At 47.6% G+C, this 144,179-nt stretch overlaps 1 protein-coding gene across 1 annotated transcript; it reads right to left on the minus strand.

Moving 5' to 3' along the window:
- Positions 1 to 25,989: 25,989 nt before the first annotated feature.
- On the minus strand, positions 25,990 to 110,493 carry LOC147082071 (uncharacterized). Its single transcript, XM_085980480.1, has 3 exons — positions 110,410 to 110,493; positions 44,295 to 45,116; positions 25,990 to 26,766 (listed from the first exon to the last, which is right to left on the minus strand). The coding sequence occupies exons 1-3, from the start codon at positions 110,491 to 110,493 to the stop codon at positions 26,152 to 26,154; spliced, it is 1,521 nt and encodes a 506-aa protein (XP_085836606.1). The 3' UTR covers positions 25,990 to 26,151.
- Between the last annotated feature and the right edge of the window lie 33,686 nt (positions 110,494 to 144,179).

A 144,179-nucleotide genomic window follows, 5' to 3' on the forward strand; every position in this document is an offset into this window, starting at 1 on the left:
CTTTAAAACCTCTGGGGATCTGAAGAAACACCAGCAAGTTCACACCGATGCGAGACCGTTTACATGTTCTGTTTGTGGGATGAGCTTTAAAAGCTCCAGCAATCTGAACAGACACCAGCAAGTTCACACTGGGGAGAGGCTGTTCACCTGCTCCATGTGTGGGAAGGGATTCACTCAGTCATCCAGCCTACTGACACACCAGCGAGTTCACTCCGATTAGAGACCTTTTACATGTTCTGTCTGTGGGATGAGCTTTAAAAGCTCCGGAAATCTGAAGGGACACCAGCGAGTTCACACTGGGGAGAGGGCGTTCACCTGCTCCGTGTGTGGGAAGGGATTCACTCGGTCATCAAGCCTGGTGAGACACCAGCGAGTTCACACTGATGAGAAACCATTTAAATGTTCTGACTGGTAAGACATTTATATGTTCAAAGGGCCTGAAGAGACACCAGCTGGAGAGTGAAGGAAAGAGACTGTTCACCTGCTCAGTGTGTGGCAAAGGATTCACTTGGTCATCGCACCTACTGAGACACCAGCGAGCTCACATTGTTCTGTAGCACAGAGCCCCGGAGACAGCTGGGGTGACATGAACATGGAATGGATGAATGTTTTATAAATTCTTGTACTGCTGTTTAATCTTTAAGTCTGTTATGCTGATGATTCCCTTCTTTTGACTGTTCGTGGTGTTACATAGAATGTACAGCACAGAAACAGGCCATTCGGCCCAACTGGTCCATGCCAGTGTTTATGCCCCACACCCACCCTACTTCAATTAACCCGATCAACATCTCCTCTTATTCCTTTCTCCCTTGTGTGGCTTCCTCATAAATCCATCTGTGCTGTTCACCTCAACTACTCCCTGTGGTAGCGAGTTCCCCATTCTCACCATTCTCTGGATAAAAAAGTTTCTCCTGAACTCCCTGCTGGATTTGTTAGTGACTTTTATATTTATAGCCACATAAATATGATGAGATTCTGTTAAGCTGACCAGTATGTTGTTGTACTTTGTCTTTTTCTGATGAATGAAACATTACTGAGCCCCTGTACCCGTGTTATGGGATGAAGTGCCAGACAAGTAAAGGCACAACGTCTGGGTGTGAATCTGATAATAACCTCACGGACCGTATAGGTGTGATAACCAGACGGGCTTGTGGTTATAGTCTGGTCACAGATGGACTAAATTCCCTGAATTAGCAGGAGTTCAGGAGGCGGTCAACCGACGGGTCCAAACAATCCCATTTCCTGAGCGGGAACCAAGCTTGTGTATAAGAACAGGCCACTTAAGCCGTTGTCAGTTGGAACAGACTCGAGAAAATCGCGCATGAATCCACTGTACTTCTATTCTCCAGATTGAGGGAATTATCACCCGATCTGTGTTATGCTGCGCTCTTAATAAAGCCTGGAGAGACAATTTGTGTTCTTGTGAGCTTGATTATCTGGTATCCGAAACCCTGGGACTCCCGATCATTAGAGTCAACCTCAGTGTGTGGAAAGGGATTCTCTGGTGTATCCCACCCACTGACACACCAGAGTGTCCACATTGTGACTGCGGTGGGTCGATTCCACTGTTTCCGATGCCTTTAATCACATCCAGGACTGAACCATGTTAATTCAGGCAACTGGGGCTTGTTAATGTTAAGAGCCCCCAATAACTGGGCTGGATTTAAAGATTATTCCCTGTTCTCTCAGTACTAGTGAGCAGAGAGAAGCTGATGTTATAGAATCATAGAGCACAGTAGGATGCCTTTCAGCCCATCGTGCTAGTGCTGGCTCTCTGAAAGAGCGATGCAATTAGTCCCACTGCCCTGCTCTTTCCCCACAGCCCTGCAAATTTCTGCTTTTAGTATATATCCAATTCCCTTTTGACAGTTACTATTGAATCTGCTTCCACCTCCCATTCAGGCAGTGCATTCCAGATCATCACAATTCGCTGTGTAAAAAAAGTCTCCTCATTTCCTCTCTAGATTCTTTTGCCAATGATCTGAAATCTGTGTCCTCTCGTTACCGACCCTCCTGCCAGTGACAACAGCTTCTCCCTGTTTGCTCAATCAAAACCCCTCATAATTTTGAGCACCTCGATCACAGCTCCACTTAACTGTCTCTGCTCCAAGTTATATTGCCATTGTTTAGTGAATTGTTGCTGTGATCGAGGGGCTGGATGGCCGTGCCTGGGGAATGGGACATTCTATCCTCGTGACAACCGAGTGTCAGCATCCAGCTATCTCTGGTCAGGGACTGTCTTTTTAAACTGCCTCACCTGAGCTTTTTGACTCCCTGATTTCATTATTAAACATTTCAGAGTTTTTGCAGAGTGACCAAGGCTAAACAGATAAATGTGAGGTATTACATATTGGTAGGAAGAATGGGGAGGTCACTTATCACTTGGAGGGTGTGAGTCTAGGTGGGGTAGAGGAAAAAAGGGATCTCGGAGTACAAATACACAAATCACTAAAAGTTGCGACACAGGTTAGCAAGGCCATAAAAAAGCAAACCAAGCACTAGGGTTTATTTCCAGAGGGATGGAATTGAAAAGTAGTGAAGTTATGCTAAACCTGTATCGAACCTTGGTTAGACCACACTTAGAGTACTGCGTACAGTTCTGGTCGCCATATTATAAAAAGGATATAGAGGCACTGGAGAGGGTGCAGAGAAGATTTACAAGGATGATACCAGAAATGCGAGGGTATACATATCAGCAAAGGATGAACAGGCTGGGTCTCTTTTCTCTTGAAAAAAGGCTGAGGGGTGACCTAATAGAGGTCTTTAAAATAATGGAAAATTTTGATAGAGTGGATACAGAGAGAATGTTTCCACTTGTGGGGAAGAGCATAACTAGAGGCCTCAATATAAGATAGTCACCAAGAAATCCAATAGGGAATTCAGAAGAAACCTCTTTACCCAAAGAGTGGTGAGAATGTGGAACTCGCTGCCACAGGGAGTGGTTGAAGCGAATAGTATCGATGCATTTAAGGGGAGGCTAGACAAGCATATGAGGGAGAAGGGAATCGAGGGTTATGCTGATAGATTTAGATGAGGAAAGGCGGGAGGAGGCTCGAGTGGAGCATAAACACCGGCATGGACTGGTTGGGCCGAATGGCCTGTTTCTGTGCCGTATATCCGATGTAATCCTATGTCAAGTATCCCAGCTGGCTTAGCTCCAGGCACTTTAGCTCAGTGGGCAGCACTCTCACCTCGGAGTCAGAAGGTCGTGGGTTCAAGTCCCAATCCAGAGACTTGAGCATAAAAATCTAGGCTGACACTCCAGTACTGAGAGAGTGCTGTGCTGTCAGAGGTGCCGTCTTTCGGATGAGATGTTAAACCGAGGCCCCAGTCTGCTCTTTCAGGTGAATGTAAAAGATCCCATGGCACTACATTGAAGAAGAGCAGGGGAGTTCTCCCCGGTGTCCTGGGGCCAATATTTATCCCTCAATCAACATCACTGAAATAGATTATCTGGTCATTGTCACATTGCTGTTTGTGGGAGCTTGCTGTGCACCAATTGGCTGCCGCGTTTCCTACATTACAACAGTGACTACACTTCAGAAGTACTTCATTGGCTGTAAAGCACTCTGGGATGTCCTGAGGTTGTGAAAGGCGCTATATAAATGCAAGTCTTTCTTAGCAAGAGGGCGAGTGTCAGTGGTTGGAGGGAGGAGCTCAGTGTTGTCACAGGGTGGACACAGACAGATTGAAGCTAAAAGACAGAGAATGCTGAAGTTTGGAATGATAACACCCAAAGTCAGGAGATGAGCCCTTTGCCTAGATAAGGGAGGTGGTTGCTAAGAGACCCACAGACCTAATAACACTGCAAACTGCTCAGGCAGCAGACTTGTTGCAACATGTGAGGTCACGAGTGAGTTGGTGCCCAGACAACAGAGTCTTGGGCATTCCTGAGAGAGACAAACTGGTTCTGTAACCGGGAGAACAGGTTGAGGGAGTCACCCTACGTGGGACGGCTCATCTGAGGTGTTAACACAGAGGCAGCTTGGGAATGGGATGATCAGTGAATCATAGAATCATAGAAATTTACAGCACAGAAGGAGGCCATTCGGCCCATCTAGTCCGTGCTGGCCGACAAAGAGCTATCCTCCCTAATCCCACTTTCCAGCACTTGGTCCATAGCCTTGTAGGTTACGGCACTTCAAGTACATATCCAAGTACTTTTTAAATGTGATGAGGGTTTCTGCCTCTACCACCCTTTCAGGCAGTGAGTTCCAGACCCCCACCACCCTCTGGGTGAAAGAATTTCTCCTCAATTCCCCTCTAAACCTCCGACCAATTACTTTAAATCTGTGCCCCCTGGTTATTGACCCTTCTGCTAAGGGAAATAGGTCCTTCCTATCCACTCGATCTCGGCCCCTCATAATTTTATACACCGCAATTAGGTCTCCCCTCAGCCTCCTCTGTTCCAAAGAAAACAACCCCAGCCTATCCAATCTTTCCTCATAGCTAAAATTCCCCAGCCCAGGCCACATCCTCGTAAATCTCCTTTGCACCCCCTCTAGTGCAATCACATCCTTCCTGTAATGTGGTGACCAGAACTGCACGCAGTGTTCTAGCTGCGGCCTAACTAGTGTTTTATACAGTTCAAGCATAACCTCCCTGCTCTTACATTCTATGCCTCGGCTAATAAATGCAAGTATCCCGTGTGCCTTCTTAACCACCTTATCTACCTGTCCTGCTACCTTCAGGGATCTGTGGACATGCACACCAAGATCCCTCTGATCCTCTGCACTTCTCAGTGTCCTACCATTTATAGTCTATTCCCTTGCCTTGTTAGCCCTCCCCAAATGCATTACCTCACACTTCTCCAGATTGAATTCCATTTGCCACTGTTCTGCCCACCTGACCAGTTCATTGATATCTTCCTGCAGTCTGCAGCTTTCTTCTTCATTATCAACCACGCGGCCAATTTTTGCATCATCTGCAAACTTCTTAATCATACTTCCTACATTCAAGTCCAAATCATTGATATATACCACAAAAAGCAGAGGACCCAGTACTGAGCCCTGCGGAACTCCACTGGAAACAGCCTTCCAGTCACAGAAACACCCTTCGACCATTACCCTTTGTTTCCTGCCTCTGAGCCAAGTTTGGATCCAACTTGCCACTTTGCCTTGGATCCCATGGGCTTTTACTTTCATGACCAGTCTACCATGCGGGACCTTATCAAAAGCCTTGCTAAAATCCATATAGACTACATCAAACGCACTACCCTCATCGACCCTCCTTCTTACCTCCTCAAAAATGCAACCAAGTTGGTCAGACACGACCTTCCCTTAACAAATCTATGCTGACTGTCCCTGATTAATCTGCATTTTTCTAAATGAAGATTTATCCTGTCCCTCAGAATCTTTTCCAATAATTTTCCCACCACCGAGGTTAGGCTGACTGGCGTGTAATTACTCGGTCTATCCCTTTCTCCCTTTTTAATCAACGGTACCACGTTAGCAGTCCTCCAGCACCACCCCTGTAGCCAGAGAGGATTGGAAAATGATGGTAAGAGCCTCTGCTATTTCCTCTCTTACTTCTCTTAACAGTCTGGGATACATTTCATCCGGGCCTGGGGATTGTGCTTGACTAATCTACTGCAATTTTTTGAGGATGTAACTGGTAAAATAGATAAGGGAGAACCAGTGGATGTGGTGTATTTGGACTTTGAGAAAGCTTTTGATAAGGTCCCGCATAAGAGATTAGGGTGTAAAGTTAAGGCATATGGAATTGGGGGCAAGGTACTGACTTGGATAGAGAACTGAGTCTATCGAATTTTGGAAGATGACCAGCAATGCATCGACTAGTTCTTGGGCCACTTCCTTAAGTACCCTAGGATGTAGATTATCAGTCCCTGGGGATTTATCGGCCTTCAATCTCATCAATTTCCCTAACACCATTTCCCTACCAATACTGATTTCATTCAGTTCCTCCCTTTCATTAGACCCTATGTTCCCCGACATCTCTGGGAGGTTATTTGTGTCCTCCTTTGTGAAGACAGAACTAAAGTATGTATTTAAGACCAGGACCAATGCAAGACAGATTAAGGCAATACTTAGTACAACTAAATCGGGAGGTACAAGCACTGAATAAAGAAGGAACCAACAACAGATTAAAGATCTAGAAAGGCAGAATGCTGGACTTAAACCAGACGAGTTGCCCAGAATAGGTCAACAAGTAATGACGCAAGTTATCGGAAGAAAGGGAATGGGGCCCGTTGGATGGGGCCATGTACTGTATTAATGACAAGTGATACGTGTGTTTGTCTACAGGAACCGATGGGTATGCGATGGAAGCAATGGACCCAGGTGAAACCATTTAACACTAAAGACCCCCATTCTACCCTCTCCTCTAGGGGAAAGAGCTCGGAAGACGACCAGACCTCTGTTTAAATTACAGATAAACATGGATCCAGTCGACCCTTTATATCAGAGGGTCCGTCTCGGGGAGAAGAAGCTCTCCCGGTTTACCCTTACACCTGAGAACTCATTTTTAATGTGGAAGCAAGTCATCCTCAGTTCCGAGGGACTGCCTAAGAAGAAGGAAGATATAATTGGAGTAAGACTTCTTTACTGCTGTATTCAAATCCTCTTGTAATGAAGGCCAGCATACCATTTGCCTTCTTAACTGCCTTTCACGACCACCGGACATCCCAAAGCGCTTTACAGCCAATGAAGTACTTTTGAAATGTAGTCACTGTTGTAATGTGGGAAACGTGGCAGCCAATTTGTGCACAGCAAGCTCCCACAAACAGCAATGTGATAATGACCAGATCGTGTTTTTTTGTCATGTTGATTGAGGGATAAATATTGGGCTCAAAACACCGGGGATAACTTCTTCAAAATAGCACCACAGGATCTTTTACGTCCAACTGAGGGGGCAGATGGGGCCTCGGTTTAACGTCTCATCCATAGGACGGCACCTCCGACACTGCAGCGCTACTTCATTACTGCCCCTCCGACAATGTGGCTCTCCCGCAGCACTGCCCCTCCGACAGTGCAGCACTCCCTCAGTACTGCCCCTCCCTCAGTACTGCACCTCCGAAAATGCGGTGCTCCTTCATTACTGCGCCTCTGACAGTGCGGCGCTCCCTCAGTACTGCCCCTCTGACAATACGGCACTCCCTCAGTACTACCTCTCCGACAGTGCGGCGCTCCCTCAGTACTGCCCCCCGACAGTGCAGTGCTCCCTCAGTACTGCCCCTCCAACAGTGCAGCACTCCTGCACCACTGCCCCTCCGACAGTGCGGCGCTCCCTCAGTACTGCCCCTCCGACAGTGCGGTACTCCCTCAGTACTGCCCCTCCGACAGTGCGGCGCTCCCTCAGCACCGCACTGGAGTGTCAGTCTCGCTTTATATGCTCAAGTCCCTGGAGTGGGATTTAAACCTACAACCTTCTGACTCTGCTATCCACTGAGCCACAGCTGACTCCAGTCTTTTACACAGTTTCATCATAACTTCCTTGCTTTCGCACTCTACGCCTCTCCTAAAGCAGGGGAGTTATGATGAATTGTTAAACAGTTTTTTTTTTGCAGAGTGACCAAGGCTGTCCGTAGGAAACAATTTTGCATTTGAAAGCAGCTTGTATTGTGAAGCTTGTGCCCCTTTGCCAGGCCCGCTGCCTGCGGCCCCTCTCCCAGATTCCAGCCCCAGCTCTGTGCTGACTGAGCTGCTCTCACCTGGGGACAGCGCGTCACAATCGGCCCCATCGCACCTGAGCTGGAGAGGAGGCCCCGCCCCCTTGCCGCGCCGCCATTGGTTGGAGGACCAGGCCGCCCAGTTCAGTCCTCCCACCGCAGCCCGTGTCCTATTGGTCAGAGCTCCCGTCAGTCACAGGCCCGAGCCGGGCCGGCCTCCATCCACCTGACAGGCCTCTTCCTCTGATGACGTCACAAACGGGCCCCAGCCTCAGCGCTGGGGAGGGAGGTCCCGCCCCCTACCCGCGCTACCATTGGTTGGAGGACCAGGCCGCCCAGCTCAGCCCTCTTCCTATTGGTCATCGCTCCCGTCAGTCAGAATCACATTGCTCCGGCTCACTCCGCCACCCCGCGCGGCTCAATCCGCTACGTTCAGCGTCCGCGGAGGTCCCGCCCACCCGACTCTCAGGTTTGGTTTTTCTCGTATTTTACTTTATAATCTCGCTCTCCGCTCCCCCGCCTCACCTCGATTTAAATCGATTCCCCAACACTTGACTTTACCCCGACCGCTGATTCCGCCTCTTCCCCGGGCCCGGCCTTCCGTATGCTGCCCGGAGCCCCCGCGCAGGCGCACTGGCAGCCTCGTGTTGTGGTGAGGGGGCCGAATGCGCATGCGCGGCACCACCTCTCCACATTTAAAGGGACACCCACCCCCCTCCACATTTAAAGGGACACCCACCCCCCTCCACATTTAAAGGGACACCCACCCCCTCCACATTTAAAGGGACTCCCTCCCCCCTCTCGTGTTCTTCAGATTAAACAAAGAAGAAACATAGAAGATAGGAACAGGAGTCGGCCATTCGGCCCCTCAAGCCTGCTCCGCAATTCAATGAGATCATGGCTGATCATCCAAATTCAGTACTCTGTCCCTGCTTTTTCCCCATAACCCTTGATCCCTTTAGCCTATCTAACTCCTTCTTGAATATATTTAATGAATTGGCCTACTGCCTACGGCCTCTGTCCTAAATGACTTACCCCTTACCCTTAGACTTAGAGATGAGGAGGAATTTCTTCACACAGAGAGTGGTGAACCTGTGGAATTCTCTACCACACAAGGCAGTTGAGGCCAATTCATTAAATGTATTTAAGAAGGAGTTAGATATATTTGTTAAGTCCAAAGGGATCAAGGGATATGGGGAGAAGGCAGGGACAGGGTACTGAATTTGGATGATCAGCCATGATCTCATTGAATGGCGGAGCAGGCTCGAGGGGCCGAATGGCCTACTCCTGCTCCTATCTTCAATGTTTCTATGCGACCCCTGGTTCTGGACTCCATGACCATCGGGAACATGCTTCCTGCATCTAGTCTGTGTAGTCCTGTTAGAATTTTATACGTTTCAATGAGATCCCCTCTCATTCTTCTAAACTCCAGCGAGTGCAAGCCCAATCGACCCAATCTCTCCTCATACATCATACCTGCCATCCCAGGTATCAGCCTGGTGAATCTTCGCTGCACTCCTTCCATGGCAAAAACATGCTTCCTCAGATAAGGTGAGCAAAACTGCACACAATACTCAAGATGTGGTCTCACCAAGGCCCTGTACAACTGCAGCAAGACATCCTTGTTCCTATACTCAAACCCTCTCACTACGAAGACCAACATACCATTTGCCTTCTTAAGCGCCTGCTGCACCTGCATGCTTACCTTCAGCGACTGGTGCACAAGGACACCCAGGTCTCGTTGCACTTCCCCTTCTCCCAATCTATTGCCGTTCAGATAATAATCCGCCTTCCTGTTTTTGCCACCAAAGTGGATAACCTCACATTTATCCACGTTATATTGCATCTGCCATGCTTCTGCCCAATCGCCCAACCTGTCCAAATCATCCTGGAGTTTCTCGGCATCCTCCTCACAGCACACACGCCCACCCAGCTTTGTGTCACCTGCAAACTTGGAGATATTACATCTAGTTCACTCATCTAGATCATTTATATATATTGTGAATAGCTGGGGTCCTAGCACCGATCCCTGCGATATCACTCTATAATTCTTTAAAATAGGCTTTGCTGACTCAGCAAACCTCATTTGCTTTGCTGTTTTTTGGCTGAGTAAATAAAAGTTTTTTTTTGGCTGCATGCAGATATTTAATTGAGTTAGTTCAGGCTTGCTGTCAGTCCTGGCCCTGGTCCCGCCCCTTCCTGCACCTCATTGGCTGGCACCGCTGTCAATCGACACCACGAGGGGGAAGGGAGGGTGATTGACAGGTGACGATTGATAGAAACGCCGGCCCGCGCTGTGATTGGTGCAGGGGAAGGCAAGTGGGCGTGTCCGGCCCCCGGGCCCACGTGGGGGAGTCAAAGGCTGGCTGGAGCGCATGCGCAACCCGCATCGCACCGTTGGGAAGCTTTTCCAAATTTCTTTATTTCCGAAACAAATTGAAAACACTCATTAATTCCCCCAACCTCCTCCCCTCTAAAGTGCGATTATTATTATTTTTGTTTTTCCTCATTTGTGTGGGGTGTCTTTTTTTACCTTGCGGTGGCGTGCGCCGATCCAACCGACCCCTGGCCGTTGCGTGCTGGCGTCAGCGCGTAATGGGGTTGATTGACGCGAGGCGCCCGCCAATCAGGAGCGCGGAAAACGCTGGGAGGACCGGGCGGGCTGACGGTCCTCCAACCAATGGCGGCGCGGGAGGGAGGGAGGGGGGCGGGACCTCGGTGAGCTGCAGGCCGCTTTCCTGCTTTCATTGTCTGCAGGAGCTGTTAAAGGGAAGGGGAGGAGGGGGTGGAAAAAACCCCAGCTTGTGAGTGTTTATTCCTTTACATTACCTTTATTGCAAGGCTGTTCATCAACTGCATACATTTAAAAATAAGTGAACCTTTTCTCTTTTCGACTTTTATCCAGAACAAAGAGCCCTGGTGCTGTGAACATTTTGGTGGGCAGCCACTTTTAAAGGGACAAAGGCCAGCATTCTTCCTCCTCTCTCTCTCTCTCTCTCTTGTGAGTATTTGTGGTGGGTGAGAGGGGGGCGGTCAAAGGGGACTGCGGCCCCTTTTCAACAAAAACAATTGCTTGGCCATTTAAAGGGGAATGGGTGCCCCCCAGGTATTTAAAGGGATAGTGCCTCTCTCTGTACCATGTAAGAGCAGGGAGGTTCTGCTTGAACTGTACAAAACCACCAGTTAGGCCACCGGCTAGAGTGCTGTGTGCAGTTCTGGTCGCCCCATTGCAGGAAAGATGTGACTGCTCGAGACGGGAGATTTACAAAGATGTTGCCAGGACTAAAGAATTTCAGCTACAAGGAAAGATTGAATACATAGAAACATAGAAGATAATCTACATCCTTATGGTACTTAAGGAAGTGGCACTAGAATTAGTAGATGCATTGCTCGTCATCTTCCAAAATTCGATAGACTCTGGAACAGTACCCATGGATTGGAGGGTAGCTAATGTTACCCCACTGTTCAAAAAAGGTGGTAGAGAGAAAACGGGGAATTACAGACCGGTAAGCCTGACATCGGTTGTGGGGAAAATGCTAGAGTCCATTATAAAAGATGTAATAGCAGAGCACTTGGAAAACAGTGACCGGATCGGACAAAGTCGACATGGATTTACAAAATGTAAATCGTGCTTGACTAATCTACTGGAATTTTTTGAGGATGTAACTGGTAAAATAGATAAGGGAGAACCAGTGGATGTGGTGTATTTGGACTTTCAAAAGGCTTTCGATAAGGTCCCGCATAAGAGATAGAAACATAGAAGATAGGAGCAGGAGTAGGCCATTCGGCCCCTCGAGACTGCTCCGCCATTCAGTGCAATCATGGCTGATCATCCAAGTTCAGTACCCGGTCCCTGCTTGCTCCCCATACCCCTTGATCTCTTTAGCCTTAAGAAATATATCCAACTCCTTCTTGAATATATTTAATGAATTGGCCTCTACTGCCTTCTGTGGTAGAGAATTCCACAGGTTCACCACTCTCTCGGTGAAGAAATTCCTCCTCATTTCTGTCCTAAAAGGCCTACCCCTTATCCTTAGACTGTGACCCCTGGTTCTGGATTCCCTGACCATCGGGAACATCCTCCCTGCATCTAGTGTGTCCAGTCCTGCCAGAATTTTATAAGTTTCAATGAGATCCCCTCTCATTCTTCTAAACTCCAGCGAGAACAAGTCAAATCGACCCAATCTCTCCTCATACGTAATTTCTGCCATCCCAGGTATCAGCCTGGTGAATCTTCGCTGGACACCTTCCATGGCAAGAACATCCTTCCTCAGATAAGGCGACCAAAACTGCACACAATACTCAAGGTGTGGTCTCACCAAGCCCCTGTATAACTGCAGCAAGACATCCTTGCTCCTGTACTCAAACCGTCTCGCTATGAAGGCCAACATACCATTTGCCGTCTTAACCGCCTGCTGCACCTGCATGCTTACCTTCAACGACTTGTGCACACAAGGACACCCAGGTCTCGTTGCACTTCCCCTTCTCCTAATCTATTGCCATTCAGATAATAATCTGCCTTCCTGTTTTTGGCACCAAAGTGGATAACCTCACATTTATCCACATTATATTGCATCTGCCATGCTTCTGCCCAATCACCCAACCTGTCCAAATCATCCTGTAGTTTCTCGGCATCCTCCTCACAGCACACACGCCCACCCAGCTTTGTGTCATCTGCAAATTTGGAGATATTACATCTAGTTCCCTTGTCTAGATCATTAATATGTATTGTGAACAGCTGGGGCCCAAGGACCGATCCCTGCGGTACCCCACTAGTCACTGCCTGCCACTCGGAAAAAGACCCGTTTATTCCAAGTCTTTGCTTCCTGTCTGCCAACCAGTTCTCTATCCAAGTCAATAACTTGCCCCCCAGTCCCATGTGCCTTAACTTTACATGCTAATCTCTTATGTGGGACTTTATCGAAAGCCTTCTGAAAGTCCAAATACACCACATCCACTGGTTCGCCCTTATCTATTTTACTTGTTACATCCTCAAAAAATTCCAGTAGATTAGTCAAGCACGATTTACCTTTTGTAAATCCATGTTGACTTTGTCCGATCCTGTCACTTTTTTCCAAGTGCTCTGCTATTACATCTTTTATAATGGACTCTAGCATTTTCCCCACTACCGATGTCAGGCTTACCGGTCTGTAATTCCCCGTTTTCTCTCTACCACCTTTTTTGAATAGTGGGGTAACATTAGCTACCCTCCAATCCATGGGTACTGTTCCAGATTCCATCGAAAACCCAGCAGCTTCTCCTCCATCTCCACTCCAGCTCAAACTGCTGCAACAAAAAGACTGACACAGGCGGCCAGGGACCGACTTCCGTCACCTGCAATAAAACTCTTCCCGACAGCCGCTGACTAATGGCGGCCGCAGCACCCACAATTCCCCGCGCCCCAGAAACCACTCTATCCAACGCGCTGATTTCCCCGCTGAGAGTGCGCATGCTCCCCGGGGCCGCGGGCCATTCTGGGAGCCTGGCTCCTGTCCTTTGTCCCAAGTCGGACTCGGTGGAACCAGCTGAAGAAACCGGGAAGCAGCAGCTCGGATTGGGGAGGCGCTGCACCCTGGGTTTCCTGGTGCCGGGGCTCTGGCCGCACGTCCGCTGGGCCCGGCCGCTCTGATTCTGATTGAGGTTTTTGATGAGGTAACAGAGAGGGTTGATGAGGGCAATGTGGTTAACGTGGTGTAAATGGATTTCCAAAAGGCGTTCGACAGCGTGTAAAGTTAAGGCACATGGGATTGGAGGCAAGGTATTGACTTGGATAGAGAACTGGTTGGCAGACAGAAAGCCAAGAGTTGGAATAAACGGGTCTTTTTCCGAGTGGCAAGCAGTCACTAGTGGGGTACCGCAGGGATCGGTCCTTGGACCCCAGCTATTCACAATATATATTAATGATCTGGACGAGGGAACTAGATGTAATATCTCCAAGTTTGCAGATGACACAAAGCTGCGTGGGCATGTGTGCTGTGAGGAGGATGCTGAGAAACTCCTGTATGATTTGGACAGGTTGGGTGATTGGACAGAAGCATGGCAGATGCAATATAACGTGGACAAATGCGAGGTTATCCACTTTGGTGTCAAAAACAGGAAGGCAGATTATTATCTGCATGGCAATAGATTGGGAGAAGGGGAAGTGCAACGAGACCTGGGTGTCCTTGTGCACCAGTCGCTGAAGGTAAGCATGCAGGTGCAGCAGGCAGTTAAGAAGGCAAATGGTATGTTGGCTTTCGTAGCGAGAGGGTTTGAATACAGGAACAAGGATGTCTTGCTGCAGTTGTACAGGGCCTTGGTGAGACCACATCTTGAGTATTGTGTGCAGTTTTGGTCGCCTTATCTGAGGAAGGATGTTCTTGCCATGGAAGGAGTGCAGCGAAGATTCACCAGGCTGATACCTGGGATGGCAGGAATGATGTATGAGGAGAGATTGGGTCGATTGGGCTTGTACTTGCTGGAGTTTAGAAGAATGAGAGGGGATCTCATTGAAACTTATAAAATTCTAACAGGACTACATAGACTAGATGCAGAAAGGATGTTCCCAATGGTCGGGGAGTCTAGAACCAGGGGTCACAGTCTAAGGATAAGGGGTAAGCCATTTAGGACAGAGATGAGGAATTTCTTCACCCAGAGACTGGTGAACCTGTGGAATTCTCTACCACAGAAGGCAGTAGAGGCCAATTCATTAAATATATTCAAGAAGGAGTTAGATATATTTCTTAAGGCTAAAGGGATCAAGGGATATGGAGAGAAGGCAGGGACAGGGTACTGAATTTGGATGATCAGCCACGATCTCATTAAATGGCGGAGCAGACTCGAGGGGCCGAATGGCCTACTGCACTTGCTTAAAATCTGTTACATAGAAACATAGAAGATAGGAGCAGGAGTAGGCCATTCAGTCCCTCGAGCCTGCTCTGTCATTCAATGTGATCATGGCTGATCATCCAAACCTGGTACCCTGTCCCTGCCTTCTCCCCATATCCCTTGATCCCTTTAGCCTTAAGAAATATATCTAACTCCTTCTTGAATATATTTAATGAATTGGCCTCCACTGCCTTCTGTGGTAGAGAATTCCACAGGTTCACCACTCTCTGGCTGAAGTAATTCCTCCTCATCTCTGTCCTAAATAGCTCACCCCTTATCCTTAGACTGTGACCCCTGGTTCTGGACTCCCCGGCCATCGGGAACATCCTTCCTGCATCTAGTCTGTCTATTCCTGTTAGAATTTTATAAGTTTGAATGAGATCCCCTCTCATTCTTCGAACTCCAGCGAGTATAAGCCCAATCGACCCAATCTCTCCTCATATGTCATTCCTGCCATCCCAGGTATCAGTCTGGTGAATATTCGCTGCACTCCCTCCATGGCAAGAACATCCTTCCTCACATAAGGTGACCAAAACTGCACACAATACTCAAGGTGTGGTCTCACCAAGGCCCTGTACAACTGCAGCAAGACATCCTTGTTCTTGTACTCAAACCCTCTTGCTATGAAGGCCAACACACCATTTGCCTTCTTAGCCGCCTGCTGCACCTGCATGCTTACCTTCAGCAACTGGTGCACAAGGACACCCAGGTCTCGTTGTACTTCCCCTTCTCCCAATCTATTGCCATTCAGGTAATAATCTGCCTTCCTGTTTTTGCCACCAAAGTGGATAACCTCGCATTTATCCACATTATACTGCATCTGCCATGCTTCTGCCTAATCACCCAACCTGTCCAAATCATACTGGAGTTTCTCGGCATCCTCCTCACAGCACACACGCCCACCCAGCTTTGTGTCATCTGCAAACTTGGAGATATTACATCTCGTTCCCTCGTCTAGATCATTTATATATATATTGTGAATAGCTGGGGTCCTAGGACCGATCCCTGCAGTACCCCACTAGTCACTGCCTGCCACTCGGAAAAAGACACGTTTATTCCAACTCTTTGCTTCCTGTCTGCCAACCAGTTCTTTATCCAAGTCAGTACCTTGTCCCCAATCCCATGTGCCTTAACTTTACATGCTGTTCTCTTATGCGGCACCTTATCAAAAGCCTTCTGAAAGTCCAAATACACCACATCCACTGGTTCTCCCTTATCTATTCTACCAGTTATATCCTCAAAACATTCCAGTAGATTAGTCAAGCACGATTTACCTTTTGTAAATCCATGTTGACTTTGTCCGATCCTGTCACTGTTTTCCAAGTGCTCTGCTATTACTTCTTTTATAATGGACTCTAGCATTTTCCCCACGACCGATGTCAGGCTTACCGGTCTGTAATTCCCTGTTTTCTCCCTACCACCTTTTTTGAATAGTGGGGTAACATTAGCTACCCTCCAATCCATGGGAACTGTTCCAGAGTCTATCGAATTTTGGAAGATGACCAGCAATTCTGTCCCTCTAGTGCTACTTGTCTCTCCCAGTCCTCTCTTCACCTTGTTTCTCCTCTCTTATGTTTCATCCTGGTGCCCATCCCCCTGTCAAATTAATTTAAACCCTCCCCCACAGCACTAGTTAACCGTCCCATGAGGACATTGGTCCCAGCTCTGTTGAGGTGCAACCCGTCCACCTTGGACAGGTCCCTCCTGCCCCAGAACTGGTCCCTCTTGCCCCAGGAATCTGAAGTCCTGCAATATTTCTCTTTCAGGTACTTATCGAATTCCCTTTTGAAAGCGGTGATTGAATCTGCCTCCACCACCCTTTCAGGCAGTGCATTCCAGATCCTAACCACTCGCTGCGTAAAGAAGTTTTTCCTCATGTCGCCTTTGGTTCAGCAGCAGCTGGGGTCTGAAAATCAGCTTCACTGCCCCTGGGCTGGGAAAGGGAAACATGAGGCAACATTCTCCCTCTTACCCCTCTCTACACTCCTTTTACAGGGTTTTAGAAGTGGAGCATTTACAGACAGGAAGCTCAGACCAAACATCACGTCAAGAACAGACAGACTCGCTCGATTCATCAGGACCTGATTCAATCGCTCCTCCAATCTGCTGGCACCTCAGAGAGTTCACACTAATGAGAGACATTTTAAATGTTCTGAGTGTGGGAAGAGCTTCAAAATCTACAAGTACCCAAAGAGACACCAGTGGCTACACACTGGGGAGAGCCCATTCACCGGCCCCGTGTTCCAGAAGGGATTCACTCAGTCATCTGCTCCCATGATACACCAGCAAATTCACACTAGGGTGAGACCTTTAACCCACTCCATGTGTGGGCAGGGATTAATTGCACCCTCCGTGCTGCTGAGACACCAGCTTGTCCACACCGATGTGAGACCGTTGACCTGCTCCGTGTTTTTGAAGCGATTCTCTCATTCTGCCACCCTCCTGAGACACCAGTTTGTTCACAGTGATGAGAGACCGATTAGATGTTCTGACTGTGGAAAGAGATTTAATAGGTCCCAGGATCTGAAGAGACACCAGCTGGAGAGAGCAGGAGAGATTCTGTTCACCTGCTCAGTGTGTGGGAAGGGATTCACTCGGTCCTCAAATCTGCTGGCACACCAGCGCGTTCACACTGGGGAGAGGCCGGGGAAACATTCCGACTGTGGGAAAAGCTTTCAAATGTCCCAGGAGCTGAAGGGACACCAGCTGGAGAGAGCAGGAAAGAGGCCATTCACCTGCTCCGTGTGTGGGAAGGGATTCACTCGGTCATTCCACCTACTGAGACACCAGCGAGTTCACACTGGGGAGAGGCCGTTCACCTGCTCCGTGTGTGGGAAGGGATTCACTCAATCGTCCAACCTACTGATACACCAGCGAGTTCACACTGATGAGAGACCATTTAAATGTTCTGACTGTGGGAAAAGGTTTAAAAGGTCCGGAGATCTGAAGGAACACCAGCGAGTTCACACTGGGGAGAAGGTGTTCACCTGCTCCGTGTGCAGGAAGGGATTCACTCAGTCATCCAACCTGGTGAGACACCAGCAAGTTCACACTGATGAGAGACCATTTAAGTGTTCTGACTGTGGAAAGAGCTTTAAAAGCTCTGGGGAGCTGAAAGAACACCAGCGAGTTCACACCGATCAGAGACCATTTACATGTTCTGTCTGTGGGATGAGCTTTAAAAGCTCCAGGAATCTGAACGGACACCAGCGAGTTCACACTGGGGCAAGACCATTCACCTGCTCCGTGTGTGGGAAGGGATTCACTCAGTCGTCCAACCTGCTGACACACCAGCAAGTTCACACTGATGAGAGACCATTTAAATGTTCTGACTGTGGGAAGACATTTAAATGTTCGAAGGGCCTGAAGAGACACCAGCGGGAGAGAGAAGGAAAGAGACTGTTCACCTGCTCTGTGTGTGGCAAAGGATTCACTCGGTCATCCCACCTGCTGACACACCAGCGAGTTCACACTGCTCCGTAGCACAGGGCCCTGTAGACAGCTGGGGTGACATGAACAGGGAATGGATGAATGTTTTATAAATTCTTGTACTGCTGTTTAATCTTTAAGATTGTTGTGCTGATGATTCCCTTTGTTTCACTGTTCATAGAAACATAGAAGATAGGAGCTGGAGTAGGCCATTCGGCCCCTCGAGCCTGCTCTGCCATTCAATGAGATCATGGCTGATCATCCAAATTCAGTACCCTATCCCTGCCTTCTCCCCATATCCCTTTAGCCTTAAGAAATATATCCAACTCCTTCTTGAATATATTTAATGAATTGGCCTCTACTGCCTTCTGTGGTAGAGAATTCCACAGGTTCACCACTCTCTGGGTGAAGAAATTCCTCCTCATCTCTGTCCTAAATGGCTTACCCCTTATCCTTAGATGGTGTTACATAGAATGTACAGCACAGAAACAGGCCATTCGGCCCAACTGGTCCATGCCAGTGTTTATGCTCCACACCCACCCTACTTCAATTAACCCCATCAACATCTCCTCCCATTCCTTTCTCCCTTGTGTGGCTTCCCCATAAATCCATCTGTGCTGTTCACCTCAACTACTCCCTGTGGTAGCGAGTTCCCCATTCTCACCATTCTCTGGGTAAAAAAAATTATTCTGAATTCCCTCCTGGATTTATTAGTGACTTTTATATTTATAGCCACATAAACATGATGAGATTTTGTTAAGCTGCCCAGTATGTTGTTGTACTTTGTCTTTTTCTGATGAATGAAACATTACTGAGCCCCTGTACCCGTGTTATGGGATGAAGTGCCAGACAAGTGAAGGCACAACGTCCGGGTGTGAATCTGATAACCTCACGGACCGTATAGGTGTGATAACCAGACGGGCTTGTGGTTATCGTCTGGTCACAGATGGACTAAATTCCCTGAATTAGCAGGAGTTCAGGAGGCGGTCAACAGACGGGTCCAAACAATCCCATTTCCTGAGCGGTAACCAAGCTTGTGTATAAGAACAGGCCACTTAAGCCGTTGTCAGTTGGAACAGACTCGAGAAGATCGCGCGCGAATCCACTGTACTTCTATTCTGCAGATTGAGGGAATTATCACCCGATCTGTGTTATGCAGCGCTCTTAATAAAGTCTGGAGAGACAATTTGTGTTCTTGTGAGCTTGATTATCTGGTATCCGAAACCCTGGGACTCCCGAACATTAGAGTCAACCTCAGTGTGTGGAAAGGGATTCCCTGGTGTATCCCACCCGCTGACACACCAGAGTGTCCACAGTGTGACTGCGGTGGGTCGATTCCACTGTTTCCGATGCCTTTAATCACATCCAGGACTGAACCATGTTAATTCAGGCAACTGGGGCTTGTTAATGTTAAAAGCCCCCAATAACTGGGCTGGATTTAAAGATTATTCTCTGTTCTCTCAGTACTAGTGAGCAGAGAGAAGCTGATGTTATAGAATCATAGAGCACAGTAGGATGCCTTTCGGCCCATCGTGCTGGTGCCGGCTCTCTGAAAGAGCGATGCAATTAATCCCACTGCCCTGCTCTTTCCCCACAGTCCTGCAAATTTCTGCCTTTAGTATATATCCAATTCCCTTTTTGAAAGTTAGTATTGAATCTGCTTCCGCCTCCCATTCAGGCAGTGCATTCCAGATCATCACAATTCGCTGTGTAAAAAAAGTCTCCTCATTTCCTCTCTCGATTCTTTTGCCAATGATCTGAAATCTGTGTCCTCTTGTTACCGACCCTCCTGCCAGTGACAACAGCTTCTCCTTGTTTGCTCGATCAAAACCCCTCATAATTTTGAGCACCTTGATCACAGCTCCACTTAACCGTCTCTGCTCCAAGTTATATTGCCATTGTTTTGTGAATTGTTGCTGTGATCGAGGTGCTGGATGTCCGTGCCTGGGGAATGGGACATTCTATCCTCGTGAGCACCGAGTGTCAGCATCCAACAATCACTGGTCAGGGACTGTCTTTTTAAACTGCCTCACCTGAGCTTTTTGACTCCCTGATTTCATTATTAAACATTTCCGAGTTTTTGCAGAGTGACCAAGGCTGAACAGATAAATGTGAGGTATTACATTTTGGTAGGAAGAATGGGGAGGTCACTTATCACTGGGAGGGTGTGAGTCTAGGTGGGGTAGAGGAACAAAGGGATCTCGGAGTACAAATACACAAATTACTAAAAGTTGCGACACAGGTTAGCAAGGCCATAAAAAAAGCAAACCAAGCACTAGGGTTTATTTCTAGAGGTATAGAATTGAAAAGTAGTGAAGTTATGCTAAACCTGTATCGAACCTTGGTTAGACCACACTTCGAGTACTGCGTACAGTTCTGGTCACCATATAAAAAGGATATAGAGGCACTGGAGAGGGTGCAGAGAAGATTTACAAGGATGATACCAGAAATGCGAGGGTATACATATCAGGAAAGGATGAAGAGGCTGGGTCTCTTTTCTCTTGAAAACAGAAGGCTGAGGGGTGACCTAATAGAGGTCTTTAAAATTATGAAAAATGTTGATAGAGTGGATAGAGAGAGAATGTTTCCACTTGTGGGGAAGAGCATAACTAGAGGCCTCAATATAAGATAGTCACCAAGAAATCCAATGGGGAATTCAGAAGAAACTTCTTTACCCAGAGAGTGGTGAGAATGTGGAACTCGCTGCCACAGGGAGTGGTTGAAGCGAATAGTATCGATGCATTTAAGGGGAGGCTAGACAAGCATATGGGGGAGAAGGGAATCGAGGGTTATGCTGATAGATTTAGATGAGGAAAGACGGGAGGAGACTCGAGTGGAGCATAAACACCGGCATGGACTGGTTGGGCCGAATGGCCTGTTTCTCTGCCGTATATCCGATGTAATCCTATGTCAAGTATCCCAGCTGGCTTAGCTCCAGGCACTTTAGCTCAGTGGGCAGCACTCTCACCTCTGAGTCAGAAGGTCGTGGGTTCAAGTCCCAGTCCAGAGACTTGAGCATAAAAATCTAGGCTGACACTCCAGTACTGAGAGAGTGCTGCGCTGTCAGAGGTGCCGTCTTTCGGATGAGATGTTAAACCGAGGCCCCCGTCTGCTCTTTCAGGTGGATGTAAAAGATCCCATGGCACTGCATTGAAGAAGAGCTCGGGGCACCTGACTGCCGGCAGCGAGCGGGATTGACATGTCCACCGACCAATAGGGAGAGAGATTGCGGGAGCTGTGGGTGGGTGACGCATGCTGGGACGTCGTGACATCATGAAATGTCATGACATCATCACCACTTGGTGTTATTTACCTTTTGTAAATCCATGTTGACTTTGTCCGATCCTGTCACTGTTTTCCAAGTGCTCTGCTATTACATCTTTTATAATGGACTCTAGCATTTTCCCCACTACCGATGTCAGGCTTACCGGTCTATAATTCCCCGTTTTCTCTCTACCGCCTTTTTTAAATAGTGGGGTAACTTTAGCTACCCTCCAATCTATGGGAACTATTCCCGAGTTTATTGAATTTTGGAAGATGACCAGCAATGAATCTACTATTTCTAGGGCCACTTCCTTAAGTACCCTAGGATGTAGATTATCAGGCCCTGGGGATTTATCGACCTTCAGTCCCTTCAATTTCCCTAACACCATTTTTCTACAAATACTGACTCCATTCAATTCCTCCCTCTCATTAGACCCTATGTACACGACATCTCTGGGAGGTTATTTGTGTCCTCCTTTGTGAAGACAGAACAAAAGTATGTATTTAATTAGTCTGCCTTTTCTTTGTTCCCCATTATAAATTCTCCTGATTCTGACTGCAAGGGACCTACACTTGACTTCACCAATCTTTTTATCTTCACATATCGATAGAAGCTTTTACAGTCAGTTTTTATGTTCCCTGCAAGCTTACTCTCATGATCTATTTCCCCCCTCTTAATTAATGCCTTTGTCCTCCTTTGCTGAATCCTGAACTGCTCCCAATCCTCAGGTTTGCTGATTTTTCTGTCCAAATTATATGTCCTCTCCTTGGATCTTATGCTATCCCTAATTTCCCTTGTTAGCCACGGTTGAGTCACCTTTTGTGTTTTATTTTTATGCCAAACAGGGATGAACAAATCATGTAGTTCATCCATGCGATCTTTAAATGTTTGCCGTTACCTATCCACCGTCAATCCTTTAAGTAACGTTCCCCAATCCATCCTAGCCAACTTGTGCCTCATACCATCATAGTTTCCTTTATTTAAATTCAGGACCCTAGTCTCTGAGTCAACTACTTCACTCTCCATTTTAATGAAGAACTCTATCATATTATGATCGCTCTTCCCCAAGGGGCCTCACACAACAAGATTGCTAATTAATCCTTTCTCATTACATAATACCCAGTCTAAGCTGGCCTGATCTCTAGTTGGTTCCTTGACATATTGGTCCAGGAAACCATGCCGTATACACTCTAGGAATTCCTCCTCCACAGTATTGTTACTAATTTGGTTAGCCCAATCTATATGTAGATTAAAGTCACCCATGATAACTGCTGTGCCCTTATTGCACGCATCTCTAATTTCCTGTTTAATGCCATCTCCAACCTCAGCATTACTGTTTGGGGGTTTATATACAACTCCCACTAACGTTTTCTGCCCCATGGTATTTCTCAGCTCTGCCCATACAGATTCCACATCATCAGAGCTAATATCCTTCCTTACTTTTGTGTTAATCTCCTCTTTAACCAGCAATGCTACCCCACCTCCTTTCCCCTTTTTCCTGTCCTTCCTGAATATTGAGTACCCCTGGATGTTGAATTCCCAGTGTTGGTCATCCTGGAGCCATGTCTCCGTAATCCCAATTACATCATATCCGTTTACATCTATTTGCGCAGCTAATTCATCCACCTTATTACGAATGCTCCACCTTATTACAAATGTCGGATCGGTGCTGGGTCCCTTGCTGTTTGTAGTGTACATTAATGATTTAGATATGAATGTAGGAGGTATGATCAGTAAGTTCGCAGATGACATGAAAATTGGTGGAGTGGTAAATAGCGAGGAGGGAAGCCTCAGGCTACAGGACAATATAGACGGGTTGGTCAGATGGGCAGAACAGTGGCAAATGGAATTTAACCCTGAAAAGTGTGAGGTGATGCATTTTGGGAGGACTAACAAGGCAAGGGAATACACAATGAATGGTAGGATCCTAGGAAGGACAGACGATCAGAGGGACCTTGGTGTGCATGAACATAGATCCTTGAAGGCAGCAGGACAGATAGATAAGGTGGTTAAAAATGCATATGGGATACTTGCCTTCATTAGTCAAGGCTTAGAATATAAGAGCAGGGAGGTTATGATGGAGCTGTACAAAACGCTAGTTAGGCCACAGCTGAAATACTGTGTGCAGTTCTGGTCACCACACTATAGGAAGGATGTGATTGCATTGGAGAGGGTGCAGAGGAGATTCACCAGGATGTTACCTGGGCTGGAGCGCTTCAGCTATGGAGAGACTGGACAGGCTGGGGTTGTTTTACTTAGAGCAGAGAAGGCTGAGGGGGGGACCTGATTGAGGTGTACACAATTATGAGGGGCATAGATAGGGTAAATAGAAAGGAACTTTTCCCCTTTGTAGAGGGGTCAATAACCAGGGGGCATAGTTTCAAGGTAAGGGGCCGGAAGCTTAGAGGGGTTTTGAGGAAGAACTTTTTCACCCAGAGGGTGGTTGGAATCTGGAATTCACTGCCTGAAAGGGTGGTAGAGGCAGGAACCCTCACAACATTCAAGAAGCATTTAGATGAGCACTTGAAACGCCATAGCATACAAGGCTATGGACCAAATGCTGGAAAATGGGATTCGAATAGATAGGGCTTGATGGCCGGCGCGGACATACATAGATACATAGAAGATAGGAGCAGGAGTAGGCCACTCGGCCCTTCGAGCCTGCTCCGCCATTCAATGAGATCATGGCTGATCATCCAAATTCAGTACCCGGTCCCTGCCTTCTCTCCATATCCCTTGATCCCTTTAACCTTAAGAAATATATCCAACTCTTTCTTGAATATACTTAATGAACTGGCCTCCACCGCTCTCTGTGGCAGAGAATTCCACAGGTTCACCACTCTCTGGGTGAAGAAATTCCTCCTCATTTCAGTCCTAAATGGCTTACCCCTTATCCTTAGTCTATGACCCCTGGTTCTGGACTCCCCGGCCATCAGAAACATCCTTCCTGCATCTAGTCTGTCCAGGCCTGACAGAATTTTATCGGTTTCGATGAGATCCCCTCTCAATCTTCTAAACGCCAGTGAGTATAAGCCCAATCGACACAATCTCTCCTCATACGTCATTCCTGCCATCCCAGGTATCAGCCTGGTGAATCTTCGCTGCACTCCTTCCATGGCAAGAACGTCCTTCCTCAGGTAAGGCGACCAAAACTGCACACAATACTCAAGGTGCGGTCTCACCAAGGCCCTGTACAACTGCAGCAAGACATCATTGTTCTTGTACTCGAACCCTCTTGCTACAAAGGCCAACATACCATTTGCCTTCTTAACCGCCTGCTGCACCTGCATGCTTACCTTCAGCGACTGGTGTACAAGAACACCCAGGTCTCTTTGCACTTCCCCTTCTCCCAATCTATTACCATTCAAATAATAATCTGCCTTCCTGTTTTTGCCACCAAAGTGGATAACCTCACATTTATCCACATTATAGTGCATTTGCCATGTTTCTGCCCAATCACCCAACCTGTCCAAATCGTGCTGGAGTTTCACGACATCCTCCTCACAGCATACCCTCCCCCCCAGCTTTGTGTCATCTGCAAATTTGGAGATATTACATCCAATTCCCTCGTCCAGATCATTAATATATATTGTGAACAGCTGGGGTCCTAGGACCGATCCTTGCGGTACCCCACTAGTCACTGCCTGCCACTCGGAAAATGACCCGTTTATTCCAACTCTTTGCTTTCTGTCCGCCAACCAGTTCTCTATCCAAGTCAATACCTTGCCCCCAATCCCATGTGCCTTAATTTTGCACGCTAATCTTTTATGCGGGACCTTATCAAAAGCCTTCTGAAAGACCAAATACACCACATCCACTGGTTCTCCCTTATCTATTTTACCAGTTACATCCTCAAAAAATTCCAGTAGATTAGTCAAGCATGATTTACCTTTTGTAAATCCATGTTGACTTTGTCCGATCTAGTCACTGCTTTCCAAGTGCTCACATGATGGGCCGAAGGGCCTCTTTCTGTGCTGTATAACTCTATGACTAACATTCTGCATTTCCATCTCCAACAACAACAGATTGTATTTATATAGTGCCTTTTATACAGTAAAACCTCCCAAGTCAGAGGAATGTCACCAAACAAAATCTGACTCCGAGCATAGATATCGGGGCAGGCGACCAAAAGGCTTGGTCAAAGAGGGAGGTTTTAATGAAGGTCTAAAGGAAGAGAGAGAGAGAGAGGCAGAGAGGTTTCGGGAGGGAATTCCAGAGCTCAGGGCCCAGGCAGCTGAAGGCCCAGCCGCCAATGGTGGAGCGATGGAAATCGGGCAAGGGGCCAGAATTGGAGAAGCACAGATATGGCGGAGGGGTGTAGAGCTGGAGGAGATTACAGAGATAGAGAGGGGTGAGGAGGCCATGGAGGGATTTGGAAACCAGGATGAGAATTATTAACCGGGAGCCAATGTAGGTCAGTGACTCCCACACCACTTACTGGATCTGTCTCCGTTCACATTCCCAGGGGATCATTGGACCTGAAAAATGTGGGGACTCTCGCTCATTCTGGTGGGTGAATGGAAGGTCCCATTGTGTCTTCTACACAGGTCAGTAAATACTGCCAGCCAGGATTAGTCAGGACTTGTGGGTCCTATCTGACCCCAAATTGCGTCAAAGGTTAATTTGCGATTGTCGTTGAAAGTTAATTATGTTATTGCAAAATAATTCAGGGAATCTCAGCTGAAATTAAGAGGGAGGATCAAGGACAGCAGTTCTTAAAGGGCCGCAGCAGCACCCCCCCGCCCCCGACAGTCATAAGTCAGCTCTCGTCTTACAGACATCAAGGACTCGACACACTGTATGTTGGAAACAAAGCTTATTTACTTGACATATATGCAAAATATTAAGCTCCAGCCCAGCTCGAGTGGGCCATTCACATCAGTATCAACAAACCCCAACCGCCAGAGTGAAGATCGCTCAGTCCTGGATGTGATTTAACAGCAGCAGAATCGAACCACTCCCATCAGGCGTGGACTTGCTGGTGTGTTAGCAGGCGGGAGGAGCGAGTGAATCCCTTCCCACACACGGTGCAGGTGAACGGCCTCTCCCTGGTGTGGGCTCGCTGGTGCGTCAGCAGGCTGGAGGACCGAGAGAATCCCTTCCCACACACGGTGCAGGTGAACTGCCTCTCCCCGGTGTGGACTCGCTGGTGCATCAGCAGGCGGGAGGAGCGAGTGAATCCCTTCCCGCACAACATGCAGGTGAATGGCTTCTCCCCGGTGTGACTGCGCCGGTGAATCTCCAGCCTCGAGGGGTTACTGAATCCCTTCCCGCACTCACCACATTTACACGGTCTCTCCCTGGCGTGGCTGCGCTTGTGCCTCTGCAGATTGGATGATCGGCTGAATCCGGGTCCACACGTGGAATACGTGTGCGGTTTGTCTGCGCTGTGATCGCTGCTCTCTCCTTCCATGTGCAAAGGCCGATGATATTCAGGTCCTGATGGATCGAGTGACTCTGTCTGTTCTTGACGTGATGTTTGGTCTGAGCTTCCTGTCTGTAAATGCTCCATTTCTAAAACCCTGTAAAAGGAGTTTAGAAAGGGGGTAAGAGGGAGAATGTTGTAGGATAGAATCATAGAATGGTTATAGCATGGAAGGCAGCCATTCGGCCCATCGAGCCCATGCCAACTCTCAGCTAGTCCCACTCCCCCACCCTTGCCCTGTAGCCCTGAATTTTTTTTTTATCCAACTCCCTTTGGAAAGTGGTGATTGAATCTGCCTCCACCACCCTTTCAGGCAGTGCATTCCAGATTCTAACCACTCACTGCGTAAAAATGTCGACTTTGTTTATTTTGTCAATCACCTTAAATCCGTGTCCTCTGGTTCTTGACCCCTCTGTGAATGGGAACAGTTTCTCTCTATCTACTCTGTCCAGACCCCTCATGATTTTGAACACCTCTATCAAATCTCCTCTCAATCTTCTCTGCTCCAAGGAGAACAACCCCAGCTTCTCCAGTCTATCCACGTAAGTCATTCCTGGAATCATTCTTGTAAATCTTTACTGCACCTTCTCTCTAAGGCCTTCACATCCTTCCTAAAGTGTGGTGTCCAGAATTGGACACAGTACTCTAGTTGGGGCTGAACCAGTGTTTTATACAGGTTCATCATAATTTCCACACTTTTGTACTTTATACCTCTATTTATGAAGCCCAGGATCCCATAAGCCTTTTTAATCGCTTTCTCAACCTGCCCTGCCACCTTCATCGATTTGTGCACACATACTCCCAGGTCTCTCTGTTCGTGTACCCTCTTTAGGATTGTACCATTTAGTTTATATGTCCTCTCCTCATTCTTTCTACCAGAATGTATCACTTTGCACTTTTCTGCGTTAAATTTCATCTGCCACGTGTCCACCCATTTCAGCAGCCTGTTTATGTCTTCCTGAAGTCTATCACTCTCCTCCTCACTGTTCACTATACTTCCAAGTTTTGTATCATCTGCAAATTTTGAAATTGTGCCCTGTACACCCACATCCAAGTCATTAAGATATATGAAGAAAAGCAGTGGTCCTGGTACCGACCCCTGGGGAACAACACTGTGTACCTTCCTCCAGTCCGATAAACAACTGTTCACCATTACTCACTGTTTTACATACATACGTATGAATTAGGAGCAGGAGTAGGCCACTCGGCCCCTCGAGCCTGCTCCACCATTCAATAAGATCATGGCTGATCTGATTACTCCACATTCCCGCCTACCCCCGATAACCTTTCACCTCCTTGCTTATCAAGAATCTATCTACCTCTGCCTTAAAAATATTCAAAGACTCTGCTTCCACCGCCCTCTGAGGAAGAGAGTTCGAAATACTCACGACCCTGTGTGAGAAAAAATTTCTCCTCATCTCTGTCTTAAATGGGCGACCCCTTATTTTTAAACAGTGACCCCTAGTTCTAGATTCTCCCACAAGAGGAAACATCCTCTCCACATCCACCCTGTCCAGACCCCTCAGGATCTTATATGTTTCAATCAAGTCACCTCTTACTCTTCTAAACTCCAGCGGATACAAGCCTAGCCTGTCCAACCTTTCCTCATAAGACAACCCACCCATTCCAGGTATTAGTCTAGTAAACCTTCTCTGAACTGCTTCCAATGCATTTACATCCTTCCTTAAATAAGGAGACCAATACTGTACACAGTGCTCCAGATGTGGTCTCACCAATGCCCTGTATAACTGAAGCATAGCCTCCCTACTTTTGTATTCAGTTTCCCTCGCAATAAACAATAACATTCTATTAACTTTCCTGACTACTTGTTGTACCTGAATACTAACCTTTTGCAATTCATGCATTAGGACACCCAGATCCCTCTGCATCTCAGAGCTCTGCAATCTCTCACCATTTAGATAATATGCTTCTTTTTTATTCTTCCTGCCAAAATGGACAACGTCACATTTTCCCACATTATACTCCATTTGCCAGATCTTTGCCCACTCACTTAACTTATCTATATCCCTTTGTACCTAGGGGCACCTTCACTATGAGGTCATTATGTCTCCTTATGTCCTGTACACAATTTACTTTCCTACCTATCTTTATGTCATCAGCAAATTTAGCAACCATGCCTTCGGTCCCTTCATCCAAGTCATTTATATAAATTGTAAAAAGTTGAGGTCCCAGCACTGATCCCTGTGGCACACCACACATTACATCTTGCCAACCAGAAAGTGACCCATTTATGCCTACTTTCTGTTTCCTGTTAGCTAGCCAATCTTCTATCCATGCCAACATGTTACTCCCTACACCATGAGCTTTTATTTTCTGCAATATCCTTTGATGTGGCACCTTATCAAATGCCTTCTGGAAATCTAAGTACAGTACATCCACCGGTTCCCCTTTATCCACAGCACATGTTACTTCCTCAAAGAACTCCAATAAATTGGTTAAACATGATTTCCCTTTCACAAAACCATGTTGACTCTGCCTGATTACCTTGAACTTTTCCAAGTGCCCTGCTATAACATCTTTGATAATAGCTTCTAACATCTTCCCGATGACAGATGTTAAGCTAACTGGCCTGTAGATCCTGCTTTCTGTCTCTCTCCCTTTTTGAATAAAGGAGTTACAGTCACTATTTTCCAATCTAATGGAACCTTCCCTGAAGCTCGGGAATTTTGGAAAATTAAAACCAACGCATCAACTATCTCACTAGCCACTTCTTTTAAGACCCTAGGATGAAGTCCATCAGGCCCCGGGGACATGTCAGCCCACAGCTCCAACAATTTGCTCAGTACCACTTCCCTGGTGATTGTAATTTTCTTGAGTTCCTCCCTCCCTTCCATTTCCTGATTTACAGCTATTTCTGGGATGTTACTTGAATCCTCTATAGTGAAGACCGATGCAAAATATCTGTTCAATTCAACTGCCATCTCCTTATTTTCCATTATTAATTCCCCAGACTCACTTTCTATAGGACCAACGGTCACTTCGTTAACTCTTTTCTTTTTAAAATATCTATCGGAACTCTTACTGTCAGTTTTTATATTTCTAGCTAGCTTTCTCTCCTTGGAATTTTTCTTTCTCGTTGGAATGTATCTATTCTGTGTATTCTGAAATATCCCCTTAAATGTCTGCCACTGCGACTCTATTGACCTCTCCCTTAACCTAATTTGCCTGTTCACTTTAGCTAGCTCTGCTTTCATGCCCTCATAATTGCCCTTATTTAAGTTTAAAATACTAGTCTTGGACCCACTCGTCTCTCCCTCAAACTGAATGTAAAATTCAATCATATTATGATCGCTGCTACCTAGGGGCGCCTTCACTATGAAGTCATTAATTAATCCTATCTCGTTGCACAATACCAGGTCTATTATCACCTGCTCTCTGGTTGGCTCCAGAACGTGCTGTTCTAAGAAACTATCCTGAAAACATTCTATGAACTCCTCATCTAGACTACCTTTGCCCATCTGATTTTTCCAGTCTATATAGAAACGTAGAAGATAGGAGCAGAAGTCGGCCATTCGGCCCCTCGAGCCTGCTCCGTCAACCAATGCGATCATGACTTATCATCCAAATTCAGTACCCTGTCCCTGCCTTCTCCCCATACCCCTTGATCCCTTTAGCCTTAAGAAATATATCCAACTCCTTCTTGAATATATTTAATGAATTGGCCTCTACTGCCTTCTGTGGTAGAGAATTCCACAGGTTCACCACTCTCTGGGTGAAGAAATCCCCTCTCATTCTTCCAAACTCCAGCAAGTATAAGCCCAATCGACCCAATCTCTCCTCATACGTCATTCCTGCCATCCCAGGTTTCAGCCTGGTGAATCTTCGCTGAACTCCTTCCATGGCAAGAACATCCTTCCTCAGATAAGGCAACCAAAACTGCACACAATACTCAAGGTGTGGTCTCACCAAGGCCCTGTACAACTGCAGCAAGACATCCTTGTTCCTGTACTCGAACCCTCTCGCTACGAAGGCCAACATACCATTTGCCTTCTTAACCGCCTGCTGCACCTGCATGCTTACCTTCAGCGACTGGTGCACAAGGACACCCAGGACTCGTTGCACTTCCCCTTCTCCCAAACTTTTGCCATTCAGATAATAATCTGCCTTCCTGTTTTTCCCACCAAAGTGGATAACCTCACATTTATCCACGTTATATTGCATCTGCCATGTTTCTGCCCAATCACCCAACCTGTCCAAATCATCCTGGGGTTTCTCGGCATCCTCCTCACAGCACACACGCCCACCCAGCTTTGTGTCATCTGCAAACTTGGAGATATTGCATCTAGTTCCCTCGTCTAGATTATTAATATATATTGTGAATAGCTGGGGTCCTAGCACAGATCCCTGCGGTACCCCACTAGTCACTGCCTGCCACTCAGAAAAAGACCCGTTTATTCCAACTCTTTGCTTTCTGTCTGCCAACCAGTTCTCTGTCCAAGTCAATACCTTGCCCCCAATCCCATGTGCCTTAAATTTACACGCTAATCTCTTATGTGGGACTTTATCAAAAGCCTTCTGAAAATCCAACTACACCACATCCACTAGTTCTCCCTTATCTATTTTACCAGTTATATCCTCAAAAAATTCCAGTAGATTTGTCAAGCACGATTTACCTTTTGTAAATCCATGTTGACTTTGTAGATTAAAATCCCCCATGATTATTGCCATACCTTTCTGACAAGCTCCCATTATTTCTTCCTATAAACTCCATCCTACCATGTGGTTACTGTCAGGGGGCCTGTACACCACTCCCACAAGTGACTTCTTGCCTTTATCATTTCTCATCTTAGCACGCAGGTGCAGCAAGCAATTAGGAAAGCAAATGGTGCGTTAGTCTTTGTTACAAGAGGATTGGAGTATAAGAGTAAAGTCTTACCGCAATTATATAGGGCCTTGGTGAGACCACAACTGGAGGGTCAAAGGATCAGGATAGTGAAACAGTTTGGGTGGAGATAAGGAATAATAAGGGGAAAAAGTCACTAGCGGGCGTAGTCTATAGGCCTCCTAACAGTTGCAACTCTGTTGGTCAGAGTATAAATCAGGAAATAGTTGGGGCTTGTAATAAGGGAACAGCTATAATCATGGGGGATTTTAACTTTCATATTGACTGGACAAATCAAATTGGGCAGGGCAGCCTTGAGGAAGAGTTCATAGAGTGCATTAGGGACGGGTTCCTTGAGCAGTATGTTACTAAACCAACCAGGGGGCAGGCAATCTTAGATCTGGTCCTGTGTAATGAGACAGGATTAATAAAAAACGTCCTAGTAAAGGATCCCCTTGGAATGAGTGACCATAACATGGTTGAATACCAAATTCAGTTGGAGGGTGAGAGAGTTGGATCTCAAACCAGCGCACTAAGCTTAAATAAAGGAGACTATGAAGGTATGAGAGCAGAGTTGACTAAAGTGGACTGGGAAAATAGATTAAAGTGTAAGACGGTACATGAGCAGTGGTGTACATTCAAGGAGATATTTCACAACTTTCAAGAAAAATATATTCCACTGAGGAAAAAGGGGCGTAAAAGAAAAGACAGCCATCCGTGGCTTAGTAAAGTAATAAAGGATAGTATCCGACTGAAAACAAGGGCATATAAAAGTAGCCAAATCTAGTGGGAGGATAGAAGATTGGGAAGCATTTAAAAGCCAGCAAGGAATAACTAAAAAATTAATTAAGAAAGGGAAGATAGATTATGAAAGTAAACTAGCAAAAAATATTAAAACAGATAGCAAGAGTTTCTACAGTTATATAAAAAGAAAATGGGTGGCTAAAGTGAATGTTGGTCCCTTAGAGGACGAGACCAGGAAATTAGTGGTGGGGAACATGGAGATGGCAAAAACGCTGAACAAATATTTTGCATCAGTCTTTACAGTAGAGGACACTAAAAATATCCCAACACTGGACAAACAGGGGGCTATAGGGGAGGAGGAGTTAAACATGATTAAAATCACTATGGAGGTGGTACTCAGTAAGATAATGGGACTAAAGGCGGATAAATCCCCTGGACCTGATGGCTTACATCCTAGGGTCTTGAGAGAAGTAGCGGTAGGGATTGTGGATGCATTGTGGTAATTTTCCAAAACTCCCTGGATTCAGGAAAGGTCCCAGCAGATTGGAAAACTGCTAATGTAATGCCCTTATTTAAAAAGGGAAGTAGACAAAAGGTTGGTAACTATTGACCAGTTAGCCGAACATCTGCGGTTGGTAAAATGTTGGAGTCCATTATTAAGGAAGCATTAAAGGACATTTGGATAAATATAATTTAATCAGACATTCAGCATGGTTTTATGAAGGGGAAGTCATGTTTGACAAATTTGCTCGAATTCTTTGAGGACGTAACAAACAGGGTGGATAAAGGGGAACTGGTGGATGTGGTATATTTGGACTTCCAAAAGGCATTTGACAAGGTGCCACACAAAAGATTACTGCACAAGATAAAAAATCACGGGATTGGGGGTAATATACTGGCATGGGTGGAAGATTGGCTATCTAACAGAAAACAGAGTTGGGATAAATGGTTCATTCTTGGGTTGGCAATCAGTGACTAGTGGTGTTCCACAGGGGTCAGTGCTGGGACCCCAACTCTTTACAATCTATATTAACGATTTGGAGGAAGGGACCAAGTGCAATGTATCCAAGTTTGCCAACGATACAAAGATGGGAGGGAAAGCAGTGAGTGAGGAGGACATAAAAAACCTGCAAAAGGACATAGACAGGGTAAGTGAGTGAGCAGAAATTTGGCAGATGGAATATAATGTTGGAAAGTGTGAGGTTATGCACTTTGGCAGAAAAAATCAAAGAGCAAGTTATTATCTAAATGGAAAGAAACTGCAAAGTGCTACAGTACAAAGGGATCTGGGGGTCCTGGTGCATGAAACACAGGTGGTTGGTATGCAGGTAGAGCAGGTGATCAGGAAGGCCAATGGAATCTTGGCTTTTATTGCAAGGGGGATGGAGTATAAAAGCAGGGAAGTCTTGCTTCAGTTATACAGGGCACTGGTGAGGCCACACCTGGAATACTGTGTACAGTTTTGGTTTACATGTTTAAGAAAAGATATACTTGCTCTCGAGGCAGTTCAGAGAAGGTTCACTCGGTTGATTCCGGAGATGAGGGGGTTGACTTATGAGGAAAGGTTGAGCAGGTTGGGCCTATACTCATTGGAATTCAGAAGAATGAGAGGTGATCTTATCGAAACATATAAGATTGTGAGGGGGCTTGATCGGGTGGATGCAGTGAGGATGTTTCCACTGAGGGGTGAGACTCGAACTAGGGGGCATAATCTTAGAATTAGGGGCTGCCCTTTCAAAACTGAAATGAGGAGAAACTTCTTCACTCAGAGGGTAGTAAATCTATGGAATTTGCTACCTCAGATAGCTATGGAAGCTGCGACATTAAATAAATTTAAAACGGAGATAGACAGTTTCCTAGCAGATAAGGGAATTAGGGGTTACGGGGAGCGGGCAGGGAAGTGGACGTGAGTCTAGGTTCGGATAAGCCATGATTCTATTGAATGGCGGAGCAGGCCCGAGGGGCCGTATGGCCTACTCCGTGTTGTGTATTTTGAATGTGTATTAGAATTGCCCACATGGGATACCGTAGTGGTGATTTGCAATGCACTATGGGAAATGTAGTGCATTGAGTGAAGAAGCACATTGTAAATAAAATGGCCGTTAACTAAACTCTCCACCCCGGAGTCCTTCTTAATTGTTATATAGATAAGGGTATAAAACCCCTTGAGACACAACAAAACTGGCGACGAGGACGACGGACTTGCGCATCATAGAAACATAGAGATAGGAACAGGAGTAGGCCATTCGGCCCTTCGGGCCTGCTCCGCCATTCAATGAGATCATGGCTGATCTTCGTCTGAGATCATAGCTGATCTTACCAGTTCAGTACCCCGTCCCCGCCTTTTCTCCGTAACCCTTAATCCCCTTAGCCTTCAGAAATATATCCAATTCTCTCTTGAAAATATTTATTGTATTAGCCTTCACAGCCCTCTGTGGCAGGGAATTCCACAGGCTCACCACTCTTTGAGTGAAGAAATTCTTCCTCATCTCTGTTTTAAATGATTTGCCCGCTATTTTTAGACTGTGGCCCCTGGTTCTGTGCTCCCCGGCCATTGGAAACATTCTCTCTGAATTCAGCCTGTCCAGGCCTGCCATAATTTTATATGTTTCGATGAGATCCCCTCTCAATCTTCTAAACTCCAGTGAGTACAAGCCCAAACTATTTAATCTCTCTTCGTAGGTCATTCCCGCCATTCCAGGTATCAGCCTGGTGAATCGCCGTTGCACTCTTTCCATGGCAAGAACATCCTTCCGCAGATGGGGCGACCAAAACTGTACACAATACTCCAGATGCGGTCTCACCAGCACCTTGTACAGCTGTAGTAAGGTATCCCTATTCCTATACTCGAACCCCCTTGATATGAAGGCCAACATACCATTTGCCTTCTTAATCGCCTGTTGCACCTGCATGCTCTCCTTCAGTGACTGGTGCACAAGAACACCCAGGTCCCTCTGCACTTCCCCATCTCCCAATCTATTGCCATTTAGATAATAATCTACCCTCCTGTTTTTACCCCCAAAGTGGATAACCTCGCATTTATCCACATTATAGTGCATCTGCCACGTATCCGCCCATTCCCCCAACCTGTCCAAATCACACTGTAGCCTCCTGACATCCTCATCAGAGCCCACCCCTCCTCCTAGTTTAGTGTCGTCAGCGAATTTGGAAATATTGCATCCAATTCCCTGATCCAGATCATTTATATATATTGTGAACAGCTGGGGTCCCAGGACAGATCCTTGCGGCACCCCGCTGGTCACTGCCTGCCACTCCGAAAACGAGCCGTTTATTCCAACTCTCTGTTTTCTATCCGCCAGCCAGTTCTCTATCCACGTTAATACTTTGCCCCCAATTCCATGAGCCTTAATTTTGCATGATAATCTTTTGTGTGGAACCTTATCGAAGGCTTTCTGGAAGTCAAGGTACACCACATCCACTGGCTCTCCCCCATCTATTTTACCAGTTACTTCCTCAAAAAATTCCAGCAGATTAGTCAAACACGATTTACCCTTTGTAAATCCATGTTGACTCTGTCCGATCCTTTCCCCATTTGTCAAGTGCTCCGCTATTTTATCCTTAATAATGGACTCTAGCATTTTGCCCACAACCGATGTAAGGCTTACTGGTCTATAATTCCCTGCTTTCTCTCTACCCCCCTTTTTAAATATTGGGGTAACATTAGCTACCCTCCAATCCACGGGTACTGTTCCCGAGTCAATGGAGTTCCGGAAGATGATCCTTAGAGCATCTGCTATCTCCAGGGCCACCTCCTTAAGTACCCTAGGATGTAGTTTATCAGGCCCCGGGGATTTGTCGGCCTTCAGTCCCCTCAACTTACCCAACACCATATCCCTAGAGATACTAATTTCTGTCAGCTCCTCCCTCTCATTAGTCCCTATGTTTGCCGATATTCCTGGGAGGTTATTTGTGTCCTCCTTTGTGAATACAGAACCAAAGTATGAGTTTAATTGGTCTGCCATTTCCTTATTCTCCATTATATATTCTCCCGAATCGGACTGCAAGGGACCGACTTGGGATTTTACCAGTCTTTTCCTCCTGATATACCGATAAAAGCTTTTGCAGTCTGTCTTTATGTTTGCTGCAAGTTTACTTTCGTATTCTATTTTCCCCTTCCTGATTAATCCCTTTGTCCTCTTTTGCTGTATCCTGTACTGCCCCCAATCTTCCGGTCTGGTGCTTTTTTTTGCCAGTTGATATGCCCTTTTTTTTGATTTTATGCTGTCCCTAATTTCCCTCGTTATCCACGGTTGAGTCACCTTTTTAGGTTTATTTTTATGCCAAACCGGTATAAACATGTTCTGGAATTCTTCCATTCTATCTTTGAATGCTTGCCATTGTCTCTCCACTGTCAATCCCCCCAGAAACACCACCCAATCAATCTTACCCAATTCCCGTCTCATACCCTCGTAATTCCCTTTATTTAAGTTCTGGACCTTAGTCTCTGATTCAATTTCCTCACTCTCCATCTCGACTGAGAGCTCGATCATATTATGATCGCTCTGACCCAAGGGGCCTCGTACAAGAAGATTGCTGATAAGTCCCTTCTCATTGCACAATACCCAGTCTAAAACGGCCTGATCTCGAGTCGGCTCCTCGACATATTGGTCCAGATAACCGTCCCGAAAACATTCCAGGAATTCCTCCTCCTCAGAATTTTTACTAATTTGGGTAGTCCAATCAATATGTAAATTAAAGTCACCCATGATGACAGCTGTGCTCTTATCGCACGCTTCTCTAATTTCCCTTTTTATGCCTTCCCTCACCTCCATATTACTATTTGGAGGCCTATATATCACACCCACTAACGTTTTCCTCCCCTTGCTATTTCTCATTTCTACCCATACAGATTCCGTTTCATCCGAGTTAATATCCTTCCTTTCCATTGCATTAATCCCCTCCTTTACCAGCAATGCTACCCCACCTCCCCTACCTTTTTGCCGATCCTTCCTAAATATTGTATATCCCTGGATGTTAAGTTCCCAGCCTTGCCCACCCTGCAGCCACGTTTCTGTAATCCCAATCAAATCATACTTGTTTACCTCTATTTCCACAACTAATTCATCCACCTTGTTGCCTTCAGGCTTGCTTTTTTCACACTCTCATTATGAATTAGTTTGGCCCTTTGTGTTTCTCTCCTTTGCTTATTGCTTCTCACCTTTCTACCATCTATTTCTGACTTCATATGACTTCCCTCTTTTCCACTACCTAGGTTCCCATCCCCCTGCCAAATTAGTTTAAATCCTCCCGAACCGCCCTAGAAAATATTACCCCGAGGACATCGGCTCCCTCACAGTTCAGGTGTAGACCGTCCCCTTGGTACAGGTCACTCCTCCCCAAGAACTGGTTCCAATGCCTCAAGAATTTAAATCCCTCTCCCTTGCACCACTGCTCAAGCCACGTATTTAGCTTATCTATCTTACTCTCTCTAAACTTATTAGCTCGTGGCACTGGTAGCAATCCAGAGATTACTACCTTTGAGGTCCTACTTTTCAATTTAGCTCCTAACTCCCTAAATTCAGCTTGTAGGACCTCCTCCCTCTTTTTACCTACATCGTTGGTACCTACATGTACCACGACAACTGGCTGATCCCCCTCCCCCTTCAGAATGCTCTGCACCCGCTCCGAGACATCCTTGACCCTTTGCACTGGAATCGGCGATGTTTAAAGTAAGAAGTTCCTGTTTTTTCTTAATGGCGCGCCCGCAGTTTAGTGCTGATATAATCGCCTCATAAAGGTGGAGGTTCGTGTGTTACAGAAATAAGAAGGGGGAGAGTAACGATACAGTGAAACAAAGTGGAGGAAAAGGACTGTAAAAATAAAAAAAATAATAAAAAATGGCTATGCTAACCGAAGCGTTTGGACCATTTGATGAAACGGCGGAGCGATGGAGTGCTTATACAGAGCGTTTCGGATTTTGTGTGACTGCAAATGGCATTAAAGATGACGTGAAAGTGGTGACGTTCCTCAGTGTGATCAGAGCAAAAACATTTGGCTTGTTACGGAGTTTGATGCACCCGGATAAGCCCGGCGCTAAGACATATGATCAGATTGTGGAAGTTTTGGAAACACATTTCGCACCCAAGCCGCTGCTGATTGCCGAGAGGTTCAGGTTTCACAAACGAAACCAAGGGGAGGGTGAGTCCATGGCCGAATATGTTGCAGTGCTAAAGAAGCTAACTGAGCATTGTGAGTTTGGTGAAACTCTAAATGACACTGTCCGTGATAGGTTTGTGTGTGGATTAAGATGTGAAGCAACACAGAAGCGCTTGCTCACAACTGGCAAATTGATGCTTAAATCAGCAGTGGAGCTCACTGTGTCTATGGAGTTAGCAGCTAAAGATGCACAGCTGTTGGGGGCTGCAACAAGAGTGCACAGGGTAGCAGCTACACCGGATAAGCATGCAAGTGGCGCCAGAGAGTGTTACAGATGTGGAAGGTCAGGTCATCAGCCATCTGACTGCTGGTGTAAAGACCTGACCTGTCGGAAATGTGAAAAGGACACATTGAACGTGTGTGTAAAGGGCAAAGCAAACAATCCTACACAGAGACACACAAAAACAAACAAGGAAACACATCCAACTGGCATTCTAAAAAGAGAAACCTACACATGGTGAAACAAGTACAGGAAGACAGTGACACAGACTCTGATGGGGAGCGGAATCTCCATGTGTTAACGGTGAATGGAGGCTCATCAGGCTATGGAGTCACTCCACTACTAGAGGGAATACCAGTCAAAATGGAGCTGGATACGGGGGCCGCTGTCTCCTTGATTTCAGAGAAGCTATTCAAAGAAAAACTGAACCACCTATCACTGACGCCGGCCAAGCTCATCCTAAAGGCCTACACTGGGGAAACAGTCCCAATGCTGGGTAAGACAGAGGTCAAGGTGGAGCTTAATGGACAAACCGTGATGCTGCCAGTTTACGTGGTCAAGGATGACTATCCATCCCTGCTGGGCAGGCCATGGTTGCAGAAAATTCATCTGGATTGGAAAAAAGTGAATACGGTGTCAGTCGAAGAGGCGGGGCTAGCGGCAGTGTTGATAAAGCATGCGGCTGTCTTTGACAGAGAATTGGGGAGTATGAAGGGGATTACGGTCAAACTCAAGGCGAAGCCGGACAGCCAGCCACGATTCCTGAAGGCCAGGAATGTTCCCTACGCCCTCAGACCAAAGGTGGAGGCTGACCTGGAGCGCCTGGTCAAGATAGGGGTCCTGGTGCCGGTTTTGCACAGTGAGTGGGCCACGCCCGTGGTACCAGTGATGAAGAGGGATGGCACGGTTCGCTTATGTGGAGGTTTCAAAGTAACAGTGAATCCTGAGCTCTCAGCTGAACAGTACCCCCTCCCCATCATTGAAGATCTTTCGCGGGTCTAGCAGGCGGTCAGAAGTTTAGCAAGATTGATCTATGCCAAGCCTACTTGCAGATGCATGTAGAAGAGGACTCACAGAAGTACCTCACCATCACCACCCACAAGGGCCTCTACAGGTACTGCCGCCTACCCTTTGGTATAACGTCAACACCAGCATTGTTTCAGCGGGCTATGGACCAGATCTTAAGCGGCATTCCAGGGGTACAATGTTATCTCGACGATATCCTTGTCACAGGAAAGGATGACAACGAGCATCTGCAGAACCTGACGAAGACACTGGGAAGACTTGAAGAGTATGGCTTACACGTTCGCAAGGAAAAATGCAAATTTTTCCAGCCATCAGTGGAGTACCTAGGCCATGACATCGATGCGGACGGCCTACACACAGCACCGTCGAAAGTGAAAGCCATTGCCGATGCTCCTGCACCTACAAATGTCGGCCAGCTGCGGTCATTCTTAGGTCTCCTGAACTATTATGAAAAGTTTATTCCACAGCTGGCATCACTGTTGAAGCCATTACATGAGTTGTTGTGTCAGGGCAAGGCCTGGGCGTGGACAAAGGAGTGCGAAGCTGCATTCAAGAAAGCCAAAGCAGCTTTGACTGACCCCAGAGTGTTGACGTACTTTGACCCGTCGTTGCAGATTCAGCTGGCCTGTGACGCGTCGCCTTATGGCGTCGGCGCGGTCGTGTCCCACATCTTTCCCTCAGGCGAAGAGAAGCCGATTGCATTCGTGTCAAGGTCCCTTTGGGCATCATCTTTGGAATCAAAAAGTTCCATCACTACTTGTTCGGAATGAAATTCACCTTGCTGACGGATCATCCTCTGACATCGATCTTTGGTCCACACACAGGAATTCCCTCCCTGGCAGCGTGCAGGATGCAGCGCTGGGCGCTGCTGTTAAGCGCTCACAATTACAACATCAAATACCGGAGGTCAGCAGCACATGGCAATGTGGACGGATTTCAAGACTTCCGCTGCCTGTGCCCTCTGAAGGCTGTGAGCAGAAGATTTTCTACTTTGACATGGTGAGCAATGCCCCTGTCATGGCCCGGCAGGTCAAGAAAGAGACCAGAGTGGACCCTACACTATCCAAGGTGCTGGATCGGGTGATACGAGGAGACAGATCACGGGTGTCAGACGCACCACCTAAGCTCCTACCTTACCTGTCAAGAGGGAAGGAGTTGTCTGTCACGTCAGGATGCCTCCTTTGGGGCATGCGGGTGATCATACCACCAAAGCTGCAGAAACATGTCCTCAACGAGCTGCACTCAGGACATTGTGGTATTGTCCAGATGAAGGAGCTGGCACGAAGCTACTTCTGGTGGTCCGGTTTGGATCATGAAATTGAAGTTGAAGCGAAATCATGCCCATCATGCGAGACAACCAGGGATACGCCAAGAGCAGCGCCACTGCATCCATGGGAATGGCCGGCGACACCATGGCAACGGATCCATTTGGACTTCGCGGGACCAGTGGAAGGAGTGATGTTCCTGGTCACGGTGGACTCCCATTCCAAATGGCCGGAGGTTGCAGTAATGTCCACTACCACTACGGAGAAAACCATCGAGACTCAGAGAGATGTTCGGGCAATTTGGTCTGCCGGAGCAGATCGTAACCGACAACGGAACACAGTTCACATCCCAGGAGATGGAGGAGTTCCTCAAGAGCAATGGAATCCAGCACATGTTCTCCACGCCTTATCATCCATCCACGAATGGATTGGCGAAGAGATTTGTCAGAACGCTGAAATGCGCGTTGAAAGCTGCAAGAAGTGATGCTCCTCTAAAGCAGCGCCTGAATGCTTTCTTGCTGAAATACCGAAACACGCCTCATGCTACGACTGGAGCATCTCCTGCTTACCTACTCATGGGAAGGCAGCTACGGACACGCCTTGACCTGCTGAGGCCAACGTCCACAGAAGCAGTGGTGCACGCCAATCAGCAGGATCAAGTCAGCAGACGAGCTCAGAGGTCCAAAGAACGACACTTTGTGGTGGGGGGCAAAGTCCTCACGCATAACTACACCACCCCGGAGTGGTGGGTCCCAGAGATGACCGAACATGGAGACGGCATGTAGACCAGTTACTGCCAAGACAGTCGCCACAGGTAACCCAAGAAACAGAGGATCAAGGGCCGGCTGGGGGCTCCAGCAGGGACTGGTCATCCGACCCTGAGATGGTGGCACCATCCACTCTTGTGCCATCGAGGGAGGAAGCCACGCCTGCAGGGTCATGGGAGAGCCAGCCAGAGCCTGCTCCTGAGACTAGGCGTTACCCCCAAAGAGAAAGGCAGCCTCCAGAGTGCCTTAGTTACAGTTAGTGCTAACCTGTGTGTATGGGGCAGAATAATCCCCAGGGTTAGCGGAATGTAGAGGCAGTCTACCCTCTCTTCCAAAGTTATAGTCATTTTCAGTTACTCTGTTTTGTGGACATTCTATTTTAAGGGGAGGAAATATGTTGTGTATTTTGAATGTGTATTAGAATTGTCTCACATGGGATACCGTAGTGGTGATTTGCAATGCACTATGGGAAATGTAGTGCATAGAGTGAAGAAGCACATTGTAAATAAAATGGCCGTTAACTAAACTCTCCACCCCGGAGTCCTTCTTAATTGTTATATAGATAAGGGTATAAAACCCCTTGAGACACAACACTTGGGCTGATAAGTGGCAGGTAACATTCGCACCACACAAGTGCCAGGCAATGACTAACACCAACAAGCAAGCGTCTAACCACCGCCCCTTGACATTCAACGGCATTACCATCACTGAATCCCCCACCATCAACTTCCTGGGGGTCACCATTGACCAGAAACTTAACTGGACCAGCCACATAAATACTGTGGCAACAAGAGCAGGTCAGAGGCTGGGTATTCATGGCGAGTGTCTCACCTCCTGACTCCCCAAAGCCTTTCCACCATCTACAAGGCACAAGTCAGGAATGTGATGGAATACTCTCCACTTGCCTGGATGAGTGCAGCTCCAACAACACTCAAGAAGCTTGACACCACCCAAGACAAAGCAGCCCGCTTGATTGGCATCCCATCCACCACCTTAAACATTCACTCCCTCCACCACCGGTGCACCGTGGCTGCAGTGTGTACCATCTACAAGATGTACAGCAGCAACTCGCCAAGGCTTCTTCGGCAGCACCTCCCAAACCGACAACCTCTTCTACCTGGAAGAACAAGGACAGCAAGCACATGGGAACACCTGATAGAATACATATATCCCTGAAGGCAGCACGACAGGCAGAAGAGGTGGTTAAAAAGGCTTATGGGATACTTGCCTTCATTAGCCGAGGCATAGAATATAAGAGCAGGGAGGTGATGATGGAGCTGTACAAAACGCTAGTTAGGCCACAGCTGGAATACTGTGTGCAGTTCTGCTCGCCACACTATAGGAAGTATGTGATTGCATTGGAGAGGGTGCAGAGGAGATTCACCAGGATGTTACCTGGGCTGGAGCGCTTCAGCTATGAAGAGAGACTGGACAGGCTGGGGTTGTTTTCCTTAGAGCAGAGAAGGCTGAGGGGGGACCTGATTGAGGTGTACAAAATTATGAGGGGCATAGGGTAGATAGAAAGGAACTTTTCCCCTTAGTAGAGGGGTCAATAACCAAGGTAGGGGCAGGAGGTTTAGAGGGGATTTGAGGAAAAACTTTTTCACCCAGAGGGTGGTTGGAATCTGGAACTCACTGCCTGAAAGGGTGGTAGAGGCAGGAACTCTCACAACATTCAAGAAGTATTTAGATGAGCACTTGAACCGCCATAGCATACAAGGCTACGGACCAAGTGCTGGAAAATGGGATTAGAATAGACAGGGCTTGATGGCCAGTGCAGATACGATGGGCCGAAGGGCCTCTTTCTGTGCTGTATAACACTATGACTCTATGACCACCAACTCAAAGTCAAACACCATTCTAACTTGGAAGTATATTGTCATTCCTTCATCGGCGCTGGGTCAAAATCCTGGAACTCCCTCCCCGACAGCACTGTGAGAGTACCTTCACCACACGGACAGCAGCGGTTCAAGAAGGCGGCTCACCACCACCTTCTCAAGGGCAATTAGGCATGGGCAATAAATGCTGGCCTTGCCAGCGACGCCCACATCCCATGAACGAATTTTTAAAAACTTCATCCCATAACACGCGTACAAGGGCTCAGTAATGTTTAATTCATCAGAAAAAGACAAAGTACAACAACATACTGGTCAGCTTAACAGAGTCTCATCATATTTATGAGGCCACAAACTTAAAATAGTCACTAATAAATCCAGTAATGAATTCAGGAGAAATGTCTTTACCCAGAGAATGGTGAGAATGGGGAACTCGCTACCACAGGGAGTAGTTGAGGTGAACAGCACAGATGGATTTATGGGGAAGCCACACAAGGGAGAAAGGAATGGGAGGAGATGTTGATTGGGTTAATTGAAGTAGGGTGGGTGTGGGGCATAAACACCAGCATGGACCAGTTGGGCCGAATGGCCTGTTTCTGTGCTGTACATTCTATGTAACACCATCAACAATCAATCGAAGGGAATCATCAGCACAACAGATTGAAAGATTAAACAGCAGTCCAAGAATTTATAAAACATTCATCCATTCCACGTTCATGTCACCCCAGCTGTCTACAGGGCCCTGTGCTACAGAACAGTGTGAACTCGCTGGTGTCTCTTCAGCTCCCCGGAGCTTTTAAAGCTCTTACCACAGTCAGAGCATTTAAATGGTCTCTCATCAGTGTGAACACGCTGGTGTCCATTCAGATTCCTGGAGCTTTTAAAGCTCTTACCACAGTCAGAGCATTTAAATGGTCTCTCATCAGTGTGAACACACTGGTGTCTCTTCAGCTCCCCGGAGCTTTTAAAGCTCTTACCACAGTCAGAGCATTTAAATGGTCTCTCATCGGTGTGAACTCGCTGGTGTTCCAGCAGGTGGGATGACTGAGTGAATCCCTTCCCACACATGGAGCAGGTGAATGGCCTCTCCCCAGTGTGAACAAGCTGGTGTTCATTCAGATGCCCGGAGCTTTTAAAGCTCTTACCACAGTCAGAGCATTTAAATGGTCTCTCATCAGTGTGAACACGCTGGTGTCCATTCAGATTCCTGGAGCTTTTAAAGCTCTTACCACAGTCAGAGCATTTAAATGGTCTCTCATCAGTGTGAACACGCTGGTGTACATTCAGATCCCCAGAGGTTTTAAAGCTGTTCCCACAGTCAGAACATTTAAATGGTCGCTCATCAGTGTGATATTGCTGGTGTCTCAACAGGTTTGATGGCCGAATGAATCCTTTTCCACACACGGAGCAGGTGAATGGTCTCTCCCCGGTGTGAGTACGCTGGTGTCCCTTCAGATCCCCAGAGGTTTTAAAGCTCTTCCCACAGTCAGAACATTTAAATGGTCGCTCATCAGTGTGATATTGCTGGTGTCTCAACAGGTGGAATGAGCGAGTGAATCCCTTCCCACACACGGAGCAGGTGAATGGCCTCTTTCCTGCTCTCTCCAGCTGGTGTCCCTTCAGCTCCTGGGACATTTGAAAGCTTTTCCCACAGTCGGAATGTTTCACCGGCCTCTCCCCCAGTGTGAACCCGCTGGTGTGCCAGCAGATTTGAGGACCGAGTGAATCTCTTCCCACACATGGAGCAGGTGAACAGAATCTCTCCTGCTCTCTCCAGCTGGTGTCTCTTCAGATCCTGGGACCTTTTAAATCTCTTCCCACAGTCAGAACATTTAATGTGAACAAGCTGGTGTCTCAGGAGGGTGGCAGAATGAGAGAATCGCTTCAAAAACACAGAGCAGGTCAACGGTCTCTCATTGGTGTGGACAAGCTGGTGTCTCAGCAGCACGGAGGGTGCAATTAATCCCGTCCCACACACGGAGCGGGTTAAAGGTCTCTCCCTAGTGTGATCTTGCTGGTGTATCATCGGAGTGGATAACTGAGTTAATCACTTCTGGAACACAGGGCCGGTGAACGGGCTCTCCCCAGTGTGTAGCCACTGCTGTTGCTTCAGGTACTTGTAGATTTTGAAGCTCTTCCCACACTCAGAACATTGAAAAGGTCTCTCATCAGTGTGAACTCGCTGGTGTGCCAGCAGATTGGAGGACCGACTGAATCAGGTCCTGATGAATCGAGCGACTCTGTCTGTTCTTGACGTGATGTTCGGTCTGAGCTTCCTGTCTGTAAATGCTCCACTTCTAAAACCCTGTAAAAGGAGCGTAGAAAGGGGTAAGAGGGAGAATGTTGCCTCATGCCTCCCTTTCCCAGCCCAGGGGCAGTGAAGCTGATTTTCAGGCCCCAGCTGCTGCACAGGTTACATACGAACATACGAATTAGGAGCAGGAGTCGGCCACTCGGCCCCTCGAGCCTGCTCCACCATTCAATAAGATCATGGCTGATCTGATTACTCCACATTCCCACCTACCCCCGATAACCTTTCACCCCCTTGCTTATCAAGAATCTATCTACCTCTGCCTTAAAAATATTCAAAGACTCTGCTTCCACCGCCCTCTGAGGAAGAGAGTTCGAAATACTCACGACCGTCTGTAAGAAAAAATTTCTCCTCATCTCTGTCTTAAATGGGCGACCCCTTATTTTTAAACAGTGACCCCTAGTTCTAGATTCTCCCACAAGAGGAAACATCCTCTCCACATCCACCCTGTCCAGACCCCTCAGGATCTTATATGTTTCAATCAAGTCACCTCTTACTCTTCTAAACTCCAGCGGATACAAGCCTAGCCTGTCCAACCTTTCCTCATAAGACAACCCGCCCATTCCAGGTATTAGTCTAGTAAACCTTCTCTGAACTGCTTCCAACGCATTTACATCCTTCCTTAAATAAGGAGACCAATACTGTACACAGTACTCCAGATGTGGTCTCACCAATGCCCTGTATAACTGAAGCATAACCTCCCTACTTTTGTATTCAGTTTCCCTCGCAATAAACAATAACATTCTATTAGATTTCCTGATTACTTCTTGTACCTGAATACTAACCTTTTGCGATTCACGCATTAGGACACCCAGATCCCTCTGCATCTCAGAGCTCTGCAATCTCTCACCATTTAGATAATATGCTTCTTTTTTATTCTTCCTGTCAAAATGGACAACTTCACATTTTCCCACATTATACTCCATTTGACAGATCTTTGCCGACTCACTTAACTTATCTATATCCCTTTGTAGCCTCCTTATGTCCTCTTCACAATTTACTTTCCTACCTATCTTTGTGTCATCAGCAAATTTAGCAACCATGCCTTCGGTCCCTTCATCCAAGTCATTTATATAAATTGTAAAAAGTTGGGTTCCCAGCACTGATCCCTGTGGCACACCACTCGTTACATCTTGCCAACCAGAAAATGACCCATTTATGCCTACTCTCTGTTTCCTATTAGCTAGCCAATCTTCTAGCCATGCCAACATGTTACTCCCTAAACCATGAGCTTTTATTTTCCGCAATAACCTTTGATGTGGCACCTTATCAAATGCCTTCTGGAAATCTAAGTACAGTACATCCACCGGTTCCCCTTTATCCACAGCACATGTTACTTCCTCAAAGAACTCCAATAAATTGGTTAAACATGATTTCCCTTTCACAAAACCATGTTGACTCTGCCTGATTACCTTGAACTTTTCCAAGTGCCCTGCTATAACGTCTTTAATAATAGCTTCTAACATCTTCCCTATGACAGATGTTAAGCTAACTGGCCTGTAGTTTCCTGCTTTCTCTCTCCCTCCCTTTTTGAATAAAGGAGTTACATTTGCTATTTTCCAATCTAATGGAACCTTCCCCGAATCTAGGGAATTTTGGAAAATTAAAACCAACGCATCAACTATCTCACTAGCCACTTCTTTTAAGACCCTAGGATGAAGTCCATCAGGACCCGGGAACTTGTCAGCCCACAGCTCCAACAATTTGCTCAGTACCACTTCCCTGGTGATTGTACTTTTCTTGAGTTCCTCCCTCCCTTCCATTTCCTGATTTACAGCTATTTCTGGGATGTTACTTGAATCCTCTATAGTGAAGACCGATGCAAAATACCTGTTCAATTCAACTGCCATCTCCTTATTTTCCATTATTAATTCCCCAGACTCACTTTCTATAGGACCAATGCTCACTTTGTTAACTCTTTTCTTTTTTAAATATCTATAGAAACTCTTACTATCTGTGTTTATATTTCTAGCTAGCTTTCTCTGGTACTCTCATTTTTCTCTCCTTATTAATCTTTTAGTCATTCTTTGCTGTTTTTTATATTCTGTCCAATCTTCTGACCTGCCAGCCATCTTTGCACAATTATATACTTTTTCTTTAAGTCTGATACTATCTTTAACTTTCTTAGTTAACCACGGATGGTGGGTCCTCCCCTTGGAATTTTTCTTTCTCGTTGGAATGTATCTATTCTGTGTATTCTGAAATATCCCCTTAAATGTCTGCCACTGCGACTCTATTGACCTCTCCCTTAACCTAATTTGCCTGTTCACTTTAGCTAGCTCTGCTTTCATGCCCTCAGAATTGCCCTTATTTAAGTTTAAAATACTAGTCTTGGACCCACTCGTCTCTCCCTCAAACTGAATGTAAAATTCAATCATATTATGATCGCTGCTACCTAGGGGCGCCTTCACTATGAAGTCATTAATTAATCCTATCTCATTGCACAATACCAGGTCTAGTATAGTCTGCTCTCTGGTTGGCTCCAGAACGTGCTGTTCTAAGAAACCATCCCGAAAACATTCTATGAACTCCTCAAAAACAACAGAAAATGCTGGAAAAACTCAGCAGGTCAGGCAACATCCGTGGAGAGAAATTTGAGTTGACGTTTCGGGTCGAACCCTTCTTCAAAACTGGGAAGAAAAGAAATTAGATCGAAGGCAGGGTTGCGATCGGACAAAAGAAGTGAAAGAAACAAAAGAGCTAGACGAGATGGTAATAGGCTGAGATTAGGTGTAAAGTGTTCCTTTTGTCCTCACCTTTCACCCCACCAGCCTCCACATTCAACGGATCATCCTCTGGCATTTCCGCTACCTCCAAAGTGATCCCACCACCAAACGTATCTTCCCCTCCCTTCCCCTTTCAGCATTCCGTAGGGACCGCTCCCTCCGAGACACCCTAGTCCACTCCTCTATCATCCCAGACAGCTCTTCCCCTTTGCCTGGCACCTTCCCGTGCAAGCAGAGGAGATGTAACACCTGCCCCTATACCTCCCCCCTTCCCACTGTCCAGGGCCCCAAACACCCGTTCCAGGTGAAACAGCGATTTACTTGTACTTCTTGCAATCTAGTATACTGTATTCGCTGCTCACGATGCGGTCTCCTCTACATTGGGGAGACCAAAGGCAGATTGGGTGACCGCTTTGCGGAACACCTCCGTTCAGTCCGTAAGGAACCCGGTTACCAGGACGCCAAGTTGGACAGCCAGGGGTAATGTGCAGGCCAGGTGTGTGGAAGAAACCGAGGGGAAACATTGAGAAAGACAGAGGAAACATCGAGAGAGAGAGAGGGGAAACATCGAGAGAGACCAAGATGGAAACATCGAGAAAGACTGAGGGGGCACTTTATTTATTTAATTTTATTTATTTATTTAATGAATTAATTAAATTTATTTAATTATAAGTTGTGAGTTCCTCACGATGCTCTCCCAGTGCGGCCACCCTGTAACCAGAGATTATTCTAGAAGCCTGGGTAGAAATATCAATGTAATTACTGTAGAAATTACTTTTTGTTACATTATTGCTTGTTCATTTTATGTGCTGTCTTTTTATGTCTTTTATTTATTTTATGTCTGCTTTATTTATATTTAAAGTATGTATGCGTGTATATGTCGGGATGTGTTTTTTTGTGATGGCGCCGATGAAGATGGCTGCCGTCCTTGCGAGCTCCGTGCGTACCAGGCAGCTCAGTGTTCTTGCTGCCTGGTGCTCTCGGCTCGTCAAGGAAAAAGCATTTCACTGACTAGATTACACTTCTTGTATTTAGTTATGTGACCAATAAAATTGTAATTGTAATTGTAAAAAAGGGTGACCCCGAGCTTCCGGTCGCCTGTCATTTTAATTCACCGCTCCATTCCCACTCGGACCTCACCGTCCTTGGCCTCTTGTATTGTTCCACGGAAGCTCAACGTAAACTCGAGGAACAGCACCTCATCTTCCGATCAGGCACTTTGCAGCCTTCCGGACTCAATATCGAGTTCAACAATTTCAGATCATAACCTCGGCCCCTATCACAATTTTTTCTTGTAATTTTTCCACTCCTTTTCCCCCCCCCCCCCCTTTCCATTTGTTTCTCTCTCACACCTGGCAGCTATCTCTTGCCCTGCCAGTACATTTACACCTAATCTCAGCCTATTACCATCTCGTCGAGCTCTTTTGTTTCTTTCACTTCTTTTGTCCGATCGCAGCCCTCCCTTCGATCTAATTTCTTTTCTTTCCAGTTTTGAAGAAGGGTTCAACCCGAAACGTCAACTCAAATTTCTCTCCACGGATGTTGCCTGACCTGCTGAGTTTTTCCAGCATTTTCTGTTGTTATTTCGGATTTCCAACATCTGCAGTATTTTGCTATCGTACTATGAACTCCTCATCTAGGTTACCTTTGCCTATCTGATTTTTCCAGTCTATATGTAGATTAAAATCCCCCATGATTATTGCCATACCTTTCTGACAAGCTCCCATTATTTCTTCCTTTATACAAACTGACTGTAAAAGCTTTTATAGATATGTGAAGAGAAAAAGATTGGTGAAGTCAAGCGTAGGTCCCTTGCAGTCAGAATCAGGGGAATTTATAATGGGGAACAAAGAAATGGCAGACCAATTAAATACATACTTTGGTTCAGTCTTCACAAAGGAGGACACAAATAACCTCCCAGAGATGTCGGGGATCATAGGGTCTAATGAGAGGGAGGAACTGAAAGAAATCAGTATTTGTAGGGAAATGGTGTTGGGGAAATTGACGGGATTGAAGGCCGATAAATCCCCAGGGCCTGATAATCTACATCCTAGGGTACTTAAGGAAGTGGCCCTATGTATTCAATCTTTCCTTGTAGCTGAAATTCTCTAGTCCTGGCAACATCACTGGCATCTACCCGGCAATGTGGAAAATTGCCCAAGTATGTCCTGTCTACAAAAAGCAGGACAAATCCGACCCGGCCAATTACCGTCCCATCAGTCTACTCTCAATCATCAGCAAAGTGATGGAAGGTGTCGTCGACAGTGCTATCAAGCCGCACTTACTCAGCAATAACCTGCTAACTGACGCCCAGTTTGGGTTCCGCCAGGGCCACTCAGCTCCTGACCTCATTACAGCCTTGGTCCAAACATTCAAGCATAACCTCCCTGCTCTTACATGATACAGAGAAAGAGAGAGGCACTGACGTATGAGGAGAGATTAGGTCGATTGGGCTTATACTCGCTGGAGTTTAGAAGAATGAGAGGGGATCTCATTGAAACTTATAAAATTCTAACAGGACTAGACAGACTAGATGCAGGAAGGATGTTCCCGATGGCGGGGGAGTCCAGAACCAGGGGTCACAGTCTAAGGATAAGGGGGAAGCCATTTAGGACAGAGATGAGGAGGAATTTCTTCCCCCAGAGAGTGGTGAACCTGTGGAATTCTCTACTACAGAAGGCAGTAGAGGCCAATTCATTAAATATATTCAAGAAGGAGTTAGATATATTTCTTAAGGCTAAAGGGATCAAGGGATATGGGGAGAAAGCAGGGACAGGGTACTGAATTTGGATGATCAGCCATGATCTCATTAAATGACGGAGCAGGCTCGAGGGGCCAAATGGCCTACTCCTGCTCCTATCTTCTATGTTTCTATGTATTCAATCTTTCCTTGTAGCTGAAATTCTCTAGTCCTGGCAACATCCTCGTAAGTCTCCTGTCTCAAGCAATCACATCTTTCCTGCAATGGGGCGAGCAGGACTGCACGCAGCACTCTAGCCGGTGGCCTAACTGGTGTTTTGTACAGTTCAAGCAGAACCTCCCTGCTCTTACATGATACAGAAAGAGAGAGGTACTGCCCCTTTAAATACCTGGGGGGCACCCATTTCCCTTTAAATGGCCAAGCAATAATTTTCTTGGAAAAGGGGCCGCAGTCCCCTTTGACTCACCCCCCCCGCCCTTCACCCACCACAAATACTCACAAGAGAGAGAGAGAGAGAGAGCAGGAAGAATGCTGGTCTTTGTCCCTTTAAAAGTGGCTGCCCACCAAAATGTAAACAGCACCAGGGCTCTTTGTTCTGGATAAAAGTCAAAAAGAGAAAAGGTTCACTTATTTTTAAATGAATGCAGTTGATGAATAGCCTTGCAATAAACGTAATGTAAAGGAATAAACACTCACAAGCTGGGTTTTTTTCCACCCCCTCCTCCCCTTCCCTTTAACAGCTCCTGCAGACAATGAAAGCAGGAAAGCGGCCTGCAGCCCACCGAGGTCCCACCCCCCTCCGTCCCGCGCCGCCACTGGTTGGAGGACCATCAGCCCGCCCGGTCCTCCCAGCGTTTTCCGCGCTGCTGATTGGCGGGCGCCTCGCGTCTGACGCAAGCACGCAACGCCCAGGGGTCGGTTGGATCGGCGGACGCCACCGCAAGGTAAAAAAAAGACACCCCACACAAATGAGGAAACACAAAAATAATAATAATCGCACTTTACAGGGGAGGAGGTTGGGGGAATTAATGAGTGTTTTCAATCTGTTTCGCAAAAAAAAATATTTGAAAAGCTTCCCAACGGTGCGAGGCGGGCTGCGCATGCGCTCCAGCCAGCCTTTGACTCCCCCACGTGGGCCCGGGGGCCGGACACGCCCACTTGCCTTCCCCTGCACCAATCACAGCGCGGGTAGGCGCAACACGAGGCTGACAGTGCGCCTGCGCGGGACTTCCGGGGAGCAGACAGAAGGCCGGGACCGGGGAAGAGGCGGAATCAGCGGCCGGGGTAGAGTAAAGTGTTGGGGAATCGATTTAAATCGAAGTGAGGCGGGGGAGCGGAGAGCGAGATTATAAAGTAAAAAATACGAGAAAACCAAACCTGAGAGTCGGGCGGGACCTCCGCGGACACCGAACGGAGCGGATTGAGGCGCGCGGAGTGAGCCGGAGCAATGTGATTCTGACTGACGGGAGCACTGACCAATAGGAAGAGGGCTGAGGTGGGAGGACTGAACTGGGCAGCCTGGTCCTCCAACCAATGGCGGCGCGGCAAGGGGGCGGGGCCTCCTCTCCAGCTCAGGTGCGCTGGGGCCGATTGTGACGCGCTGTCCCCAGGTGAGAGCAGCTCAGTCAGCACAGAGCTGGGGCTGGAATCTGGGAGAGGGGCAGCGGGCCTGGCAAAGGGATACAAGCTTCACAATACAAGCTTCTTTCAAATGCACAATTGTTTCCAACACACAGCCTTGGTCACTCTGCAAAAAAAACAATAACAATTCATCATAACTCCCCTGCTTTAGGAGAGGGGTAGAGTGCAAAAGCAAGGAAGTTATGATGAAACTGTGTAAAAGACTGGAGTCAGCTGTGGCTCAGTGCACTCCAGTGCGGTGCTCAGGGAGCGCCACACTGTCGGAGGGGCAGTACTGAGGGAGCGCCTCACTGTCGGGGGGCAGTGCTGAGGGAGCGCCGCACTGTCGGAGGGGCAGTACTGAGGGAGCGCCTCACTGCCGGAGGGGCAGTACTGAGGGAGCACCGCACTGTTGGAGGGGCGGTGCTGAGGGAGTGCTGCTCCATCGGAGGGTCAGTACTGAAGGAGTGCCGCACTGTCGAAGGGGCAGTACTGAGGGAGCGCTGCTCCATCGGAGGGGCAGTACTGAGGGAGCGCTGCACTGTCGGAGGGGCAGTGCTCAAGGAGCGCTGCTGCATCGGAGGGGCAGTACTGAGGGAGCGCTGCACTGTTGGAGGGGCAGTACTGAGGGAGAGCCGCATTGTCGGAGGGGCAGTAATGAAGGAGCGCTGCAGTGTCGGAGGTGCCGTCCTACGGATGAGACATTAAACCGAGGCCCCCGTCTGCCCCCTCAGTGGATGTAAAAGATCCCGTGGTGCTATTTCGAAGAAGTTATCCCCGATGTTTTGAGCCCAATATTTATTCCTCAATCAACATGACGAAAAAACATTATCTGGTCATTATCACATTGCTGTTTGTGGGAGCTTGCTGTGTGCAAATTGGCTGCCGCGTTTCCCACATTACAACAGTGACTACACTTCAAAAAGTACTTCATTGGCTGTAAAGCGCTTTGGGACGTCCGGTGGTCGTGAAAGGCAGTTAAGAAGGCAAATGGTATGCTGGCCTTCATTATAAGAGGATTTGAGTACAGGAGTAAAGAAGTCTTACTCCAATTATATCTTCTTCTTAGGAAGTCCCTTGGAACTGAGGATGACTTGCTTCCACATTAAAAATGAGTTCTCAGGTGTAAGGGTAAACCGGGAGAGCTTCTTCTCCCCGAGACGGACCCTCTGATATAAAGGGTCGACTGGATCGATGTTTATCTGTAATTTATACAGAGGTCTGGTCGTCTTCCGAGCTCTTTCCCCTAGAGGAGAGGGTAGAATGGGGGTCTTTAGTGTTAAATGGTTTCACCTGGGTCCATTGCATCCATCACATACCGATCGGTTCCTGTAGACAAACACACGTATCACTTGTCATTAATACAGTACATGGCCCCATCCAATGGGCCCCATTCCCTTTCTTCCGATAACTTGCGTCATTACTTGTTGACCTATTCTGGGCAACTCATCTGGTTTAAGTCCAGCATTCTGCCTTTCTAGATCTTTAATCTGTTGTTGGTTCCTTACTACTTTATTTAGTGCTTGTACCTCCTGATTTAGTTGTACTAAGTATTGCCTTAATCTATCTTGCACTGGTCCTGGTCCTAAATACATACTTTAGTTCTGTCTTCACAAAGGAGGACACAAATAACCTCCCAGAGATGTCGGGGAACATAGGGTCTGATGAAAGGGTGCAACTGAAAGAAATCAATATTTGTAGGGAAATGGTGTTAGGGAAATTGATGGGATTGAGGGCCGATAAATCCCCAGGGCCTGATAATCTACATCCTAGGCTACTGAAGGAAGTGGCCCTAGAAATAGTAGATGCATTGCTGATCATCTTCCAAAATTTGATAGACTCTGGAACAGTACCCATGGATTGGAGGGTAGCTAATGTTACCCCACTATTCAAAAAAGGTGGTAGAGAGAAAATGGGGAATTACAGACCGGTAAGCCTGACATCGGTAGTGGGGAAAATGCTAGAGTCCATTATAAAAGATGTAATAGCTGAGCACTTGGAAAACAGTGACAGGATCGGACAAAGTCAGCATGGATTTACAAAAGGTAAATCGTGCTTGACTAATCTACTGGAATTTTTTGAGGATATAACTGGGAAAATAGATAAGGGAGAACCAGTAGATGTGGTGTATTTGGACTTGAAAAGGCTTTCGATAAGGTCCCGCATAAGTGATTAGCGTGTAAAGTTAAGGCACATGGGATTGGGGGCAAGGTATTGACTTGGATAGAGAACTGGTTGGCGGACAGAAAGCTGAGAGTAGGAATTAACGGGTCTTTTTCCGAGTGGCAGGCAGTGACTAGTGGGGTACCGCAGGGATCGGTCCTTGGACCCCAGCTATTCACAATATACATTAATGATCTAGATAAGGGAACTAGATGTAATATCTCCAAATTTGCAGACGACACAAAGCTGGGTGGGCGTGTGTACTGCGAGGAGGATACCGAGAAACTCCAGGTTGATTTGGACAGGCTGGATGATTGGGCAGAAGCGTGGCAGATGCAATATAACGTGGATAAATGCGAGGTTATCCACTTTGGTGTCAAAAACAGAAAGGCAGACTAGTATCTGAATGGCAATAGATTGGGAGAAGGGGAAGTGCAACGAGACCTGGGTGTCCTTGTGCACCACTCGCTGAAGGTAAGCATGCAGGTGCAGCAGGCGGTGAAGAAGGCAAATGGTATGTTGGCCTTCATAGCGAGAGGGTTTGAGTGCAGGAACAAGGATGTCTTGCTGCAGTTGTACAGGGCCTTGGTGAGACCACATCTTGAGTATTGTGTGCAGTTTTGGTCACCTTATCTGAGGAAGGATGTTCTTGCCATGGAAGGAGTTCAGCGAAGATTCACAAGGCTGATCCCTGGGATGGCACGAATGACGTATGAGGAGAGATTGGGACGATTGGGCTTGTACTCGCTGGAGTTTAGAAGAATGAGAGGGGATCTCATCGAAACCTATAAAATTCTGACAGGTCTGGACAAACTAGATGCAGGAAGGATGTTCCCGATGGTCAGGGAGTCCAGAACCAGGGGTCACAGTCTAAGGATAAGGGGTAAGCCATTTAGGACAGAGATGAGGAGGAATTTCTTCACCCAGAGTGTGGTGAACCTGTGGAATTCTCTACCACAGAAGGCAGTAGAGGCCAATTCATTAAATATATTCAAGAAGGAGTTGGATATATTTCTTGAGGCTAAAGGGATCAAGGGATATGGGGAGAAGGCAGGGACCGGGTACTGAATTTGGATGATCAGCCACGATCTCATTGAATGGCGGAGCAGGCTCGAGGGGCCGAATGGCCAACTCCTGCTCCTATCTTCTATGTTTCTAACTCTTTGCTTCCTGTCTGCCAACCAGTTCTTTATCCAAGTCAGTACCTTGCCCCCAACCCCATGTGCCTTAACATTACACGCTAACCTCTTATGCGGGACCTTATCGAAAGCCTTCTGAAAGTCCAAATACACCACATCCACTGGTTCTCCCTTATCTGTTCTACCAGTTACATCCTCAAAAAATTCCAGTAGATTAGTCAAGCACGATTTACCTTCTTGTAAATCCATGTTGACTTTGTCCAATCCTGTCACTGTTTTCCAAGTGCTCTGCTATTACATCTTTTATAATGGACTCTAGCATTTTCCCCACTACCGATGTCAGGCTTACTGGTCTGTAATTCCCCGTTTTCTCTCTACCACCTTTTTTGAATAGTGGGGTAACATTAGCTACCCTCCAATCCATGGGAACTGTTCCAGAGTCTATCGAATTTTGGAAGATGACCAGCAATTCCGACCCTCTAGTGCTACTTGTCTCTCCCAGTCCTCTCTTCACCTTGTTTCTCCTCTCTAATGTTTCATCCTGGTGCCCATCCCCCTGTCAAATTAATTTACACCCTCCCCCACAGCACTAGTTAACCGTCCCATGAGGACATTGGTCCCAGCTCTGTTGAGGTGCAACCCGTCCACCTTGGACAGGTCCCTCCTGCCCCAGAACTGGTCCCTCCTGCCCCAGGAATCTGAAGTCCTGCAATATTTCTCTTTCAGGTACTTATCCAATTCCCTTTTGAAAGCGGTGATTGAATCTGCCTCCACCACCCTTTCAGGCAGTGCATTCCAGATCCTAACCACTCGCTGCGTCAAAAAGTTTTTCCTCATGTCGCCTTGGGTTCTTTTGTCAATCACCTTAAATCTGTGTCCTCTGGTTCTTGACCCCTCTGCCAATTGGAAGAGTTTCTCTCTATCTACTCTGTCCAGACCCCTCTTGATTTTGAACACCTCTGTCAAATCTCCTCTCAATCTTCTCTGCTCCAAGGAGAACAACCCCAGCTTCTCCAGTCTATCAATGTAACTAAAGTCCCTCATCCCTGGAATCATTCTCGTAAATCTTTTCTGCACCCTCTCTAAGGCCTTCACATCCTTCCTAAAGTGCGGTGCCCAGAATTGGACACAATGCTCCAGTTGAGGCTGAACTAGTGTTTTATAAAGGTTCATCATAATTTCACACTTTTGTACTCTATACCTCTATTCATGAAGCCCAGGTTCCCATCAGCTTTTTTAACTGCTTTCTCAACCTGCCCTGCCACCTTCAATAATTTGTGCACATATACCCCCAGGTCTCTCTGTTCATGCACCCACTTTAGGATTGTACCCTTTAGTTTAGATTTCCTCTCCTCATTCTTTCTACCAAAATGTATCACTTCACATATTTCTGCATTAAATTTAATCTGTCACGTGTCCGCCCATTCCACCAGCCTGTCTATGTCCACTTGAAGTCTATCACTATCTTCCTCACTGTTCACTATACTTCCAAGTTCTGTGTCATCTGCAAATTTTGAAATTGTGCCCTGTACACCCACATCCAAGTCTTTAATATAGATCAAGAAAACCAGTGGTCCTAGAACCGACCCCTGGGGAACACCACTGTGTACCTTCCTCCAGTCCGAAAAACAACCGTTCACCACTACTCACTGTTTCCTGTCACTTAGCCAATTCCCTATCCATGCAGCCACTGTCCCTTTTACTCCATGGGCTTCAACTTTGCTGGTAAGCCTATTATGTGGCACTTTGTCGAACGCCTTTTGGAAATCCATGCACACCACGTCAACCGCATTGCCCTCATCAACCCTCCCTGTTACCTCATCAAAAAACTCCATCAAGTTGGTTAAACACGATTTGCCTTTAACAAATCCATGCTGGCTTTCCTTAATTAATCCACACTGTTAGTTTTGTCCCTGATTTTTGTTTCTAAAAGCTTCCCCACTACCGAGGTCAAACTGACTGGCCCGTGGTTGCTGGGTTTGTCCTTACACCCTTTTTTGAACAAGGGTGTGACATTTGCAATTCTCCAGTCCTCTGGCACCACCCCAGTTTCTAATGAGGATTTGGAAGGTTATGGCCAGTACCTCCGCAATTTCTTCCTTCACTTCCCTCAGCGTACTAGGATGCTTCCCATCTGGTCCTGGTGACTTATCGACTTTAAGTACAGCCAGCCTTTCTAGTACCTTGTCTTTATCAATTTTATCCCATCCAGTATCTCCTCTACCTCCTCCTTCACTATGTCTATGGCAGCATCTTCTTCCTTGGTGAAGACAGATGCAAAGTACTGATTTAGTACCTCAGCCTTACCCTCTGCCTCCGTGCGTAGGTCTCCTTTTTGGTCCCTAATCGGCCCCACCCCTCCTCTTACTACCCGTTTACTATTTATATGCCTATAGAAGACTTTTGGATTACCTTTTATGTTAGCTGCCATTCTATTCTCATACCCTCTCTTTGCCCCTCGTATTTTCTTTTTCACTTCTCCTCTGAACTTTCTATATTTAGCCTGATTCTCAGATGTATTCTCGACCTGACATCTGTCATACGCGCTCTTTTTCTGCTTCATCTTACTCTCTATCTCTTTCGTCATCCAGGGAGCTCTGACTTTAGTTGCCCTACATTTCCCCTTAGTGGGAATGTACCTCGACTGTACCCGAATTATTTCCTCTTTAAAGGCAGCCCATTGTTCCTCTACAGTTTTTCCTGCCAATCTTTGATTCCAATTTACCCGGGCTGGATCCATTCTCATCCCACTGAAATTGGCCTTGCCCCACAGTGCAGTGGATGCGCTCTAGACTGCACTCTCCCCCCGAGGTGTCGTCACCCTCACCGGGATTCAGCACTGAAAACCGGTTTGAGGGCGCCGCACTCCCGGGGGATTCCTGCACTGCCTTGCCTCCTCAAACCCTGCTGGGCGGCCACCCAGTTACAATTCCCACGAACTCTGTGGCTGCGGGGTGACCCCCTCCTGGAACGTGTGCTCCAGGAACCTCTCAGCCTCCCGTCTGCCCGGCAGTGACTCCAGCCGCTCCCCAAGCTCAGAGACCCTAAGCTTGAGTTCCAGCCACGGGAGGCGCTTCCTGCACACGCGGTTCACCAGGACACGTGAAGCGTCCCAGAGTTCCCGCATGGCATGGGAATTGCAGCCATCGGTCCCATCGTTTGGCTTAAAATCTGTCTACTTAAGCTATAGATATATATGATGTGAGGTTAGTGTGTCCTCACCCCTGTTTATTATTCAATCAGTGATTGTCCCTTTGCCAGGCCCGCTGCCTGCGGCCCCTCTCCCAGATTCCAGCCCCAGCTACGTGCTGACTGAGCTGCTCTCACCTGGGGACAGCGCATCAAGAAGGAGTTAGATATATTTCTTAAGGCTAAAGGGACCAAGGGATATGGGGAGAAAGCAGGGACAGGGTACTGAGTTTGGATGATCAGCGATGATCTCATTGAATGGTGGAGCAGACTTGAGGGGCTGAATGGCCTACTCCTGCTCCTATCTTCTATGTTACTGCTAATGAGAGGGAGGAACTGAAAGAAATCAGTATTTGTAGGGAAATTGACGGGATTGAAGGCCGATAAATCCCCAGGGCCTGATAATCTACATCCTAGGGTACTTAATGAAGTAGCCCTAGAAATAGTAGATGCATTGCTGATCATCTTCCAACATTCGATGGAATCTGGAACAGTACCCATGGATTGGAGGGTAGCTAATGTTACCCCACTGTTCAGAAAAGGTGGTAGAGAGAAAACAGGGAATTACAGACCGGTAAGCCTGACATCGGTAGTGGGGAAAATGCTGGAGTCTATTATAAAAGATGTAATAGCAGAGCACTTGGAAAACAGTGACAGGATTGGACAAAGTCAACATGGATTTACAAAAGGTAAATCGTGCTTGACTAATCTACTGGAATTTTTTGAGGATGTAACTGGTAGAATAGATAAGGGAGAACCAGTGGATGTGGTGTATTTGGACTTTCAGAAGGCCTTCGATAAGGTCCCGCATAAGAGATTAGCGTGTAAAGTTAAGGCACATGGGATTGGGGGCAAGGTATTTGTAGTGTATGTGCCTTTAAGAGCCCCATATGTGCTGTAATGGCCACTCGGGCTATATAAGCCTGTATATTGTGTTATATCCGTTAGTACCCCTCCAGACTTTGCTTAATAAACACCTATGAACCAACTCCTGTCTTCAGTGTCTTTATCAACACACGGACACTACAGTGGTGACGAAGTGGAAACGGACTTACCTGCAATTCGGCAGCACCTCAAGGACATCGATTCCTCGGGCGTCCAGAAGACTCAAGAAAGTGAGAGTAGCTGTGGTTTCACCAGCTGGCCAAGCTGGTGGCAGGTACTGCGCTAATCCTTCCTGGGCATCAGGCTGGGGCTCCAGCGGCTGGCTCTACAGCTGAGACAGGCGGCGAAATCGGAGGCAAGCAATAACGGACTGGGAGGGAGCACTCGGGAGACAGCCGGCGTGGCAAGCAGGTCAGCGTTCAGACCTGGAGAAAAAGTCCGGCGGGAACGAGTCTCTAACTGTAAATAAATAAAAAGAAAAAAGAACGGAAACCGCGGGAAACAGCGTTGTTATCGGCAGCAGCGGCGGGAAAGCACGGGAAGCACCATATCTTTGCTGCAGAAAAGAAAGAAAAGTGCGGGAAGCGCCATATCTTTTCTGAAATGCCTAAGTCTGGCAATATTGATGCTTTTGATGGCGAAATAGAAGATTGGACCACATACGTGGACAGAGTAGAGGTATATTGCACTGCAAATGGAATAGAAGATGAAAGAAAAGCTTCAGTACTACTGAACCTAATGGGCGCAAAGGCAAACGGGCTGTTACAAAATTTAATCACTCCAGCCAAACCAAAGGACAAGAATTTTAAAGAAATTGTTGATACCCTGCAGGAGCACGTAAGCCCAACAACGCTGCTGATAGCAGAACGATTCAAATTCTTCAAGAAAATCAAGTATGAAAGTAACGCTGATTACCTAGCCAAATTGAGAAAGCTATCAAAGTACTGCCAATTCGGGGCAGGACTATCAGATTATCTTTGAGACAAATTCGTTTGCGGTCTCTTAAGTGAAGGAACACAAAAAAGGCTGCTTTCTGAAAAAGATTTAATATTGGACAAAGCTTTCAGTATGGCTGTATCATACGAAGCAGCAGCAAGAGGAGCTGCAGAGATACAACAAAAGACACAGGACTTCGGCACCCATGAAATGACACAGGGTTTCGAAATATGTTATCGCTGCGGCAGATCCACCCATAACCAGAGGGACTGCTGGTTCAAGGACAAAGCATGCAGGCAATGCAGAAAGATTGGACACATTGCACGGGTATGCCGATCTGGACAAAATAAATCCACAGACAGAAAAAAAAAAATCAATAAAGGAAAGTACAGGAAGGTACAAATGATGACTGACAGTAGCTCCGAAGACCAGAAGAGCGCTAGCGACTCCGAAAACAAGAGACTAAGCTGTCTCAAATTACATAATGTACTTGCCAAAGAGGATTACCAAACCATTTGGGTTACCCTCACAATAGCAGGGTCCCCAGTTAAAATGGAGCTGGATACAGGATCAGCTCTAACCGTAATAAATCGACGGGATTACGAGAGGCTATTTTCGCATATACCTCTAAAAGACACATCCATTATCTTAAAAACATATACGGGGCAGAAAGTATACCCCAAAGGAAAAATAAAGGTGCCTGTGGTATACAACGGCAAAGAAATACAAAAGCTGTATTTATACATTCGACAAGATGGTGGTCCACCGTTGTTGGGACGTGAATGGATCAGAAAGATACGTTTAGACTGGCACTCCATTCAGGCACTGACGGTGACCAGCAAGAAAAAAAACAATGATGACATCATACCTGAACGATTAAAAGACATCTTGGCCAACGCCAAAGAAGTGTTTCAAGAGAAACTAGGAACCTTGAAAGGCATCACCGCCTCAATAAAAGTGGAAGATGCAGCAATTCCCAAATTTTTTAAGGCAAGACCGGTGCCATACGCAATTCGTCCAGCAGTCGAGGCAGAGCTGGAGAATTTGGAAAAGGCAGGCGTATTATCCAAAATAGATTGGAGCGAGTGGGCAACACCCATCGTTCCAGTCATGAAAAAAGCATTGAATAATGATATATCTGAAGAACAGAGAAAAATTCACATCTGTGGAGACTTCAAGGTGACTGTAAACCCAGTCCTTCACACAGTACAGTATCCTCTTCCGAGGATAGAAGATATTTTTGCCTCACTATCCGGAGGGAAACGTTTCACCAAAATTGACTTGGCACAGGCATATCTACAGATGGAGGTTGAGGAGGCCTCTAAAAAGTATCTCACGATAAACACACACAAAGGCCTGTACCAGTACAATCGACTGGTTTTTGGAGTAGCATCAGCTCCAGCTATCTGGCAAAGAGCTATGGAGCAAGTCCTGCAAGGGATTCCGGGGACTCAATGCTACCTAGACAACATCCTTGTAACAGGAGTAAACGACAACGAGCACCTTGCCAATTTGGAGCAGGTGCTCACTAGGCTGAGAGAATGGGGCCTACGAGCAAATCGCCCCAAGTGCAAATTTTTCCAAAATCAAATATCATATTGTGGCCACATAATAAATGAGGAAGGGTTGCATAAGTCACCTGAAAAAATTGAAGCAGTCATAAAAGCCCCAGCACCTGAAAATGTTTCACAATTAAGGTCGTTCCTGGGATTAATAAGTTCGGTAAAAATTTATGATAGTAATTTATCAACTCTTCTACACCCTCTTAATGAACTGCTACAAACAGGAGTAATTTGGAAATGGAACGAAGACTGCAAACGTGCCTTCCATAAATGCAAAGACTTAATCACATCCAAAGAAGTTTTGGCTCATTACAACCCATCACTGCCAATCAGACTGGCGTGCGATGCATCCCCTTATGGCATAGGAGCAGTATTATCGCATAAATTCCCTGATGGCTCGGAACGGCCGATAGCTTTTGCGTCACACTCATTGAACTCAGCTGAGCGTAACTATGCCCAAATCGACAGGGAAGCACTCAGCCTGGTATGGGGAGTGAAGAAATTCAACCATTACCTACACGGACAAAAATTTACCTTGTTGACTGACCATCAACCCCTCATCTCCATATTCAACCCTAAAAAGGGTGTTCCCATTATGACAGCGCAAAGGCTACAGAGGTGGTCCCTTTTTCTAGGGGCACACCAATACAACATAGAATACAAAGGATCAAAACAGCATAGGAATGCTGACGGTTTATCGCGCCTACCGTTGCCAACGGTAGAAGAGGCACCTACATTAGACCCAGTTGAGATGTTCCACTCTACCATAGTGGAATGTCTACCAGTAACAAATTCTGCCATTGAAAGAGAAACGAGAAATGACCCGACTCTCTCACGGGTCTACGATTTAACAGTGAAGGGATGGCCAGCACATGGCGAACCACTGTTGCCAGCATTCTCGCAAAGAAGAGAACAGCTGTCAGTGTGCCGAGGAACCTTGATGTGTTGCTCCAGAGTGGTGATTCCACCCAAACTCCAGGATAAAGTGCTAAAGGAGCTTCACGAGGGGCATCTGGGTGGAGTGAAAATTAAGAACCTAGCCAGGGCATTTGTATGGTGGCCAGGTATCGATGGAGACATCGAAGAAATGACCAAGAGCTGCCTAGGATGCCAGAAGGTCCAAAACGCTCCACCACAAGCCCCTCTACATCCATGGGAGTGGCCCTCATCTCCCTGGCAAAGGGTGCACATCGACTTTGCTGGTCCATTTATGGACTCAATGTTCTTAATCACGGTTGATGTACACTCCAAGTGGCTGGAGGTAATAAAGATGTCCTCCACCACCACGGAAAAAACCATTACAGTATTAAGGACCATATTTGCCAGGAATGGGCTGCCGGAACAGATCTGTTCTGATAATGGACCGCAATTTGTGTCCGAAGAATTCAGGAAGTTCTTAAAAAAACAATGGGGTTAAGCACTACACGTCCGCCCCATACCATCCTGCCACCAATGGATTGGCTGAAAGGTTTGTCCAGACCTTCAAGAAGGCCATAAAGGCCATGGGTAATGAAGACATAAAACTTCAGCACAAGGTGGATAACTTCTTGTTCGCATACAGGAATGCAACACATATGGTTACCAACCAAACTCCCGCCATGATGTTCTTCAATAGAAACCTAAGATGCCGGCTGGATTTGGTCAAGCCCAACATCAGAAGAGACGTGGTGAACCGGCAATTTCAAGGCATGAATGAAAGGCCAACTAGAACCTTCCAGATAGGTCAACAAGATTTGGCCCGGGACTGCCGTACCGAGAAATCGCAGCCTGGAACTATCTGCACATGACTAGGACCACTGATGTATACCGTGGACATCGGAGAAAGCATAATAAGGCGCCATGCTGACCAAATCATAGAGTCATCCGAAAAGGGACAACCTACACCGCAAATCTATACGGCAAACGATGAAGTAGAGATACCCATATCTACCTCCGATCCGGTGATACTGGAACCCAATGAACCCGACACTGGCATTCAAGCCGAATCAGCCTTGCCAAAAGAACCTACTACACCACCGAGGCGTTATCCGGACCGAGTCAGGAAGCCTCCAGAGAGATTGACTTATAATTAATTAACTACAGCAATGTATATATTATTTTTCTTATAACATGTAATTAATAATTACTTAAAATATGATGTATTAGTTAGCTAAAAGGGGAGGAATTGTGGTGTATGTGCCTTTAAGAGCCCCATATGTGCTGTAATGCCGGTAATGGCCACTCGGGCTATATAAGCCTGTATATTGTGTTATATCCGTTAGTACCCCTCCAGACTTTGCTTAATAAACACCTATGAACCAACTCCTGTCTTCAGTGTCTCTATCAACACACGGACACTATAGTATTGATTTGGATAGAGAACTGGTTGGCAGACAGGAAGCAAAGACTTGGAATAAATGGGTCTTTTTCCGAGTGGCAGGCAGTGACTAGTGGGGTACCGCAGGGATTGGTCCTAGGACCCCAGCTATTCACAATATATACAAATGATCTGGACGAGAGAACTAGATGTAATATCTCCAAGTTTGCAAATGACACAAAGCTGGGTGGGCGTGTGTGCTGTGAGGAGGATGCCGAGAAACTCCAGTATGATTTGGACAGGTTGGGTGATTGGGCAGAAGCGTGGCAGATGCAGTATAATTTGGATAAATGCGAGGTTATCCACTTTGGTGGCAAAAACAGGAAGGCAGATTATTATCTGACCAGCAATAGGTTGGGAGAAGGAAAAGTGCAACGAGACCTGGGTGTCCTTGTGCACCAGTCGCTGAAGGTAAGCATGCAGGTGCAGCAGGCGGTTAAGAAGGCAAATGGTTGATACCTGGGATGGCAGGAATGACGTATGAGGAGAGATTGGGTCGATTGGGCTTGTACTCGCTGGAGTTTAGAAGAATGAGAGGGGATCTCATTGAAACTTATAAAATTCTAACAGGACTAGACAGACTAGATGCAGGAAGGATATTCCTGATGGTCGGGGAGTCCAGAACTAGGGGTCACAGTCTAAGGATAAAGGGTAGGCTATTTAGGACAGAGATGAGGAGGAATTTCTTCATCCAGAGAGTGGTGAAACTGTGGAATTCTCTACCACAGAAGGCAGTTGAGGCCAAATCATCATTAAATATATTCAAGAAGGAGTTAGATATATTTCTTAAGGCTAAAGGGATCAAGGGATATGGGGAGAAGGCAGGGACAGGGTACTGAATGTGAATGATCAGCCATGATCTTGTTGAATGGCAGAGCAGGCTCGAGGGGCCGAATGGCCTACTCCTGCTCCTATCTTCTATGTTTCTATGTTTCCCTCACTGATCGTGGCTCTTAACCAGCACCAACTTTACAAAGAAAGCCCCGTGTGGCAGCCTGGAGCTCGGGCCCAGCGCGCAGGCACGGGGGAGGATGATTGACAGGGGCCCAGGGGGTGTGCTGAGCATGCGCGGTGCAGGCCGGGCGCCTGTGGAGCAGGAGAGGGTGGGGCCATGGGGTGCATGCGCGGGGTCAGCCACAACTCAGTGCGGCGGCCGGAGCGCTTTCTGGAGCGCGGGGGCTTGTGGGGATTGCAGCCGCCATTACTGTTGATCCTTTCAACCAACCTGTGCAGCAGCTGGGGCCTGAAAATCAGCTTCACTGCCCCTGGGCTGGAAAAGGGGACATGAGACAACATTCTCCCTCTTACCCCTTTCTACACTCCTTTTACAGGGTTTTAGAAGTGGAGCATTTACAGACAGGAAGCTCAAATCAAACATCACGTCAAGATCTGACAGTCGCTCGATTCATCCGGACCTGAATATCATCGGCCTTTGCACATGGAAGGAGAGAGCAGTGATCGCAGCGCTGACAAACCGCTCACGTGTTCAGTGTGTGGACTCGCCTTCAGCCGATTGCCTGCCTTGGCGAGACACGTGCACCATCACACCGGGGAGAAACCGGGTAAAGGTGGGAGGGATCTGACCAGACACCAGCGAGTTCACACCGGGGAGAGGCCATTTCCCTGCTCTGTGTGTGGGAAGGGATTCACTGATTCATCTACCCTGCTGAGTCACCAGCTTGTTCACACTGATGAGAAACCATTTAAATGTTCTGACTGCGGGAAGAGCTTCAAATACTCCAGGAATCTGAAGGAACACCAGCTTGTTCACACCGATGAGAGATCGTTTACATGTTCCGACTGTGGGAAGAGTTTTAAAAGCTCTAGGGATCTGACCAGACACCAGCGAGTTCACACTGGGGAGAGGCCATTTCCCTGCTCTGTGTGTGGGAAGGGATTCACTGATTCATCTAACTTGCTGAGACACCAGCTTGTTCACACTGATGAGAGAGCCTTTAAATGTTCTGTGTGTCAAAAGAGCTTTAAAAGCTCCGGGGACCTGAAGGAACACCAGCTTGTTCACACTGATGAGAGGCCATTTACATGTTCTGACTGTGGGAAGAGCTTTAAAAGCTCCGGGGCTCTGACCAGACACCAGCTTGTTCACACTGATGAGAGACCATTTACATGTTCTGACTGTGGGAAGAGTGTTAAAAGCTCCGGGGCTCTGATCAGACACCAGCAAGTTCACACTGGGGAGAGGCCATTCACCTGCTCTGTGTGTGGGAAGGGATTCTTGCAGTCCACCAACCTGCTGCCACACCAGCTTGTTCACACTGATGAGAGACCGTTTACATGTTCTGACTGTGGGAAGAGCTTTAAAAGCTCCATTGACCTGCTGAGACACCAGCGAGTTCACACTGTCTGTAATGCAGGGCCCTGTAGACAGCTGGGGTGACATGAACGTGGAATGGATGAATGTTTTATAAATTCTTGTACTATTGTTTAATCTTTCAATCTGTTGTGCTGATGATTCCCTTGATTTGACTGTTGGTTATTTTTGTTTTTCTCCTTATCACAGGCAATTGCCTATTAAAAGTCAACCATCACTACCAATAAAACCTGTAACACAACAAAAAAAGTTTAAAGGAAACTTAATTTAATTTAAGATTCTATTTTCGGTGGTGATGATGCACGCCAGTCCCTCCGGTACCCACCGGTCGCGGAAGGCCTCGAGCGCACCGGTGGACTGTTCATGTTATTACATTGAATGTACAGCACAGAAACAGGCCATTCGGCCCAACTGGTCCATGCCGGGGTTTATGCTCCACGCGAGCTTCCTCCGACATATCCTCCTACGTTTATCTGGCTTCTCCTTAAATACATCTATGCCATTGGCCTCAACTACTCCCTGTGGTAGTGAGTTCCATATTCTCATCACTCTCTGTAAAGAAGTTTCTCCTGAATTCCCTCCTGGATTTATCAGTGACTTTTATATTTAGAGCCACATAATTATGATGAGATTCTGTTAAGCTGACCAGTATTTTGTACTTTGTCTTTTTCTGATGAATGAAACATTACTGAGCCTCTGTACCCGTGTTATGCGATGAAGTGCCAGACAAGTGAAGGCACAATGTCTGGGTGTGAATCTAATAATAACCTCACGGACCGTATAGGTGTGATAACCAGACGGGCTTGTGGTTATAGTCTGGTCACAGATGGACTAAATTCCCTGAATTACCAGGAGTTCAGGAGGCGGTCAACAGTCGGGTCCAAACAATCCCATTTCCTGAGCGGTAACCAAGCTTGTGTATAAGAACAGGCCACTTAAGCCGTTGTCAGTTGGAACAGACTCGAGAAGATCGCGCGTGAATCCACTGTACTTCTATTCTCCAGATTGAGGGAATTATCACCCGATCTGTGTTATGCAGCGATCTTAATAAAGTCTGGAGAGACAATTTGTGTTCTTGTGAGCTTGATTATCTGGTATCCGAAACCCTGGGACTCCCGATCATTAGAGTCAACCTCAGTGTGTGGAAAGGGATTCCCTGGTGTATCGCACCCGCTGACACACCAGAGTGTCCACATTGTGACTGCGGTGGGTCGATTCCACTGTTTCCGATGCCTTTAATCACATCCAGGAGGGAACCATGTTAATTCAGGCAACTGGGGCTTGTTAATGTTCAGAGCCCCCCAATAACTGGGCTGAACTTAAAGATTATTCCCTGTTCTCTCAGTACTAGTGAGCAGAGAGAAGCTGATGTTATAGAATCATAGAGCACAGTAGGATGCCTTACGGCCCATCGTGCTGGTGCTGGCTCTCTGAAAGAGCGATGCAATTAGTCCCACTGCCCTGCTCTTTCCCCACAGCCCTGCAAATTTCTGCTTTTAGTATATATCCAATTCCCTTTTGAAAGTTACTATTGAATCTGCTTCCACCTCCCATTCAGGCAGTGCATTCCAGATCATCACAATTCGCTGTGTAAAAAAAGTCTCCTCATTTCCTCTCTCGATTCTTTTGCCAATGATCTGAAATCTGTGTCCTCTCGTTACCGACCCTCCTGCCAGTGACAATAGCTTCTCCTTGTTTGCTCGATCAAAACCTCTCATAATTTTGAGCACCTCGATCACAGCTCCACTTAACCGTCTCTGCTCCAAGTTATATTGCCAGTGTTTTGTGAATTTTTGCTGTGATCGAGGTGCTGGATGTCCGTGCCTGGGAAATGGGACATTCTGTCCTCGTGAGCACCGAGTGTCAGCATCCAGCAATCTCTGGTCAGGGACTGTCTTTTTAAACTGCCACACCCGAGCTTTTTAACTCCCTGATTTCATTATTAAACAATTCAGAGTTTTTGCAGAGTGACCAAGGCTAAACAGATAAATGTGAGGTATTACATTTTGGTAGGAAGAATGGGGAGGTCACTTATCACTGGGAGGGTGCGAGTCTAGGTGGGGTAGAGGAGCAAAGGGATCTCGGAGTACAAATACACAAATCACTAAAAGTTGCGACACAGGTTAGCAAGGCCATAAAAAAAGCAAACCAAGCACTAGGGTTTATTTCTCGAGGGATAGAATTGAAAAGTAGTGAAGTTATGCTAAACCTGTATCGAACCTTGGTTAGACCACACTTAGAGTACTGCGTACAGTTCTGGTCGCCATATTATAAAAAGGATATAGAGGCACTGGAGAGGGTGCAGAGAAGACTTACAAGGATGATACCAGAAATGCGAGGGTATACATATCAGTAAAGGATGAACAGGCTGGGTCTCTTTTCTCTTGTAAACAGAAGGCTGAGGGGTGACCTAATAGAGGTCTTTAAAATTATGAAAAATGTTGATAGAGTGGATACAGAGAGAATGTTTCCACTTGTGGGGAAGAGCATAACTAGAGGCCTCAATATAAGATAGTCACCAAGAAATCCAATAGGGAATTCAGAAGAAACTTCTTTACCCAGAGAGTGGTGAGAATGTGGAACTCGCTGCCACAGGGAGTGGTTGAAGCGAATAGTATCGATGTATTTAAGGGGAGGCTAGACAAGCATATGAGGGAGAAGGGAATCGAGGGTTATGCTGATAGATTTAGATGAGGAAAGACGGGAGGAGGCTCGAGTGGAGCATAAACACCGGCATGGACTGGTTGGGCCGAATGGCCTGTTTCTGTGCCGTATATCCGATGTAATCCTATGTCAAGTATCCCAGCTGGCTTAGCTCCAGGCACTTTAGCTCAGTGGGCAGCACTCTCACCTCTGAGTCAGAAGGTCATGGGTTCAAGTCCCAGTCCAGAGACTTGAGCATAAAAATCTAGGCTGACACTCCAGTACTGAGGGAGTGCTGCGCTGTCAGAGGTGCCGCCTGTCGGATGAGATGTTAAACCGAGGCCCCGTCTGCTCTTTCAGGTGGATGTAAAAGATCCCATGGCACTACATTGAAGAAGAGCAGGGGAGTTCTCCCCGGTGTCCTGGGGCCAATATTTATCCCTCAATCAACATCACTGAAATAGATTATCTGGTCATTGTCACATTGCTGTTTGTGGGAGCTTGCTGTGCACCAATTGGCTGCCGTGTTTCCTACATTACAACAGTGACTACACTTCAGAAGTTCTTCATTGGCTGTAAAGCGCTCTGGGACATCCTGAGGTTGTGAAAGGCGCTATATAAATGCAAGTTTTTCTTTCTCAGCAAGAGGGCGAGTGTCAGTGGTTGGAGGGAGGAGCTCAGTGTTGTCACTGGGTGGACACAGACAGATTGAAGCTAAAAGACAGAGAATGCTGAAGTTTGTAATGATAACACCCAAAGTCAGGAGTTGGGCCCTTTGCCTAGATAAGGGAGGTGGTTGCTAAGAGACCCACAGACCTAATAACACTGCAAACTGCTCAGGCAGCAGACTTGTTGCAACATGCGAGGTCACGAGTGAGTTGGTGCCCAGACAACAGAGCCTCAGGCATTCCTGAGAGACACAAACCGGTTCTGTAACTGGGAGAATAGGTTGAGGGACCACGATAGGGTTCCCCTTGTCCTCACCTTTCACCCCACCAGCCTCCACATTCAACGGATCATCCTCCGCCATTTCTGCTACCTCCAAAGTGATCCCACCACCAAACGCATCTTCCCCTCCCCTTTCAGCATTCCGTAGGGACCGCTCCCTCCGAGACACCCTAGTCCACTCTATCACCCCCAGCACCCCTTCCCCTTCCCCTGGCACCTTCCCGTGTAAGCGCAGGAGATGTAACACCTGCCCCTATACCTCCCCCCTTCCCACTGTCCAGGGCCCCAAACACCCCTTCCAGGTGAAACAGTGATTTACTTGTACTTCTTGCAATCTAGTATACTGTATTCGCTGCTCACGATGCGGTCTCCTCTACATTGGGGAGACCAAATGCAGATTGGGTGACCGCTTTGCGGAATACCTCCGTTCAGTCCGTAAGGGGGACCCCGAGCTTCCGGTCGCCTGTCATTTTAATTCACCGCTCCATTCCCACTCGGACCTCACCATCCCTGGCCTCTTGTATTGTTCCACGGAAGCTCAACGTAAACTCGAGGAACAGCACCTCATCTTCCGATTAGGCACTTTGCAGCCTTCCGGACTCAATATTGAGTTCAACAATTTCAGATCATAACCTCGGCCCCTATTACATTTTACTTATATTTTTTATCCACCCCTTTGCGGTTTCTCCCTTCCCCCCCTTTCCTTTCTCTCTCCCACATGGCAGCTGCCTCTCATTCTGCCAGAACATTTCACACCTAATCTGAGCCGTCTTTTGTCTCCACCATCACCATCTCGTCTCGTTCTGAATCCCTCTTAATGTCTCTTCACTTCTTTTGTTCTGTCCCAGCCCTGCCTTTCGATCTATTTCATTTCCTTTCCAGTTTTGAAAAAGGGTTTCGACCCGAAACATCGACAATTAATTTCTCTCCACGGATGTTGCCTGGCCTGCTGAGTTTTTCCAGCATTTTCTGTTGTTATTTCGGATTTCCAGCGTCTGCAGTATTTTGCTATCGAACAGGTTGAGGGAGTCACCCTACGTGGGACGGCTCGTCCGATGTGTTAACACAGAGTCAGCTTGGGAATGGGATGATCAATGAATCAAAGAATCATAGAAATTTACAGCACAGGAGGCCATTCGGCCCATCTTATCCGTGCCGGCCGACAAAGAGCTATCCACCCTAATCCCACTTTCCAGCACTTGGTCCATAGCCTTGTAGGTTACGGCACTTCAAGTGCATATCCAAGTACTTTTTAATGTGATGAGGGTCTCTCCCTCTACCACCCTTTCAGGCAGTGAGTTCCAGACCCCCACCACCCTCTGGGTGAAAAAAATTCTCCTCAAATCCCCTCTAAACTTCCAACCAATTACTTTAAATCTGTGCCCCCTGGTTATTGACCTCCCTGCTAAGGGAAATAGGTCCTTCCTATCCACTCGATCTAGGCCCCTCATAATTTTATACACCTCAATTAAGTCTCCCCTCAGCCTCCTCTGTTCCAAAGAAAACAACCCCAGCCTATCCAACCTTTCCTCATAGCTAAAATTCCCCATACGAGGCAACATCCTCGTAAATCTCCTCTGCACCCACTCTGGTGCAATCACATCCTTCCTGTAATGTGGTGACCAGAACTGCACGCAGTATTCTAGCTGTGGCCTAACTAGTGTTTTATACAGTTCAAGCATAACCTCCCTGCTCTTATATTCTATGCCTCGGCTAATAAAGGCAAGTATCCCGTGTGCCTTCTTAACCACCTTATCTACCTGTCCTGCTACCTTCAGGGATCTGTGGACAGGCACTTCAAGGTCCCTCTGATCCTCTGCACTTCTCAGTGTCCTACCATTTATAGTGTATTCCCTTGCCTTGTTAGCCCTCCCCAAATGCATCACCTCACACTTCTCCAGATTGAATTCCATTTGCCACTGTTCTGCCCACCTGACCAGTCCATTGATATCTTCCTGCAGTCTGCAGCTTTCTTCGTCATTATCAACCACACGGCCAACTTTTGCATCATCTGCAAACTTCTTAATCATACTTCCTACATTCAAGTCCAAATCATTGATTTATACCACAAAAAGCAAAGGACCCAGTACTGAGCCCTGCGGAACCCCACTGGAAACAGCCTTCCAGTCACAGAAACCCCCTTCGACCATTACCCTTTGTTTCTGCCTCTGAGCCAATTTTGGATCCAACTTGCCACTTTGCCTTGGATCCCATGGGCTTTTTCTTTCGTGACCAGTCTGCCATGTGGGACCTTATCAAAAGCCTTGCTAAAATCCATATAGACTACATCAAATGCACTACCCTCATCGACCCTCCTTCTTACCTCCTCAAAAAATGCAATCAGGTTAGTCAGACATGACCTTCCCTTAACAAATCTATGCTGACTGTCCCTGATTAATCTGCATCTTTCTAAATGAAGATTTATCCTGTCCCTCAGAATCTTTTCCAATAATGTTCCCACCACCGAGGTTAGGCTGACTGGCCTGTAATTACTCAGTCTATCCCTTTCTCCCTCTTTAATCAACGGTACCACGTTAGCAGTCCTCCAGTCCTCCGGCACCACCCCTGTAGCCAGAGAGGATTGGAAAATGATGGTCAGAGCCTCTGCTATTTCCTCTCTTACTTCTCTTAACAGTCTGGGATACATTTCATCCGGGCCTGGGGATTTATCCACTTTCCAAGATGCTAAACCCCTTAATACTTCCTCTTTGACTATGTTTATTTCATCTAATATTTCACACTCCTCCTCCCTGATTGCGATGTCAGCATCGTCCCTCTTTTGTGAAAACAGATGTAAAATATCTATATATATAAAAGGATACTTCTGTCTGTCATTCCGTCTGTCTGTCTGTCTTGAATTAACTCGAAAGTTATAGAGTGTACTTACACGTGCGTTACGTCGAAAGAAAGCTGACGATTCCAGAACCGTCCTAAGCATATTTACTTTTCGGCCGGACAAAAATTGCGCCCACGGTATCCAAAAAAGTTCAAAATTCCGCTCATTATCTGCTCATTAGCATCGAGTGACGTCGAGGTCAACCAATCGTATGGCGGGTTCCTGGCGCGTGCGGCCGGGCCCTCCTACGGTCGAGTGACGGGACGATTGACCAATCCTACGCTTCAGTGACCTGATGGTCCACCAATCGGTGCCTGTGTGGGCGGGCCTTATCGTTCTGAACCGAGGTGAGTCACCGCCATCTTGATTCCAAACTTTTCCTTTCTTTTTCCCGCTTTCTGCGTGTTTCTTTTCAAATCTACAATTACAGCAAAAAAAAAGTTGCTTTTAAAAGACAAATTGTTTTTTAAAAAAGTTAATTAATTTGTAAATCTTTTGTCTAACCTCTATAATTTTCCTACCTTTCACCGTTTTTCCAGGCCTCAAAGCCTGGGCGTCTGTTGACCAGCCACGCCCGAGCTAGGCACCTCCCGTCGCGATCGACAAAAGGCCAGCGATCGCCGCCATCTTTGTGAAGGCTGGAGGGGGCGGGCCTGAGCCGAGCGTCGCCACCGCTGCCATCTTAGTAAAGGCGGGCGGGAGTCAGCGTCCGCGTCATCTTCTGCCCGGAGTGCGACTTGAGTCCGGCGGCGTCTCTCTGGTCTTGAAGCCGGCTCGGGCGGGGACATCGGGAGATCGCGGGGGCGGGACATCGGGAGATCCGGGGGCGGGAGATCGGGGGGGCGGGACATCGGGAGATTGGGGGGCGGGACATCGGGAGATCGGGGGACAGGAGATCGGGGGGCGGGAGATCGGGGGGCGGCACATCGGGAGATCGCGGGACGGGACATCGGGGGGCGGGAGATCGGGGGGGTGGGAGATCGGGGGGCGGGGCTCGGGGACTCCCCCTCTGCCCTCCCCTCCCCCTCCTCCCCTCCCTCCCCTTCCTCCCCCCCTCCCCTTCCTCCTCCCCCTCCCCTTCCTCCCCCCTCCCCTTCCCCTTCCTCTCCCTCCCCTTCCTCCCCCCCTCCCCTTCCCCTTCCTCTCTCTCCCCTTCCTCCCCCCCTTCCTCCCCCTCCCCTTCCTCCCCCTCTCCTTCCTCCCCCTCTCCTTCCTCCCCCTCCCCTTCCTGCCCCCTCCCCCCTCCTCCTTCCCCCCAGTCACTCTCTCTCTCTTCCCCCCAGTCGCTCTCTCTCTTCCCCCCCCCAGTTGCGCGCTCTCTCTCTGCCAACAACAACATGCCCTCGAAAAAGCCTCGGCACCGCCGGGCACTCCAGCTAGTTCATTAATATATATATGATGTGAGGTTAGTGTGCCCTTACCCCTGTTTATTATTCAATCAGTGATTGTCCCTTTGCCAGGTCTGCTTCCTGCGGCCCCTCTCCCAGATTCCAGCCCCAGCTCTGTGCTGACTGAGCTGCTCTCACCTGGGGACAGCGCGTCACAATCGGCCCCAGCGCACCTGAGCTGGAGAGGAGGCCCCGCCCCCTTGCCATGCTGCCATTGGTTGGAGGACCCGCCGCCAGTCGGCTCCGCCTGCACTCTTCCTACTGGTCAGAGCTCCCGTCAGTCACAGGCCCCGCGATGCCGTGCTCCGGTACACTCCACCCCCTCGTCGCCCCTCGAGCCTGCTCCGCCATTCAGTAAGATCATGGCTGATCTGATCTTGGCCTCAACTCCACTTCCCTGCCCGCTCCCCATAACCCTTGACTCCCTTATCATTCAAAAATCTGTCTATCTCCACCTTAAACACACTCAATGAACCAACCTCCACAGCTCTCTGGGGAAGAGAATTCCAAAGGTCAGAGGCTGGGTATCCTGTGGCAAGTGTCTCACCTCCTGACTCCCCAAAGCCTTTCCACCATTTACAAGGCACAAGTCAGGAGTGTGATAGAATATTCTCCACTTGCCTGGATGAGTGCAGCTCCAACAACACTCAAGAAGCTTGACACCATCCAGGACAAAGCAGCCTGCTTGATTGGCACCCCAGTCACCACCTTAAATATTCATTCGCTGCACCACCAGTGCACTGTGGCTGCAGTGTGTACCATCTACAAGATGCACTGCAGCAACTCGCCAATACTTCTTCGGCAGCACCTCGCAAACCCGCGACCTCTACCACTTAGAAGGACAAGGGCAGCGGGTGCATGGGAACACCACCACCTGTAAGTTCCCCTCCAAGTCACACACCATCCTGACTTGGAAATATATCGCCGATCCTTCATCATCACTGGATCAAAATCCTGGAACTTCCTGCCTAACAGCACTGTGGGAGCACCTTCACCACAAGGACTGCAGCGGCTCAAGAAAGCGGCTCACCACCACTTTCTCAAGGGCAATTAGGGATGGGCAATAAATGCTGGCCTTGCCAGTGATGCCCACATCCCATGAATGTAGAGGGAGCTGTATTCTGTATCTGTATTCTGTATCTCATCCCTGCTGTACCTGTCCTGGGAGTGTTTAATGGGACAGTGCGGATGGAGTCTTAATCTATATCTAACCCATGCTAATCATCCACTTAATTTTTTTAATAGAATTATAAACTACAACAATTTAATCTCATCATCTAACCCTTTCTAAAATTGTGCTAGTTGCCCATGAGCTGAGTGTATCCGAGCATTGCTCCAATGGACGCCGCACGGCTCATCCCGGTATCTGAAATCACAGGAATCAACTTTCACTGATTTTCTTATCCTCCTCCTATTGCTAGCTCTAAATATATCTCTGCGCTCCTCAGCCGGCCAAGACAATGGCGGTGGTTCTTACCCAGAACACTCCGCGAGGAAGAATAGGCCCTATCAATGCTGCAGGGGCCTGGTGCGCAGGTGTGGCGTGGGGGCAGGGCTGGTCCCACGCATGCGCAGTCAGTGCCGCCAGTCGGGTGAAGGTGGCGGAAGGCGGAGAGAAGGTTCCGGAGCGGGCGCAGGGGAGCAATGGTACAAGCGGGGAGGCTTTATAAACACCCGGTGTAGGCCTCAAGCCCCCGAATAAAAACCTACGGGTCCCGTGTTTGCCCCGAGCGGGGCGGCGGCTGCGGGGCTTTCTCCCAGTGACAGGCCCGGCTCAACGGCTGCCATCTGCTTGATACATTAAAAAATATATAAACAACTAGGGTTTAATTAGGAGTGTGGGCTAAGTTACAGTAAAGATCTAAAGCATATAACTAAATTTAATAAATTAAACAAGGTTATTAACTAGATTAAAAACTATTAATAGACAATTGGGTATTTCAAAGCTTGAAAACCTAATTAGTAAAATAAAATACAATAGAGATGGCCGGGCTGGTGATGTGTTGCAGCTGTAGCATGTGGGAGCTGATGGACCCCAGTGTGATCCACAGCAACCACATAGAGTCATAGAGGCACAGAAGGAGGCCATTCGGCCCATCGAGTCAGTGCCAGCTCTCTGTAGAACAATCCAGTCAGTCCCACTCCCCCGCTCTATCCCCGTAGCCCTGCAAGTTTATTTCCCTCAACTGCCGATCTAGTCTCATCCCAGTTTGGAATAAAAATAAAACAAAAAAGGTGATTCAACTGTGGCTAACAAGGGAAATTAGGGATAGCATAAGATCCAAGGAGAGGACATATAAATTGGCCAGAAAAAGCAGTAAACCTGAGGATTGGGAGCAGTTTAGGATTCAACAAAGGAGGACAAAGGGATTAATTAAGAAGGGGAAAATAGAATATGAGAGTAAGCTTGCAGAGAACATAAAAACTGACTGTAAAAGCTTTTATAGATATGTGAAGAGAGAAAGATTGGTGAAGTCAAGCATAGGTCCCTTGCAGTCAGAATCAGAGGAATTTATAATGGGGAACAAAGAAATGGCAGACCAATTAAATACATACTTTGGTTCTGTCTTCACAAAGGAGGACACAAATAACCTCCCAGAGATGCCGGGGAACATAGGGTCTGATGAAAGGGAGGAACGGAAAGAAATTAGTATTTGTAGGGAAATGGTGTTAGGGAAATTGATGGGATTGAAGGTCGATCAATCCCCACGGCCTGATAATCTACATCTTAGGGAACTTAAGGAAGTGGCCCTAGAAATAGTAGATGCATTGCTGGTCATCTTCGAAAATTCGATAGACTCTGGAACAGTACCCATGGATTGGAGGGTAGCTAATGTTACCCTACTATTCAAAAAAGGTGGTGGGGAGAAAATGGGGAATTACAGACCAGTAAGCCTGACATCGGTAGTGGGGAAAATGCTAGAGTCCATTATAAAAGATGTAATAGCAGAGCACTTGGAAAACAGTGACAGGATCGGACAAAGTCAACATGGATTTACAAAAGGTAAATCATGCTTGACTAAACTACTGGAATTTTTTGAGGATGTAACTGGTAAAATAGATAAGGGAGAACCAGTGGATGTGGTGTATAGAGATCTGGTTGGCAGACAGAAAGCAAAGAGTTGGAATAAATGGCTCTTTTTCTGAGTGGCAGGCAGTGACTAGTGGGGAACCGCAGGGATCGGTTCTTGGACACCAACTATTCACAGTATATATTAATGATCTAGACAAGGGAACTAGATGTAATATCTCCAAGTTTGCAGATGACACAAAGCTGGGTGGGCGTGTGTGCTGTGAAGAGGATGCCGAGAAACTCCAGTATGATTTGGACAGGTTGGGTGATTGGGCAGAAGCATGGCAGATGCAATATAATGTGGATAAATGCGAGGTTAGCCACTTTGCTGTCAAAAACAGGAAGGCAGATTATTATCTGAATGGCAATAGATTGGGAGAAGGGGAAGTGCAACGAGACCTGGGTGTCCTTGTGCACCAGTCGCTGAAGGTAACCAGGCAGGTGCAGCAGGCGGTTAAGAAGGCAAATGGTATGTTGGCCTTTGTAGCAAGAGGGTTTGAGTACAGGAACAAGGATGTCTTGCTGCAGTTGTACAGGGCCTTGGTGAGATCACACCTTGAGTATTGTGTGCAGTTTTGGTCGCCTTATCTGAGGAAGGATGTTCTTGCCATGGAGGGAGTGCAGCGAAGATTCACCAGTCTGATACCTGGGATGGCAGGAATGATGTATGAGGAGAGATTGGGGCAATTGGGCTTATATTCCCTGGAGTTAAGAAGAATGAGAGGGGATCTCATTGAAACTTATAAAATTCTAACAGGACTAGACAGGCTAGATACAGGAAGGATGTTCCCGATAGCGGTGGAGTCTAGAACCAGGGGTCATAGTCTAAGGATAAGGGGTAAGCCATTTAGGACTGAGATGAGGAGGATTTTCTTCACCCAGAGCGTGGTGAACCTGTGGAATTCTCTACCACAGAAGGCAGTAGAGGCCAATTCATTAATATATTCAAGACGGAGTAAGATATATTTCTTAAGGCTAAAGGGATCAAGGGATATGGGGAGAAAGCAGGGACCGGGTACTGAGTTTGGATGATCAGCCATGATCTCATTGAATGGCGGAGTAGGCTCGAGGGGCTGAATGGCCTATTCCTGCTCCTATCTTCTATGTTTCTATGTCTCCCCTTGAAAACATTGAGTGTCTCTGCTTCCACCACTTCCGTCGGCAGCGAGTTCCAGGTCCTCACCAGTGGCTGCGTAAAAAAGTTTTTCCTCACATCCCGCCCTGTATCTCTTGCCCAAAACCTTAAATCTGTGTCCCCTAGTCCTTGTACCATCAACTAGTGGGAACAGCCTTTCCCCGTCTAGCCTATCCAAACCCGTCATAATCTTGTACACCTCTATCAAATCACCCCTCAACCTCCTTTGCTCTAATGAAAACAAATCCAGCTTCTCCAACCTGTCCTTGTAGCTAAGATCCCCGGAACCATTCTGGTAAATCTCCTCTGCACCCTCTCAAGGGCCTTCACATCCTTCCTATAGTGTGGCGACCAGAACTGCACACAGTATTCCAGCTGTGGCCTAACTAGCGTTTTGTACAGCTCCATCATAACCTCCCTGCTCTTATATTCCATGCCTCGGCTATTGAAACCAAGTATCCCATATGCCTTTTTAACCACCTTATCTACCTGTCCTGCAGCCTTCAGGGATCTATGTACATGCACACAAAGGCCCCTCTGATCCTTTGTCCTTCCTAGGGTCCAACCATTCATTATGTATTCCCTTGCCCTGTTAGTCTTCCCAAAATGCATCACCTCACACTTTTCAGGGTTAAATTCCATTTGCCACTGTTCTGCCCATCTAAACAACCCGTCTATATTGTCCTGTAGCCTGAGGCTTCCCTCCTTGCTATTTACCACTCCACCAATTTTTGTGTCATCTGCAAACTTACTGATCATACCTCCTACATTCATATCTAAATCATTAATGTACACTACAAACAGCAAAGGACCCAGCAGCGATCCCTGCGGTACACCACTGGACACAGGCTTCCAGTCACAAAAACAACCTTTGACCATTATCCTCTACCTCCTGCCACTAAGCCAATTTTTGATCCAATGTTCCATAGAAACATTGAAGATAGGAGCAGGAGTAGGCCATTCGGCCCCTCGAGCCTGCTCCGCCATTCAATGTGATCATGGCTGATCATCCAAATTCTGTACCCTGTCCCTGCCTTCTCCCCATATCCCTTGATCCCTTCAGCCTGAAGAAATATATCCAACTCTTTCTTGAATATATTTAATGAACTGGCCTCCACCGCCCTCTGTGGCAGAGAATTCCACAGGTTCACCACTCTCTGGGTGAAGAAATTCCTCCTCATTTCTGTCCTAAATGGCTTACCCCTTATCCTTAGATTATGATCCCTGGTTCTGGACTCCCCGGCCATCAGAAACATCCTTCCTGCATCTAGTCTGTCCAGACCTGACAGAATTTTATAGGTTTCGATGAGATCCCCTCTCAATCTTCTAAACTCCAGTGAGTATAAGCCCAATCGACACAATCTCTCCTCATACGTCATTCCTGCCATCCCAGGTATCAGCTTGGTGAATCTTCGCTGCACTCTACAACACTGGCATCGACCCGGCAATGTGGAAAATTGCCCAAGTATGTCCTGTCTACAAAAAGCAGGACAAATCCGATCCGGCCAATTACCGTCCCATCAGTCTACTCTCAATCATCAGCAAATTGATGGAAGGTTTCGTCGACAGTGCTATCAAGCGGCACTTACTCAGCAATAACCTGCTAACTGACGCCCAGTTTGGGTTCCGCCAGGGCCGCTTAGCTCCTGACCTCATTACAGCCTTGGTCCAAACATGGACAAAAGAGCTGAACTCAAGAGGTGAGGTGAGAGTGACTGCCCTTGACATCAAGGCAGCATTTGATCGAGTGTGGCATCAAGGAGCCCTAGCAAAACTGAAGTCAATGGGAATCAAGGGGAAAACTCTCCATTGGTTGGAATCATACCTAGCACAAAGGAAGTTGGCTGTGGTTGTTGGAGGTCATTCATCTCAATCACATGACATCACTGCAGGAGTTCCTCAGGGCAGTGTCCTAGGCCGAACCATCTTCAGCTGTTTCATCAATGACCTTCCCTCCATCATAAGGTCAGAAGTGGGGATATTTGCTGATGATTGCACACTGTTCAGCACCATTCGAAACTCATCAGATACTGACGCAGTCCGTGTCCATATGCAGCAAGACCTGGACAACATTCAGACTTGGGCTGACAAGTAACATTCGCACCACACAAGTGCCAGGCAATGACCATCTCCAACAAGCGAGACTCTAACCATCTCCCCTTGACATTCAATGGCATTACCATCACTGAATCCCCCACTATCAACATCCTGGGGGTTACCATTGATCAGAAACTGAACTGGACCAGCCATATAAATACTGTGGCTACAAGAGCAGGCCAGAGGCTGGGAATTCTGTGGCGAGTGTCTCACCTCCTGACTCCCCAAAGCCTTTCCACCATCTACAAGGCACAAGTCAGGAGTGTGATGGAATACTCTCCACTTGCCTGGATGAGTGCAGCTCCAACAACACTCAAGAAGCTCGACACCATTCAGGATAAAGCAGCCCGCTTGATTGGCACTCCATCCACCTTCAACATTCACTCCCTCCACCACCGGCGCACTGTGGCTGCAGTGTGTACCATCTACAAGATGCACTGCAGCAACTCGCCAAAGCTCCTTCAACAGCACCTTCCAAACCCGCGACATCTACCACTTAGAAGGACAAGGGCAGCAGACGCATGGGAACATCACCACCTACAAGTTCCCCTCCAAGCCACACACCATCCTGACTTGGACCTGTATCGCTGTTCCTTCACTGTCGCTGGGCCAAAATCCTGGAACTCCCTTCCTAACAGCATTGTGGGTGTACCTACACCATATGGACTGCAGCGGTTCAAGAAGGCGGCTCACCACCATCTTCTCAAGGTAAATTAGGGATGGGCACTAAATGCAGGCCTAGCCAGCCAGCGATGCCCACATCCCATCAATGAATAAAAAAAAAAAATTGCCCTGGATCCCATGGGTTCTTACCTTCTTGACCAATCTCCCATGTGGGACATTGTCAATAGCCTTACTGAAGTCCATGTAGACTACATCAACTGCACTACCCTCATCCACACACCTAGTCACCCCCTCAAAAAATTCAATCAAATTGGTTAGACATCATCTCTCCCTGACAAAGCTATGCTGACTATCCTTGATTAATCCTTGCCTCTCTAAGTGGAGACTAATTCTGTCCCTCAGAATTTTTTCCAATAATTTCCTGACCGCTGATGTTAGACTCACTGGCCTGTAATTCCCTGGTTTATCCCTACTACCCTTGTTGAATAATGGTACTACATTAGCTGTCCTCCAGTCCTCCGGCACCTCCCCTGTGGCCAGAGGTTCTGAAAATTTGTGTCAGAGCCCCTGCAATCTCCTCCCTTGCCTCACACAGCAGCCTGGGATACATCCCGTCAGGGCCTGGGGATTTATCCACTTTTAAGCCTGCTAAAACTGCTCGTACCTCCTCCCTCTCGATAATAATTTGTTCAAGTGTATCACAATCCCCCTGCCTGATTTCTATGCCTACATTGTCCTTCTCCATAGTGAACACAGATGCAAAATATTCATTTGAAGCCCCACCTATATCTTTTGGCTCTACACACAGATTGCCACTTTGGTCCCTAATGGGCCCTGTTCTTTCCCTGGTTATCCTCTTGCCCTTAATATACTTATAAAACACCGTGGGATTTTCCTTTATTTTGCCCACCAGTGTTATTTCATGCCCCCTCTTTGCTCTCCTAATTTCTTTTTTTAAGTACCCCCCTGCACTTTCTATACTCCTCTAGGGTTTCCACTGTTTTTAGTCCTTTGGCCTAGAAATTGAGTGGGGTTAGCGCCCAATTAGAGGCGCTAGAGGGCCTTGCGCTGGAATTATAGCCGCTTCGGAAATTGATTTGGGCCCTACCATCGGCGTTAGCCGGTAGCGCTGCGCCGGCACCGATGACGTCATCGGTGTGCGCAGCGTCCCGGTTGCCGTGGTAACGCGGCTGGACGCCGAAATTCAGTTGCGGCCGCCTCGCCCGTGGCAGCCGCAACCAACGATTTTTCAAAAGTTTCTTGCTGGACTTAGCGCCGGCGCATTAAGGTGGCGCGGTGGCCGGCCGCTTTCCCGGCGGCCACCTGCCCGCACCTCCCTCCCCGGACTCCTCCACCACCCCCCCCCCGCGGCACAGATGTGTGTGGGCCTCGAGCCCGGCACTTCTCCGAGGTGCCGGGCTCATTTTTCGTGCGATTCCACCGGCCAACGGTCGGCTGCAGGCAGCTCCTCCTCAACGGAAGGAGGAGGCCTGCAGTACCCCAGCCTGCCGCACCGCATCGGGTGCCGCAGCGGGGGATTAGCGCCGCAATCCTGCATTCAGCGCCCATTGCGAGGCGCTGACACCCTCCATTAGCGCCTGCAGCCGTCTGGGCGTGGCACAGCTGAATTTTTGGCGGGCGCAGCGGCAATTAACGCTGGCGCTAAATTTCGGGCGCTACAGCCCTGGCGGAGGCAAACTCAATTTCTAGGCCTTTGTATCTGCAAAAGCCACCCGTTTTTTCCTAATCCATTCTCGTATATCCCTTGACATCCAGGGTTCCCTGGGCTTGTTGGTCCCACCCTTGACCTTTACGGGAACATGAACATAAGAAGTAGGAGCAGAAGTAGGCCATACGGCCCCTCGGGCCTGCTCCGCCATTCAATAGGATCATGGCTGATCCGAACCTAGACTCGCGTCCACTTCCCTACCTGCTCCCCGTAACCCCTAATTCCCTTATCAGTTAGGAAAATGTCTATCTCCATTTTAAATTTATTTAATGTCGCAGCTTCCACAGCTCTCTGGGGTAGCAAATTCCATAGATTTACTACCCTCTGAGTGAAGAAGTTTCTCCTCATCTCAGTTTTGAAAGGGCAGCCCCTTATTCTAAGATTATGCCCCCTTGTTCTAGTCTCACCCATCAGTGGAAACATACTCCCTGCATCCACCCGATCAAGCCCCCTCCCAATCTTATATGTTTCGATAAGATCGCCTCTCATTCTTCTGAATTCCAATGAGTAGAGGCCCAACCTACTCAACCTTTCCTCATAAGCCAACCCCCTCATCTCCGGAATCAACCGAGTGAAACATAGAAGATAGGAGCAGGAGTAGGCCATTCAGCCCTTCGAGCCTGCTCCGCCATTCAATGAGATCATGGCTGATCATCCAAATTCAGTACCCTGTCCCTGCCCTCTCCCCATATCCCTTAATCCCTTTAGCCTTAAGAAATATATCCAACTCCTTCTTGAATATATTTAATTAACATGTTGCCATTGTACTCTCTCTCTTTCCTTTCTGAAAGACTCCCATTGCTCCGATGTGGATTTTCCTACAAGTAGCTGATCCCAGTCCACTTTGGCCAGATCCTGCCTTATATTAAAATCGGCCTTCCCCCAATTTAGAACCTTTATTTCTGGTCCATCTTTGTCCTTTTCCATGACTACCTTAAATCTCACCGAATGATGGTCACTGTCACCAAAATGCTCTCCTACTAACACTTCCACCACTTGCCCGGTTACATTCCCTAGAATGGTCCAGTACCGCCCCCTCTCTTGTAGGACTTTCTACATGCTGTCTCAAAAAGCTCTCCTGGATGCACTTTAAGAATTCCGCACCCTCTAAGCCTTTCACACAGATGAATGCTGGAGGAGGGGCGTGTCTGAAGTAAAAAGGCGGAGGTTGTGAATATTTATTTTATATTTAATCCTATTTTCTAAAGTATTGTCTTATTTTAAATTAAATTGAAAAGGGTTTATTTTTTGCTTTGAGGTGCCTGCTGTACATGGTCCATGTCTCTGAGGCATACAGGAGGGCGGGTATCACTGCTGCTCTGTAGACCATGAGCTTAGAACCGGGTTTGAGGTCCTGGTCTTCAAACACTCTCTTCCTCAGGCGACCGAAGGCTGCACTGACACGCTGAAGGCGGTGTTGGACGTTGTCGTCGACGTCTGCCCTTGTTTACAGTAGGTTCCCGAGGTATGGAAAGTGGTCCACGTTGTCCAAGGCCTTGTCGTGGATTTTGATAATCGGGGGGCAGCACTGCATGGCGGGGGCAGGTTGGTAGAGGACCTTTGTCTTACGGGTGCTCTCCGCCAAACTGAAGAAGCTCCACTCGGGGCCCGGATCCACGGACTCTCAGGTTTAGATTCCCCTTTATTCTCTCCCCTCCTCTGATCTCAATCGGATCTGGGGGAAAACTCACTTTCCCTCACTGATTGCGGCTCTTCACCAACACCGACTTTACAAAGAAAGCCCCGCGCGGCAGCCTGGAGCTCGGGCCCAGCGCGCGGAGGATGATTGACAGGGGCCCAGGGTGTGTGCTGAGCAACAGAAAATGCTGGAAAAACTCAGCAGGCCAGGCAACATCTGTGGAGAGAGAAATCGAGTCAACGTTTCAGGTCGAAACCCTTCGCCGGGACTGAGAGGAAACACAGGAAATGAAACAGATTAAAAGGTCAGTTTGGGGGCTGGGAAATGGGGATGAAAGAACAAAAGAGGTGAAGATCGGACCAGTAAAGAGACAAAAGACGGCTCGAGATGTTTATTCAATGGATGCAGTGTGAAGTGTGAAATGTTCGGGCAGAATGAGAGACAGCTGCCATGTGGGAGAGAGAAAAAGGGGGAAGGGCCAAAACAAAGGGGTGGATAAAAAATATATAAAAATGTAACAGGGGCCGAGGTTATGATCTGAAATTGTTGAACTCGATATTGAGTCCGGAAGGCTGTAAAGTGCCTGATCGGAAGATGAGCTGCTGTTCCTCGAGCTTACGCTGGGTTTCCGTGGAACAATACAAGAGCCCGAGGACGGTGAGGTCTGACTGGGAATGGGGCAGTGAATTAAAGTGACAGGCGACCGGAAGCTCGGGGTCACCCTTACGGACTGAATGGAGGTGTTCCACAAAGCGGTCACCCAATCTGCGTTTGGACTCACCAATGTAGAGGAGACCACATCGTGAGCAGCGAATTCTCTCTGTATCCACTCTATCAACATTTTTCATAATTTTAAAGACCTCTATTAGGTCACCCCTCAGCCTTCTGTTTTCAAGAGAAAAGAGACCCAGCCTGTTCATCCTTTCCTGATATGTATACCCTCGCATTTCTGGTATCATCCTTGTAAATCTTCTCTGCACCCTCTCCAGTGCCTCTATATCCTTTTTATAATATGGCGACCAGAACTGTACGCAGTACTCTAAGTGTGGTCTAACCAAGGTTCAATACAGGTTTAGCATAACTTCACTACTTTTCAATTCTATCCCTCTAGAAATAAACCCTAGTGCTTGGTTTGCTTTTTTATGGCCTTGCTAACCTGTGTCGCAACTTTTAGTGATTTGTGTATTTGTACTCCGAGATCCCTTTGTTCCTCTACCCCACCTCGACTCGCACCCTCCAAGTGATAAGTGACCTCCCCATTCTTCCTACCAAAATGTAATACCTCACATTTATCTGTTCAGCCTTGGTCACTCTGCAAAAACTCTGAAATGTTTAATAATGAAATCAGGGAGTCAAAAAGCTGAGGTGAGGCAGTTTAAAAAGACAGTCCCTGACCAGAGATTGCTGGATGCTGACACTCGGTGCTCACGAGGATAGAATGTCCCATTCCCCAGGCACGGACATCCAGCACCTCGATCACAGCAACAATTCACAAAACAATGGCAATATAACTTGGAGCAGAGACGGTTAAGTGCAGCTGTGATCGAGGTGCTCAAAATTATGAGGGGTTTTGATCGAGCAAACAAGGAGAAGCTGTTGTCACTGGCAGGAGGGTCGGTAACGAGAGGACACAGATTTCAGATCATTGGCAAAAGAATCTAGAGAGGAAATGAGACTTTTTTTACACAGCGAATTGTGGTGATCTGGAATGCACTGCCTGAATGGGAGGTGGAAGCAGATTCAATAGTAACTTTCAAAAGGGAATTGGATATATACTAAAAGCAGAAATTTGCAGGGCTGTGGGGAAAGAGCAGGGCAGTGGGACTAATTGCATCGCTCTTTCAGAGAGCCAGCACGATGGGCCAAAAGGCATCCTACTGTGCTCTATGATTCTATAACATCAGCTTCTCTCTGCACACGGGTACTGAGAGAACAGGGAATAATCTTTAAATCCAGCCCAGTTATTGGGGGCTCTTAACATTAACAAGCCCCCGTTGCCTGAATTAACATGGTTCAGTCCTGGATGTGATTAAAGGCATCGGAAACAGTGGAATCGACCCACCGCCGTCACAATGTGGACACTCTGGTGTGTCAGTGGGTGGGATACACCAGGGAATCCCTTTCCACACACTGAGGTTGACTCTAATGATCAGGAGTCCTAGGGTTTCGGATACCAGATAATCAAGCCCACAAGAACACAAATTGTCTCTCCAGGCTTTATTAAGAGCGCTGCATAACACAGATCAGGTGATAATTCCCTCAATCTGGAGAATAGAAGTACAGTGGATTCACGCGCGATCTTCTCGAGTCTGTTCCAACTGACAGCGGCTTAAGTGGCCTGTTCTTATACACAAGCTTGGTTACCGCTCAGGAAATGGGATTGTTTGGACCCGTCTGTTGACCGCCTCCTGAACTCCTGCTAATTCAGGGAATTTAGTCCATCTGTGACCAGACTATAACCACAAGCCCGTCTGGTTATCACACCTATATGGTCCGTGAGGTTATTATCAGATTCACATCCAGACGTTGTGCCTTCACTTGTCTGGCACATCCCATAACACGGGTACAGGGGCTCAGTAATGTTTCATTCATCAGAAAAAGACAAAGTACAACAACGTACTGGTCAGCTTAACAGAATCTCATCATATTTATGGGGCCATAAATATAAAAGTCACTGATAAATCCAGGAGGGAATTCAGGAGAAACTTCTTTACCCAGAGAGTGATGAGAATGGGGAACTCACTCCCACAAGGAGTAGTTGAGGTGAACGACAGACGTATTTAAGGAGAAGCCAGATAAACATAGGAGGATATGTCGGAGGAGGCTCGCGTGGAGCATAAACCCCGGCATGGCCTGTTTCTGTGCTGTACATTTGATGTAATAATGTGAACAGTCCACCGGCGCGCTCGAGGCCTTCCGTGACCGGTGGGTACCGGAGGGACTGGTGTGCATCATCACCACCGAAAATAGAATTTTAATTTCATTTAAGTTTCCTTTAAACCTTTTTTGTTATGTTACAGGTTTTATTGGTTGAGATGGTTGACTTTTAATAGGCAATTGCCTGTGATAAGGAGAAAAACAAAAATAACATTAACAGTCAAATCATGGGAATCATCAGCACAACAGATTGAAAGATTAAACAGCAGTACAAGAATTTATAAAACATTCATCCATTCCACATTCATGTCACCCCAGCTGTCTACAGGGCCCTGCGCTACAGAACAGTGTGAACTCGCTGGTGTCTCAGCAGGTCATTGGAGCGTTTAAAGCTCTTCCCACAGTCAGAACATATAAACGGTCTCTCATCAGTGCGAACTCGCTGGTGTTGCTTCAGGTCCCCGGATCTTTTAAAGCTCTTCCCACAGTCAGAACATTTAAATGATTTCTCATCAGTGTGAACAAGATGGTGTCGCTTCAGGTCCCCGGAGTATTTAAAGCTCTTCTGACAGACAGAACATTTAAATGGTTTCTCATCAGTGTGAACAAGCTGGTGTGTGGTCAGAGCCCCGGAGCATTTAAAGCTCTTCCCACAGTCAGAACATGTAAAGGCTCTCTCATCAGTGTGAACAAGCTGGTGTTCCTTCAGATCCCCAGAGCGTTTAAAGCTCTTCTGACAGACCGAACATTTAAATGGTTTCTCATCAGTGTGAACAAGCTGGTGTGTGGTCAGAGCTCCAGGTCTTTTAAAGCTCTTCCCACAGTCAGAACATTTAAAGGCTCTCTCATCAGTGTGAACAAGCTGGTGTGTCAGCAGGGTAGATGAATCAGAGAATCCCTTTCCACACACAGAGCAGGGAAATGGCCTCTCCCCGGTGTGGACAAGCTGGTGTCTGGTCAGAACCCTGGAGCTTTTAAAACTCTTCCCACAGTCGGAACATGGAAACGGACTCTCATCGGTGTGAACAAGCTGGTGTTCCCTCAGATCCCCGGAGCGTTTGAAGCTCTTCCCACAGTCAGAACATTTAAATGGTTTCTCATCAGTGTGAACAAGCTGGTGTCTCAGCAGGTGGGATGGATAAACAAATCCCTTCCCACACACGGAGCAGGTGAACGGACTGTCCCCAGGGTGACTGCGCCGATGAACATCTGACGCAGATGGGGAACTGAATCTCTTCCCACTGTCCCCACCTTTACCCGGTTTCTCCCCGGTGTGATGGTGCACGTGTCTCGCCAAGGCAGGCAATCGGCTGAAGGCGAGTCCACACACGGAACACGTGTGTGGTTTATCTGTGCTGCGATCGCTGCTCTCTCCTTCCATGTGCAAAGGCCGATGATATTCAGGTCCTGGTGAATCGAGTGACTCTGTCAGATCTTGACGTGATGTTTGGTCTGAGCTTCCTGTCTGTAAATGCTCCATTTCTAAAACCCTGTAAAAAAGAGTGCAGAAAGTAGTAAGAGGGAGAATGTTGTCTCATGTCGCTCTTTCCCAGCCCAGGGGCAGTGAAGCTGATTTTCAGGCCCCAGTTGCTGTCCCCAGGTGAGAGCAGCTCAGTCAGCACAGAGCTGGGGCTGGAATCTGGGAGAGGGGCCGCAGGCAGCGGGCCTGGCAAAGGGACAATCACTGATTGAATAATAAACAGGGGTAAGGGGACACTAACCTAACATCATATATATCTATAGCTTAAGTAGACAGATTTCAAGCCAAACAATGGGACCGATGGCTGCAATTCCAGTGCCAGTGTTTGTGGGAATTGTAACTGGGTGGCCACCCAGCAGGGTTTGAGGAGGCAAGGCAATGAAGGAATCCCCCGGGAGTGCGGCGCTCTCAAACCGGTTTTCAGTGCTGAAACATAGAAACATAGAAGATAGGAGCAGGAGTAGGCCATTCGGCCCTTCGAGCCTGCTCCGCCATTCAATGTGATCATGGCTGATCATCCAAATTCAGTACCCTGTCCCTGCCTTTTCCCCATATCCCTTGATCCCTTTAGCCTCAAGAAATATATCCAACTCTTTCTTGAATATATTTAATGAACTGGCCTCCACCGCCCTCTGTGGCAGAGAATTCCACAGGTTCACCACTCTCTGGGTGAAGAAATTCCTCCTCATTTCAGTCCTAAATGGCTTACCCCTTATCCTTAGACTATGACCCCTGGTTCTGGACTCCCCGGCCATCATAAACATCCTTCCTGCATCTAGTCTGTCCAGACCTGACAGAATTTTATAGGTTTCGATGAGATCCCCTCTCAATCTTCTAAACTCCAGTGAGTATAAGCCCAATCGACACAATCTCTCCTCATACGTCATTCCTGCCATCCCAGGTATCAGCCTGGTGAATCTTCGCTGCACTCCCTCCATGACAAGAACGTCCTTCCTCAGGTAAGGTGACCAAAACGGCACACAATACTCAAGGTGCGGTTTCACCAAGGCCCTGTACAACTGTAGCAAGACATCCTTGTTCCTGTACTCGAACCCTCTTGCTACGAAGGCCAACATACCATTTTTGCCTTCTTAACCGCCTGCTGCACCTGCATGCTTACCTTCAGCGACTGGTGCACAAGGACACCCAGGTCTCTTTGCACTTCCCCTTCTCCCAATCTATTGCCATTCAAATAATAATCTGCCTTCCTGTTTCTGCCACCAAAGTGGATAACCTCACATTTATCCACATTATAGTGCATTTGCCATGTTTCTGCCCAATCACCCAACCTGTCCAAATCGTACTGGAGTTTCCCGGTGAGGGTGATGACACCTCGGGGGGGAGAGTGCAGTCCAGAGCGCATCCACTGCACTGTGGGCAAGGCCAATTTCAGTGGGATGAGAATGGATCTGGCCCGGGTAAATTGGAATCAAAGATTGGCAGGAAAAACTGTAGAGGAACAATGGGCTGCCTTTAAAGAGGAAATAATTCGGGTACAGTCGAGGTACATTCCCACTAAGGGGAAATGTAGGGCAACTAAAGTCAGAGCTCCCTGGATGACGAAAGAGATAGAGAGCAAGATGAAGCAGAAAAAGAGCGTGTATGACAGATGTCAGGTCGAGAATACATCTGAGAATCAGGCTAAATATAGAAAGTTCAGAGGAGAAATGAAAAAGAAAATATGAGGGGCAAAGAGAAGGCATGAGAATAGAATGGCAGCTAACATAAAAAGGTAATCCAAAAGTCTTCTATAAGTATATAAATAGTAAATGGGTAGTAAGAGGAGGGGTGGGGCCGATTAGGGACCAAAAAGGAGACCTACGCACGGAGGCAGAGGGTAAGGCTGAGGTACTAAATCAATACTTTGCATCTGTCTTCACCAAGGAAGATGCTGCCATAGACATAGTGAAGGAGGAGGTAGAGGAGATACTGGATGGGATAAAATTGATAAAGACAAGGTACTAGAAAGGCTGGCTGTACTTAAAGTAAATAAGTCACCAGGACCGGATGGGATGCATCCTAGTACGCTGAGGGAAATGAAGGAAGAAATTGCGGAGGTACTGGCCATAACATTCCAAATCCTCATTAGAAACTGGGGTGGTGCCAGAGGACTGGAGAATTGCAAATGTCACACCCTTGTTCAAAAAAGGGTGTAAGGACAAACCCAGCAACCACGGGCCAGTCAGTTTGACCTCGGGAGTAGGCAAGCTTTTAGAAACAAAAATCAGGGACAAAATTAACAGTGTGGATTAATTAAGGAAAGCCAGCACGGATTTGTTAAAGGCAAATCGTGTTTAACCAACTTGATGGAGTTTTTTGATGAGGTAACAGAGAGGGTTGATGAGGGCAATGCGGTTGACGTGGTGTGCATGGATTTCCAAAAGGCGTTCGACAAAGTGCCACATAATAGGCTTACCAGCAAAGTTGAAGCCCATGGAGTAAAAGGGACAGTGGCTGCATGGATAGGGAATTGGCTAAGTGACAGGAAACAGAGAGTAGTGGTGAACGGTTGTTTTTCAGACTGGAGGAAGGTACACAGTGGTGTTCCCCAGGGGTCGGTTCTAGGGCCACTGCTTTTCTTGATCTATATTAAAGACTTGGATGTGGGTGTACAAGGCACAATTTCAAAATTTGCAGATGACACAGAACTTGGAAGTATAGTGAACAGTGAGGAAGATAGTGATAGACTTCAAGTGGATATAGACAGGCTGGTGGAATGGGCGGACATGTGGCAGATTAAATTTAATGCAGAAATATGTGAAGTGATACATTTTGGTAGAAAGAATGAGGAGAGGAAATCTAAACTAAAGGGTACAATCCTAAAGTGGGTACCTGAACAGAGAGACCTGGGGGTATATGTGCACAAATCATTGAAGGTGGCAGGGCAGGTTGAGAAAGCAGTTAAAAAAGCTTACGGGAATCTGGGCTTCATGAATAGAGGTATAGAGTACAAAAATGTGAAATTATGATGAAACTGTATAAAACACTGGTTTGGCCTCAACTGGAGTATTGTGTCCAATCCTGGGCACCGCACTTTAGGAAGGATGTGAAGGCCTTAGAGAGGGTGCAGAAAAGATTTACGAGAATGATTCCAGGGATGAGGGACTTCAGTTACATTGATAGACTGGAGAAGCTGGGGTTGTTCTCCTTGGAGCAGAGAAGATTGAGAGGAGATTTGATAGAGGTGTTCAAAATCAAGAGGGGTCTGGACAGAGTAGATAGAGAGAAACTCTTCCAATTGGCAGAGGGGTCGAGAACCAGAGGACACAGATTTAAGGTGATTGACAAAAGAACCAAAGGCGACATGAGGAAAAACTTTTTTACGCAGCGAGTGGTTAGGATCTGGAATGCACTGCCTGAAAGGGTGGTGGAGGCAGATTCAATCACCGCTTTCAAATTGGATAAGTACCTGAAAGAGAAATATTGCAGGACTTCAGATTCCTGGGGCAGGAGTGACCAGTTCTGGGGCAGGAGGGACCTGTCCAAGGTGGACGGGTTGCACCTCAACAGAGCTGGGACCAATATCCTCATGGGGCGGTTAACTAGTGCTGTGGGGGAGGGTTTAAATTAATTTGACAGGGGGATGGGCACCAGGATGAAACATTAGAGAGGAGAAACAAGGTGAAGAGAGGACTGGGAGAGACAAGTAGCACTAGAGGGACAGAATTGCTGGTCATCTTCCAACATTCGATGGAATCTGGAACAGTACCCATGGATTGGAGGGTAGCTAATGTTACCCCACTATTCAAAAAAGGTGGTAGAGAGAAAACGGGGAATTATAGACCGGTAAGCCTGACATCGGTAGTGGGGAAAATGCTGGAGTCCATTATAAAAGATGCAATAGCAGAGCACTTGGAAAACAGTGACAGGATCGGACAAAGCCAACATGGATTTACAAAAGGTAAATCGTGCTTGACTAATCTACTGGAATTTTTTGAGGATGTAGCTGGTAGAATAGATAAGGGAGAACCAGTGGATGTGGTGCATTTGGACTTTCAGAAGGCTTTCGATAAGGTCCCGCACAAGAGAACAGCGTGTAAAGTTAAGGCACATGGGATTGGGGGCAAGGTACTGTGGTAAACCACTGTCATACCTGTCTGTGTCTGTATGTGTATTCCACTAGGTACAGGTCTGGACATGCCTCGGCTGACTCCTCCCACTATTCCAGGTATATAAGTGACTACCTCCCAGTCCCTTAGTATTCTGGACGGGTCGACCACTCGAGACAAGACCTTCATTCTTTAGTTAATAAAAGCCTGATTGTTACTCGCTCAACCTCAGTCTTTTGAGTAATTGATGGCGCATCAGGTACTGACTTGGATAAAGAACTGGTTGGTAGACAGGAAGCAAAGAGTTGGAATAAACGGCTCTTTTTCCGAGTGGCAGGCAGTGACTAGTGGGGTACCGCAGGGATCGGTCCTAGGACCCCAGCTATTCACAATATATATAAATGATCTAGACGAGGGAACTAGATGTAATATCTCCAAGTTTGCAGATGACACAAAGCTGGGTGGGCGTGTGTGCTGTGAGGAGGATGCCGAGAAACTCCAGTATGATTTGGACAGGTTGGGTGATTGGGCAGAAGCATGGCAGATGCAGTATAATGTGGATAAATGCGAGGTCATCCACTTTGGTGGCAAAAACAGGAAGGCAGATTATTATCTGAACAGCAATAGATTGGGAGAAGGGGAAGTGCAACGAGACCTGGGTGTCCTTGTGCACCAGTCGCTGAAGGTAAGCATGCAGGTGCAGCAGGCGGTTAAGAAGGCAAATGGTATGTTGGCCTTCGTAGCGAGAGGGTTTGAGTACAGGAACAAGGATGTCTTGCTGCAGTTGTACAGGGCCTTGGTGAGACCACACCTTGAATATTGTGTGCAGTTTTGGTCACCTTATGTGAGGAAGGATGTTCTTACCATGGAAGGAGTGCAGCGAATATTCACCAGACTGATACCTGGGATGGCAGGAATGACGTATGAGGAGAGATTGGGTCGATTGGGCTTATACTCGCTGGAGTTCAGAAGAATGAGAGGGGAACTCATTGAAACTTATAAAATTCTAACAGGACTAGACAGAGTAGATGCAGGAAGGATGTTCCCGATGGCGGGGGAGTCCAGAAACAGGGGTCACAGTCTAAGGATAAGGGGTAAGCCATTTAGGACAGAGATGAGGAGGAATTTCTTCACCCAGAGAGTGGTGAACCTGTGGAATTCTCTACCACAGAAGGCAGTGGAGGCCAATTCATTAAATATATTCAAGAAGGAGTTAGATATATTTCTTAAGGCTAAAAGGATCAAGGGATATGGAGTGAATGCAGGGACAGGGTACTGAATTTGGATGATCAGCCATGATCACATTGAATGGCGGAGCAGGCTCGAGGGGCCGAATGGCCTACTCCTGCTCCTATCTTCTATGTTTCTATGTATTCAATCTTTCCTTGCAGCTGAAATTCTCTAGTCCTGGCAACATCCTCGTAAATCTCACGTCTCCAGCAGTCACATCTTTCCTGCAATGGGGACGACCAGAACTGCAAGCGGTGGCCTAACTGCTGTTTTTGTACAGTTCAAGCAGAACCTCCCTGCTCTTACATGATACAGAAAGAGAGAGGCACTGCCCCTTTAAATACCTGGGGACACATAGAAACATAGAAGATAGGAGCAGGAGTAGGCCATTCGGCCCCTCGAGCCTGCTCCGCCATTCAACGAGATCATGGCTGATCATCCAAATTCAGTACCCTGGCCCTGCATTCACTCCATATCACTTGATCCCTTTAGCCTAAAGAAATATATCTAACTCCTTCTTGAATATATTTAATGAATTGGCCTCTACTGCCTTCTGTGGCAGAGAATTCCACAGGTTCACCACTCTCTGGGTGAAGAAATTCCTCCTCATCTCTGTCCTAAATGGCTTACCCCTTATCCTTAGACTGTGACCCCTGACCATCGGGAACATCTTTCCTGCATCGAGTCTGTGTAGTCCAGTTAGAATTTTATAAGTTTCAATGAGATCCCCTCTCATTCTTCTAAACTCCAGCAAGTACAAGCCCAATCGACCCAATCTCTCCTCATACATCATTCCTGACATCCCAGGTATCAGCCTGGTGAATCTTCGCTGCACTCCTTCCATGGCAAGAACATCCTTCCTCAGATAAGGCGACCAAAACTGCACACAATACTCAAGGTGTGATCTCACCAAGGCCCTGTACAACTGCAGCAAGACATCCTTGCTCCTGTACTCGAATCCTCTCGTTACGAAAGCCAACATCCCATTTGCCTCCTTAACCGCCTGCTGCACCTGCATGCTTACCTTCAGCGACTGGTGCACAAGGACACCCAGGTGTCGTTGCACTTCCCCTTCTCCCAATCTATTGCCATTCAGATAATAATCTACCTTCCTGTTTCTGACACCAAAGTGGATAACCTCGCATTTATCCACGTTATATTGCATCTGCCATGCTTCTGTCCAATCACCCAACCTGTCCAAATCATACTGGAGTTTCTTGGCATCCTCCTCATAGCACACACGCCCACCCAGCTTTGTGTCGTCTGCAAATTTGGAGATATTACATCTAGTTCCCTCGTCCAGATCATTAATATATATTGTGAATAGCTGGGGTCCAAGGACCGATCCCTACGGTACCCCACTAGTCACTGCCTGCCACTCGGAAAAAGACCCGTTTCTTCCAACTCTTGGTTTTCTGTCTGCCGACCAGTTCTCTATCCAAGTCAATACCTTGCCCCAATCCCATGTGCCTTAACTTCACACGCTTTCGAACGCCTTTTGGAAATCCATGTACACCACGTTAACCACATTGCCCTCATCAACCCTCTCTGTTACCTCATCAAAAACCTCAATCAGAATCAGAATGGCCGGGCCCGCAAGATGTGCGGCCAGGGCCCTGGCACCAGGAAATCCAGGGTGCAGCGCCTCCCCCATCCGAGCCGCCGCTTCCCGGTTTCTTCAGCTGGCTCCACCGAGTCCGACTCGGGACAAAGGACAGGAGCCAGGCTCCCAGAATGGCCCGCGGCCCCGGGGAGCATGCGCACTCTCAGCGGGGAAATCAGCGCATTGGATAGAGCGGTTTCTGGGGCGCAGGGAATTGTGGGTGCTGCGGCCGCCATTAGTCAGCGGCTGTCGGGAAGAGTTTTATTGCAGGTGACGGAAGTCGGTCCCTGGCCGCCTGTGTAGGTCTTTTTGTTACAGCAGTTTGAGCTGGAGTGGAGATGGAGGAGAAGCTGCTGGGTTTTCGATGGAATCTGGAACAGTACCCATGGATTGGAGGGTAGCTAATGTTACCCCACTATTCAAAAAAGGTGGTAGAGAGAAAACGGGGAATTACAGACCGGTAAGCCTGACATCGGTAGTGGGGAAAATGCTAGAGTCCGTTATAAAAGATGTAATAACAGAGCACTTGGAAAACAGTGACAGGATCGGACAAAGTCAACATGGATTTACAAAAGGTAAATCGTGCTTGACTAATCCACTGGAATTTTTTGAGGATGTAACTAGTAAAATAGATAAGGGAGAACCAGTGGATGTGGTCTATTTGGACTTTCAGAAGGCTTTCGATAAGGTCCCACATAAGAGATTAGCGTGTAAAGTTAAGGCACATGGGATTGGGGGCAAGGTATTGACTTGGATAGAGAACTGGTTGGCAGATAGAAAGCAAAGAGTTGGAATAAACGGGTCTTTTTCCGAGCGGCAGGCAGTGACTAGTGGGGTACCGCAGGGATCGGTCCTTGGACCCCAGCTATTCACAATATATATTCATGATCTAGACAAGGGAACTAGATGTAATATCTCCAAATTTGCAGACGACACAAAGCTGGGTGGGCGTGTGTGCTGTGAGGAGGATGCCGAGAAAGCTGCCGGGCAGCACGGTGGCATCGTGGTTAGCACTGTTGCCTCACAGCGCCAGAGACCCGGGTTCGAATCCGGCCTCGGGTGACTGTGCAAACTCCACACAGACATTCTCCCCGTGTTTGCGTGGGTTTCCTCCGGGTGCTCCGGTTTCCTCCCACAGTCCAAAGATGTGCGGGCTAGGTTGATTGGCTATGATAAATTGACCCTTAGTGTTAGGGGGATTAAATACCTGGGGTTACGGGGATAGGGTGGGATATGTGTTGGTGTAGTGGTTACGGGGATCGGGTGGGATATGTGTCGGTGCAGGCTCGATGGGCCGAAATGGCCTCTATCTGCACTGTGGGGTTTCTGTGATTCTGTGGAAACTACAGGATGATTTGGACAGGTTGGATGATTGGGCAGAAGCATGGCAGATGCAATATAATGTGGATAAATGCGAGGTTATTCACTTTGGTGTCAAAAACAGGAAGGCAGATTATTATCTGAATGGCAATAGATTGGGAGAAGGGGAAGTGCAACGAGACCTGGGTGTCCTTGTGCACCAGTCGCTGAAGGTAAGCATGCAGCTACAGCAGGCTGTTAAGAAGGCAAATGGTATGTTGGCCTTCATAGCGAGAGGGTTTGAGTACAGGAACAAGGATGTCTTGCTGCAGTTGTGCAGGGCCTTGGTGAGACCACATCTTGAGTATTGTGTGTAGTTTTGGTCGCCTTATCTGAGGAAGGATGTTCTTGCCATGGAAGGAGTGCAGCCAAGATTCACCAGGCTGATACCTGGGATGGCAGGAATGACGTATGAGGAGAGATTGGGTCGATTGGGCTTATAGTCGCTGGAGTTTAGAAGAATGAGAGGGAATCTGATTGAAACTTATAAAATTCTGGCAGGGCTGGACACACTAGATGCAGGGAGGATGTTCCTGATGGTCGGGGAATCCAGAACCAGGGGTCACAGTCTAAGGATAAGGTGTAGGCCTCTTAGGACAGGAATGAGGAGGAATTTCTTCACCCAGAGAGTGGTGAACCTGTGGAATTCTCTACCACAGAAGACAGTGCAGGCCAATTCATTAAATATATTCAAGAAGGAGTTGGATATATTTCTTAAGGCTAAAGAGATCAAGGGGTATGGGGAGAAAGCAGGGACCGGGCACTGAACTTGGATGATCAGCCATGATCGCATTGAATGGCAGAGCAGGCTCGAGGCGCCAAATGACCTACTCCTGCTCCTATCGTCTATGTTTCTATCTCTTATGCGGGACCTTATCGAAAGCCTTTTGAAAGTCCAAATACACCACATCCACTGGTTCTCCCTTATCTATTTTACCAGTTACATCCTCAAAAAATTCCAGTAGATTAGTCAAGCATGATTTACCTTTTGTAAATCCATGTTGACTTTGTCCAATCCGATCACTGTTTTCCAAGTGCTCTGCTATTACGTCTTTTATAATGGCCTCTAGCATTTTCCCCACTACCGATGTCAGGCTTACCGGTCTGTAATTCCCCGTTTTCTCTCTACCACCTTTTTTGAACAGTGGGGTAACATTAGCTACCCTCCAATCCATGGGTACTGTTCCAGAGTCTATCGAATTTTGGAAGATGACCAGCAATGCATCTACTATTTCTAGGGCCACTTCCTCAAGTACCCTCGGATGTAGATTATCTTCTATGTTTCTATGTATTCAATCTTTCCTTGTAGCTGAAATTCTCTAGTCCTGGCAACAACCTCATAAATCTCCCGTCTCGAGCAGTCACATCTTTCCTGCAATGGGGCGAGCAGAACTGCACGCAGCACTCTAGCCGGTGGCCTAACTGGTGTTTTGTACAGTTCAAGCAGAACCTCCCTGCTCTTACATGATACAGAAAGAAAGAGGCACTGCCCCTTTAAATACCTGGGGGGCACCCACAGAATCTCCACAGTGCAGATAGAGGCCATTTTGGCCCATCGAGCCTGCACCGACACATATCCCACCCGATCCCCGTAACCCCTACACCAACACATATCCCACCCTATCCCTGTAACCCCACGTATTTAATCCCCCTAACACTAAGGGTCAATTTATCATAGCCAATCAACCTAACCCGCACATCTTTGGACTGTGGGAGGAAACCGGAGCACCCGGAAAAAACCCACGCAAACACGGGGAGAATGTACAAACTCCACACAGACAGTCGCCCGAGGCCAGATTCGAACCCGGGTCTCTGGCGCTGTGAGGCAACAGTGCTAACCACTATACCACCATTCCCCTTTAAATGGCCAAGCAATTGTTTTTGTTGAAAAGGGGCCGCAGTCCCCTTTGACTCACACCACCCCCCTCCTCTCACCCACCACAAATACTCACAAGAGAGAGAGAGAGAGAGAGAGGAGGAAGAATGCTGGTCTTTGTCCCTTTAAAAGTGGCTGCCCACCAAAATGTTCACAGCACCAGGGCTCTTTGTTCTGGATAAAAGTCAAAGAGAGAAAAGGTTCACTTATTTTTAAATGAATGCAGTTGATGAATAGCCTTGCAATAAAGGTAATGTAAAGGAATAAACACTCACAAGCTGGGTTTTTTCCACCCCCTCCTCCCCTTCCCTTTAACAGCTCCTGCAGACAATGAAAGCAGGAAAGCGGCCTACAGCCCACCGAGGTCCCGCCTCCCTCCCTCCCGCGCCGCCATTGGTTGGAGGACCGTCAGCCCGCCCGGTCCTCCCAGTGTTTTCCGCGCTCCTGATTGGCGGGCGCCTCGCGTCAATCACACCCCCTCCGATTACGCGCTGACGCCAGCACGCAACGCCCAGGGGTCGGTTGGATCGGCGCACGCCACCGCAAGGTAAAAAAAAGACACCGCACACAAATGAGGAAAAACAAGAATAATAATAATCGCACTTTAGAGGGGAGGAGGTTGGGGGAATTAATGAGTGTTTTCAATTTGTTTCGGAAAAAAACATTTTTGAAAAGCTTCTCAACGGTGCGAGGCTGCCAGTGCGCCTGCACGGGGCCTCCGGGGAGCAGACGGAATCAGCGGCCGGGGTAAAGTCATCTGTTGGGGAATCGATTTAAATCGAGGTGAGGGGGGAGCGGAGAGCGAGATTATAAAGTAAAAGACGAGAAAACCCAAACCTGAGAGGCGGGCGGGACCTCCGCGGACGCCGAACGGAACGGATTGAGCCGCGCGGGGTGGCGGAGTGAGCCGGAAAAATGTGATTTTGACTGACGGGAGCGCTGACCAATAGGACGAGGGCGGAGGTGGGAGGACTGAACTGGGCGGCCTGGTCCTCCAACCAATGGCGGCGCGGCTAGGGGGCGGGGCCTCCTCTCCAGCTCAGGTGCGCTGGGGCCGATTGTGACGCGCTGTCCCCAGGTGAGAGCAGCTCAGTCAACACAGAGCTGGGGCTGGAATCTGGGAGAGGGGCCGCAGGCAGCGGGCCTGGCAAAGGGGCACAAGCTTCACAATACAAGCTGCTTTCAAATGCATAATTGTTTCCTACAGACAGCCTTGGTCACTCTGCAAAAAAAACTGTTCAACAATTCATCATAACTCCCCTGCTTTAGGAGAGGCGTAGAGTGCAAAAGCAAGGAAGTTATGATGAAACTGTGTAAAAGACTGGAGTCAGCTGTGGCTCAGTGGATAGCAGAGTCAGAAGGTTGTGGGTTCAAATCCCGCTCCAGGGACTTGAGCACATAAATCGAGGCTGACACTCCAGTGCGGTGCTGAGGGAGCGCCGCACTGTCGGAGGGGCAGTACTGAGGGAGCGCTGCACTGTCGGAGGGGCAGTACTGAGGGAGCGCCGCACTGTCGGAGGGGCAGTACTGAGGGAGCGCCGCACTGTCGGAGGGGCAGTACTGAGGGAGCGCCGCACTGTCGGAGGGGCAATGCTGAGGGAGCGCCGCACCGACGGAGGGGCAGTACTGAGGGAGCGCCGCACTGTCGGAGGGACAGTGCTGCGGGAGAGCCGCATTGTCGGAGGGGCAGTAATGAAGGAGCGCTGCAGTGTCGGAGGTGCCATCCTACGGATGTGACGTTAAACCTAGGCCCCCGTCTGCCCCCTCGGGTGGATGTAAAAGATCCCGTGGTGCTATTTCAAAGAAGTTATCCCCGGTGTTTTGAGCCCAATATTTATCCCTCAATCAACATGACGAAAAAACATTATCTGGTCATTATCACATTGCTCTTTGTGGGAGCTTGCTGTGCGCAAATTGGCTGCCGCGTTTCCCACATTACAACAGTGACTACACTTCAAAAGTACTTCATTGGCTGTAAAGCGCTTTGGGACGTCCGGTGGTCGTGAAAGGCAGTTAAAAAGGCAAATGGTATGCTGGCCTTCATTACAAGAGGATTTGAGTACAGGAGTAAAGAAGTATTACTCCAATTATATCTTCTTCTTTCTTCTTAGGCAGTCCATCAGAACCGAGGATGACTTGCTTCCACATTAAAGATGAGTTCTCAGGTGTAAGGGTAAACCGGGAGAGCTTCTTCTCCCCGAGACGGACCCTCTGATATAAAGGGTCAACTGGATCCATGTTTATCTGTAATTTGAACAGAGGTCTGGTCGTCTTCCGAGCTCTTTCCCCTAGAGGAGAGGGTAGAATGGGGGTCTTTAGTGTTAAATGGTTTCACCTGGGTGCATTGCTTCCATCGCATACCCATCGGTTCCTGTAGACAAACACACGTATCACTTGTCATTAATACAGTACATGGCCCCATCCAACGGGCCCCATTCCCTTTCTTCCGATAACTTGCGTCATTACTTGTTGACCTATTCTGGGCAACTCGTCTGGTTTAAGTCTAGCATTCTGCCTTTCTAGATCTTTAATCTGTTGTTGGTTCCTCACTTCTTTATTTAGTGCTTGTACCTCCTGATTTAGTTGTACTAAGTATCGCCTTAATCTATCTTGCACTGGTCCTGGTCTTAAATACATATTTTGGTTCTGTCTTCACAAAGGAGGACACAAATAACATCCCAGAGATGTCGGGGGAACATAGGGTCTAATGAAAGGGAGGAACTGAATGAAATTAGTATCTGTAGGGAAATGGTGTTAGGGAAATTGATGGGCTTGAAGGCTGATAAATCCCCAGGGCCTGATAATCTACATCCTAGGGTACTTAAGGAAGTGGCCCTAGAAATAGTAGATGCATTGCTGGTCATCTTCCAAAATTCGATAGACTCTGGAACAGTACCCATGGATTGGCGGGTAGCTAATGTTACCCCACTATTCAAAAAAGGTGGTCGAGAGAAAATGGGGAATTATAGACCGGTAAGCCTGACATCGGTAGTGGGGAAAATGCTCGAGTCCATTATAAAGGATGTAATAGCAGAGCACTTGGAAAACAGTGACAGGATCGGACAAAGTCAACATGGAGGGTCCCTAAACTTACATAGAAACATAGAAGATAGGAGCAGGAGTAGGCCATTTGGCCCCTCGAGCCTGCTCCGCCATTCAATGTTCAAGTTTCTGGAGTGGGACTATGAACCCACAACTTTCTGCCTCAGAGGCGAGAGTGCTACCCACTGAGTCACTGGCTGACACTAAAGAACAAGCAGTTCTGACGAAAGGTCATTGACCTGAAACGCTAACTCTGTTTTTCTCTCCACAGATGCTGCCTGACCTGCTGAATATTTCCAGCATTTTCTGTTTTTATTAAAGAACCGAGGGAGTGATTGCTGACAGGAGGAATGTTGGGTCGTCCTGCACATGCGCACCTCCCTGGCAGCTGAGGCGAAACACCGACTCGTCCCCACCTGAGCCGCTCACGCGTACCAGATGTTGCAGCTCCGCATGCGCGCCCGATGTTCCAACCGTGGGGTTTTGTGCGCTGAGCATGCGCGTTGTGGACCGATCGGGACGGGCGATTGTGGAGCAGGAGGGAGAGCGTGGGGGCCATGAGCACATGCGCGGGACTCGGAGTCAACAGAGTGCTTTCTGGAGCGTGGGGGCTTGTGGGTATTACAGCCGCCATTACTGCTGATCCTTTCAACCAACCTGTGCAGCAGCTGGAGCCTGAAAATCAGCTTCACTGCCCCTAGGTTCGGAAAGGGGAAAATTAAACGACAGTTTGCCTCTGATCCTTTTCTGATCTCAATTTACAGGGTTATAGAACTGGAGCAGTTACAGGTGGGAAGCTCAGACCAAACATTACGTCAACATCTGACAGAGTCGCTGGATTCATCAGGACCTGAATATCATCGGCCTTTGCACATGGAAGGAGAAAGCAGTGATCGCAGCGATGACAAACCGCACATGTGTTCGGTGTGTGGACGCGGATTCAGCCGATCGCCTGACCTGGCGAGACACATACACTGTCACACCGGGGAGAAACCGGGTAAAGGTGGGGACGGTGGGAAGGGATTCAGTTCCCCGTCTACGTTGGAAGTTCAACGGCGCAGTCACACCAGGGACAGTCCGTTCACCTGCTCCGTGTGTGGAAAGGGATTTGTTTGTTCATCCCACCTGCAAACACACCAGCGAGTTCACACTGGGGAGAGACCATTTCAGTGTTCTAACTGTGGGAAGAGCTTTAAAAGCGCCGGGCAGCTGAAGAGACACCAGCTTGTTCACACTGATGAGAGACCATTTCAATGTTCTGACTGTGGGAAGAGCTTTAAAAGCTCCGGGGAGCTGAAGGGACACCAGCTTGTTCACACTGATGAGAGACTGTTTCAGTGTCCTAACTGTGGGAAGAGCTTTAAAATCCCCCGGGAGCTCAAGCTGCACCAGCTTGTTCACACTGATGAGAGGCCGTTTAAATGTTCTGACTGTGGGAAGAGTTTTAAAAGCTCTGGGAATCTGAAGGGACACCAGCTTGTTCACATTGATGAGAGACCATTCATCTGCTCCGAATGTGGGAAGGGATTCACTCAGTCATCCAACCTCCTGTCACACCAGCGAGTTCACACTGGGGAGAGGCCGTTCACCTGCTCCATGTGTGGGAAGGGATTCACTCATTCATCCAACCTCCTGTCACACCAGCGAGTTCACACTGACGAGAGACCCTTTAAATGTTCTGACTGTGGGAAGAGCTTTAAATGCTCCCGGGAGCTGAAGAAACACCAGCGTGTTCACACTGACGAGAGACCCTTTAAATGTTCTGACTGTGGGACGGGCTTTAAAAGATCCGGGGATCTGAAGGAACACCAGCGAGTTCACACTGACGAGAGACCGTTTCAGTGTTCTGACTGTGGGAAGAGCTTTAAAAGCTCCGGGGATCTGAAGGAACACCAGCGAGTTCACACTGACGAGAGACCGTTTCAGTGTCCTAACTGTGGGAAGAGCTTTAAAGGCTCCAAGGATCTGAAGGAACACCAGCGAGTTCACACTGACGAGAGACCCTTTAAATGTTCTGACTGTGGGAAGAGCTTTAAAAGCTCTACGAGCCTTAAGAGACACCAACGTCTTCACACTGATCATCGAATCTAACAGCACAGAAGGAGGTGATTCGGCCCATCCTGTCTGTGCCGGCCCTTTGAAAGAGCTGTCCAATTTAGTCCCAAACCCCAGCTTTATCCCCAGAACTCTGCAAACTAGTCCTCTTCAAGTACGTGTACAATTACCGTTTGAAAGTTCCTGTGGAACCTGATTCCAGCATCCTTTCAGATGGTGCATTCCAGATCTTAACAACCCTCTGTGTGAAAACAATTCTCCTCATTTCCCTCTAGTTCTTTTAGCAACTATTTTAAAGCTGTGACCTTTGGTTACCGACCCACTTGCCAGAGTGAACAGTTTCTTCCTACTTGCTCGATCAAAACCCCTCATTATTTTGAACACCTCTATTAGGTCTCCTCTTAACCTTCTCTGCTCTAAGGGGAACAATCCCAGCTTCTCCAATCTCTCCACATAACTGAATTCCCTCATCCCTGGTACCATCCTGGTCAACCTCCTCTGTACCCTCTCCAAGGCTTTGACATCCTTCCTAAAGTGTGGTGCCCAGAACTGTACACAAGACTCCAGCTGAGGCCAAAACCCTGCAGCTGTACAAAACCCTGGTTAGACCACACCTGGAGCACTGTGAGCAGTTCTGGGCACCACACCTTCGGAAGGATATATTGGCCTTGGAGGGAGTGCAGCGTAGGTTTACCAGAATGATACCCGGACTTCAAGGGTTAAGTTACGAGGAGAGGTTATACAAATTAGAGTTGTAGTCCCTAGAATTTAGAAGTTAAGGGATAATCTGATCGAAGTTTTCAGGATATTGAGGGGAACAGATAGGGTAGATAGAGAGAAACTATTTCCGCAGGTTGGGGATTCTAGGATTAGGGGCACAGTCTAAAAATTAGAGCCAGATCTTTCAGGAGTGAAATTAGGAAACACTTCTACACACAAAGGGTAGTAGAAGTTTGGAACTCCATTCCGCAAATGGCAATTGATGTTAGATCAATTGTTAATTTTAAATCTGAGATTGATAGGTTTTTGTTACCCAAAGGTATTAAGGGATATGGGCCAAAGGCGGGTGTGTGGAGTTAGATCGCAGATCAGCCATGATCTCATTGAATGGCAGAACAGGCTCGAGGGGCTGAATGGCCTCCTCCTGTCCTATGTTCCTCACTAGTGATTTGTAAAGGTTTAGTGTAACTTCCTTGTTTTTGTATTCAATGGCACTATTTACAAAGCCAAGTATCCCACACACTTTCTGAACCGCCTCACCAACTTGCCGCGGCACTTTCAAAGATTTGTGATTATGGACCCCCAGGTCCCTCTGCTCTTGCACCCCCTCAAAATAGTCCCATTTAGATTATACGGCCTCTCCCTGTTGTTTCTCCCAAAGTGCATCACTTCACACTTATCCTCATTTAATTTCATCTGCCTTGTGTCTGCTCATTTCACAGTCTGTCTCTGTCCTTCTGAAGTCTGCTACTACTATGCTCACTATTTACTACGTTGTCAAGTTTTGTATCATCTGTAAACTTCAAACTTGTACACCTATACCCAAGTCCAGGTCAGTTATATATAACAAGAAAAGCAATGGTCCTAATCCCGACCCCTGGGGAACCCACTGCATACTTCCCTCCAGTCAGAAAAACATCCCTCAGCACTGCTCACTGTCTCCTATCCCTCAGCCAATTATATACACAAATTGCCATCAGCCCTTTAATACCATGTGCTTCTCTTTTCCGAGTAGGTCTCTTGTGTGGTACTTTATCAAATGCCTTTTGAAAGTCCATAAGAACATAAGAAATAGGAGCAGGAGTGGGCCATACGGCCCCTCGAGCCTGCTCCGCCATTCAATAAGATCATGGCTGATCAACCTCAACTCCACTTTCCCACCCGATCTCCATATCCCTTGATTCCCCTAGAGTCCAACAATCTATCGATCTCAGCCTTGAATATACTCAAAGACTCAGCATTCACAGCCCTCTGGGGCAGAGAATTCCAAAGATTCACAACCCTCTGAGTGAAGAAATTCCTCCTCATCTCAGTCTTAAATGGCCAACCCCTTATCCTGAGACTATGCCCCCTAGTTCTAGACACTCCAGCCAGGGGAAACAACCTCTCAGCATCTACCCTGTCAATCCCCTTCAGAATCTTGTATGTTTCAATGAGATCACCTCTCATTCTTCTAAACTCCAGAGAGTATCGGCCCATTCTACACAATCTCTCATCATAGGACAGCCCTCTCATCCCAGGAATCAATCTAGTGAACCTTCGTTGCACCGCCTCCAAGGCAAGTATATCCTTCCTTAGATAAGGAGACCAAAACTGTGCCCAGTACTCCAGGTGTGGTCTCACCAAGGCCCTGTACAATTGTAGCAAGACTTCCTTACTCTTATACTCCAACCCCCTTGCAATAAAGGCCAACATGCCATTTGCCTTCCTTATTACTTGCTGTACCTGCAGGCTAGCTTTCTGTGTTTCTTGCACGAGGACACCCAAATCTCTCTGAACACCAACATTTGAAAGTTTCTCACCATTTAAAAAAGATTCTGTTTTTCTATTCTTCCTACCAAAGTGAATAACCTCACATTTCCCTCCATCTGCCACCTTACTGCCCACTCACTTAGTCTATCTATATCCCTTTACAGACTCTGTGTTCTCCTCACAGCTTACTGTCCCACCTAGCTTTGTATCATCAGCAAACTTGGATACATGACACTCGGTCCCTTCATCTGGGTCATTAATATAGATTGTAAATAGCTGAGGCCCCAACACTGATCCATGCGGCACCCCACTAGTTACAGCCTGCCAACCTGAAAAAGATCCATTTATCCCTACTCTCTGTTTTCTGCCCGTTAACCAATCCTCTATCCATGTTACTATATTACCCCCAACATTGTCAGCCCTAACCTTGTGTAATAATCTTTTATGTGGCACCTTGTCGAATGCCCTTTGGAAATCCAAATATACTGCATCCACTGGTTCCCCTTTATCTACCCTGCTAGTTACATCCTCAGATAACTCTAATAAATGTGTCAAACACGATTTCCCTTTCATAAAACCATGTTTACTCAGCCTACCCATGTTATGATTTTCTAAGTGCCCTGATACAACTTCCGTAACAATGGATTCCAGCATTTTCCCAACGACTGATGTCAGGCTAACTGGCCTGTCGTTCCCTGTTTTTTCTCTCCCTCCTTTCTTGAATAGCGGTGTTACATTTGCGACCTTCCAATCCGCTGGGACCGTTCTAGAATCTCGGGACTCTTGGAAGATCAAAACCAATGCATCCACTGTCTCTTCAGCCACCTCTTTTAGAACCCTAGGATGTAGGCCGTCAGGTCCAGGGGATTTGTCGGTTTTAGTCCCATTAGTTTCTCTAGTACTTTACATTAAGTTCCTCACCCTCATTAAACACTCAGTTCCCCACCATCTTTGGTTTGCTTTTGTGTCTTCTACTGTGAAGACCGATACAAAATATTTGTTTTAACGTTTCTGCCATTTCCTTATTCCCCATAATAATTTCTCCTGTCTCTACCTCTAAGGGACCAACGTTGTCAGCTGTGGCTCAGTGGGCAGCTCACTCGCCTCTGGGTCAAAGGGTGGTGGGTTCAAGTCCCACTCCAGAGACTCGAGCACATAAAGCTAGGCTGACACTCCAGTGCAGTGCTGAGGGAGTGCTGCAGTGTCGGAGGGGCCGTCTTTCAGATGAGACGTTAAACCGAGGCCCCGTCTGCTCTCTCGGGTGGATGTAAAAGATCCCATGGCAGTATTTTGAAGAAGAGCAGGGGAGTTATCCCCGTTGTCCTGGTCAATATTTATCCCTCAACCAACATAACAAAACCGATTATCTGGTCATTATCACATTGCTGTTTGTGGGAGCTTGCTGAGTGAAAATTGGCTGCTGCACTTCCCACATTACAACAGTGACTACACTTCAAAAAGTAAAGCGCTTTGAGACGTCCAGTGGCCATGAATGGCGCTATAGAAATGCAAGTCTTTCTTTACTTTTGCTACTCTCTCTTCCTTTTTGATGCTTTTGATTTAATGATTAAACATTTAAGAAATTATTGCAGTGACAAAGGCTGTCTGTGAAACTGGAGGAAATTTGTCTTTAAATAATGTTATTTAAAAAAAATTTTTTAATGTAAGATTGAACATTTTATTTACAGTAAATGACATTTACAGAGCTCAGGTCTCAGCTCTTTGTACAAAGTCACAAGCCCTCATGCCTACAAGGCAGGGGTCCCAGTCTCTACAAGCTTCTTGGTCATCTTCACTTGTTCATCTGGATAATGGGTCTCCAGGAATTCACACAGTTGAGGGTCGGCGCTCCCAGTGGAGAGTTTGTGCAGATCCAGCAGACTCTGGTTGACATTCTTCTCCATCTGCAGGGCTCTCTGCATCGCCGAGCGGAGCCTCTCGCTCTCCCGGCCGAACAAGTGGACTGTAACGAAACTTAAAAACTTAAATTCATTTTTGAAACTTATCAAATTAAATTAAATTCACCCCAGCCGGGGTGACAATGCACTCCAGTCCTCACGGCACCCACCAGTCTCGGAAGGTCTCAAGTGTGCCAGCAGACACCGCGTGCTCCATCTCCAGGGCCACCCGGGCATGAACATGGCCGCAGAAGAGAGGCAGGCAATCGGGCCGAACGACCCCCTCGACTGCCCGCTGCCTGGACCTGTTTATTGCCATTTTGGCCAGGCTCAGGAGCAGTCCTACAAGGAGGTCCTCCGATCTGCCTGCTCCCCTTCACACCGGGTGGCCGTAGATCAGGAGCGTGGGACTGAAGTGCAACCAAAAATCGAGGAGCAGCCCCTTCAAAAAATGGAACAGGGGCTGCAACCTCTCACATTCCACATAAACATGGAACACGGACTCCTCCAGGCTGCAGAAAAGGCAGGCGGCCTGGGAGTCTGTGAACCTACTTAACATTTTATTGCAAGGGACGGCTCCGTGCAACACCCTCCAGGCCAAGTCCCCAATAGAACAAGGGAGGACTCCTGCATAGAGAGCCCTCCATTGGGGACCTCCGCCTCCACCAGATGGCAAGATGGCACACCAAGGCGTGTACGGACGGCAGACGATGATGGCAAAGTGGAGAGTGTGCAGCAGCAGCCCGTACAGGAAACCCCTCCATGCAGAGCTCAAGGGCACGGAGGACATTTCCCCGAGGCGGCTCAAGTTGTGAGGCGCCATTTCCTGAGAGGGGTTTCAGGGTCGTGCGCCGATGAGGAATTCTGTCCGAACGGGGGTCAGTTCGGACGGGATCACCCCATGTGCTTGAGCCTCCTTGATACACCTAGTGGAGTCAGGGCCCACTGCCGCTTTCAGCAACTCGATGGCTTTGGCCGTGCGCCAGACGTTGGCCAAGGACAGGCGCTGTGCCAGCTCTTCTGGCGCCATCCAGCCCACTCCTCCACCATCGAGCAGGTCCCTGATTCTAGTCACCTTGCCAGGCACAGCCCTGCTCTCCGCCAGCCACCCGATCCAGCAGTCACGGAGGTGCGGATTCCTGAGCAGCGGCTCCCAAAGGAGAACCGCCACTCCTGATGGGGGAGAACTCCGCCTGGAGGCGACGCTGTTCCAGACCCATAGCAGTTCCTGGTAGAAGACAGGCAGCTCCCGCAGGTAGGCATGTGTACCACCCAATTCCACAAACAGGAGCTGTGTGTCGTAATTGAGGCCATGCAGTTGACAGAAGAAATATGTCGCCAGCGCACACCATCGAGGAGGATTCTCGATGTACAGGTATCTCTGCAGGAGCTGAGTGGGTTTGGGAGGTGCTGCTGAAGAAGTATTGGTGAGTTGCTGCAGTGCATCTTGTAGATGGAACACACTACAGCCACAGTGCACTGGTGGTGCAGCGAGTCACTATTTAAGGTGGTGGATGGGGTGCCAATCAAGCGGGCTGCTTTGTCCTGGATGGTGTCGAGCTTCTTGAGTGTTGTTGGAGCTGCACTCATCCAGGCAAGTGGAGAGTATTCTATCACACTCCTGACTTGTGCCTTGTAAATGGTGGAAAGGCTTTGGGGAGTCAGGAGGTGAGACACTTGCCACAGGATACCCAGCCTCTGACCTTTGGAATTCTCTTCCCCAGAGAGCTGTGGAGGCTGGGTCATTGAGTGTGTTTAAGGTGGAGATAGACAGATTTTTGAACGATAAGGGAGTCAAGGGTTATGGGGAGCGGGCAGGGAAGTGGAGTTGAGGCCAAGATCAGATCAGCCATGATTTTATTGAATGGCGGAGCAGGATCGAGGGGCCAAATGACCTACTCCTGCTCCTACGTCTTCTGTTCTTGTGTCTCTCATCAGCTCCGGCCACTGAGTTGTGTCTGACCCCACGCATGCGTCCCATGGCCCCGCCCTCTCCTGCTCCACAGGCGCCCGGCCCGCACCGCGCATGCTCAGCACACACCCGGGGCCCCTGTCAATCATCCTCCCCCGCGCCTGCACGCTGGGCCCGAGCTCCAGGCTGCCGCGCGGGGCTTTCTTTGTAAAGTCGGTGTTGGTGAAGAGCCGCAATCAATGAGGGAAAGTGAGTTTTGCGAGGGGGCGGAGTGAACCACAGCACGTGATCGCGGGGCCTGTGACTGACGGGAGCTCTGACCAAAAGGAAGAGCGCGGGCGGAGCTGACTGGTGGCGGGTCCTCCAACCAATGGCGGCACGGCAAGGGGGCGGGACCTCCTCTCCAGCTCAGGTGCACTGGGGCCGATTGTGACGCGCTGTCCCCAGGTGAGAACAGCTCAGTCAGCACAGAGCTGGGGCTGGAATCTGGGAGAGGGGCCGCAAGCAGCACAGAGCTGGGGCTGGAATCTGGGAGAGGGGCCGCAGGCAGTGGGCCTGGCAAAGGGACAGTTACTGATTGAATAATAAACAGGGGTAAGGGGACACTAACCTCACATCATATGTATATTAATGAATACTTTACATCTGTTTTCACAAAAGAGAGGGATGATGCAGACATCGCAATCAGGGAGGACTGTGAAATATTAGATGAAATAAACATAGTGTAAGAGGAAGTATTAAGGGGTTTAGCATCTTTGAAAGTGGATAAATCCCCAGGCCCGGATGAAATGTATCCCAGACTGTTAAGAGAAGTAAGAGAGGAAATAGCAGAGGCTCTGACCATCATTTTCCAATCCTCTCTGGCTACAGGGGTGGTGCCGGAGGACTGGAGGACTGCTAACGTGGTACCGTTGATTAAAAAGGGAGAAAGGGATAGACTGAGTAATTACAGGCCAGTCAGCCTAACCTCGGTGGTGGGAAAATTATTGGGAAAAATTCTGAGGGCCAGGATAAATCTTCATTTAGAAAGACACGGATTAATCAGAGACAGTCAGCATAGATTTGTTAAGGGAAGGTCGTGTCTGACTAACCTGATTGCATTTTTTGAGGAGGTAAGAAGGAGGGTCGATGAGGGTAGTATGTTTGATGTAGTCTATATGGACTTTAGCAAGGCTTTTGATAAGGTCCCACATGGCAGACTGGTCACGACAGTAAAAGCCCATGGGATCCAAGGCAAAGGGACAAGTTGGATCCAAAATTGGCTCAGAGGCAGGAAACAAAGGGTAAAGGTCGAAGGGTGTTTGTGACTGGAAGGCTGTTTCCAGTGGGGTTCCGCAGGGCTCAGTACTGGGCCCTTTGCTTTTTGTGGTATAAATCAATGATTTGGACTTGAATGTAGGAAGTATGATTAAGAAGTTTGCAGATGATGCAAAAGTTGGCCGTGTGGTTGATAATGAAGAAGAAAGCTGCAGACTGCAGGAAGATATCAATGGACTGGTCAGGTGGGCAGAACAGTGGCAAATGGAATTCAATCTGGAGAAGTGTGAGGTAATGCATTTGGGGAGGGCTAACAAGGCAAGGGAATACACTATAAATGGTAGGACACTGAGAAGTGCAGAGGATCAGAGGGACCTTGGAGTGAATGTCCACAGATCCCTGAAGGTAGCAGGACAGGTAGATAAGGTGGTTAAGAAGGCACACGGGATACTTGCCTTTATTAGCCGAGGCATAGAATATAAGAGCAGGGAGGTTATGCTTGAACTGTATAAAACACTAGTTAGGCCACAGCTAGAATACTGCGTGCAGTTCTGGTCACCACATTACAGGAAGGATGTGATCGCACTAGAGAGGGTGCAGAGGAGATTTACGAGGATGTTGCCTGGGCTGGGGAATTTTATATATAAGCAGAGATGGCTGGGGTTGTTTTCTTTGGAACAGAGGAGGCTGAGGGGAGACTTAATTGAGGTGTATAAAATTATGAGGGGCCTAGATAAAGTGGATAGAAAGGACATTTTTCCCTTAGCAGATGGGTCAATAACCAGGGGGCATAGATTTAAAGTAATTGGTCGGAAGTTTAGAGGGGATTTGAGGAGAAATTTTTTTCACCCAGAGGGTGGTGGGGGTCTGGAACTCACTGCCTGAAAGGGTGGTAGAGGCAGAGACCCTCATCACATTTAAAAAGTACTTGGATATGTACTTGAAGTGCCGTAACCTACAAGGCTACGGACCAAGTGCTGGAAAGTGGGATTAGGGTGGATAGCTCTTTGTCGGCCGGCACGGACACGATGGGCCAAATGGCCTCCTTCTGTGCTGTACATTTCTATGATTCTATGATTCATTGATCATCCCATTCCCAAGCTGACTCTGTGTTAACACCTCAGACAAGCTGTCCCACAGGGTGACTCCCTCAACCTGTTCTCCCGGTTACAGAACCAGTTTGTCTCTCTCAGGAATGCCCTAGGCTCTGTTGTCTGGGCACCAACTCACTCGTGACCTCACATGTTGCAACAAGTCTGCTGCCTGAGCAGTTTGCAGTGTTATTAGGTCTGTGGGTCTCTTAGCAACCACCTCCCTTATCTAGACAAAGGGCTCATCTCCTGACTTTGGGTGTTCTCATTCCAAACTTCAGCATTCTCTGTCTTTTAGCTTCAATCTGTCTGTGTCCACCCAGTGACAACACTGAGCTCCTCCCTCCAACCACTGACACTCGCCCTCTTGCTGAGAAAGAAAGACTTGCATTTATATAGCGCCTTTCACCACCTCAGGATGTCCCAGAGCGCTTTACAGCCAATGAAGAACTTCTGAAGTGTAGTCACTGTTGTAAAGTAGGAAACGCGGCAGCCAATTGGCGCACAGCAAGCTCCCACAAACAGCAATGTGACAATGACCAGATAATCTATTTCAGTGATGTTGATTGAGGGATAAATATTGGCCCAGAACACCAGGGGAGAACTCCCCTGCTCTTCTTCAATGTAGTGCCATGGGATCTTTTACATCCACCTGAAAGAGCAGACGGGGGCCTCGGTTTAACATCACATCCGAAAGACGGCACCTCTGACAGCGCAGCACTCTCTCAGTACTGGAGTGTCAGCCTAGATTTTTATGCTCAAGTCTCTGGGCTGGGACTTGAACCCACGACCTTCTGACTCAGAGGTGAGAGTGCTGCCCACTGAGCTAAAGTGCCTGGAGCTAAGCCAGCTGGGATACTTGACATAGGATTACATCGGATATACGGCACAGAAACAGGCCATTCGGCCCAACCAGTCCATGCCGGTGTTTATGCTCCACTCGAGCCTCCTCCCGTCTTTCCTCATCTAAATCTATCAGCATAACCCTCGATTCCCTTCTCCCTCATATGCTTGTCTAGCCTCCCCTTAAATGCATCGATACTATTCGCTTCAACCGCTCCCTGTGGCAGCGAGTTCCACATTCTCACCACTCTCTGGGTAAAGAAGTTTCTTCTGAATTCCCTATTGGATTTCTTGGTGACTATCTTATATTGATGGCCTCTAGTTATGCTCTTCCCCACAAGTGGAAACATTCTCTCTGTATCCACTCTATCAACATTTTTCATAATTTTAAAGACCTCTATTAGGTCACCCCTCAGCCTTCTGTTTTCAACAGAAAAGAGACCCAGCCTGTTCATCCTTTCCTGATATGTAAACCCTCGCATTTCTGGTATCATCCTTGTAAATCTTCTCTGCACCCTCTCCAGTGCCTCTATATCCTTTTTATAATATGGTGACCAGAACTGTACGCAGTACTCTAAGTGTGGTCTAACCAAGGTTCGATACAGGTTTAGCATAACTTCACTACTTTTCAATTCTATACCTCAAGAAATAAACCCTAGTGTTTGGTTTTTATGGCCTTGCTAACCTGTGTCGCAACTTTTAGTGATTTGTGTATTTGTACTCCGAGATCCCTTTGTTCCTCTACCCCACCTAGACTCGCACCCTCCCAGTGATAAGTGACCTCCCCATTCTTCATACCAAAATGTAATACCTCACATTTATCTGTTCAGCCTTGGTCACTCTGCAAAAACTGTGAAATGTTTAATAATGAAATCAGGGAGTCAAAAAGCTCAGGTGAGGCAGTTTAAAAAGACAGTCCCTGACCAGAGATTGCTGGATGCTGACACTCGGTGCTCACGAGGATAGAATGTCCCATTCCCCAGGCACGGACATCCAGCACCTCGATCACAGCAAAAATTCACAAAACACTGGCAATACAACTTGGAGCAGAGATGGTTAAGTGGAGCTGTGATTGAGGTGCTCAAAATTATGAGGGGTTTTGATCGAGCAAACAAGGAGAAGCTGTTGTCACTGGCAGGAGGGTCGGTAACGAGAGGATACAGATTTCAGATCATTGGCAAAAGAATCGAGAGAGGAAATGAGGAGACTTTTTTTACACAGCGAATTGTGGTGATCTGGAATGCACTGCCTGAATGGGAGGTGGAAGCAGATTCAACAGTAACTTTCAAAAGGGAATTGGATATATACTAAAAGCAGAAATTTGCAGGGCTGTGGGGAAAGAGCAGGGCAGTGGGACTAATTGCATCGCTCTTTCAGAGAGCCGGCACCAAAACGATGGGCTGAAAGGCATCCTACTGTGCTCTATGATTCTATAACATCAGCTTCTCTCTGCTCACTGGTACGGAGAGAACAGGGAATAATCTTTAAATCCAGCCCAGTTATTGGGGTTATAATTTTAACAAGCCCCAGTTGTCTGAATTAACACGGTTCAGTCCTGGATGTGATTAAAGGCATCGGAAACAGTGGAATCGACCCACTGCAGTCACACTGTGGACACTCTGGTGTGTCAGTGGGTGGGATACACCAGGGAATCCCTTGCCACACACTGAGGTTGACTCTAATGATCGGGAGTCCCAGGGTTTCGGACACCAGATAATCAAGCTCACAAGAACACAAATTGTCTCTCCAGACTTTATTAAGAGCGCTGCATAACACAGATCGGGTGATAATTCCCTCAATCTGGGGAATAGAAGTACAGTGGATTCGCGCACGATCTTGTCGAGTCTGTTCCAACTGACAACGGCTTAAGTGGCCTGTTCTTATACACAAGCTTGGTTACCGCTCAGGAAATGGGATTGTTTGGACCCGTCTGTTGACCGCCTCCTGAACTCCTGCTAATTCAGGGAATTTAGTCCATCTGTGACCAGACTATAACCACAAGCCCGTCTGGTTATCACACCTATACGGTCCGTGAGGTTATCAGATTCACACCCAGACGTTGTGCCTTTAGTTGTCTGGCACTTCATCCCATAACATGGGTACAGGGGCTCAGTAATGTTTCATTCATCAGAAAAAGACAAAGTACAACAACATACTGGTCAGCTTAACAGAATCTCATCATATTTATGTGGCTATAAATGTAAAAGTCACTAATAAATCCAGGAGGGAATTCAGGAGGAACTTTTTTACCCAGAGAATGGTGAGAGTGGGGAACTCGCTACCACAGGGAGTAGTTGAGGTGAACAGCACAGATGGATCTATGAGGAAGCCACACAAGGGAGAAAGGAATGGGAGGAGATGTTGATCGGGTTAATTGAAGTAGGGTGGGTGTGGGGCATAAACACTGGCATAGACCAGTTGGGCCGAGTGGCCTGTTTCTGTGCTGTACATTCTATGTAACACCATGAACAGTCAAACAAAGGGAATCATCAGCACAACAGTCTTAAAGATTAAACAGCAGTACAAGAATTTATAAAACATTCATCCATTCCATGTTCATGTCACCCCAGCTGTCTACGGGGCTCTGCACTACAGAACAATGTGAACTCGCTGGTGTCTCAGTAGGTGCGATGACCGAGTGAATCCTTTGCCACACACAGAGCAGGTGAACAGTCTCTTTCCTTCACTCTCCAGCTGGTGTCTCTTCAGGCCCTTTGAACATATAAATGTCTTACCAGTCAGAACTTTTAAATGGTTTCTCATCGGTGTGAACTTGCTGGTGTGTCAGCAGGTGGGATGACTGAGTGAATCCCTTCCCACACACGGAGCAGGTGAACGGCCTCTCCCCAGTGTGAACTCGCTGGTGTCCATTCAAAATCCCAGCGCTTTTAAAGCTCTTCCCACAGACAGAACATGTAAACGGTCTCTCATCGGTGTGAACTTGCTGGTGTTGCTTCAGATCCCCAGAGGTTTTAAAGCTCTTCCCACAGTCAGAACATTTAAATGGTCTCTCATCAGTGTGAACTCGCTGGTGTGTCAACAGGTGGGATGACCGAGTGAATCCCTTCCCACACACGGAGCAAGTGAATGGCCTCTCCCCAGTGTGAACTCGCTGGTGTCCGTTCAGATTCCTGGAGCTTTTAAAGCTCATCCCACAGACAGAACATGTAAATGGTCTCTGATCGGTGTGAACTTGCTGGTGTACCTTCAGTTCCCCAGAGGTTTTAAAGCTCTTCCCACAGGCAGAACAGTTAAATGGTCTCTCATCAGTGTGATATCCGTGGTGTCGCAACAGGTGGGATAACTGAGTGAATTCCTTCCCACACACGGAGCAGGTGAACGGTCTCTCCCCAGTGTGAACTCGCTGGTGTGTCAGTAGGTGGGATGGCCGAGTGAATCCCTTCCCACACACAGAGCAGGTGAACGGTCTCTCCCCAGTGTGAACTCGCTGGTGTGTCAGTAGGTGGGATGGCCGAGTGAATCCCTTCCCACACACAGAGCAGATGAATGGCCTCTTTCCTGCTCTCTCCAGCTGGTTTCCCTTCAGCTCCTGGGACATTTGAAAGCTTTTCCCACAGTCGGAATGTTTCACCGGCCTCTCCCCAGTGTGAACTCGCTGGTGCGCCAGCAGATTCGAGGACCGAGTGAATCACTTCCCACACACGGAGCAGGTGAACAGAATCTCTCCTGCTCTCTCCAGCTGGTGTCTCTTCAGATCCTGGGACCTTTTAAATCTCTTCCCACAGTCAGAACATTTAATCGGTCTCTCATCACTATGAACAAGCTGGTGTCTCAGGAGGGTGGCAGAATGAGAATCACTTCAAAAACATGGAGCAGGTCAACGGTCTCTCATCGGTGTGGACAAGCTGGTGTCTCAGCAGCACGGAGGGTGCAATTAATCCCTGCCCACACACGGAGCGGGTTAAAGATCTCTCTCTAGTGTGAACTTGCTAGTGTATCATCGGAGCGGATGGCTGAGTGAATCCTTTCCCACACACAGGTCCCGGGTTCCCCCCAGTGTGTCGCCACTGATGTCGCTTCAGGTATTTGTAGATTTTGAAGCTCTTTCAGAACATTTAAGAGTTTTCTCCCCAGTGTGAACTCACGGGTGTGCCAGCAGATTGGAGGAGCGACTGAATCAGGTCCTGAGGAATCACGTAACTCTCAGATCTTGAGGTGATGTTTGGTTTGAGCTTCCTGTCTGTAAATGCTCCACTTCTATAACCCTGTAAGAGGAGTGTAGAAAGGGTAAGGGGGGAGCAGGAACTTTTTTGGCTTATTTTGCCTCAAAGAACAAACAGGGCAGTGCCGGTCCCACTGGGATTCTGTTGGTTTAAGAAGAGTAAAACAAGGTTACACTGCAGTAGGAGTAAATTGGCACAGCAGGCAGTGGAAACCAGTTTTCTAACCAATCAGCAGGGTTGACTCACTTGGCTGTAAACAAACAAACGGTATAAAAAGACCAGTGCAAGCACTGAGTGTGAGTCAGCAGAGAGTGCTGTGAGTTAGGGTAAGTGGGGTGTTAGGTGCTCTTTTCAAACTTTAACTCTGTGGGTTGTAGTTAATAAGGCCTTTCTGGTGCAGAGTGACTGTTGGTAAACCAATTAACTGGTGTAATTAGAGGGATTGATTTAATTTAAATCCAATTAATTAAAGGGGATACTAGCATCTAAAATCGGGCAGAGGGTGTCCATAACTAACAATAAAAAATGTAATTAATTACATAGAATGGAGCAGGTGATGTGTTACTGTTGCGAGATGTGGGAGCCGGTGGACCCCATTGAGGCTTATGGTGATTACGTCTGTGACAAGTGTCTGCTGCTACAGGAACTCCAGCTCCGTGTTGGTGAGCTGGAGTCTGAGCTTCAGACACTGTGACACATCAGGGAGGGGGAGAAGTACCTGGACTCTGTGTTTCAGGGAGGTGGTCACACCTATGAAGTTAATTAATTCAGATGTAGCCCATGGTCAGGGACAGGACGGTGTGACTACGAGTGAGGCAGGTACGGGGATCCAGGAGGTAGTGTTGGAGGAGCCGCAGCCCTTGCTCTTGTCCAACAGGTTCAAGGTTCTTATTCCCTGTGGGGACAGGAGCAGGGACTGCAGGGAGAATGAGCAACCTGGCCACAGCACCGTGGAACAGGGGGCCATTCAAGAGGGGGGAGTAAATAGAAATGTTGTAGTGGTAGGGGATAGTATTATTAGGGGGATAGATAGAGTTCTCTGCAGCCGAGAGCGAGAGTCCCGAAGGCTGTGTTGCCTACCCGGTGCCAGGGTTAAAGGCATCTCCTCTGGGCTGGAAAGAAACTTGCAGTGGGAGGGGGTGGATCCAGTTGTCGTGGTCCATGTTGGTACAAACGACGTAGATAGGACTAGGAAGCCGGTTCTGTTAAAGGAGTATGAGCAGCTAGGGGTCAAATTAAAAAAACAGAACCGCAAGGGTAATAATCTCTGGATTATTACCTGAGCCACGAGCGAATTTGGCTAGGACAAATAAAATTAGAGAGTTAAATGCGTGGCTCAAAGACTGGTGTGGGAGAAATGGGTTTTGCTTCCTGGGACACTGGCACCAGTACTGGGGCAGGAGGGAGCTGTTCCGTTGGGACGGGCTTCACTTGGCCAGTGCTGGGACTAGAGTCCTGGCGGATCATATAACTAGGGCTGTACAGAGGGCTTTAAACTAACTAGTGGGGGGGAGGTTCCTAGAGAGCAAATAATAAAAATGACAATAGAGAAGGTCATAGACTTAGGTAGCAGTGGGGAAATTAAAAACCAGAGCGTGTCAGGAAGGGGCAGAAGGTATGGAGTAAAAGGTAAAGTAATAAAAAGGGCAAAAGCAGGAACTAAGTGTCACAAAACATATTTGAAAGTTCTCTATCTGAATGCACGTAGCATTCGTAACAAAATAGACGAGTTAATGGCACAAATAACTACATATGGGTATGATCTTGTGGCCATTACAGAAACATGGCTGCAGGGTGACAATGCCTGGGAATTAAACATACCAGGTTATTTAATGATCAGGAAGGACAGGCAGGAAGGAAGGGGAGGTGGGGTGGCTATGTTAATAAAGGAAGGAATCACTGTAATACAGAGAAATGATATTGGGTCAAAAGATCAGGATAATGAAACAGTTTGGGTGGAGGTAAGGAATAATAAGGGGAAAAAAACACGAGTCAGCGTAGTCTATAGGCCTCCGAACAGTGGCAACTCTGTTGGATGGAGTATCAATCAGGAAATAGTTGAGGCTTGTAATAAGGGAACATCTATAATTATGGGGGATTTTAACTATCATATTCAGTTCATTGAGTGTATTAGGGATGGGTTTCTTGAGCAGTATGTAACTGAACCGACCAGGGGGCAAGCAACCTTAGATCTGGTCCTGTGTAACGAGACAGGATTAATTAAAAATGTCCTAGTAAAGGATCCCCTTGGAATGAGTGACCATAACATGGTTGAATTCCATATTCAATTAGAGGGTGAAAAGGTTGGATCTCAAACAAGCGTGCTAAGCTTGAATAAAGGAGACTATGAAGGTATGAGAGCGGAATTGAGTAGAGTGGATTGGGAAAATAGATTAAAGGGTAAGACGATACATGATCAGTGGTGTACATTTAAGGAGTTATTTTACAACTTCCAAAAAATATATATTCCACTGAGAAGAAAAGGGTGTAAAAGAAAAGATAGCCATCCATGGCTAAGTAAAGAAATTAAGGATAGTATTCGACTAAAAACAAGGGCATATAAGGCAGCCAAATCTAGTGGGAGGATAGAGGATTGGGAAAACTTTAAAAGACAGCAAAAAATAACAAAAAGATTGATTAAGAAAGGGAAGATAGATTATGAAAGTAAATTAGCAAAAAATATAAAAACAGATAGTAAGAGTTTTTATAGTTATATAAAAAGAAAAAGGGTGGCTAAAGTAAAGGTTGGTCCCTTAGAGGATGAGACCGGGAAATTAATGGTGGGAAATATGGAGATGGCAAAAACACTGAATATTTTATATCAGTCTTTACAGTAGAAGACACTAAGAATATCCCAACACTGGACAAACAGGGGGCTAAAGGGGGGGGGAGGAGCTAAACACGATCAAAATCACTAAGGAAGTGGTACTCGGTAAAATAATGGGACTCAAGGCGGATAAATCACCTGGACCTGATGGCTTACATCCTAGGGTCTTGAGGGAAGTGGCGGTAGGGATTGTGGATGCATTGGTAATAATTTTCCAAAACTCCCTGGACTCGGCAAAGGTCCCGGCAGACTGGAAAATTACTAATGTAACACACTTATTTAAAAAGGGCAGTAGACAGAAGGCTGGAAACTATAGACCGGTTAGCCTAACATCTGTGGTAGGTAAAATTTTGGAGTCCATTATTAAGGAGACAGTAACAGGACATTTGGATAATCATAATTTAATAGGACAAAGTCAGCATGGTTTTATGAAGGGGAAGTCATGTTTGACAAATTTGCTGGAGTTCTTTGAGGAAGTAACGTATAGGGTGGATAAAGGGGAACCAGTGGACGTAGTGTAATTAGACTTCCAAAAGGCATTTGACAAGGTGCCACACAAAAGATTATTGTTTAAGATAAAAAATCACGGGATTGGGGGTAATATTCTGGCATGGATAGAGGATTGGCTATCTAACAGAAGGCAGAGAGTTGGGATAAATGGTTCATTCTCAGACTGGCAATCAGTAACTAGTGGTGTTCCGCAGGGGTCAGTGCTGGGTCCCCAACTCTTTACAATCTATATTAACGATTTGGAGGAGGGGACCGAGTGTAACATATCAAAGTTTGCAGATGATACTAAGATGGGAGGGAAAGTAGTGAGTGAGGAGGACATAAAAAACCTGCAAGGGGACATAGACATGCTAAGTAAGTGGGCAGAGATTTGGCAGATGGAATGCAATACTGGAAAGTGTGAGGTTATGCACTTTGGCAGGAAAAATCGTAGAGCAAGTTATTATCTTAATGGCAAGAAACTGGAAAGTACTGGAGTACAAAGGGATCTGGGGGTCCTGGTGCACGAAACTCAAAAGGTTAGTATGCAGGTGCAGCAAGTGATTAAGAAGGCCAATGGAATGTTGGCTTTCATTGCTAGGGGGATAGAATATAAAAATAGGGAGGTGTTGCTTCAGTTGTGCAAGGTATTGGTGAGACCGCACCTGGAATACTGCGTACAGTTTTGGTGTCCATACTTAAGAAAGGACATACTTGCTCTCGAGTCAGTACAAAGAAGGTTCACTCGGTTAATCCCAGGGATGAGGGGATGGACATATGAGGAGAGGTTGAGTAGATTGGGATTCCACTCATTGGAGTTCAGAAAAATGAGAGGCGATCTTATTGAAACATATAAGATTGTGAAGGGGTTGGATCGGGTGGATGCGGGGAGGATGTTCCCGATGATGGGTGAAACTAGAACTAGGGGGCATAGTCTTAGAATAAGAGGCTGCTCTTTCAAAACTGAGATGAGGAGGAACTACTTCACTCAGATGGTGGTAGGTCCATGGAATATGCTGCCCCAAAAAGCTGTAGAAGCAACATCATTACATAAATTTAAAACAGAAATAGACAGTTTCCTAGAAGTAAAGGGAATTAAGGGTTACGGGGAGCGGGCAGGAATTTGGACATGAGTCTAGGTTCGGATCGGTCATGGCCCTGTGGGTAGCGGAGCGGGCCCAGGGGCCGTGTAGCCTGATCCTGCTCCTGTTTCGTGTGTCTAATTCTGTTAGAATCAGGAGATGGTTCTGTGATAGTGGATTGGCGGTTAGGATCAGATCAGCCATGATCTTATTGAATGGCGGAGCAGGCTCGAGGGGCCGATTGGCCTACTCCTGCTCCTATTTCTTATGTTCTTATGTTCTTATTAACTGCCCTGGGAGTGTTTGATGGGACAGTGCAGAGGGAGCTATACTCTGTATCTAACCCATGCTGTACCTGCCCTGGGCGTCTTTGATGGGACAGTGTAGAGGGAGCTTTACTCTGTATCTAAGCCGTGACGTGCATGCCCTGGGAGTGTATGATGGGACAGTGTAGAGGGAGCTTTACTCTGTATCTAACCCGTGCTGCACCTGCCCTGGAGTGTTTGATGGGACGGTGCAGAGGGAGCTTTACTCTGTATCTAACCCATGCTGTACCTGGCCTGGAGTGTTTGATGGGACGGTGTAGAGGGAGCTTTATTCTGTATCTTAAGCCGTGACGTGCATGCCCTGGGAGTGTTTGATGGGACAGTGCAGAGGGAGCTTTACTTTGTATCAAACCGGTGATGTGCCTGCCCTGGGAGCGTTTGCTGGGACAATGTAGCGTGTGCTTTATTCTGTATCTAACCTGTGATGTACCTGCCCTGGGACTGTGTGATTGGACAATGTAGAGGGAGCTTTACTCTGTATCTAACCTGTGCTGTACCTGCCCTGGGAGCTTTTGATGGGACAGTGCAGAGGGATATTTACTCTGTATCTAACCCGTGCTGTACCTGCCCTGGGATTGTTTGATGGGACAGTGTAGAGAGAGCATTACTCTGTATCTAACCCGTGCTGTACCTGCCCTGGGAGTGTTGGATGGGACAGTGTAGAGGGAGCTTCTAACCCGTGCTGTACCTACCCAGGGAGTGTTTGATGGGACAGCGTAGAGGGAGCTTTACTCTGTATCTAACCTGTGCTGTACCTGCACTGGGAATGTTTGATGGGACATTGTAGAGGGAACTTTGCTCTGTATCTAAACCGTGCTGTACCAGCCCTGGGAGTGTTTGATGGGACAGTGTAGAGGGAGCTTTACTTTGTTTCAAACCGGTGATGTGCCTGCCCTGGGAGTGTTTGCTGGGACAATGTCGAGAGTGCTTTATTCTGTATCTAACCTGTGATGTACTTGCCCTGGGAGTGTGTGATGGGACAGTGTAGAGGGAGCTTTAGTCAGTATCTAACCCGTGCTGTACTTGCGCTGGGAGTGTTTGATGGGACAGTGTCGAGGGAGCTTTAGTCTGTATCTAACCCGTGCTGCTCCTGCCCTGGGAGTGTTTGATGGGACAGTGTATCACAGAATCACAGAAACCCCACAGTGCAGATAGAGGCCATTTCGGCCCATCGAGCCTGCACCGACACATATCCCACCCGATCCCTGTAACCCCTACACCAACACATATCCCACCCTATCCCCGTAACCCCATGTATTTAATCCCCCTAACACTAAGGGTCAATTTATCATAGCCAATCAACCTAACCCGCACATCTTTGGACTGTGGGAGGAAACCGGAGCACCCGGAGAAAACCTACGCAAACACGGGGAGAATGTGCAAACTCCACACAGACAGTTGCCCGGTGCCGGATTCGAACCCGGGTCCCTGGCTCTGTGAGGCAACAGTGCTAACCACTGTAGAGGGAGCTTTATTCTGTATATTGCTTTCCAATATGTCGAGGAACCAACTAGAGAACAGGCCAACTTAGACTGGGTATTATGTAATGAGAAAGGATTAATTAGCAATCTTGTTATGTGAGGCCCCTTGTGTTGGAGCGTTCATAATATGATAGAATTCTTCATTAAGATGGAGAGTGAAATAGTTGACTCAGAGACTAGGGTACTGAAGTTAAATAAAGGAGACTACGATGGTATGAGGTGCGAGTTGGGTAGGATTGATTGGGGAATGTCGCTCAAAGGGTTGACGGTGGATGGGCAATGGCAAACCTTCAAAGATCGCATGGATGAACGACAGAATTTGTTCATCCCAGTTTGGCATAAAAATAAAACAAAAAAGGTGACTCAACCGTGGCTAACAAGGGAAATCAGGGATAGCATAAGATCCAAGGAAAGGACATATAAATTGGCCAGAAAAAGCAGTAAACCTGAGGATTGGGAGCAGTTTAGGACTCAACAAAGGGATTAATTAAGAGGGGGGAAATAGAGTATGAGAGTAAGCTTTCAGGGAACATAAAAACTGACTGTAAAAGCTTTTATAGATATGTGAAGAGAAAAAGATTGGTGAAGTCAAGCGTAGGTCCCTTGCAGTCAGAATCAGGGGAATTTATAATGGGAAACAAAGAAATGGCAGACCAATTAAATACATACTTTGGTTCTGTCTTCACAAACAAGCACACAAATAACCTCCCAGAGATGTCGGGGAACATAGGGTGAAATGAAAGGGAGGAACTGATAGAAATCAGTATTTGTAGGGAAATGGTGTTGGGGAACTTGATGGGATTGAGGGCCGATAAATCCCCAGGGCCTGATAATCTACATCCTAGGGTACTTAAGGAAGTGGCCCTAGAAATAGTAGATGCATTGCTGGTCATCTTCCAAAATTCTATAGACCCTGGAACAGTACCCATGGATTGGCGGGTAGCCAATGTTACCCCACTGTTCAAAAAGGGTGGTAGAGAGAAAACGGGAAATTACACACCGGTAAGCCTGACATCGGTAGTGGGGAAAATGCTAGAGTCCATGAAAAAGGATGCAATAGCAGAGCACTTGGAAAAAAGCGACCGGATCGGACAAAGTCAACATGGCTTTACAAAAGGTAAATCGTGTTTGACTAATCTACTGGAATTTTTTGAGGATGTAACTGGTAAATTGATAAGGGAGAACCAGTAGATGTGGTGTATTTGGACTTTCAAAAGGCTTTCGATAAGGTCCCGCATAAGGCATAAACTCTCATCACATTTAAAAAGTACTTGGATATGCACTTGAAGTGCTGTAACCTACAAGGCTACGGACCAAGTGCTGGAAAGTGGGATTAGGGAGGAGAGCACTTTGTCGGCCGGCACGGACAAGATGGGCTGAATGGCCTCCTTCTGTGCTGTAAATTTCTATAATTCTATGAATTGTAGTTAAAGGGACAGACACCCCACAAACTCTGTTCCCTAGCCTCTGACTCCATCCCTCTCCCTAACATTTGTCTGAGGCTGAACATAGAAACATAGAAGATAGGAGCATTCGACCCCTCGAGCCTGCTCCGCCATTCAATGAGATCATGGCTGCTCATCCAAATTCAGTACCCTGTCCCTGCCTTCTCCCCATATCCCTTGATCCCTTTAGCCTCAAGAAATATATCTAACTCCTTCTTGAATATATTTAATGAATTGGCCTCTACTGCCTTCTGTGGTAGAGAATTCCACAGGTTCACCACTCTCTGGGTGAAGAAATTCCTCCTCATCCCTGTCCTAAATGGCTTACCCCTTATCCTTAGACTGTGACCCCTGGTTCTGGACTCCCTGACCATCGGGAACATCCTTCCTGCATCTAGTCTGTCTAGTCCTGTTAGAATTTTATAAGTTTCAATGAGATCCCCTCTCATTCTTCTAAACTCCAGCGAGTATAAGCCCAATCGACCCAATCTCTCCTCATACGTCATTCCTGACATCTCAGCTTTCAGCCTGGTGAATCTTCGCTGCACTCCCTCCATGGCAAGAACATCCTTCCTCAGATAAGGCGACCAAAACTGCACACAATACTCAAGGTGTGGTCTCACCAAGGCCCTGTACAACTGCAGCAAGACATCCTTGTTCCTGTACTCAAACCCTCTCGCCACGAAGGCCAACATACTATTTGCCTTCTGAACCGCCTGCTGCACCTGCATGCTTACCTTCAGCGACTGGTGCACAAGGACACCCAGGTCTCGTTGCACTTCCCCTTCTCCCAATCTGTTGCCATTCAGATAATAATCTGCCTTCCTGTTTTTGACACGAAAGTGGATAACCTCGCATTTATCCACGTTATATTGCATCTGCCCTGCTTCTGCCCAATCACCCAACCTGTCCAAATCATACTGGAGTTTCTCGGCATCCTCTTCACAGTACACACGCCCACCCACACTGCAATTCCCCGTTTTCTCTCTACCACCTTTTTTGAACAGTGGGGTAACATTAGCTACCCGCCAATCCATGGGTACTGTTCCAGAGTCTATCGAATTTTGGAAGATGACCAGCAATGCATCTACTATTTCTCGGGCCACTTCCTCGAGTACCCTCGGATGTAGATTATCTTCTATGTTTCTATGTATTCAATCTTTCCTTGTAGCTGAAATTCTCTAGTCCTGGCAACAACCTCATAAATCTCCCGTCTCGAGCAGTCACATCTTTCCTGCAATGGGGCGAGCAGAACTGCACGCAGCACTTTATCCGGTGGCCTAACTGGTGTTTTGTACAGTTCAAGCAGAACCTCCCTGCTCTTACATGATACAGAAAGAAAGAGGCACTGCCCCTTTAAATACCTGGGGGGCACCCACAGAAACTCCACAGTGCAGATAGAGGCCATTTCGGCCCATCGAGCCTGCACCGACACATATCCCACCCGATCCCCGTAACCCCTACACCAACACATATCGCACCCTATCCCTGTAACCCCACGTATTTAATCCCCCTAACACTAAGGGTCAATTTATCATAGCCAATCAACCTAACCCGTACATCTTTGGACTGTGGGAGGAAACCGGAGCACCCGGAGAAAACCCACGCAAACACGGGGAGAATGTGCAATCTCCACACAGACAGTCGCCCGAGGCCGGATTCGAACCCGGGTCTCTGGCGCTGTGAGGCAACAGTGCTAACCACTATGCCACCATTCCCCTTTAAATGGCCAAGCAGTTTTTGTTGAAAAGGGGCCGCAGTCCCCTTTGACTCACCCCCCCCTCCTCTCACCCACCACAAATACTCACAAGAGAGAGAGAGAGGAGGAAGAATGCTGGTCTTTGTCCCTTTAAAAGTGGCTGCCCAGCAAAATGTTCACAGCACCAGGGCTCTTTGTTCTGGATAAAAGTCAAAGAGAGAAAAGGTTCACTTATTTTTAACTGAATGCAGTTGATGAATAGCCTTGCAATAAAAGGTAATGCAAAGGAATAAACACTCACAAGCTAGGTTTTTTCCACCCCCTCCTCCCCTTCCCTTTAACAGCTCCTGCAGACAATGAAAGCAGGAAAGCGGCCTGCAGCCCACCGAGGTCCCGCCTCCTCCCTCCCGCGCCGCCATTGGTTGGAGGACCGTCAGCCCGCCCGGTCCTCCCAGCGTTTTCCGTGCTCCTGATTGGCGGGCGCCTCGCGTCAATCACACCACCTCCGATTACGCGCTGACGCCAGCACGCAACTCCCAGGGGTCGGTTGGATCGGCGCACGCCACCGCAAGGTAAAAAAAAGACACCCGACACAAATGAGGAAAAACAAGAATAATAATAATCGCACTTTAGAGGGGAGGAGGTTGGGGACTTAATGAGTGTTTTCAATTTGTTTCGGAAAAAAACATTTTTGAAAAGCTTCTCAACGGTGCGAGGCTGCCAGTGCGCCTGCGCGGGGCCTCCGGGGAGCAGACGGAATCAGCGGCCGGGGTAAAGTCATCTGTTGGGGAATCGATTTAAATCGAGGTGAGGGGGGAGCGGAGAGCGGGATTATAAAGTAAAATACGAAAAAAACCAAACCTGAGAGGCGGGCGGGCGGGACCTCCGCGGACGCCGAACGGAGCGGATTGATCCGCGCGGGGTGGCGGAGTGAGCCGGAACAATGTGATTCTGACTGACGGGAGCGCTGACCAATAGGACGAGGGCGGAGGTGGGAGGACTGAACTGGGCGGCCTGGTCCTCCAACCAATGGCGGCGCGGGAAGGGGGCGGGGCCTCCTCTCCAGCTCAGGTGCGCTGGGGCCGATTGTGACGCGCTGTCCCCAGGTGAGAGCAGCTCAGGCAGCACAGAGCTGGGGCTGGAATCTGGGAGAGGGGCCGCAGGCAGCGGGCCTGGCAAAGGGGCACAAGCTTCACAACACAAGCTGCTTTCAAATGCACAATTGTTTCCTACACACAGCCTGGGTCACTCTGCAAAAAAAACTGTTTAACAATTCATCATAACTCCCCTGCTTTAGGAGAGGCATAGAGTGCAAAAGCAAGGAAGTTATGATGAAACTGTGAAAGACTGGAGTCAGCTGTGGCTCAGTGGATAGCAGAGTCAGAAGGTTGTGGGTTCAAATCCCGCTCCAGGGACTTGAGCATATAAAGCGAGGCTGACACTCCAGTGCGGTGCAGAGGGAGCGCCGCACTGTCGGAGGGGCAGTACTGAGGGAGCGCCGCACTGTCGGAGGGGCAGTACTGAGGGAGCGCCGCACTGTCGGAGGGGCAGTACTGAGGGAGCGCTGCACTGTCGGAGGGGCAGTACTGAGGGAGCGCCGCACTGTCGGAGGGGCGGTACTGAGGGAGCACCGCACAGTCGGAGGGGCAGTACTGAGGGAGCGCCGCACTGTCGGGGGAAGCAATGCTGTGGGAGTGCCGCACTGTCGGAGGGGCAGTACTGAGGGAGCGCCGCACTGTCGGAGGGGCAGTACTGAGGGAGCGCCGCACTGTCGGAGGAGCAATGCTGAGGGAGCGCCGCACTGTCGGAGGGGCAGTACTGAGGGAGTGCCGCACTGTCGGAGGGGCAGTACTGAGGGAGTGCCGCACTGTCGGAGGGGCAATACTGAGGGAGTGCCGCACTGTCGGAGGGGCAGTGCTGCAGGAGAGCCGCATTGTCGGAGGGGCAGTAATGAAGGAGCGCTGCAGTGTCGGAGGTGCCGTCCTACGGATGAGACGCTAAACCGAGGCCCCCGTCTGCCCCCTCAGGTGGATGTAAAAGATCCCGTGGTGCTATTTCGAAGAAGTTATCCCCGGTGTTTTGAGCCCAATATTTATCCCTCAATCAACATGACGAAAAAACATTATCTGGTCATTATCACATTGCTCTCTGTGGGAGCTTGCTGTGCGCAAATTGGCTGCCACGTTTCCCACATTACAACAGTGAATACATTTCAAAAGTACTTCATTGGCTGTAATGCGCTTTGGGACGTCCGGTGGTCGTGAAAGGCAGTTAAAAAGGCAAATGGTATGCTGGCCTTCATTACAAGAGGATTTGAGTACAGGAGTAAAGAAGTCTTACTCCAATTATATCTTCTTCTTTCTGCTTAGGCAGTCCCTCGGAACCGAGGATGACTTGTTTCCACATTAAGAATGAGTTCTCAGGTGTAAGGGTAAACCGGGAGAGCTGCTTCTCCCCGAGACGGACCCTCTGATATAAAGGGTCAACTGCATCCATGTTTATCTGTAATTTAAACAGAGGTCTGGTTGTCTTCCGAGCTCTTTCCCCTAGAGGAGAGGGTAGAATGGGGGTCTTTAGTGTTAAATGGTTTCACCTGGGTCCATTGCTTCCATCGCATACCCATCGGTTCCTGTAGACAAACACACGTATCACTTGTCATTAACACAGTACATGGCCCCATCCAACGGGCCCCATTCCCTTTCTTCCGCTAACTTGCGTCATTACTTGTTGACCTATTCTTGGCATCTCGTCTGGTTTAAGTCCAGCATTCTGCCTTTCTAGATCTTTAATCTGTTGTTGGTTCCTCACTTCTTTATTTAGTGCTTGTACCTCCTGATTTAGTTGTACTAAGTATCGCCTTAATCTATCTTGCACTGGTCCTGGTCTTAAATACATATTTTGGTTCTGTCTTCACAAAGGAGGACACAAATAACATCCCAGAGATGTCGGGGGAACATAGGGTCTAATGAAAGGGAGGAACTGAATGAAATCAGTAATTGTAGGGAAATGGTGTTAGGGAAATTGATGTGATTGAAGGCCGATAAATCCCCAGGGCCTGATAATCTACATCCTAGGGTACTTAAGGAAGTGGCCCTAGAAATAATAGATGCATTGCTGGTCATCTTCCAAAATTCGATAGACTCTGGAACAGTACCCATGGATTGGCGGGTAGCTAATGTTACCCCACTATTCAAAAAGGGTGGTAGAGAGAAAATGGGGAATTACAGACCGGTAAGCCTGACATCGGTAGTGGGGAAAATGCTAGAGTCCATTTTAAAGGATGTAATAGCAGAGCACTTGGAAAACAGTGACAGGATCGGACAAAGTCAACATGGAGGGTCCCTAAACTTACATAGAAACATAGAAGATAGGAGCAGGAGTAGGCCATTTGGCCCCTCGAGCCTGCTCCGCCATTCAATGTTCAAGTTTCTGGAGTGGGACTTGAACCCACAACTTTGTGCCTCAGAGGCGAGAGTGCTACCCACTGAGTCACTGGCTGACACTAAAGAACAAGCAGTTCTGACGAAAGGTCATTGACCTGAAACGTTAACTCTGTTTCTCTCTCCACAGATGCTGCCTGACCTGCTGAGTATTTCCAGCATTTTCTGTTTTTATTGAAGAAACGAGGGAGTGATTGCTGACAGGAGGAATGTTGGGTCGTCCTGCACATGCGCACCTCCCTGGCGGCTGAGGCGAAACACCGACTCGCCCCCACCTGAGCCGCTCACGCGTACCAGATGTTGCAGCTCCGCATGCGCGCCCGATGTTCCAACCGCGGGGTTTTGTGCGCTGAGCATGCGCGTTGTGGACCGATCGGGACGGGCGATTGTGGAGCAGGAGGAAGAGCGTGGGGGCCATGAGCACATGCGCGGGACTCGGAGTCAACAGAGTGCTTTCTGGAGCGTGGGGGCTTGTGGGTATTACAGCCGCCATTACTGCTGATCCTTTCAACCAACCTGTGCAGCAGCTGGAGCCTGAAAATCAGCTTCACAGCCCCTAGGTTCGGAAAGGGGAAAATTAAACGACAGTTTGCCTCTGATCCTTTTCTGATCTCAATTTACAGGGTTATAGAACTGGAGCAGTTACAGGTGGGAAGCTCAGACCAAACATTATGTCAACATCTGACAGAGTCGCTGGATTCATCAGGACCTGAATATCATCGGCCTTTGCATATGGAAGGAGAAAGCAGCGATCGCAGCGATGACAAACCGCACATGTGTTCGGTGTGTGGACGCGGATTCAGCCGATCGCCTGACCTGGCGAGACACATACACCGTCACACCGGGGAGAAACCGGGTAAAGGTGGGGACGGTGGGAAAGGATTCAGTTCCCCGTCTACGTTGGAAGTTCAACGGCGCAGTCACACCAGGGTCAGTCCGTTCACCTGCTCCGTGTGTGGAAAGGGATTTGTTTGTTCATCCCACCTGCAAACACACCAGCGAGTTCACACTGGAGAGAGACCATTTCAGTGTTCTAACTGTGGGAAGAGCTTTAAAAGCTCCGGGCAGCTGAAGAGACACCAGCTTGTTCACACTGATGAGAGACCATTTCAATGTTCTGACTGTGGGAAGAGCTTTAAAAGCCCCGGGGAACTGAAGGAACACCAGCTTGTTCACACTGATGAGAGACCATTTCAGTGTTCTGACTGTGGGAAGAGCTTTAAAAGCTCCGGGGAGCTGAAGGGACACCAGCTTGTTCACACTGATGAGAGACCATTTCAGTGTCCTAACTGTGGGAAGAGCTTTAAAAGCCCCGGGGAACTAAAGCAACACCAACTTGTCCACACTGATGAGAGACCATTTCAGTGTCCTAACTGTCGGAAGAGCTTTAAAATCCCCCGGGAGCTCAAGCTACACCAGCTTGTTCACACTGATGAGAGGCCGTTTAAATGTTCTGACTGTGGGAAGAGTTTTAAAAGCTCCGGGAATCTGAAGGGACACCAGCTTGTTCACACTGATGAGAGACCATTCACCTGCTCCGAATGTGGGAAGGGATTCACTCAGTCATCCAACCTCCTGTCACACCAGCGAGTTCACACTGGGGAGAGACCGTTCACCTGCTCCATGTGTGGGAAGGGATTCACTCATTCATCCAACCTCCTGTCACACCAGCGAGTTCACACTGGGGAGAGACCGTTCACCTGCTCCATGTGTGGGAAGGGATTCACTCTGTCATCCACCCTCCTGTCACACCAGCTTGTTCACACTGACGAGAGACCCTTTAAATGTTCTGACTGTGGGAAGAGCTTTAAATGCTCCCGGGAGCTGAAGAAACACCAGCGTGTTCACACTGACAAGAGACCCTTTAAATGTTCTGACTGTGGGAAGGGCTTTAAAAGCTCCGGGGATCTGAAGGAACACCAGCGAGTTCACACTGACGAGAGACCGTTTCAGTGTTCTGACTGTGGGAAGAGCTTTAAAAGCTCTGGGGATCTGAAGGAACACCAGCGGGTTCACACTGACGAGAGACCGTTTCAGTGTCCTTACTGTGGGAAGAGCTTTAAAGGCTCCAAGGATCTGAAGGAACACCAGCGAGTTCACACTGACGAGAGACCCTTTAAATGTTCTGACTGTGGGAAGAGCTTTAAAAGCTCTACGAGCCTTAAGAGACACCAGCGTGTTCACACTGATCATCGAATCTAACAGCACAGAAGGTGGTGATTCGGCCCATCCTGTCTGTGCCGGCTCTTTGAAAGAGCTGTCCAATTTAGTCCCAAACCCCAGCTTTATCCCCAGAACTCTGCAAACTAGTCCTCTTCAAGTACGTGTACAATTACCGTTTGAAAGTTCCTGTGGAACCTGATTCCAGCATCCTTTCAGATGGTGCGTTCCAGATCTTAACAACCCTCTGTGTGAAAACAATTCTCCTCATTCCCCTCTAGTTCTTTTAGCAACTATTTTAAAGCAGTGACCTTTGGTTACCGACCCACTTGCCAGAGTGAACAGTTTCTCCCGACTTGCTCGATCAATAGCCCCTCATTATTTTGAACACCTCTATTAGGTCTCCTCTTAACCTTCTCTGCTCTAAGGGGAACAATCCCAGCTTCTCCAATCTCTCCACATAACTGAAGTCCCTCATCCCTGGTACCATCCTGGTCAACCTCCTCTGTACCCTCTCCAAGGCCTTGACATCCTTCCTAAAGTGTGGTGCCCAGAACTGTACACAAGACTCCAGCTGAGGCCAAAACCCTGCAGCTGTACAAAACCCTGGTTAGACCACACCTGGAGCACTGTGAGCAGTTCTGGGCACCACACCTTAGGAAGGATATATTGGCCTTGGAGGGAGTGCAGCATAGGTTTACCAGAATGATACCCAGACTCCAAGGGTTAAGTTACAAGGAGGGATTACACAAACTAGGGTTGTAGTCCTTAGAATTTAGAAAGTTAAGGGGTGATCTGATCGAAGTTTTCAGGATATTAAGGGGAACAGATAGGGTAGAGAGAAACTGTTTCCGCTGGTTGGGCAGTCTAGGACTAGGAGGCATAGACTAAAATTAGAGCCAGACCTTTCAGGAGTGAAATTAGGAGACACTTCTACACACAAAGGGTGGTAGAAGTTTGGAACTTCCTTCTGCAAACGGCAATTGATGCGAGATCAATTGTTAATTTCAAATCTGAGATTGATAGATTTTTGTTGCCCAAAGGTATTAAGGGATATGGGCCAAAGGCGGGTGTATGGAGTTAGATCACAGATCAGCCATGATCTCATTGAATGGCGGAACAGGCTCGAGGGGCTGAATGGCCTCCTCCTGTCCTATGTTCCTCACTAGTGATTTGTAAAGGTTTAGTGTAACTTCCTTGTTTTTGTATTCAATGGCACTATTTACAAAGCCAAGTATCCCACACACTTTCTGAACCACCTCACCAACTTGCCGTGGCACTTTCAAAGATTTGTGAATATGGACCCCCAGGTCCCTCTGCTCTTGCACCCCCTCAAAATAGTCCCATTTAGATTATACGGCCTCTCCCTGTTGTTTCTCCCAAAGTGCATCACTTCACACTTATCCTCATTTAATTTCATCTGCCTTGTGTCTGCTCATTTCACAGTCTGTCTCTGTCCTTCTGAAGTCTGCTACTACTATGCTCACTATTTACTACGTTGCCAAGTTTTGTATCATCTGTAAACTTCAAACTTGTACACCTATACCCAAGTCCAGGTCAGTTATATATAACAAGAAAAGCAATGGTCCTAATCCCGACCCCTGGGGAACCCACTGCATACTTCCCTCCAGTCAGAAAAACATCCCTCAGCACTGCTCACTGTCTCCTATCCCTCAGCCAATTATATACCCAAATTACCATCAGCCCTTTAATACCATGTGCTTCTATTCTCCAAATAAGACTTTTATGTGGTACTTTATCAAATGCCTTTTGAAAGTCCATATATATATAACATCTACTGCATTACTTTCATCAACCCTCTGTTCATCAAAGAACTCAGTCAGTTTAGTCAGACATGATTTACCTTTAACAAATCCATACTGGCTGTCCCTTATTAACCCATGCTTCTCCAAGTGAGAATTAATTTTGTCCTTGACAATGGTCTCTAGTTGTTCACCCACCACTGACATTAGACTGATCGGCCTGTAGTTACCAGGTTTATCCCTCTCCCCTTTTTTAAACAGGGGTGTAACATTTGCAATCCTCCAGTCTTCTGGCACCACTCCCATATATCTGAGGGAGATTGAAAGATTGTGGTCGGAGCTTCTGCTATCTCCACCCTAGCTTCCCTCAGCAATCTAGGATGCATCGCATCTGGACCGGGTGACTTGTTAACTTTGAGTGATGACAACCTATTTAGCATCTCCTTTCTATCCATTTTTATCCAATTTCTCTACTCCCCCCTCCTCTACTGCGACATTAACTTCATCCTCTTCTTTTGTGGAGACAGATGCAAAGTACTCATTCAGTACCTCAGCCATGCCCTCTGCCTCCGTATGATCATAATACAGTCAAGCAGAGTCAGCATGGTTTTATGAAAGGGAAATCATGTTGACAAATTTGCTGGAGTTCTTTGATGATGTAACGAGCAGGCTGGATAAAGGGGAACCAGCGGATGTGGTGCATTTGGATTTCCAGAGGGCATTCGATAAGGTGCCACATAAAAGGTTACTGCACACGATAAGAGCTCATGGGGTTGGGGGTAATATATTAGCATGGATAGAGGATTGGCTAACTAACAGAAAACAGAGAGTCAGGATAAATGGGTCAAATGCAGGACGGATGTTCCCGATGGCGGGGGAGTCCAGAACCAGGGGTCACAGTCTTAAGGATAAGGGGTAAGCCATTTAGGACTGAGATAAGGAGGAATTTCTTCACCCAGAGAGTGGTGAACCTGTGAAATTCTCTACCACAGAAGGCAGTGGAGGCCAATTCATTAAATATATTCAAGAAGGAGTTGGATATATTTCTTAAGGCTAAAGGGATCAAGGGATATGGGGAGAAGGCAGGGACCGGGTACTGAACTTGGATGATCAGCCATGATCTCATTGAATGGCAGAGCAGGCTCGAGGGGCTGAATGGCCTACTCCTGCTCCTATCTTCTATGTTTCTATGTATTTTCAGGTTGGCAAACTGTAAGAAAAATGAAAAAGCAAATTATTATTTAAATGGAGAGAGATTACAGAATGCTGCAGTACAGAGTGACCTGGGGGTCCTTGTTCATGAAACACAAAACGTTAGCATGCAGGTATTTCAATTTCAATTTCAATTTTATTTGTCACATAACCAAGTACAACAAGTGAAATCCAGTCAGTGAAATGCTTTTTTCTTAACGAGCCGAGCGCACCAAACAGCAAAGGACACTTAGCTGCCTGGTACGCACGCAGCCCGCAAGGACAGCAGCCATCTTCATCGGCGCCATCACAATAGGGTCCGCTCTCACCTCGCTCCGCCTTTCCCGCACTCCTGCCCGACAATCTTCAGCCGCCGTGGTACCGACATCCCGGGGCCTGCTTCCCCCTGGCTCTCCTTCCACCCGGTCTGACCTCCGAGCCTCCCGCGGTGTCCGACCTTCCAGGGCCTGCTTTTCCCGCCCTCGGTCCGCTGGCCGCCTCCCCTCCTACCGGTTCGACCTCCGAGCCTCCCGCCGAGGAGCTGCCGGCCGCCATGCTACAGCGGGTCATCGTGGCCTCTATCACTGCTTCTGCTGCCTCCCCGCCGACTCGCCGAACTCATCAGCGCCGATGCACAGCGTCTGTAGCGGGAGAGGGCCGACCGACTCAGGGAGAGTGCTTACCCTGCGACCGCCATGGTCGCCATCCCATTGGACTCGCACGACACATTTTGAACAGACAATAAAAGGCAGTTTTGGGCCTGTTGAAAATCTTGAGAAAGTAATCAGGAAGGCAAATGAAATGTTGGCCTTTATTGCAAGGGGGCTGGAGTATAAAAGCAGGGAAATCCTTCTGCAACTGTACAGGGTGTTGGTGAGACCACACCTGGAGTACTGCGTACAGTTTTGTTCTCGTTATTTAAGGAAGGATATACTTGCATTGGAGGCAGTTCAGAGAAGGTTCACGAGGTAAATTCCAGAGATGACGGGGTTGTCTTATGAGGAAAGGTTGAGCAGGTTGGGCCTATACTCATTGGAGTTTAGAAGAATGAGAGGTGATCTTATTGAAATATAAGATACTGAGGGGGCTCGACAGGGTAGATGCAGAGAGGATGTTTCCCCTCGTGGGGAAATCTAGAACTCGGGGGCATAGTTTCAGAATAAAGGGTCGCCCTTTTAGAACTGAGATGAGGAATTTCTTCTCTCCGAGGGTCGTAAATCTGTGGGATTCTCTGCCCCAGAGAGCTGCGGAGGCTGGGTCATTAAATATATTTAAGGTGGAGATCGACAGACTTTGAACGATAAGGGAGTGATGTGTTATGGGGAGTGGGCAGGGAAATGGAGCTGAACCCAAGATCAGATCAGCCATGATGTCATTGAATGGCGGAGCAGGCTCGCGGGGCCAAATGGCCGACTCCTGCTCCTATTTTCTATGTTACCCCCTAATCTTTTCTCATATTCTCTCTTTGCCCTTCTTATATCCTGTTTCAATTTCCCCTGCACTCTCTGTATTCTGCCTGGTTTTTGACTGTATTTTGTACCTGACATTTGTCGTAAACCTCCTTTTTCTGTTTTATTCTAACCTCTATATCATAAGAACATAAGAACATAAGAAATAGGAGCAGGAGTAGGCCAATCAGCCCCTCGAGCCTGCTCCGCCATTCAATAAGATCATGGCTGATCTGATCCTAACCGCCAATCCACTATCACAGAACCATCTCCTGAATCTAACAGAATTAGACACACGAAATAGGAGCAGGATCAGGCTACACGGCCCCTGGGCCCGCTCCGCTACCCACAGGGCCATGACCGATCCGAACCTAGACTCATGTCCAAATTCCTGCCCGCTCCCCGTAACCCTTAATTCCCTTTACTTCTAGGAAACTGTCTATTTCTGTTTTAAATTTATGTAATGATGTAGCTTCTACAGCTTTTTGGGGCAGCATATTCCATGGACCTACCACCCTCTGAGTGAAGTAGTTCCTCATCTCAGTTTTGAAAGAGCAGCCCCTTATTCTAAGACTATGCCCCCTAGTTCTAGTTTCACCCATCATCGGGAACATCCTCCCCGCATCCACCCGATCCAACCCCTTCACAATCTTATATGTTTCAATAAGATCGCCTCTCATTCTTCTGAACTCCAATGAGTAGAGTCCCAATCTACTCAACCTCTCCTCATATGTCCATCCCCTCATCCACGGGATTAACCGAGTGAACCTTCTTTGTACTGACTCGAGAGCAAGTATGTCCTTTCTTAAGTATGGACACCAAAACTGTACGCAGTATTCCAGGTGCGGTCTCACCAATACCTTGTACAACTGAATCAATACCTCCCTATTTTTATATTCTATCCACCTAGCAATGAAAGCCAACATTCCATTGGCCTTCTTAATCACTTGCTGCACCTGCATACTAACCTTTTGAGTTTCGTGCACCAGGACCCCCAGATCCCTTTGTACTTCAGTACTTTCCAGTTTCTTGCCATTAAGATAATAACTTGCTCTACGATTTTTCCTGCCAAAGTGCATAACCTCACACTTTCCAGTATTGTATTCCATCTGCGAAATCTCTGCCCACTTACTTAGCCTGTCGATGTCCCCTTGCAGGTTTTTTATGTCCTCCTCACTCACTACTTTCCCTCCCATCTTAGTATCATCTGCAAACTTTGATATGTTACACTCGGTCCCCTGCTCCAAATCGTTAATATAGATTGTAAAGAGTTGGGGACCCAGCACTGACCCCTGCGGAACACCACTAGTTACTGATTGCCAGTCTGAGAATGAACCATTTATCCCAACTCTCTGCCTTCTGTTAGATAGCCAATCCTCTATCCATGCCAGAATATTACCCCCAATCCCGTGATTTTTTATCTTTTGTGTGGCACCTTGTCAAATGCCTTTTGGAAGTCTAAATACACTACGTCCACTGGTTCCCCTTTATCCACCCTATACGTTACTTCCTCAAAGAACTCCAGCAAATTTGTCAAACATGACTTCCCCTTCATAAAACCATGCTGACTTTGTCCCATTAAATTATGATTATCCAAATGTCCTGTTACTGTCTCCTTAATAATGGACTCCAAAATTTTACCTACCACAGATGTTAGGCGAACCGGTCTATAGTTTCCAGCCTTCTGTCTACTGCCCTTTTTAAATAAGGGTGTTACATTAGCAGTTTTCCAGTCTGCCGGGACCTTTGCCGAGTCCAGGGAGTTTTGGAAAATTATTACCAATGCATCCACAATCCCTACCGCCACTTCCCTCAAGACCCTAGGATGTAAGCCATCAGGTCCAGGTGATTTATCCGCCTTGAGTCCCATTATTTTACCGAGTACCACTTCCTTAGTGATTTTGATCGTGTTTAGCTCCTCCCCCCCTTTAGCCCCCTGTTTGTCCAGTGTTGGGATATTCTTAGTGTCTTCTACTGTAAAGACTGATGTAAAATATTCATTCAGTGTTTTTGCCATCTCCATATTTCCCACCATTAATTTCCCGGTCTCATCCTCTAAGGGACCAACATTTACTTTAGCCACCCTTTTTCTTTTTATATAACTATAAAAACTCTTACTATCTGTTTTTATATTTTTTGCTAATTTACTTTCATAATCTATCTTCCCTTTCTTAATCAATCTTTTTGTTATTTTTTGCTGTCTTTTAAAGTTTTCCCAATCCTCTATCCTCCCACTAGATTTGGCTACCTTATATGCCCTTGTTTTTAGTCGAATACTATCCTTAATTTCTTTACTTAGCCACGGATGGCTGTCTTTTCTTTTACACCCTTTTCTTCTCAGTGGAATATATATTTTTTGGAAGTTTTAAAATAACTCCTTAAATGTACACCACTGATCATGTATCGTCTTACCCTTTAATCTATTTTCCCAATCCACTCTACTCAATTCCGCTCTCATACCTTCATAGTCTCCTTTATTCAAGCTTAGCACGCTTGTTTGAGATCCAACCTTCTCACCCTCTAATTGAATATGGAATTCAACCATGTTATGGTCACTCATTCCAAGGGGATCCTTTACTAGGACATTTTTAATTAATCCTGTCTCGTTACACAGAACCAGATCTAAGGTTGCTTGCCCCCTGGTCGGTTCAGTTACATACTGCTCAAGAAACCCATCCCTAATACACTCAATGAACTCATCCTCAAGGCAGCCCTGCCCAATTTGATTTGTCCAATTAATATGATAGTTAAAATCCCCCATAATTATAGATGTTCCCTTATTACAAGCCTCAACTATTTCCTGACTGATACTCCGTCCAACAGAGTTGCCACTGTTCGGAGGCCTATAGACTACGCCCACTAGTTTTTTTTCCCCTTATTATTCCTTACCTCCACCCAAACTGTTTCATTATCCTGATCTTTTGACCCAATATCATTTCTCTGTATTACAGTGATTCCTTCCTTTATTAACATAGCCACCCCACCTCCCCTTCCTTCCTGCCTGTCCTTCCTGATCGTTAAATAACCTGGTATGTTTTATTCCCAGGCATTGTCACCCTGCAGCCATGTTTCTGTAATGGCCACAAGATCATACCCATATGTAGTTATTTGTGCCATTAACTCGTCTATTTTGTTACGAATGCTATGTGCATTCAGATAGAGAACTTTCAAAGATGTTTTGTGACACTTAGTTCCTGCTTTTGCCCTTTTTATTACTTTACCTTTTACTCCATACCTTCTGCCCCTTCCTGACACGCTCTGGTTTTTAATTTCCCCACTGCTACCTAAGTCTATGACCTTCTCTGTTGTCATTTTTATTATTTGCTCTCTAGGAATCTCCCCCCGACTAGTTAGTTTAAAGCCCTCTCTACAGCCCTCGTTATATGATCCGCCAGGACTCTAGTCCCAGCACTGGCCAAGTGAAGCCCGTCCCAACGGAACAGCTCCCTCCTGCCCCAGTACTGGTGCCAGTGTCCCAGGAAGCAAAACCCATTTCTCCCACACCAGTCTTTGAGCCACGCATTTAACTCTCTAATTTTATTTGTCCTAGCCAAATTCGCTCGTGGCTCAGGTAATACCCTTGTGGTTCTGCTTTTTAATTTGGCCCCTAGCTGCTCAAACTCCCTCAGCAGAACCTCCTTCCTTGTCCTATCTATGTCGTTGGTACCAACATGGACCACGACAACTGGATCCTCCCCCTCCCACTCCAAGTTTCTCTCCAGCCCAGAGGAGATGTCCTTAACCCTGGCACCGGGCAGGCAACACAGCCTTCGGGACTCTCGCTCTCGGCTGCAGAGAACTCTATCTATCCTCCTAATGATACTATCCCCTACCACTGCAACATTTCTTTTAACTCCCCCCCACTTGAATGGCCCCCTGCTCCACGGTGCTGTGGCCAGGTTGCTCATCCTCCCTGCAGTCCCTGCTCCTGTCCCCACAGGGAGTAAGAGCCTCGAACCTGTTGGACAAGTGCAAGGGCTGCGGCTCCTCCAACACTACCTCCTGGATCCCCGTACCTGCCTCACTTCTAGTCACACCATCCTGACCCTGGTCACGGACTACATCTGAATTAATTAATCTAATTGGTGTGAATACCTCGTGATACACAGAGTCCAGGTAACTCTCCCCCTCCCTGATGTGTCTCAGTGTTTGAAGCTCGAACTCCAGCTCTTCAACACGGAGCCGGAGTTCCTCGAGCAGCCAACACTTACTGCAAATGTGATCACTGTGAGCATCAATGGTGTCCACCAGCTCCCACATATTGCAGCAGCAACACATCACCTGATCTCCCATTCTATGTCATTAATTAAATTTATTAATATTATTCTTAAATACCCTCTGTCCCGATTCTAGATGGTGAATATCACACCTTAGAAACTATAAACCAAAGAGATTTAAGCTTAAAAAGGGAGAAACACTTACCAACCAATCAGTTACCCGCTTTCTGGTGATGTCACACTTGGATTACTTTTTACCTCTCTCCTTCCCTCCGAGATTCCCGCCGACGCTGTGAGGCCTTACCTGGTCTCTGGGGCCTTTTATAGCCCCGCTCTGCCGCTCGAGATTCCCGCCGACGCTGTGAGGCCTTACCTGGTCTCTGGGGCCTTTTATAGCCCCGCTCTGCCGCTCGAGATTCCCGCCGACGCTGTGAGGCCTTACCTGGTCTCTGGGGCCTTTTATAGCCCCGCTCTGCCGCTCGAGATTCCCGCCAACGCTGTGAGGCCTTACCTGGTCTCTGGGGCCTTTTATAGCCCCGCTCTGCCGCTCGAGATTCCCGCCGACGCTGTCAGGCCTTACCTGGTCTCTGGGGCCTTTTATAGCCCCGCTCTGCCGCTCGAGATTCCCGCCGACGCTGTGAGGCCTTACCTGGTCTCTGGGACTTTTATAGCCCTGCTCTGCCGCTCGAGATTCCCGCCGACGCTCTTTTTTGGATAGTAATTATTAATGGATATTGGCCTAGTTCTGCCCTGCATGCATTGTTTACGGTTTTCCTTTGAGTCCGGAGGATACTTTTACAGAATTCTGCATGTAGGATCTCAATTGGGTGTTTGTCCCATTTTGCAAATTCTTGTTGTGTTAGCGGTCCCCACACCTCACTGCCATAGAGTGCAATTGGTTCAATTACTGATTAAAAAATTGTGAGCCAAATGCTAATTGGGATTTCTATTTGGATTGATTTTTTAATGGCATAGAAAGCCCCCTTTAAGAGCCCTCCGCCCACCACTTCCATCTTTTTCTTAAAGTCTTTGAAATTAATAATAAAAATTCTTGCAGAAAAAATGTGAGTGTCTGTCTGACTGTATCTTAGTGAGTGTCTGTATCTGTGTGTCTGTCTGACTGTATGTGTGTGTGTCTGTGTAGAATAGCATCATAGAATGATACAGCACAGAAGGAGGCCATTCGGCCCATCGTGCCTGTGCCGGCTCTTTCAAAGAGCGATCCAATTAATCACTCTCCCCCTGCTCTTTCCCCAAAGCCCTGTAAATGTTTTCCCTTCAAGTATTTATCTCAATCTCTTTTGAATTATAATATCGAATCTGCTTCCACCGCCCTTTCAGGCAGCGCGTTCCAGATCACAACAACTTGGTGTAAAAATCTGTTTCCCCATGTCACCTCTGGTTCACAGAAATCACAGAATCACAGAAACCCCACAGTGCAGATAGAGGCCATTTCGGCCCATCGAGCCTGCACCGACACATATCCCACCCGATCCCCGTAACCCCATGTATTTAATCCCCCTAACACTAAGGGTCAATTTATCACAGCCAATCAACCTAACCCGCACATCTTTGGACTGTGGGAGGAAACCGGAGCACCCGGAGGAAACCCACGCAAACACGGGGAGAATGTGCAAACTCCACACAGACAGTCACCCGAGGCCGGATTCGAACCCGGGTCCCTGGCGCTGTGAGGCAACAGTGCTAACCACTATGCCACCATGCTGCCCATCGCCCATTGCCAATCGCCTTAAATCTGGTTTCTGTCCCTTCAGCCATTGGAGACGGTTTCTCCTTATTTACTCTCTCAAAATCCATCCTGATTTTGAACAACTCTATCAAATCTCCTCTTAATGTTCTC

The sequence above is a fragment of the Somniosus microcephalus genome, unplaced genomic scaffold, assembly GCF_052327205.1.
Source record: "Somniosus microcephalus isolate GS21.2 unplaced genomic scaffold, FLI_Smic_1.0 scaffold195, whole genome shotgun sequence".
In the NCBI taxonomy this organism is placed as follows: Eukaryota; Metazoa; Chordata; class Chondrichthyes; order Squaliformes; family Somniosidae; genus Somniosus; species Somniosus microcephalus.

What these genes read in the sequence shown, in the direction of transcription:
- LOC147082071 (XM_085980480.1), bottom strand. Translation starts at nt 110,493, where the DNA reads ATGGCGCCAGAAGAGCTGGCACAGCGCCTGTCCTTGGCCAACGTCTGG. An exon ending in TCGAGTTGCTGAAAGCGGCA is followed by an intron (nt 45,117 to 110,409) that starts GTGGGCCCTGAC and finishes CAAATGTCCCAG; the next exon opens with GAGCTGAAGGGACACCAGCT. An exon ending in AATGCTCTGACTGTGGTAAG is followed by an intron (nt 26,767 to 44,294) that starts AGCTTTAAAAGC and finishes TATAACCATTCT; the next exon opens with ATGATTCTATCCTACAACAT.